Raw genomic sequence first — 117,156 nt, 5'->3', positions numbered from 1 at the left:
TGGGATCAGAATCGGTGGGTGCCGCCTCCATCGCTGTTGCTGACTCTGACCCTGACGCTGACTCTGATTCTGATGCTGACTCTGACTCTGACTCTGACTCTGACCCTGATGCTGACTCTGATGCTGATGCTGACGCTGACGCTGACTCTGACCCTGACCCTGACGCTGACGCTGACTCTGACCCTGACCCTGACTCTGACGCTGACGCTGACGCTGACGCTGACGCTGACTCTGACTCTGACTCTGACTCTGACTCTGACCCTGATGCTGACTCTGATGCTGACGCTGACTCTGACCCTGATGCTGACTCTGATGCTGACGCTGACTCTGACCCTGACTCTGACCCTGACCCTGACCCTGACTCTGACCCAGACGCTGACGCTGACTCTGACCCTGATGCTGACTCTGACGCTGACTCTGTTGTTGTTTATTCAGCGTATTAAAAGTTATTTCATATAGGCATGAATGTAAACCCCTGAGCAATCTAATAAACCATGTTGTTGTTTGTTGTTTGTTTGTTGTTTGTTGTTTGTTTGTTGTTGTGTAGTTCCGGCGGCAGTGACAGCGCTGCAGGTGGAGAGCAGGAACAGTACGGGCTCTCTGTGGGTCAGCTGGGAGCGGGCGGAGGGTGAAGTCAGTGGATACACGCTTGCCCTCTACAACCCTGACCAGTCCCAGCAGGCCGAGTGCGGCCTGGGTACGGAGGTCAGAGGTCACGCCTTCACCGGCCTGGTCCCTGGGCGCCTCTACACCGTCGTCATTCACACGCAGAGCGGAGAACTCACCAACAAGGCAACCATCAGGGGCAGGACAGGTCAGAGCATGTTGTCGGGGTGGAGGGGGTAGCTAACCACATTAAACAGGACTGTGGGGAGATTCACAGGATGAAATGGACACTTCAGAGAAACGGGATAAAGATAAACGCAGCGACCCTGTCCCATTCCTCACACTGCCCCCTGGCACCCCTCTCGTAAGTCTGCAGCTGATCACACTGTTCTGTTCTCCTCTGTGTTAGGACGGAAATGGCTCTGCAGGTCATGTGTCTAACGTTTAACTCGCTGTAGTAATTTTCACTTTCATCATCCTTGAACCGATTCTCTACCGCTGACCCGTCTGCATTTCAGCAGCAGCTGTTAAGTCCAGCAGAGTCAGCTGCAGTATTTGGTGTTTAAGCAGCAGTGTCGTGTGCAGGTGAAGAAACAGGTGACAACGTCCCGAAACGCTGAACTCCTAAAAGTGCACTTTCAGGAGGGGGTTAGGGCTTAGGATGAGGATTGGGCCTGGCCAGTGTTTAGGGCAGTATTGATGGGGGGTGTGAGAGTACTAGCTTCTGCATGTCCATTCAAATTCTTCACGTATGTTCAGTTTGTGTAGCGTCTTTATCAACCTAAATAAAAAAAGATCAAATAAAGAGAATCTGCAGAATCTCAGAAATGCTCTGACTGTTCTTCACCCACAGACCCAAAGCCACCCTTGGCCTTCTCTCACGGAGGAATCACTAACACGTCTGTGGAAATGGCATGGAGCGGTCCGGAGGGGACAGACTATGACGAATTTGACCTGCAGTGGACCCCCGACGACCAGCTGTCTGTGTTTAACCCGTACCACAGCCGCACGTCTGGCAGCAGGCTGCTGAAGGGCCTGTACCCCGGACGGCTGTACCGCTTCAGCCTGCGCACCGTCAGCAGCTTTGGCGGACACCTGGCTTACAGCCAGCCCATCTACCAAAGCATCCGCACCAGTCAGTGCATCTCACCTGTTCACCTTACAGTCCTGTACACTGCTTTTCACCGCACTACACCCTGCAGCATGTATCCCTCCACCATTTTAATGATCTGATTTTAAAAGCAGGTTCTAGAGCCGAACTCTTCTCAGAACTCTGGTAGAACCGTGTCTCAGGCATCAGGCAGCGTCTTCATCACCATTAGGTGAAGAACTTTCTGTGAGGAGCTTTTATTAGAGCTTCAGACGTCTGCTTCCCTTCACCTCCACTGTAGAACCCCAGCTCTGACTGGGGGAGCTTATCTAGAACCTCCACTGTAGAACTCCAGCTCTGACTGGGGGAGCTTATCTAGAACCTCCACTGTAGAACTCCAGCTCTGACTGGGGAGCTTATCTAGAACCTCCACTGTAGAACCCCAGCTCTAACTGGGGGAGCTTATCTAGAACCTCCACTGTAGAACTCCAGCTCTGACTGGGGGAGCTTATCTAGAACCTCCACTGTAGAACTCCAGCTCTGACTGGGGGAGCTTATCTAGAACCTCCACTATAGAACTCCAGCTCTGACTGGGGAGCTTATCTAGAACCTCCACTATAGAACTCCAGCTCTGACTGGGGAGCTTATCTAGAACCTCCACTGTAGAACAGCTCTGACTGGGTGAGCTTATCCAGAACCTCCACTGTAGAACAGCTCAGACTGGGGCAGCTTATCTAAACCGAGCGTTTTACACCAACCCCCCCCCAAAACCACCAACCCCCTCAAAACACCAATCCCCCCCCAAACCCCCCGAACTTGCCCAGAGAAAAACTCTGTGTAAGTTCATTGGATTACAGAGTTTTTACTTTCATTTCACTAAGCTTTTCAAACCGAATCATTTAGTAATTCGTTTATTATAGAATGAATTACTTTTACATTAAGTATCTATTCATTATTAACCCGATATTTGCGTAATGTCAGAAAATGATAAACAATAAAAGTGTTTATTGGTGTTTTTTCATTACATTTTTTATTATTTTAATTATTCTGCTGACAGAAGACACTTCCCCCACACTGACACACATCTTCCTGTACAAATCTGCATTAATACAGACCCAGTTTATCTTCTCTCTCAGAGCCTCAGAGGATCCAGAACCTGCACTGCCGTCCCCTCGGCTCCACCGCCATCTCATGTTCGTGGAGCCCCCCGGAGGCCGACTACGACTCCTACACCATCGAATGTTCACGGCAGGATGTCCCTGCACTGGTCTATTCCAGCGAACGGACACGTGACACCACTCTGTACCACATCACCGAGCTGGAGCCACACCGGCGCTACAGCATCTCCCTCAAAGTCATCTCCGACACCATGACCAGTGACGCGGCCGAGGACAGTGTGGTCACCATGATTGACCGTGAGTACGCTGACCTTTTGTGGTGAAATATAGAACAACATGTCCTCAAACTCCTACGTCCTCTTCTGCTCACAAACACTCACTGATTCCTCTGGACTGAATCTCTGCTCACACGCTCTCTCCACTCACTCCAGTCCAACTCTGGAATAATTCGGGGCATCATTCGCATTGTTTTAATGAGGTGGTGTCATCAGAGTTGTAAGAGTTGAGAGGTGTTGTGAGTGTTGGGAGGTGTTAAGAGTGCTGAGGTGTTGAGGGGTGTTGTGAGTGATGGGAGGTGTTGTGGATGTTGAGTGTTGTGAGTGTTGAGAGGTGTTGTGGATGTTGAGTGTTGAGAGGTGTTGTGATGTTGAGAGGTGTTGAGAGGTGTTGTGAATGTTGAAAGGTGTTGAGAGGTGTTGAGAGGTGTTGGGTGTTGAGTGATGTGAGTGTTGAGAGGTGTTGTGAGTGTTGGGTGGTGTTGAGTGTTGAGAAGTGTTGAGTGTTGAGTGATGTGAGTGTTGAGAGGTGTTGTGAGTGTTGGGGCGGTGTTGAGTGTTGAGAAGTGTTGAGTGATGTGAGTGTTGAGAGGTGTTGTGTGTGTTGGGCGGTGTTGAGTGTTGAGTGATGTAAATGTTGAGAGGTGTAGTTAGTGTTGAGAGGTGTTGTGAGTATTGGGCGGTGTTGAGTGTTGAGAAGTGTTGAGTGATGTGAGTGTTGAGAGGTGTTGAGTGTTGAGAAGTGTTGAGTGTTGAGTGATGTGAGTGTTGAGAGGTGTTGTGTGTGTTGGGCGGTGTTGAGTGTTGAGTGATGTAAATGTTGAGAGGTGTTGGGTGTTGAGTGTTGTGAGTGTTGGGCGGTGTTGTGATGGTGAACTGTACTGTGTTTGCAGGACCACCAGTGCCCCCCCCCTCCACCCGAGTCAGCGAGATGACGGCCCACGTCACCAAATCCATTTTCTTCCGCTTCAACTGCAGCTGGTTCAGCGATGCCAATGGGGCTGTGAAGTTCTTCACCATCATTGTGGCTGAGTCCGTGGGTCAGAACCATCACAGTCTTTACCTTTCAGAACCCAGTCTGTGTTTTTAGCTCAGTTCACGCTGTATTCTCATCAACCCCCTGCAGCTGCACTCGTATTAGCTGTGATTAGCAACCGCACTAGTCATTTAATCCTGTGTGAATCAGTGTGTATTAGCAGAAGCAGTCTGCCGGCTGAACCCCTCAGTCACACTCGTCCGCTTCATGCATGTCGTTTGTAGACAGTGAAGATGTTCAGCCAGAACAGCGCCACCCACTGCCCTCTTACTGGGACTACAGAACCAACAGCTCCATAAAGACGTATCAGACCAGATACTTTGACAGCAACTGTGGGGAGGGCCTCGAAAGCGCCACCCAGGGGTTCAACATTGAACTGGGAACAGGTATGGACATCCTCGGGGGCAGCTGTGACAGCCAACTCACTAAAGACATACCCAGAGACCAGCCAGCGTTCTGTGATGGTCCACTCAAATCCCGGACCGCCTACAGGTGAGCTTGAGTCGTCGCACAGCGGCACAGAATCACCAGAACCTGAACACACCCCTCACAAATGACCTCACTCTGCTCAGTTCAGTGAGTAATCAGTGGGTGTGTATTACAGGGGGCAGCAGTGAGGCTCTGTAGAGGATGGAGCTCATTTACTCTCATCAGTGTAGTTAGGTGTAGTTTAGTGTAGTTTTATGTAGTTAGGTGTAGTGTAGTGCCATTTTGTATAGTGTAATTTGGTGTAGTGTAGTTTAGTGTAGTTTATTGTAGGTTAGTGTTGTTAGCTGTAGTTCGGTGTAGTTTAGTGTAATTTGGTGTAGTTTTATATATATATATATATATATATATATATATATTCTCTCTCTCTCTCTCTCTCTCTCTCTCTCAGGCTGAGTGTCAGAGCGTTTACTCAGCTGTTTGATGAAGATCAGGGCAAGTCTTCCTCTCCTCTCTTCACTGATACCTACCTATCCCTGCCCTTCCTCACACTCACAGGTACTCTCTTCTTTCACACACACACACACACACACACACACACACACACACACAAACACACACACACACATTTGTCCTTTCTGTGTGTGTGTGTGTGTGGTACTCATTGTGTTGTGTTCCTGCAGAGCCTGTAGGTGGCATCATTGAGGGGGTGAGTGCTGGGCTGTTCCTCGTTGTGTCCGTGGTGGGGATCGCTGTGCTGCTGATCTGCAGACAGAAAGCTCATAAAGTGTGAGTTTAACTTTCTGGACCTGGATACACTCCAGCAGCCCAGCCAATCAGATCACACACAGGCTGAGGGGAGGCGGCTCTGCTGCTCTGCTCACTGCAGTTGATGAGAAGAGCTCTGAACATCTGGAGGACATTGCTTTCACTTGAGATCATCTGACCAGAGTGGACATTGATACTGTGTGTGTGTGTGTGTTGCAGTGTGCAGGAGCCGGTGGTGCGAATGAGTGTTAGGAGAGAAAGACCAAACCAAACCGGGCCGCACTCCGCCAGCAGGGGGTACAGAGTCTTATATTTTTGGGATTTTATCAGTCTGACCAACTTTACATGATTTCAGTACACAAACACACACACACACACACTGTACAAACTGTATACATCCACACTGTTCACACACATAAACACACACTGCACACATACACACACAGGCAGTTCTCATACTGTACACACGCACTCCACACACACACACACACACACACACACACACACACTGTACAAACTGTATACATCCACACTGTTCACACACATAAACACACACTGCACACATACACACACAGGCAGTTCTCATACTGTACACACGCACTCCACACACACACACACACACACACACACACACACTGTACAGTGTGCACACACACAAACACTGTACACACACATGCATTTCTACACTGATTTTTATTTTCATTCTTTACTTTTTCAGGAATCGGAGAATCTCCAGGTACACATACACTCATGTTAACTCTGGATGAGCTGGTTTTATGCACACACACACACACACACACACACACACACACTCTGCTGTTTCTCAGATCTGCTTTTATTTGCAGCCCCATTAAACTCCTGCAGTTTGAGGCTCATCTCATTAAACTACAGGCGGACTCAAACTACCTGCTCTCGCAGGAATACGAGGTACATTCATACACTCACATCTCACACACCCAAACACTAACAATCCACACACTCGCATCTCACACACCCAAACACTAACAATCCACACACTCGCATCTCACACACCCAAACACTAACAATCCACACACTCGCATCTCACACACCCAAACACTAACAATCCACACACTCACATCTCACACACCCAAACACTAACAATCCACACACTCACATCTCACACACCCAAACACTAACAATCCACACACTCGCATCTCACACACCCAAACACTAACAATCCACACACTCGCATCTCACACACCCAAACACTAACAATCCACACACTCTCATCTCACACACCCAAACACTAACAATCCACACACTCGCATCTCACACACCCAAACACTAACAATCCACACACTCGCATCTCACACACCCAAACACTAACAATCCACACACTCTCATCTCACACACCCAAACACTAACAATCCACACACTCGCATCTCACACACCCAAACACTAACAATCCACACACTCGCATCTCACACACCCAAACACTAACAATCCACACACTCGCATCTCACACACCCAAACACTAACAATCCACACACTCGCATCTCACACACCCAAACACTAACAATCCACACACTCGCATCTCACACACCCAAACACTAACAATCCACACACTCGCATCTCACACACCCAAACACTAACAATCCACACACTCGCATCTCACACACCCAAACACTAACAATCCACACACTCGCATCTCACACACCCAAACACTAACAATCCACACACTCGCATCTCACACACCCAAACACTAACAATCCACACACTCGCATCTCACACACCCAAACACTAACAATCCACACACTCACATCTCACACACCCAAACACTAACAATCCACACACTCACATCTCACACACCCAAACACTAACAATCCACACACTCACATCTCACACACCCAAACACTAACAATCCACACACTCACATCTCACACACCCAAACACTAACAATCCACACACTCGCATCTCACACACCCAAACACTAACAATCCACACACTCGCATCTCACACACCCAAACACTAACAATCCACACACTCACATCTCACACACCCAAACACTAACAATCCACACACTCACATCTCACACACCCAAACACTAACAATCCACACACTCACATCTCACACACTCACAACTTATTTCTCACATACTCACTCACTCACACCTGTGGCTGTTCTGGCAGGATCTGAAGGATGTTGGTCGGAACCAGCCGCTGGACACTGCGTTACTGCCGGAGAACCGTGGGAAAAATCGTTACAATAACATCCTGCCATGTAAGACCCTCAGTTCTCAACAGTCCTGGTTCAGTGAGGTTCCCCCTAATCACAGATCTGAGCTTCATATGAGCTTCTCTCTGATTTATTTCAGATGATTCCACACGAGTCAAACTGTCCTGCGTGGACGACGACCCCTGTTCAGATTACATCAACGCCAGCTACATTCCTGTAAGACCCCGATTCTCCATTACTGAGCTGCTCTGAGATATCACTACCAGTCTGCAGAGTGTAATACAGTGGAATACAGCGTTATATAGTGTAATACAGCGTTATATAGAGTAATACAGCGTTATATAGAGTAATACAGCGTTATATAGTGTAATACAGCGTTATATAGAGTAATACAGTTTAATATAGAGTAATACAGGGTTATATAGAGTAATACAGTTTAATATAGAGTAATACAGGGTTATATAGAGTAATACAGTTTAATATAGAGTAATACAGCGTTATATAGAGTAATACAGCGTTATATAGAGTAATACAGTTTAATATAGAGTAATACAGGGTTATATAGAGTAATACAGCGTTATATAGAGTAATACAGCGTTATATAGTGTAATACAGTGTTATATAGAGTAATACAGTTTAATATAGAGTAATACAGCGTTATATAGAGTAATACAGTTTAATATAGAGTAATACAGGGTTATATAGAGTAATACAGCGTTATATAGAGTAATACAGCGTTATATAGAGTAATACAGTTTAATATAGAGTAATACAGCGTTATATAGAGTAATACAGCATTATATAGAGTAATACAGTTTAATATAGAGTAATACAGCATTATATAGAGTAATACAGTTTAATATAGAGTAATACAGCATTATATAGAGTAATACAGTTTAATATAGAGTAATACAGCGTTATATAGAGTAATACAGTTTAATATAGAGTAATACAGCGTTATATAGAGTAATACAGTTTAATATAGAGTAATACAGGGTTATATAGTGTAATACAGTGTTATATAGAGTAATACAGTGTTATATAGAGTAATACAGTTTAATATAGAGTAATACAGCGTTATATAGAGTAATACAGGGTTATATAGAGTAATACAGTTTAATATAGAGTAATACAGGGTTATATAGAGTAATACAGTTTAATATAGAGTAATACAGGGTTATATAGAGTAATACAGTTTAATATAGTGTAATACAGCGTTATATAGAGTAATACAGCGTTATATAGTGTAATACAGTGTTATATAGAGTAATACAGCGTTATATAGAGTAATACAGTTTAATATAGAGTAATACAGCGTTATATAGAGTAATACAGGGTTATATAGAGTAATACAGTTTAATATAGAGTAATACAGTGTTATATAGAGTAATACAGGGTTATATAGAGTAATACAGTGTTATATAGAGTAATACAGAGTTATATAGAGTAATACAGTGTTATATAGAGTAATACAGGGTTATATAGAGTAATACAGTGTTATATAGAGTAATACAGGGTTATATAGAGTAATACAGCGTTATATAGAGTAATACAGCGTTATATAGTGTAATACAGTTTAATATAGAGTAATACAGCGTTATATAGAGTAATACAGTTTAATATAGAGTAATACAGGGTTATATAGTGTAATACAGTGTTATATAGAGTAATACAGCGTTATATAGAGTAATACAGTTTAATATAGAGTAATACAGTGTTATATAGAGTAATACAGGGTTATATAGAGTAATACAGTTTAATATAGTGTAATACAGTGGAATACAGCGTTATATAGTGTAATACAGCGTTATATAGAGTAATACAGCGTTATATAGTGTAATACAGTGTTATATAGAGTAATACAGCGTTATATAGAGTAATACAGTTTAATATAGAGTAATACAGGGTTATATAGAGTAATACAGTGTTATATAGAGTAATACAGGGTTATATAGAGTAATACAGTTTAATATAGAGTAATACAGTGTTATATAGAGTAATACAGGGTTATATAGAGTAATACAGTTTAATATAGAGTAATACAGTGTTATATAGAGTAATACAGGGTTATATAGAGTAATACAGTGTAATATAGAGTAATACAGTGTTATATAGAGTAATACAGGGTTATATAGAGTAATACAGTTTAATATAGAGTAATACAGTTTAATATAGAGTAATACAGCGTTATATAGAGTAATACAGTTTAATATAGAGTAATACAGCGTTATATAGAGTAATACAGCGTTATATAGAGTAATACAGTTTAATATAGAGTAATACAGCGTTATATAGAGTAATACAGCGTTATATAGAGTAATACAGTTTAATATAGAGTAATACAGTGTTATATAGAGTAATACAGGGTTATATAGAGTAATACAGTTTAATATAGAGTAATACAGTTTAATATAGAGTAATACAGTGTTATATAGAGTAATACAGTTTAATATAGAGTAATACAGTGTTATATAGAGTAATACAGGGTTATATAGAGTAATACAGTTTAATATAGAGTAATACAGTTTAATATAGAGTAATACAGCGTTATATAGTGTAATACAGTGTTATATAGAGTAATACAGCGTTATATAGAGTAATACAGTTTAATATAGAGTAATACAGCGTTATATAGAGTAATACAGGGTTATATAGAGTAATACAGTTTAATATAGAGTAATACAGGGTTATATAGAGTAATACAGTTTAATATAGTGTAATACAGCGTTATATAGAGTAATACAGCGTTATATAGTGTAATACAGTGTTATATAGAGTAATACAGCGTTATATAGAGTAATACAGTTTAATATAGAGTAATACAGCGTTATATAGAGTAATACAGGGTTATATAGAGTAATACAGTTTAATATAGAGTAATACAGTGTTATATAGAGTAATACAGGGTTATATAGAGTAATACAGTTTAATATAGAGTAATACAGGGTTATATAGAGTAATACAGTTTAATATAGAGTAATACAGTGTTATATAGAGTAATACAGGGTTATATAGAGTAATACAGTGTTATATAGAGTAATACAGGGTTATATAGAGTAATACAGTTTAATATAGAGTAATACAGTGTTATATAGAGTAATACAGGGTTATATAGAGTAATACAGTGTAATATAGAGTAATACAGTGTTATATAGAGTAATACAGGGTTATATAGAGTAATACAGTTTAATATAGAGTAATACAGTTTAATATAGAGTAATACAGCGTTATATAGAGTAATACAGTTTAATATAGAGTAATACAGCGTTATATAGAGTAATACAGCGTTATATAGAGTAATACAGTTTAATATAGAGTAATACAGTGTTATATAGAGTAATACAGGGTTATATAGAGTAATACAGTGTTATATAGAGTAATACAGGGTTATATAGAGTAATACAGTGTTATATAGAGTAATACAGGGTTATATAGAGTAATACAGGGTTATATAGAGTAATACAGTTTAATATAGAGTAATACAGGGTTATATAGAGTAATACAGTTTAATATAGAGTAATACAACGTTATATAGAGTAATACAGCGTTATATAGAGTAATACAGTTTAATATAGAGTAATACAGCGTTATATAGAGTAATACAGGGTTATATAGAGTAATACAGTTTAATATAGAGTAATACAGCGTTATATAGAGTAATACAGCGTTATATAGAGTAATACAGTTTAATATAGAGTAATACAGGGTTATATAGAGTAATACAGGGTTATATAGAGTAATACAGTTTAATATAGAGTAATACAGCGTTATATAGAGTAATACAGCGTTATATAGAGTAATACAGTTTAATATAGAGTAATACAGTGTTATATAGTGTAGTACAGCATTATATAGAGTAATATAGCGTTAAATAGTGTAATACAGCATTATATAGTGTAATACAGTTTAATACAGCGTTATACAGTGTAATACAGTGTTACATAGTGGAATACAGTGTAATACAGCGTTATATAGTGTAATACAGCGTTATATAGAGTAATACAGTGGAATACAGTATTATACAGTGTAATACAGCGTTATATAGTGTAATACAGCGTTTTATAGAGTAATACAGTGTTATGTAGTGTAATACAGCGTTATATAGAGTAATACAGTGTTATATAGAGTGATAGTGTAATACAGAGTAATACAGTGGAATACAGCATTATATAGAATAATACAGCGTTATATAGTGTAGTACAGCATTATATAGAGTAATACAGTGGAATACAGCATTATATAGTGTAATACAGTGTTATATAGTGTAATACAGTGTTATATAGAGTAATACAGTGTGATATAGAGTAATACAGTGTTATATAGAGTGATAGTGTAATACAGTGGAATACAGCATTATATAGAATAATACAGTGTTATATAGAGTAATACAGCATTATATAGAGTAATACAGTGGAATACAGCATTATATAGTGTAATACAGTGTTATATAGTGTAGTACAGCATTATATAGAGTAATACAGTGGAATACAGCATTATATAGAATAATACAGTGTTATATAGTGTAGTACAGCATTATATAGAGTAATACAGTGGAATACAGCATTATATAGAATAATACAGTGTTATATAGTGTAGTACAGCATTATATAGAGTAATACAGTGGAATACAGCATTATATAGTGTAATACAGTGTTATATAGTGTAATACAGCATTATATAGAGTAATACAGTGTGATATAGAGTAATACAGTGTTATATAGAGTGATGGTGTAATACAGTGGAATACAGCATTATATAGAGTAATACAGCATTATATAGTGTAGTACAGCATTATATAGAGTAATACAGTGGAATACAGCATTATATAGTGTAATACAGTGTTATATAGAGTAATACAGTGTGATATAGAGTAATACAGTGTAATACAGCATTATATAGTGTAATACAGCATTATATAGAGTAATACAGTGTAATACAGCATTATATAGAGTAATACAGTGTTATATAGTGTAATACAGTGTAATACAGCATTATATAGAGTAATACAGTGTTATATAGAGTAATACAGTGTAATACAGCGTTATATAGTGTAATACAGTGTTATATAGTGTAATACAGTGGAATACAGCATTATATAGTGTAATACAGTGTTATATAGAGTAATACAGTGTGATATAGAGTAATACAGTGTAATACAGTGTTATATAGTGTAATACAGCGTTATATAGTGTAATACAGTGTTATATAGTGTAATACAGTGGAATACAGCATTATATAGTGTAATACAGTGTTATATAGTGTAATACAGCATTATATAGAGTAATACAGTGTGATATAGAGTGATGGTGTAATACAGTGGAATACAGCATTATATAGAGTAATACAGCATTATATAGTGTAGTACAGCATTATATAGAGTAATACAGTGGAATACAGCATTATATAGTGTAATACAGTGTTATATAGAGTAATACAGTGTGATATAGAGTAATACAGTGTAATACAGCATTATATAGTGTAATACAGCATTATATAGAGTAATACAGTGTAATACAGCATTATATAGAGTAATACAGTGTTATATAGTGTAATACAGTGTAATACAGCATTATATAGAGTAATACAGTGTTATATAGAGTAATACAGTGTAATACAGCGTTATATAGTGTAATACAGTGTTATATAGTGTAATACAGTGGAATACAGCATTATATAGTGTAATACAGTGTTATATAGAGTAATACAGTGTGATATAGAGTAATACAGTGTAATACAGTGTTATATAGTGTAATACAGCATTATATAGAGTAATACAGTGTTATATAGATTAATACAGTGTAATACAGCATTATATAGAGTAATACAGTGTTATATAGAGTAATACAGTGTAATACAGCGTTATATAGTGTAATACAGCATTATATGGAGTAATACAGTTTAATACAGTGTAATACAGTGTTATATAGTATAATACAGTGAAATACAGCGTTATATTGTGTAATACAGTGTTATATAGTGTAATACAGTGAAAGACAGCGTTATATAGTGTAATACAGTGTTATACAGTGTTATATAGAGTAATACAGTGTAATACAGCGTTATATAGTGTAATAAAGTGGAATACAGTGTAATACAGCGTTATATAGTGTAATAAAGTGGAATACAGCGTTATATATTTGAATACAGTGTAATACAGCATTATATTGCTGATTACAGTGTAGTACAGTGTAATATGAGTGTTGGCGGTGTTGCTGATGTGTGTGTATTGCTGTGTTGGACTGTGTTTCAGGGGAATAACTTCAGGCGGGAGTACATTGCCACCCAGGGGCCACTTCCTGGCACTAAGGACGAATTCTGGAAGATGGTTTGGGAGCAGAATGTACACAATGTTGTCATGGTGACACAGTGTGTGGAGAAAGGGAGGGTAAGAGGATTTTTTTTTTTTTTTTTTTTTTGCTGAATTCTGGTCACCATTTACCCTAAACACACTGAGTGTGTGTGTCTGTGGTCCTGCAGGTGAAATGTGATCACTACTGGCCGTTTGATCAGGACCCACTGTACTATGGAGACCTTATAGTCCAAATGCTGTCCGAGTCTGTTCTTCCAGAGTGGACCATCCGGGAATTCAAAATCTGCAGCGTGTGTATAATAATAATAATAAAAAAATAATATTAATATTAATATAATATTAATATAAATCAGCTCTGTTCTGATTGGATGTCCGGCATTTTGCCTCATTTAAAAAAGCATATATGTATGAGTGTATGTGTGTGTGTGTGTGTGTGTGTGTTTGTGTGTGTGTGTGTGTGTGTGTGTGTGTGTGCGCAGGAAGACCAGCTAAACTATTCCAGAATAGTGCGACAGTTTCACTACACGGTGTGGCCAGACCACGGCGTTCCGGAGACCACCCAGTCTCTGATCCAGTTTGTTCGGACTGTGCGCGATTACATTAACAGGACCCCTGGATCTGGACCCACTGTGGTCCACTGCAGGTGAGAGTGTGGAGCATGATTGTGGTTATTCAAATATACAGATATTCCAACTTTATATATATTAATTAATTAGAGCTTCAAACGGTTTAATCTGGATCATTTGATTTATTTGAAATTGATGTTTATTAACTTTTACTGAAGCGCCCAGATTCTGATTACGGTCTGAACACAGTCAGGAGAATGTGTTAATACATGTGTGACACAGCAATTCTCTTCTGTCCACTGTTAAGGATTTTACATGTAGGTCTGTTGTCCTGTCTGGTCAGTGTGACACATTAGCCACTGGTCATGTTTTTGTGTCTTATTGTTTTGGTTCATTTGTGAACAGTTTTACAGTTTCACTACATTGAAGTTAGTTGTGTCAGTTAGAATAATGTGTGTGTGTGTGTGTGTGTGTGTGTGTGTGTGTGTGTGTGTGTGTGTGTGTGATGAGAAACAGACTGTTGGGACGAGAACTGGAGTGAAAGGTGTTATCATGGGAGGGTGAAGAGCTGACTGTGGTTTCCTGAAAATGACCCTAATGTTGTATCATTGTGTGTGTGTGTGTGTGTGTGTTTGTGTGTGTGTGTGTATGTGTGTGTGTCTGTGTGTGTGTGTGTGCGCCCGTGTGTGCTGTTCTGCAGTGCCGGAGTGGGCCGAACTGGAACCTTTATTGGGTTGGACCGGGTCCTGCAGCAGCTGGACACTAGAGACATGGTGGACGTTTACGGAGCTGTGTTCGACCTGCGGCTCCATCGCTCTCACATGGTTCAGACAGAGGTGAGAGCTGACCCCTGACACATGACCCTGGATCCTGACATAGGACCAGGAATCTGTTGCTAAGGTGTTGCTAATTGTTTACCATGTTATCCAAGGTGGTTGTTTTGATGGTTGCTAGCTTGCTGCTTTGGCATTGCTAGGTGATTGCTAAAGGTTTCCCTGGTGGTTGCTATAGTATTGCTAAGTGGTTGCTATGGTGTTGCTAGATTGGCACTATGGTATTGCTATGTTATTGCTAATTGTGTGCTATAGTATCCCACTTGGATGTCATGTTGTTCCTAAGAGGTTACTAGGTGGGTGTTATGGTGTTGCTAAGTGGCTGCTGTGGTGTTGATAGGTTGTTGCTAAGTGGTTACTTGTTGCTATTTGGTTGCTAAGTGGTTGCTATGTGTTTCCAGGTGGTTGCTTAGAAGCTGCTAAGTGGTTGCTAGGTAGTTGCTATGGTATCCATGTTGGTTGCTGTGGTGTTCCTAAGTGATTGCTATGTTATCCCAGGTGCTTGCTATGGAGTTGCTAGGTGGTTGTTAAGTGGTTGCTAGGGGGTTGCTATGGTGTTGCTAGGTTGCTGAGTGGATGCTAGATAGGTTCTACAGTGTGGCAAGGTGATTGTTTTAAGTATTTCAGGCAGTTTTTATGATGTTGCTTAGTGGTGCTGGGATGTTGCTAGGAGCAATCACTAAAAACTAAAAACACAGCAGTTGCTATATTTTTAGGTGGTTGCTATGGTGTCTCAGGTGGTGGCTCAGGTGTTGCAAACTGGTTGCATGTTAGTTTTACAAGTGTGTTTGTGTCATCATTAAAACTCCCTGTACCTGAGGAAGGATCCGGTCACTGGAACTAGTCTGATGATGCTCAGAGTTATTTACAGTGAGCTCTGCTGTGATGTAAGGGGGCGTCTGATCAGTGGGAGCTTTACAGATCAATAAAAACCAGAGATGGCCAGCAATTTGTGAAGGTGCTGTGGGGGTCTCCAGTAATCAGTCATAAAACAGGGTGGTCAAATATTTTGAAAGTACTTGCTTTAGAATGGCTTTAGAATCTCTTTTATTACTGATCTGAAATCTGCTGTGCTGTTAAAAACAACAGATGAAAATAAAATAAGGCTATTTTTCTCTCTCTGTGTGTGTGTGTGTGTGTGTGTGGGTGTGTGTGTGTGGGTGTGTGTGGGTGTGTATTACAGAGCCAGTACACCTACCTGCACCAGTGTGTTCGAGACGTGCTCCGTGCGCGTAAGCTGCGTAACGAGCAGGAGAACCCTCTGTATCCCGTCTACGAGAATGTGGCGCCAGATTACCACCGTGGTCAGCACACGCCCCGCTATGGCCAATCATGAGCAGTGATGCATCAGGTGGGCGGGATTACACTCACACTAGTCAAAATACTCTGGTACAGGGCTAACCCTGGGGCTCAGGGGTAGCTGGAGCTTTATACAGTATTTATACAGAATTTAGCAAGTAAAAATATAAAGTAATAAATAACATTTATTTATAGCACATTTAAACCAAATAAAAAGTGCTTTACACTACAACACCAAAATAAAACATTTACATCCATTTATCAGAATGTATTCGATTCATACAGTATTTACCTATAAATCATAACAAGTCAACAATTAAGACCATAATTACAGCATCTCCCGCTGCATTTAGCTGTTTCCCTGATCAGTCTAATCGTCTCATTAACAAGCCTGTCCTGAGCTAAAGTGAGTGCAGTGCAGGGCAGCTGTCTGCTTACATCTGCATCCTCCATATGAACACATACTGCTAAAGGTTGAGGTCTGTAGTCCGGCTCCACGCTTCTCATGTAGACACTTGTTGTTTTTGTTTTTCTTTGTGGTTGTCAAAAATAAGAAACAATAGACTGTAAATGACGACCAGCCAATAAGAAATATAGAGCAAAAACACAGGTTCATCACGACTGAGCGCGGAAGAGGATGAGCTCAGAAGTGGCTCCTTAATGAGCTGATTACATCGATCAGGGAAACACCTGAATATGGAAAGAGAGAAGTTTTAATTGTTGCCTTATTTGTTGAATTGTTACTTCAAAAGTTACCAAATATTAACAGAAGACTCTTACACGGTTTAATGGTCATTTTATGTTTTACATTCTATTAATTCTACAAATAAATGAATGTCACATAAGTTAATATTTAAAACTGTTGTTAATTAATAAATTAATATGTAACATACTTTACTTAACCATTCAGTAACGCTTAAGATTGTTGTTCCGTTAATTAATTATTTATTCAGACATTAATTAAACATTTAGTAATGCTTAAAAAAGTCTTAAATAATGTCAATTCATAATTAGCTGAGACATTACTTACCTTATTTCATATTCACTAAATACATCCACTTCATTGTGGATGTATTTAGTGAATATGATTTCATATTCACTAAATACATCCACTGATAGCCCATTCACCTATGAACATGAATGTGTGTGTGTGTGTGTGTGTGTGTGTGTTCCACATTCCATTACAGATGCTGTGTATGTTAAGGACTGTATGGTGTGTTTCAGAGGAGGATTTGCTACATATCAGTATAGTAACTTTATTTTTATAAAGTATTTATGTGTTATGAATTCTGCCTGTGTGTCGTGTAGATATTAGTATAAAGGCAGTATAATGTGTCACACTGGAATCCTGTGGTCTGTTTGAGCTCCTGTATCTGACCATGTGACTGTGTTATTGTGTTATTGTCTGTCAGACACAGATCAGACCATATAAACCATATTAACCATTTATGTTCATAAACCACATCAAACCTCACGCCTTCATTTTTGTACAATAACTATATATATATATTTCAGTTATTATAAACAGTGTAGTCCAGAAGTATTTGGACAGCGACACATTTCTTGTTTTGTGTTTGTCCTGCAGCTCGTTGGGTTTGTGAAGTGAATGATGAAATTATGATTAAAAGGTTAAAGTTCATAGCCTGTTCTTTTCTGTGTTTGGTGAGCTGTGCAGAAACCGCCGCACATGCTCACTTATTTCAAAAAAGCGATCAAACAAATGAACATGTTTGGATGGTCATATTTCTGTATGGTCTTTACTCTGACCTCTATTAGTAAATATTAGTAAACATTTTGATATGATGTTAATTTTTAATAAATGATAGATGCTAATGAATAATTATGTGAAACACTTGAAACTGTGGAGGTTTTCCTTTCAGAGATGGGACTCTACACTCTCCTCAAATGCTGGATAAACCTGTGATGATCATCAGTGAGATACAGATGCAGAGATGCTGCAGATCATATGTTGTCACTGTCCAGTTATTTACGCACTGCTCTGTTGATCAGGGTGATTCTGGAGAAGCTCTGCTGGGTTACATATTAAAATGTCTCTGTAAATGTTTCTACAGTAGATGTATTTTGTTCCAGTTTTATTAGATATCAGGATGTTTTGCTGGTCATCCCTGACCGTAACCCTGACCATAGTAATAAGTACCTTTATTATAGTTAAACAGATCCAGGAATCAAACAACCAGCGCTCTAACCAGCAAGACCGAGCTGTCAGTCTCCCTCCTCAGAGACCGTCCTGTGTTTTGGTGTTAGGTGTGGGACTGCTGGACTCTCTGTGGTTCTTTTTCTGGGTTTCTTCTAAGTGAAAAAGTGACTGCGGTGGGCCACTAGGTGTCACCGGCTGCCTGTCCAGTGGAACTGAGGGGCTGGAGCTGTTTGCTTTCCCATCCTCAGCTTCACTCACAGCTGGAGTTTATTAAAGCCTACAGTCAGAGTCTGTGAGAAACAGCCTCACTGAAGCTCTGGAGATTTACTGCCTCTCTCTCTCTCTCTCTCTCTCACTCTCTCTCACTCTCTCTCTCTCTCACACACACACACACACACACACACACTCACACACACACTCACACACACACACACACACACACACACTCACACACACACTCACACACACACACACACACACACACAGGGTAAGTTGCACTTTCGTTTGCAGAGGGACTCACATCTACAGTCCTTCAGCCTTGTTCACCTGGTCATGAAGGAGGTTTCACTGCACCGTCTCCTGGTAGTGCTAGGAGGGTTGAGGAGGGTTCTTCAGTTTGACTGTTTGTTTGTTTATAGGTTAGATGTGTTCGCCATAAACACAAACATAAACTCTGCACAGAGAGTTCTAGCTGCACACTTACATGATAACAAACAAACAAACATTTCTCTTGTAAACATAAACATTCACCATCATAAACGGCAAAATGGAGGAAAATGTAATGAGAATGTTTGGAAACTTGTTTCAGTGGATTTTTAATGAGGAGTAAATAGAACTGTATTCTTCGTTAGGGGCAGGATCTCCAGGGAACCCAGAGTTTAGCCTGTCAGATAAGAAAAGAGCTGAGAGACATTCCTATTGGACAGTCCTTGTTCGGGTTATCCGACTAACTCAGGTGTGGCTCAGCTGGAACCACACTGATCTTCTCTGGAACTCTCCTGGCGGAGTAGACTGAGGAACATCATCCAGGCCGAACACTGGAGTGTTAGACTAAGGCGAGTTTAAGACAGTATTACTGACAGAGTGCAGACATGCTGACAGAGGAAGTGATGATGCTGTTGGTCAGTGCGTGTGTCCTCTGCACTCCAGACTGAGCTGTGTTCACCAAGGCCATGAGAACTCTCAGCTGCAAGCCATCACCCTCCGACCCTTTCTCCCACAAGGAGACTAGTGATCACTGTCAAATAAATCTCAAAGTTACAACATGCATCAGTTACACCCCAAACAGTTACACCATAAATCAGTTACACCCCAACTCAGTAACACCCCAAATCAGTAACACCATAAATCAGTTACACCCCAAATCAGTAACACCATAAATCAGTTACACCCCAAATCAGTAGGACCATAAATCAGTTACACCCCAAATCAGTAACACCCCAAATCAGTAGCACCATAAATCAGTTACACCCCAAATCAGTTACACCATAATCAATTACACCACAAATCAGTAACACCATAAATCAATTACACCCAAACAGTTACACCATAAATTAATTACACCCCAAATCAGTAACACCATAAATCAGTTACACCCCAAATCAATTACACCATAAATCAGTAACACCATAAATAAATTACACCCCAAATCAGTTACACCCTAAATCAGTAACACCATAAATCAGTAACACCATAAATCAGTTACACCATAAATCAGTAACACCATAAATCAGTTACACCCCAAATCAGTCACCCCATAATCAATTACACCCCAAACCAGTAACACCATAAATCAGTTACACCCCAAATCAGTAACACCATAAATCAGTTACACCCCAAATCAGTAACACCATAAATCAGTAACACCTCAAATCAGTTACACCATAAATCAATTACACCCCAAATCAGTAACACCATAAATCAGTTAAACCCCAAATCAGTAAATCCATAAATCAGTTACACCCCAAATCAGTAACACCATAAATCACCATAAATCAGTCACCCCATAATCAATTACACCCCAAATCAGTAACACCATAAATCAGTTAAACCCCAAACCAGTAACACCATAAATCAGTTACACCCTAAATCAGTAACACCATAAATCAGTAACACCATAAATCAGTTACACCCCAAATCAGTCACCCCATAATCAATTACACCCCAAACCAGTAACACCATAAATCAGTTACACCCCAAATCAGTAACACCAAAAATCAGTTACCATAAATCAATTACACCCCAAATCAGTAACACCATAAATCAGTTAAACCCCAAATCAGTAACACCATAAATCAGTTACACCCCAAATCAGTAACACCATAAATCACCATAAATCAGTTACACCATAAATCAGTTACACCCCAAATCAGTAACACCATAAATCAATTACACCCCAAATCAGTTACACCATAAATCAGTTACACCCCAAACAGTTACACCATAAACCAGTAACACCATAAATCAATTACACCCCAAATCAGTAACACCATAAATCAGTAACACCATAAATCAAATACACCCCAAATCTGTAACACCATAAATCAAATACACCCCAAATCAGTAACACCATAAATCAGTTACACCATAAATAAATTACACCCCAAATCAGTAACACCATAAATCAGTTACACCATAAATCAGTTACACCCCAAATCAGTAACACCATAAATCAATTACACCCCAAATCAGTAACACCATAAATCAGTAACACCATAAATCAATTACACCCCAAATCAGTAACACCATAAATCAGTTACACCCCAAATCAGTAACACCATAAATCAGTTACACCCCAAATCAGTAACACCATAAAACACCCCAAATCAGTAACACCATAAATCAGTAACACCATAAATCAAATACACCCCAAATCAGTAACACCATAAATCAGTTACACCCCAAATCAGTAACACCATAAATCAGTTACACCCCAAATCAGTAACACCATAAATCAGTTATGCATTAAATCACAGTTACGCCATAAATGAGTGGAAGGATATTTGGGAATGATCAGAGCAGAAATGTCAGGAACGCTTGTTGCTGCTCTGGACTGTGGTTCAGACGCCCGGTTTCGAGTCGTCTTCTGAAGATGTTTCAGATGATCTGTCTGAGTGGAGATGAGCTGAACTTCAGTCAGTCGTGTTTAGAAGTGCAGGAACAGCAGTTGCTTATTTCCTGTGTTTGTTTGATCTCTCTCTGAAGGCTGTTCTGGTCTGAACTCGCCGTCGTCCCTCTGAAAGGCTGTTTGTTTGGGCTTTAATGGCGGGTTTTACTGTAATAAACAAACAGCCGGACAGATGGAGATGAATGGAGCCACGGTTCAGAGTTTTTGCGTAGACTTTCAGCTGCTGATCCTCGTCCACAAACACGGATCACAGATGTTTGTGATTCACTTAAACTAATAAGGGTTTTAAATTTAGACTCCATTCTTCCCAGGAAACAAGGAGAGGCGAAGACTGAACAGTGGGGTCAGAGGTCAGCGCTGAAGCTCAGTCTGCTGCTGGAGAATTCTTTCTGTTCATCGGCTCAACACTGCTGCGACTCCAGCTCTGAGTCCTGGGCTTTTACAGCAGTTCCAGCTCCACTGTTTCCCAGTGTGTTTCATTTAGAGGTTTATATAACCAGAGTCTGACAATTCAGCTAAAAAGCTTTTTCTGGGCTTTTATGAGTTTGAGCCGCCCTGCCGTCCGGAAACCAGAGTGGACCGGTCAGAGACGTTTAAACAGAGCTGAGATTGTTTATACTGGACACAGTCGCTCGTGTCGGTGCGCTCTCTCAGGACCAGGCCAACGTTTTCACTCCTGAATCCCCTTCATTCAGTCACTAAACACTAATCTCACACTCCCCCAACACGCCCTCCACCAAACACACACCAGACAGACTCCACACTCAGCCTGTTGTTCACCTCTAATTACGGAGCTGATAAGACTCCAACAGGTTAGAAATCCAATAGAAGCCGTTTATAATCAGATTAAAAATTCAGCATTATCAATGAATAATGAGATTAATAATTCAGAATTGATCATTAATAACCAGATAAATAACTAATGCTCTAAATAGGCTTGTACTGTCTGTGAACAGCTAAAGCGTCTCAGTGAGTTTCAGAGCACCGGAACATCTGCCTAAGATAAACCACCTCAACATCTCCAGCGTTCCTCCAAAACACCCATCTTCCTCCAGGAGAGCGCTGGAACTCGTCACACTCACACACACTAATACACACTCACACACACTAAAGCACACTAACACAACAATACACACTAACACAACAATACACACTCACACACACTAATACACACTCACACACACTAAAGCACACTAACACAACAATACACACTCACACACACTAATACACACTCACACACACTAAAGCACACTAACACAACAATACACACTCACACACAATAATGCACACTCACACACACTAAAGCACACTAACACAACAATACACACTAACACAACAATACACACTCACACACACTAATACACACTCACACACACTAAAGCACACTAACACAACAATACACACTCACACACACTAATACACACTCACACACACTAAAGCACACTAACACAACAATACACACTAACACAACAATACACACTCACACACACTAATACACACTCACACACACTAAAGCACACTAACACAACAATACACACTCACACACACTAATACACACTCACACACACTAAAGCACACTAACACAACAATACACACTCACACACAATAATGCACACTCACACACACTAAAGCACACTAACACAACAATACACACTAACACAACAATACACACTCACACACACTAATACACACTCACACACACTAAAGCACACTAACACAACAATACACACTCACACACACTAATACACACTCACACACACTAAAGCACACTAACACAACAATACACACACACACTAAAGCACACTAACACAACAATACACACTCACACACACTAATACACACTAACACAACAATACACACTCACACACACTAATACACACTCACACACACTAAAGCACACTAACACAACAATACACACTCACACACACTAATGCACACTCACACACACTAAAGCACACTAACACAACAATACACACTCACACCCACTAAAGCACACTAACACAACAATACACACTCACACACACTAATGCACACTCACACACACTAAAGCACACTAACACAACAATACACACTCACACACACTAATGCTCACTCACACACACTAAAGCACACTAACACAACAATACACACTCACACACACTAATGCACACTCACACACACTAAAGCACACTAACACAACAATACACACTCACACACACTAATGCTCACTCACACACACTAAAGCACACTAACACAACAATACACACTCACACACACTAATGCTCACTCACACACACTAAAGCACACTAACACAACAATACACACTCACACACACTAATGCACACTCACACACACTAAAGCACACTAACACAACAATACACACTCACACCCACTAATGCACACTCACACACACTAAAGCACACTAACACAACAATACACACTCACACACACTAATGCACACTCACACACACTAAAGCACACTAACACAACAATACACACTCACACACACTAATGCTCACTCACACACACTAAAGCACACTAACACAACAATACACACTCACACACACTAATGCACACTCACACACACTAAAGCACACTAACACAACAATACACACTCACACACACTAATGCTCACTCACACACACTAAAGCACACTAACACAACAATACACACTCACACACACTAATGCTCACTCACACACACTAATACACATTCACACACACTAAAGCACACTAACACAACAATACACACTCACACACACTAATGCTCACTCACACACACTAAAACACACTAACACAACAATACACACTCACACACACTAATGCTCACTCACACACACTAAAGCACACTAACACAACAATACACACTCACACACACTAATGCTCACTCACACACACTAATACACACTCACACACACTAAAGCACACTAACACAACAATACACACTCACACACACTAATGCACACTCACACACACTAAAGCACACTAACACAACAATACACACTCACACACATTAATGCTCACTCACACACACTAAAACACACTAACACAACAATACACACTCACACACACTAATGCACACTCACACACACTAAAGCACACTAACACAACAATACACACTCACACACACTAATGCTCACTCACACACACTAAAGCACACTAACACAACAATACACACTCACACACACTAATGCTCACTCACACACACTAAAACACACTAACACAACAATACACACTCACACACACTAATGCTCACTCACACACACTAAAGCACAATAACACAACAATACACACTCACACACACTAACGCTCACTCACACACACTAATGCACACTCACACACACTAAAGCACACTAACACAACAATACACACTCACACACACTAATGCACACTCACACACTAAAGCACACTAACACAACAATACACACACACACACTAAAGCACACTAACACAACAATACACACTCACACACACTAAAGCACACTAACACAACAATACACACTCACACACACTAATGCACACTCACACACACTAAAGCACACTAACACAATACACACTCACACACACTAATGCACACTCACACACACTAAAGCATACTAACACAACAATACACACTCACACACACTAATGCTCACTCACACACACTAAAGCACACTAACACAATAATACACACTCACACACACTAATGCACACTCACACACACTAAAGCACACTAACACAACAATACACACTCACACACACTAATGCACACTCACACACTAAAGCACACTAACACAACAATACACACACACACTAAAGCACACTAACACAACAATACACACTCACACACACTAATACACACTAACACAACAATACACACTCACACACACTAATGCACACTCACACACACTAAAGCACACTAACACAACAATACACACTCACACACACTAATGCACACTCACACACACTAAAGCACACTAACACAACAATACACACTCACACACACTAAAGCACACTCACACAACAATACACACTCACACACTAATACACACTAACACAACAATACACACTCACACACACTAATGCACACTCACACACACTAAAGCACACTAACACAACAATACACACTCACACACACTAATGCTCACTCACACACACTAAAGCACACTAACACAATAATACACACTCACACACACTCACACACAAACACAACAATACACACTCACACACACTAATGCACACTCACACACTAAAGCACACTAACACAACAATACACACTCACACACACTAATACACACTAAAGCACACTCACACACACTAAAGCACACTAATGCACACTAACACAATAATACACATACACTAATGCACACTAACACAATACACACTCACACACACTAATACACACTCACACACACTACTGCACACTAACACAATAATACACACTCACACACACTAAAGCACACTAACACAACAATACACACTCACACACACTAATACACACTACTGCACACTAACACAGTAATACACACTCACACACACTAATACACACTAAAACACACTAACACAATAATACACACTCACACACACTAATACACACTAAAGCACACTAACACAATAATACACACTCACACACACACTAATGCACACTAACACAACAATACACACTTACACACGCTAATACACACTAATGCACACTAACACAATAATACACACTCACACACACTAATACACACTAAAGCACACTCACACACACTAATACACACTAATGCACACTAACACAATACACACTCACACACACTAATACACACTAAAGCACACTCACACACACTAATACACACTAATGCACACTAACACAATACACACTCACACTAATACACACTCACACACACTACTGCACACTAACACAATAATACACACTCACACACACACACTAATACACACTACTGCACACTAACACAATAATACACACTCACACACACTAATACACACTACTGCACACTAACACAATAATACAGACGCACACGCACTAATACACACTAAAGCACACTAACACAATAATACACACTCACACCAATACACACTACTGCACACTAACACAATAATACACACTCACACACACTAATACATACTAAAGCACACTAACACAATAATACACACACACACTAATACACACTACTGCACACTAACAATAATACACACTCACACACCCTAATACACACTAAAGCACACTAACACAATAATACACACTAATGCAAACTAACACAATAATACACACTCACACACACTAAAGCACACTACACAATAATACACACTCACACCAATACACACTACTGCACACTAACACAATAATACACACTAAATACTCACACACACTAATACACACTAAAGCACACTAACACAATAATACACACTCACACCAATACACACTACTGCACACTAACACAATAATACACACTAAATACTCACACACACTAATACACACTAAAGCACACTAACACAATAATACACACTAAAGCACACTAACACAATAATACACACTCACACACACTAATACACACTAATGCAAACTAACACAATAATACACACTCACACACACTAATACACACTACTGCACACTAACACAATAATATACACTCACACACACACACTAATACACACTAAAGCACACTAACACAATAATACACACTCACACACACTAATACACACTAATGCAAACTAACACAATAATACACACTCACAAACACTAATACACCATAATGCACACTAATACAATAACACACTCACACACACTAATACACACTCACACTTATACACATACTAACATGCACTAATACACTCAAACTAATACACACCAATACACACTCACACATTCATAAACACAATCTAATACACACACACAATACACATTTGTGTGTGTGTGTGTGTGTGTGTATTAGTTTTGTAATGATGACTGTGAACTGGACTAAATGTCAAACACACAGAGATCTGATTAAGCCTAATCTAATCTCACAGAAACTTTAAAGCAGACCCATGTAAAACCACTGCAGGTCAGCAGCGGTCAGTCAGGGTCAGTATAAATCTTATTACACTTTATTTGATGCCATTTTTATTTGACGTCATTGTAGTCTCATGGTGTTCTTGTGACTGAAGGTCAAGGTGTCTGATCAACACTACACATATATGGATTTCCGTCTGAAAGTTAATATCTCACTCTGTATCACTCTCACGCTGTATCACTCACTCCGCATCACCCTCACTCTGAATTACTCTCACTCCGCATCACCCGCACTCTGAATTACCCTTTATACCCACCCCTTTATACCCATTTGTGTTTGAAGACAGCGAACGACTCCGCTGTTCGGACACCCAAGGGAAGTTTGTTCCACCACTTCAGTGCAGGTCAGAAAAAAGTCTCAACTAGGGTTAGTCCTAGGGTTATTTTAAGGGATGGCGGGTCAAGCCGAGCTTCATACCCTTCTCTTCATACCCTCCTTATCATACCCATATCATCATACCTTCCTTATCATACCTTCCACTTCATACCCTCCTTATCATACCCATATCATCATACCCTCCTCTTCATACCCTCCTCTTCATACCCTCCTTATCATACCCATATCATCATACCTTCCTTATCATACCTTCCACTTCATACCCTCCTTATCATACCCATATCATCATACCCTCCTCTTCATACCCTCCTCTTCATACCCTCCTTATCATACCCATATCATCATACCCTCCTTATCATACCTTCCACTTCATACCCTCCTTATCATACCCATATCATCATATCCTCTACGTCATACCCTCCTTATCATACCCATATCATCATATCCTCTACTTCATACCCTCCTTATCATACCCATATCATCATACCTTCCTTATCATACCTTCCACTTCATACCCTCCTTATCATACCCATATCATCATACCTTCCTTATCATACCCTCCTCTTCATACCCTCCTTATCATACCTTCCACTTCATACCCTCCTTATCATACCCATATCATCATACCTTCCTTATCATACCCTCCTCTTCATACCCTCCTTATCATACCTTCCACTTCATACCCTCCTTATCATACCCATATCATCATACCTTCCTTATCATACCCTCCTCTTCATACCCTCCTTATCATACCCATATCATCATACCCTCCTTATCATACCTTCCACTTCATACCCTCCTTATCATACCCATATCATCATATCCTCTACGTCATACCCTCCTTATCATACCCATATCATCATATCCTCTACGTCATACCCTCCTTATCATACCCATATCATCATATCCTCTACTTCATACCCTCCTTATCATACCCATATCATCATACCTTCCTTATCATACCTTCCACTTCATACCCTCCTTATCATACCCATATCATCATACCTTCCTTATCATACCTTCCACTTCATACCCTCCTTATCATACCCATATCATCATACCCTCCTTATCATACCTTCCACTTCATACCCTCCTTATCATACCCATATCATCATACCCTTTTCATACCCTCCTTATCATACCCATATCATCATACCTTCCACTTCATACCCTCCTTATCATACCCATATCATCATACCTTCCACTTCATACCCTCCTTATCATACCCATATCATCATACCTTCCACTTCATACCCTCCTTATCATACCCATATCATCATACCCTTTTCATACCCTCCTTATCATACCCATATCATCATACCTTCCACTTCATACCATCCTTATCATACCCATATCATCGTAAAGTGTTGAGGTGGTGAGATGTTGAGGTGTTGAGGTACTTGAGTGACTCCGCCATGGATACTGCAGTGTTGTTGATGTGGAGGGGGGAAGAGGGGTGGATTGCGTCGGAAGTCCACCACCATCTCTACAGTCTTTTCTGTGTTTAGCAGCAGGTGGTTGTTGCTGCACCAGTACACCAGCTGCTCAATTTCCTTTCTGTAAGCAGGCTATGAGGCCCACCAGAGTGGAGTCATCTGCAAATTTCAGGATCTTTACAGCGGGATCTTTGGAGACAGTGGTAAGAGGTGGTGAGATGGTGAGATGGTGAGGTGTTGAGGTGGTGAGGTGGTGAGATGGTGAGGTGTTGAGGTGTTGAGATGGTGAGGTGGTGAGAGGGTGAGATGGTGAGGTGTTGAGGTGGTGAGATGGTGAGGTGGTGATGTGTTGAGGTGGTGAGATGGTGAGGTGGTGAGATGGTGAGGTGTTGAGGTGTTGAGGTGGTGAGATGGTGAGGTGGTGATGTGTTGAGGTGTTGAGATGGTGAGGTGTTGAGGTGGTGAGATGGTGAGGTGTTGAGGTGGTGAGGTGGTGAGGTGGTGAGATGGTGAGGTGTTGAGATGGTGAGGTGGTGAGATGTTGAGGTGGTGCGGTGGTGAGATGGTGAGGTGGTGAGATGGTGAGGTGGTGAGATGTTGAGGTGTTCAGATGGTGAGGTGTTGAGGTGGTGAGATGGTGAGGTGTTGAGGTGGTGAGGTGGTGAGGTGTTGAGATGGTGAGGTGTTGAGGTGGTGAGATGGTGATGTGTTGAGGTGTTGAGATGGTGAGGTGTTGAGGTGTTGAGGTGGTGAGATGGTGAGGTGGTGAGATAGTGAGGTGGTGATGTGTTGAGGTGTTGAGGTGGTGAGGTGTTAAAGTGGTGAGATGGTGAGGTGTTGAGATGGTGAGGTGGTAAGATGGTGAGGTGTTGAGGTGTTGAGGTGGTGAGATGGTGAGGTGTTGAGGTGGTGCTGTGGTGAGATGGTGAGGTGTTGAGATGGTGAGGTGTTGAGGTGGTGAGATGGTGAGGTGGTGCGGTGGTGAGATGGTGAGGTGTTGAGATGGTGAGGTGTTGAGGTGGTGAGATGGTGAGGTGTTGAGATGGTGAGGTGTTGAGGTGGTGAGGTGGTGAGATGGTGAGGTGTTGAGATGGTGAGGTGGTGAGATGGTGAGGTGTTGAGATGGTGAGGTGTTGAGGTGGTGAGGTGTTGAGGTGTTGAGGTGGTGAGGTGTTGAAGTGGTGAGATGGTGAGATGGTGAGATGGTGAGGTGTTGAGATGGTGAGGTGTTGAGGTGTTGAGGTGTTGAGGTGGTGAAGTGGTGAGATGGTGAGGTGGTGAGGTGTTGAGGTGGTGAGGTGTTGAAGTGTTGAGGTGGTGAGATGGTGAGATGGTGAGGTGTTGAGGTGTTGAGATGGTGAGATGGTGAGGTGTTGAGGTGGTGAGATGGTGAGGTGTTGAGGTGGTGAGGTGTTGAGGTGTTGAGATGGTGAAGTGGTGAGATGGTGAGATGGTGAGGTGTTGAGGTGTTGAGATGGTGAAGTGGTGAGGTGTTGAGGTGGTGAGGTGTTGAGGTGGTGAGATGGTGAGGTGTTGAGGTGTTGAGGTGGTGAGATGGTGAGGTGTTGAGGTGTTGAGATGGTGAAGTGGTGAGATGGTGAGGTGTTGAGGTGGTGAGGTGTTGAGATGGTGAAGTGGTGAGATGGTGAGGTGGTGAGGTGTTGAGATGGTGAAGTGGTGAGATGGTGAGATGGTGAGGTGTTGAGGTGTTGAGATGGTGAGATGGTGAGGTGTTGAGGTGTTGAGATGGTGAAGTGGTGAGATGGTGAGGTGTTGAGGTGGTGAGGTGTTGAGGTGGTGAAGTGGTGAGATGGTGAGGTGTTGAGGTGTTGAGGTGGTGAGATGGTGAGGTGTTGAGATGGTGAAGTGGTGAGATGGTGAGATGGTGAGGTGTTGAGGTGGTGAGGTGTTGAGGTGGTGAAGTGGTGAGATGGTGAGGTGTTGAGGTGTTGAGGTGGTGAGATGGTGAGGTGTTGAGGTGTTGAGATGGTGAAGTGGTGAGATGGTGAGATGGTGAGGTGTTGAGGTGGTGAGGTGTTGAGGTGTTGAGATGGTGAAGTGGTGAGATGGTGAGATGGTGAGGTGTTGAGGTGTTGAGGTGGTGAGGTGTTGAGATGGTGAAGTGGTGAGATGGTGAGATGGTGAGGTGTTGAGGTGGTGAGGTGTTGAGGTGGTGAGGTGTTGAGGTGTTGAGATGGTGAAGTGGTGAGATGGTGAGATGGTGAGGTGTTGAGGTGGTGAGGTGTTGAGGTGGTGAAGTGGTGAGATGGTGAGGTGTTGAGGTGTTGAGGTGGTGAGATGGTGAGGTGTTGAGGTGTTGAGATGGTGAAGTGGTGAGATGGTGAGATGGTGAGGTGTTGAGGTGGTGAGGTGTTGAGGTGTTGAGATGGTGAAGTGGTGAGATGGTGAGATGGTGAGGTGTTGAGGTGTTGAGGTGGTGAGGTGTTGAGATGGTGAAGTGGTGAGATGGTGAGATGGTGAGGTGTTGAGGTGGTGAGGTGTTGAGGTGTTGAGATGGTGAAGTGGTGAGATGGTGAGGTGTTGAGGTGTTGAGGTGGTGAGGTGTTGAGATGGTGAAGTGGTGAGATGGTGAGATGGTGAGGTGTTGAGGTGGTGAGGTGTTGAGGTGGTGAGGTGTTGAGGTGTTGAGATGGTGAAGTGGTGAGATGGTGAGATGGTGAGGTGTTGAGGTGTTGAGGTGGTGAGGTGTTGAGATGGTGAAGTGGTGAGATGGTGAGATGGTGAGGTGTTGAGGTGGTGAGGTGTTGAGATGGTGAGGTGTTGAGGTGGTGAGGTGTTGAGGTGGTGAGATGGTGAGGTGTTGAGGTGGTGAGGTGTTGAGATGGTGAGGTGTTGAGGTGGTGAAGTGGTGAGGTGTTGAGATGGTGAAGTGGTGAGATGGTGAGATGGTGAGGTGTTGAGGTGGTGAGGTGTTGAGATGGTGAGGTGTTGAGGTGGTGAGATGGTGAGGTGTTGAGGTGTTGAGATGGTGAAGTGGTGAGATGGTGAGGTGTTGAGGTGTTGAGGTGGTGAGGTGTTGAGATGGTGAAGTGGTGAGATGGTGAGATGGTGAGGTGTTGAGGTGGTGAGGTGTTGAGATGGTGAGGTGTTGAGGTGTTGAGATGGTGAAGTGGTGAGATGGTGAGGTGTTGAGGTGTTGAGGTGGTGAGGTGTTGAGATGGTGAGGTGTTGAGGTGTTGAGATGGTGAAGTGGTGAGATGGTGAGGTGTTGAGGTGTTGAGGTGGTGAGGTGTTGAGATGGTGAAGTGGTGAGATGGTGAGATGGTGAGGTGTTGAGGTGGTGAGGTGTTGAGATGGTGAGGTGTTGAGGTGGTGAGGTGGTGAGGTGTTGAGGTGTTGAGATGGTGAAGTGGTGAGATGGTGAGATGGTGAGGTGTTGAGGTGGTGAGGTGTTGAGGTGGTGAGGTGGTGAGGTGTTGAGGTAATCTGCACACTGTGCGCGCTGTAGCTGCACGTGGTGAAGCTCCACCCCCTGACTCCCCACAGGACGCACGTGGAGGAGGGCAGCAATAACATAAAGGCGCGCGGAGAGGAGAGGAAGCAGCGGGAGGCATGAAGCGGAGGGATCACCTGTAGCACGAGAGACCCGGATCACAGGTAAGACCGCGCGTGCTTGGGTGTGTGTGTGCGCGCGCGGAGCCTGGAGCCGAACTTCAGGCTGATTGGGGGAGTTAGCACTATGCTAATTGGTGTACATTGGTGTTTCATCTGCCTCGTATCTCCAGAGGAAATCTAGATTTGGGGAACTGGACGAGCCGCGCTCTCCGGTGGGTTCCCCTCGGTTCCTCTCAGGGGTTCTTCTCCACGTCGGTTCTGGTTCCTGTATTTCAGGACTGGAGAACGTTCTGAAGTTCTAGAGTGAAACTGGGGTGCTGAAAGGCAGTGGAGGCAGTGTTGGTCCTGGTGGTCCTGCAGGGGAAGCCCAGCTAAGACCGCTTTAATGCCGACCCGCTGCCCCGCCGCACCTGCCCCTGTCAGTCCGCCCCGCCGGCAGCGCGAGCGAGAAGGTCGGGGATCAGATCAGGAACCCTGAGGCTCCCGCTTCATTCAGCTGCTCAGTCACCATGGAAACATCCCAGAACCTCTGTCCGGAGAACACACACACAGATCAGAGCGTGTGTGAAGCTGATGTGTGTGTGTGTGTGTGTGTGTGTGTGTGTGTGTGTGTGTGTTGTTAAGCTGTGAGAGGCTGAGAGTGTGTATCAAGTTTTACAGATGAACAAACAGAGCCCAGAACCAAACCTCCGGACTGCTGCAGTAGCGCTGAGGCTTGTTGGAGTCTGGAGTGTGTGTGTGTGTGTGTGTGTATTAGTGTGTGTGTATTTGTGTATGCATGTGTGTGCGCGAATGTGTATGCATGTGTGTGTGTATGTATTAGTGTGTTTGTGTGTGTATGTATTAGTGTGTGTGTGTATGTATTAGTGTGTGTGTGTGTGTGTGTGTATATTAGTGTGTGTGTGTGTGTATTAGTGTGAGTGTATTTGTGTGTGTTAGTGTGTGTGAATGTGTATGCATGTGTGTGTATGTGTGCGTGTGTTTTAGTGTGTGTGTGGGTGTGTATTAGTGTGTGTATATTTGTGTGTTAGTGTGTGTGAATGTGTATGCATGTTTGTGTGTGTGTGTTTTAGTGTGTGTGTGTATTAGTGTGTGTGTATTTGTGTGTGTTAGTGTGTGCGAATGTGTATGCATGTTTGTGTGTGTGTGTGTTAGTGTGTGTGTGTTAGTGTGTGTGAATGTGTATGTGTGTGTTAGTGTGTGTGTATTAGTGTGTGTGAATGTGTATGTGTGTTAGTGTGTGTGGCACTAAGAGGGTGTGTTAGTGAAGAGAACAGAGCTGGGGTGTTTGGGAGTGTGTGGCAGGGCTGATGGGGATGTTTGTGTGGGTGGTGTGAGGTAGGAGGAGGTGAAGGGAGTTGAGGTGATGAGGTGGGGTATGTGATGTGGGGGAATTTGGTGTAAGTGTGCGATGGGTCTGCTGGTCAGGTGGGGGTGGGGGGGTTGGCTAGTTAAGGGGTGGAGAGTGAGGGAGGGGTTGGGGGGGTTCACTCAGAGCCCCTCTGTAGTTCAGTTCTGGAAGGTCAGAATAAAAATAGCCGCAGTGAGGCATAGACTCGGACAGCTCGGTCAACAGCACTGAGAGCGATTCGGTCCAGAACTGCAGTGTTCTCACTCAGGTTCTACACTAGAAGAACTCAGTTTAACATTAAATACTTAATACACATTTAGGTCTGTCTGGTGGTGAGTGAGGAGGTGAGGTCAGTGTGGAGGAGGTGAGGTCAGTGTGGAGGTGAAGTGAGTGAAGAGGTGAGGTCAGTGTGGAGGTGAGTGAGGAGGTGAGGTCAGTGTGGAGGAGGTGAGGTCAGTGTGGAGGAGGTGAGGTCAGTGTGGAGGTGAAGTGAGTGAAGAGGTGAGGTCAGTGTGGAGGTGAGTGTGGAGGTGAAGTGAGTGAAGAGGTGAGGTCAGTGTGGAGGTGAGTGTGGAAGTGAAGTGAGTGAGGAGGTGAGGTCAGTGTGGAGGAGGTGAGGTCAGTGTGGAGGTGAAGTGAGTGAGGAGGTGAGGTCAGTGTGGAGGTGAGTGTGGAAGTGAAGTGAGCGAGGAGGTGAGGTCAGTGTGAAGGAGGTGAGGTCAGTGTGGAGGTGAAGTGAGTGAAGAGGTGAGGTCAGTGTGGAGGTGAGTGTGGAAGTGAAGTGAGTGAGGAGGTGAGGTCAGTGTGGAGGAGGTGAGGTCAGTGCGGAGGAGGTGAGAGAGAGAGTGACCTCCGAACAGTGGACAGAGTCTCTGAGTTTCAGTCAGTCCTCCCCACCCCCGTCTCTCAGTGTGTGTTGGCGGTAGGTGTGATGGGTGGAACAGGGCGGAGGTGGAGTGAGGAGGTGTGCAGGACGCTACGCCCTTATTGAAACAGACCGAGCTCCGGTTTCTGGGAACTGGGGATGACGGAATTCCTGAGCAGTGTGAAAGGGTTGTGTGTTTTTGTGGTTTGTAGGAGTCTTCACGCTGCCATGATGAAGGCGGAGCGATACAGTGCTATCCCCAGCAAAGAGAAGGAGGTGGACATCATCAACATCAAAGGCATTGAGGAGATCGGAGACATCCAGCAGAACTCCATAGTAAGTCCCAGGATCGGACCTAAGCCACTGCTGACTGAGAGGGTAGATAACGTAGATGTTGTGGAAGGTGTAGGAGGTGTAGCAGGTGTAGGAGGTGTAGAACTACTTTTTGAATAAGTCTAAGGCTAATGCACACACACTAAAGAGTGTGTACCACTGTACACCCCCAACACACACACACACACACACACAGGGATGTGTTGTTTTAAAGCGTCTGGAGTTGAATCGTTCTCGTTCCGTTTTATAGAAACTAAATCAGCCTTTTTACTTCAGGATGAACGAGCAGCTCATTAAAGATCCGATCAGTATCGTCTGAGACTCAGCGTTAAGACTCCATCAGGACGTCCCTGTTGAGCCAAATCAGAACGCACAGATGCTGGACGTGGAACTTACAGGGGTGGAATACTGGTTCTATGGGTTCCTTAAAGAGTGTGGTGTGGTTTGGTGTAGCGCTGAGGAAACGGAGGCTGTTCTCTGGCGGTTCTCCGGGCGGGTGGCTTTGACCACATCCTTATGTTCCCTGGGAGAAATGAACTTTGCTCTGTTTTCCTGCTCGGGGCAGACTGACACACAGTTCCCACTGGGAGAAGCCTGATGTGTACAAGGCTGCTGCTGTTTTTGCTCGTTTGTGTATTTTTTACCCTTTAGCTAAAAATAAATGCCCCCCGGATGTCGCCCGTCACACAGTTATGTAATGCCATCACATTCCGGGTGAGGTCCGTTTTGGAGTTTGGAGTGTGTTGATGAGGAGTGTGGAGTTTTGTCGCTCCAGACCACCAGAGGGCAGCACTGTCTGTCTCTAAATGATCCACACCGACTTACACCTGACTGCTCCTGTTCCCAGCTGTTTCTGGATCAGTGATTTTGGACCAGGTGGAGGAGTGTAGTGATCCTGCTCTTATTCTGAGGGGATTTATGAGGGCATGGAGGGTAGAAATGAGGGCCGCCTAGCAGTCTAGTGACCCTCTTAACCTCACACTGTTCTTTGGTTGGTCTCTACACAAGGATGTTCTGAGAGTGTCCGCTGTTCTGCTCGTCACCAATTACAGGCAACATAACACTGGTCCAGTCTGCCCTCAGCCAATAGGAGGAGAGTGAGGGTCCTGTTTGGGCCGTTCTCATCCTCAGACTGCAGTGAAAGAGCACAGTGTTACTGTAGTGTCTGTTTTATGGGTGCAGATGTGAGACTGAAGTACAGACGGCTGGCGTTACGTCGTCACTGGTGCTTTCTTCTTTTTATTAATGTTATAAACGTTATTATTGTTATTCTACTACATTTTTGATGGTTATTTTGCAACCACACAGCACCCATCTAGCAAGCATATAGCAACCACCTTGGACACCAGAGTAGCATTTTAGCAGCAGCATAGCAACCACCTAGTAACTGAATAGTAACCACCTGGGACACAAAAGCAACTGCTCAGGGACTATATAGCAAACCAAAGGAAAACCTAGGAACTGTCATGGAAACGGCATAGCAAACACCAAGGATTCCATAGTAACTGGCTTAGCAACTGTATAGCAACCACTTGGTGGAGCATATTAATTGCATAAAAGTAGCACAGTGATCACTTGGGATACAGTAGTAACTGCTTAGCTAAAGCATAGCAACCACTGGGATGTTTACGTGGTTTTGAATGTTTTTTGAGTACAAAATATCAAAAGTGACACAAAACTCAACTTTATCACATCAGATATTGTTTCTATAAAAATACAAGTCCACCCTTCTGGGCTGTGGGAACACGGAGCTATTTTGTTGAATGAGAAACAGAATCATATTCATTCAGTAAAATTGTGTGTTTCATGATCTGGAGGTGGCTGTTCTGTGGCAGCAGCAGTTTAAAAAAGGATGTGGTGGAGCTTCTTCTCGCGTCTCAGAGGAAGATTGTGCTAGCCCTAATCTTCCCTGCACTGGTAGCATTGTGTGATGGGGGAGTTGTATATAGTGGGGCGTCTGGGAATCTGTGATCTGGGGAGAAAATTGGGGAAAAAGAATAAAGTAATTAAAATAAAGAAGAAAAATAATAAACTCAAAGAAGCCAAAGAACGTAAATGAAGTCAGATGTAAGAAACTAGCAAACTGCAAATCAACCAACAATTTGGAAATTTGGAAATCTTGAATATTTAATGGTCTTGTCCAGCTGGGGCCGCTCTGCTGGGGCCGCTCTGCTGGGGCCGCTCTGGCAGATCTAACCAAGGGCCTGGTGGTCCCTGTTAGTTTTGAGTCTCTGGATCATGTGGGTTTAAACTCAGGCTCTGATTGTGGTTCTGTTTGGGTTCTTTTTGAGGCTCTGGTGGCCCAGTGGATTCTGACAGAGGTCTTCTGAGACTGTTCTGCTAAAACAGTTCCTTTCCCAGCATGCCAGTGGTGATCAGAATTCCTCAGCAGAACGACAAATGTGAAGACAGAACCTGTCATCAAGGAGATCGCCTCTCCATCCACACTGATTGAGCTCAATCCTCTGGGGGTCAGTGGAGTGAGTGACCTGGACATCCCTCATAGTCTGCACCATTTTTAAATGCCCTTTTATTAAAGTGGGTATAAACTTTAGCATTTAGCCAAATATCTCATCCAAAATGTCCCTGTCCAATGTGCTAGACTAGAGTCCATAGATACAGCTCAGCTTCGATACTGAGCTAGATACAAACACTGCACTACACCCGATGCACCTGGGTCCTCCCTAGAGAGAAAGGGTTGAACTTCCTGGATGTCGTGGAGGAGAAACCTGCAGGACGGAGTCAGGCTCACATCATGCGCCAGGAACGATCTACACCGAGGCTTCATGGTTCTGCAGCTGGAGTGACTAGGGAGTTCTCCAAGGAGCTATGATAGCTAGACCACAGCAAGGACCTGTAGTCTCATCAGGCTCTCCAGTCTCATCAGTTCCACCCGTACCATCAGTCCCAGTCCTCAGGTGATGGGCTGCCATCCATGATGAGTCTGTGAGACATGCTGAGATACGAGTAGAAACCGGGGCAGAGCAGTGGTAGAAGAATCCATGAGAGAACTTTATTGTGCCAAGAGAATGAGAACAGAAGAGGTCCGAGCGCTGGGCCTTATGGGACACCAGAGAAGAGTTGTTTACTGGAAATGTTCTGAAAGAAGCAGAACTGCCTAATTCAGTGTATGAAACAGCGCCATCACTGAGAAAGACCAGATCACTGCGTTTATCCGTCAAACTAAACAGTTGAAATGTGTTTCTTCTGCAGTTTGAGTTTTATACTTGGTTCGGCCCTCAGAGACCCACTGTCACAAAATTCCGACAGCTGTTTGAAATGTTCGTACATATTTGGTCAGATGCAGAATCAGCAAATTTAAAGCAGTTTTCAGGTACATTAGCAGTTCAAAGTGCTTCACATATACTTCAGCTTTAAAACATTTGAAAATGTGATCTAGTATTTAAAAGATATAAGAAACAGAAACAAAAATAGAAGAAGGTTAAGATGCATTAAAACAACATTCAATAAACAACATTTCTTAGTTCGGAGGATTTTTAACATGGTCTGGGAGATTGGTGGCATAATAACTAAATGTTGCTTCTCTAACCCTTACCCTAAACCTAGCTGACCAATCCCTAGTGTCTGGAGAGGCCTACAGACAGATTACTACAGTTAGCCTGTATGGAAGTAAGTGAGTAATTACAGGATGAGGAGATCAGTCAGTAGTAATGTTTCACAGCTCTGAGCTGGATTAGCTGTTTGTCTTCAGAAAGTGACGGTGCACGGCTGGCGGGGTATAGAGGGAGCGAGAGAGAGAGCGAGAGAGTGGGGGTATCGGTGTGTTAATCTGACTCTGTGTATTTTCATGGTGACAGATGATCCTAACAACCTGTTCTGCTGCTCTTCACATAGAGACAGCCGCTGCTTTCCCGCTCTGTCCGGCTCTGCTGTTTCGCTTCAGGGCGTCCTGTCTTGCCCATGGCTCTCCAGCTGTCTGTTCTGAGGTGTTAGCACTGAGGAACCGTCTGAGGAACCATCTGAGAAGCATTATTGTTCCTGTGCTCAGTGTTACTGTACCGCTTCTCTCACATATACCTCAGAATAATTTACGCTCCAGCAGGAGCATGGAACAGGAGGTGCATGGAACCTGTGGTGAGGAGCTGGAGGGAGAGAGAGGATCCTCCGCACTGAGGCTTTATGGTTTGGCTAATATTAGTTCCTGGCGTCTCTCGTCCTTCTCAAGTAACAGACAACTTCAACTTCAACTTGCTTCACCCCCTACAGACAGAGAGAGAGAGAGAGAGAGAGAGAGAGAGAGAGGTTAATAGCTGGAGTTGGAGTGTGTCTGTGGGACAGAGAGGACGATGGCAGCTGAAGAGAACATTAGCAGTGAGGCTTCATCGCCGCAGCGAGCCGGCGTTCACTTTCTAAAGGATGTGATTTTTCATGGAAAATTCCAAGTGAGTTTCTGCTTCTTTATCTTCTTCATGGAGGAACGTTAGAAGCTCTGCTTAAACTCGGACTTTCATTATCTACTGAGCATGCTCTCTCTCTCAAATACCGGCTGTTTATTCGTCACTCAGCTCAGAGATACTCAAACCATTCAGCTCTAAATAATACCACTCAGTATTTACCAAATACTTCAATGTATCACAGTATCACAGTGTCACTGTATCACTATGTCACTGTATCACTATATCACAGTATCGCAGTATCACAGAATCACAGTATCGCAGTATCACAGTGTCACAGTATCGCAGTATCACAGAGTCACAGTGTCACTGTATCAGTACCACAGTGTCACTGTATCAGTACCACAGTGTCACTGTATCAGTATCACAGTATCACAGTATCAGTATCACAGTGTCACAGAATCAGTACCACAGTGTCACTGTATCAGTATCACAGAGTCACAGTATCACAGTATCAGTACCACAGTGTCACTGTATCAGTATCACAGAGTCAGAGTATCACAGTATCGGTATTACAGTGTCAGTGTATCAGTATCACAGAGTAACTGTATCAATATCACAGTGTCATTGTATCACAGAGTCACAGTATCAGTATCACAGAGTCACACTATCAGTACCACAGTGTCACTGTATCAGTATCACAGAGTCACACTATCAGTACCACAGTGTCACACTATCAGTACCACAGAGTCACAGTATCAGTATCACAGAGTCACAGTATCAGTATCACAGAGTCACACTATCAGTACCACAGTGTCACAGTATCAGTATCAGAGTCACAGTATCAGTATCACAGAGTAACTGTATCAGTATCACAGTGTCACTGTATCACAGTATCACAGTATCAGTATCACAGTATCACAGTATCAGTATCACAGTCACACTATCAGTACCACAGTATCACAGTATCAGTATCACAGAGTCACAGTATCAGTACCACAGTATCACTGTATCAGTATCACAGAGTCACAGTATCAGTACCACAGTGTCACAGTATCAGTATCACAGAGTAACTGTATCAATATCACACTGTCATTGTATCACAGTGTCACTGTATCAGTATCACAGAGTCACCCTATCAGTACCACAGTACCACAGTATCAGTATCACAGAGTCACACTATCAGTACCACAGTATCACTGTATCAGTGTCACAGAGTAACTGTATCAGTATCACAGTGTCATTGTATCACAGTATCACAGCATTAGTACCACAGAGTCACTGTATCAGTACCACAGAGTCACAGTATCAGTACCTCAGTATCACAGTATCAGTATCACAGTCACACTATCAGTATCACAGAGTCCCTGTATCAGTATCACAGAGTCACTGTATCAGTATCACAGTCACTGTATCACAGAGTCACAGTGTCGCAGTATCAGTATCACAGTGTCACAGTATCAGTATCACAGTCACTGTATCAGTATCACAGAGTCACAGTATCAGTATCACAGTCACACTATCAGTATCAGAGTATCAGAGTCACTGTATCAGTATCACAGAGTCACAGTATCAGTATCACAGTATCAGTATCACAGTCACACTATCAGTATCAGAGTATCAGAGTCACTGTATCAGTATCACAGAGTCACAGTATCAGTATCACAGTATCAGTAGCACAGTCACACTATCAGTATCAGAGTCACTGTATCAGTATCAGAGTCAGAGTATCAGTATCACAGTCACAGTATCACAGAGTCACTGTATCAGTATCACAGAGTCACTGTATCAGTATCACAGTGTCACTGTATCACAGAGTCACAGTGTCACAGTATTAGTATCACAGTGTCACAGTATCAGTACCACAGTGTCACTGTATCAGTATCACAGAGTCACAGTATCACAGTATCAGTACCACAGTGTCACAGTATCAGTACCACAGTGTCACTGTATCAGTATCACAGAGTAACTGTATCAATATCACAGTGTCACTGTATCAGTACCACAGTGTCAGTGTATCGCAGTATCACAGAGTCACAGTATCAGTATCACAGAGTCACAATATCAGTATCACAGAGTCACAGTATCAGTATCACAGAGTTACAGTATCACAGTATCAGTATCACAGAGTTACAGTATCACAGTATCAGTATCACAGAGTTACAGTATCACAGTATCAGTATCACAGAGTCACAATATCAGTATCACAGAGTCACAGGATCAGTATCACAGTATCACAGTATCAGTATCACAGAGTTACAGTATCACAGTATCAGTATCACAGAGTCACAATATCAGTATCACAGAGTCACAGGATCAGTATCACAGTATCACAGTATCAGTATCACAGTGTCACTGTATCAGTACCACAGTGTCAGTGTATCGCAGTATCACAGAGTCACAGTATCACAGTATCAGTATCACAGAGTCACAGTATCAGTATCACAGTGTCACTGTATCAGTACCACAGTGTCAGTGTATCGCAGTATCACAGAGTCACAGTATCACAGTATCAGTATCACAGAGTCACAATATCAGTATCACAGAGTCACAGTATCAGTATCACAGAGTCACACTATCAATATCCCAGTGTCACACTATCAGTGCCACAGTGTCACAGTATCAGTATCACAGAGTCACAGTATCAGTATTACAGAGTAACTGTATCAGTATCACAGTCGCACTATCAGTACCACAGTATCACAGTATCAGTATCAGAGTCACTGTATCAGTATCACAGAGTCACACTATCAGTACCACAGTATCAGTATCACAGAGTCACAGTATCAGTACCACAGTATCACAGTATCAGTATCAGAGTCACTGTATCAGTATCACAGAGTCACACTATCAGTACCACAGTATCACAGTATCAGTATCAGAGTCACTGTATCAGTATCACAGAGTCACACTATCAGTACCACAGTATCAGTATCACAGAGTCACAGTATCAGTACCACAGTATCAGTATCACAGTCACACTATCAGTATCACAGAGTCACCCTATAAGTACTACAGTATCAGTATCACAGAGTCACAGTATCAGTACCACAGTATCAGTATCACAGTCACACTATCAGTATCACAGAGTCACCCTATAAGTACCACAGTATCAAAGTATCACAGAGTCACACTATCAGTACCACAGTATCACTGTATCACAGAGTCACACTATCAGAATCACAGAGTCACACTATCAGTACCACAGTATCACTGTATCAGTATCACAGAGTCACTGTATCAGTGTCACAGAGTCACTGTATCAGTGTCACAGAGTAACTGTATCAGTATCACAGTATCACAGTATCAGTATCACAGTGTCACAGTATCAGTACCACAGTGTCACAGTATCAGTATCACAGTCACACTATCAGTACCACAGTGTCACAGTATCAGTATCACAGTGTCACAGTATCAGTACCACAGTATCACAGTATCAGTATCACAGTGTTACAGTGTCACTCTATCAGTATCACAGTATCAGTATCACAGAGTCACAGTATCGCAGTATCAGAGTCAGAGTATCAGTATCACAGTCACAGTATCAGATTCACAGTATCACAGAGTCACTGTATCAGTACCACAGTATCACAGTATCAGTATCACAGAGTCACGCTGTCAGTACCACAGTATCACTGTATCAGTATCACAGAGTCACAGTATCAGTACCACAGTATCACAGTATCAGTATCACAGTCACACTATCAGTACCACAGTACCACAGTATCAGTATCACAGAGTCACAGTATCAGTACCACAGTATCACAGTATCAGTATCATAGAGTCACAGTATCACAGAGTCACAGAATCAGTACCACAGTATCACATTATAAGTATCACAGTCACAGTATCAGTACCACAGTACCACAGTATCAGTATCACAGAGTCACACTATCAGTACCACAGTATCACTGTATCAGTGTCACAGAGTAACTGTATCAGTATCACAGTGTCATTGTATCACAGTATCACAGTATTAGTATCACAGAGTCACAGTATCAGTACCACAGTATCACAGTATCAGTATCACAGTCACACTATCAGTATCACAGAGTCCCTGTATCAGTATCACAGAGTCACTGTATCACAGAGTCACAGTGTCGCAGTATCAGTATCACAGTGTCACAGTATCAGTACCACAGTGTCACTGTATCAGTATCACAGAGTCACAGTATCAGTATCACAGTATCAGTATCAGAGTATCAGTGTCACTGTATCAGTATCACAGAGTCACAGTATCAGTATCACAGTATCAGTATCAGAGTATCAGAGTCACTGTATCAGTATCACAGTGTCACTGTATCAGTATCACAGTGTCACAGTATCAGTATCACCGTCACACTATCAGTATCAGAGTGTCAGAGTCACTGTATCAGTATCACAGAGTCACAGTATCAGTATCACAGTATCAGAGTATCACAGTCACACTATCAGTATCAGAGTATCAGAGTCACTGTATCAGTATCAGAGTCACTGTATCAGTATCACAGTGTCCCTGTATCACAGAGTCACAGTGTCGCAGTATCAGTATCACAATGTCACAGTATCAGTATCACAGTCACAGTATCACAGAGTCACAGTATCTCAGTATCACAGTATCAGTATCACAGTGTCACAGTATCACAGAGTCACAGTATCGCAGTATCAGAGTCAGAGTATCAGTATCACAGTCACAGTATCAGTATCACAGTATCACAGAGTCACTGTATCAGTATCACAGTCACTGTATCAGTATCACAGTGTCACTGTATCACAGAGTCACAGTGTCACAGTATCAGTACCACAGTGTCACTGTATCAGTATCACAGAGTCAGAGTATCACAGTATCGGTATTACAGTGTCAGTGTATCAGTATCACAGAGTAACTGTATCAATATCACAGTGTCATTGTATCACAGTATCACAGTGTCATTGTATCACAGTATCACAGTATCAGTATCACAGTGTCACTGTATCAGTACCACAGTGTCAGTGTATCGCAGTATCACAGTCACAGTATCACAGTATCAGTATCACAGAGTCACAGTATCAGTATCACAGAGTCACAGTATCAGTATCACAGAGTCACACTATCAATATCCCAGTGTCACACTATCAGTGCCACAGTGTCACAGTATCAGTATCACAGAGTCACAGTATCAGTATTACAGAGTAACTGTATCAGTATCACAGTGTCATTGTATCACAGTATTACACTATCAGTATCACAGAGTCACACTATCAGTACCACAGTATCACAGTATCAGTATCAGAGTCACTGTATCAGTATCACAGAGTCACACGATCAGTACCACAGTATCAGTATCACAGAGTCACACTATCAGTACCACAGTATCACAGTATCAGTATCAGAGTCACTGTATCAGTGTCACAGAGTCACACTATCAGTACCACAGTATCACAGTATCAGTATCAGAGTCACTGTATCAGTATCACAGAGTCACACTATCAGTACCACAGTATCAGTATCACAGAGCCACAGTATCAGTACCACAGTATCAGTATCACAGTCACACTATCAGTATCACAGAGTCACCCTATAAGTACCACAGTATCAGTATCACAGAGTCACAGTATCAGTACCACAGTATCAAAGTATCACAGAGTCACACTATCAGTGCCACAGTATCACTGTATCAGTATCACAGTCACTGTATCAGTGTCACAGAGTAACTGTATCAGTATCACAGTATCACAGTATCAGTATCACAGTGTCACAGTATCAGTACCACAGTATCACTTTATCAGTGTCACAGAGTCATTGTATCACAGTGTCACAGTATTAGTATCACAGTGTCACAGTATCAGTATCACAGTATCACTATATCACAGTGTCACTGCAGCAGCCCATATTTCAGTTAGTGCTAATAAATGTAGGATTTATTAGCACTAAATGAAATATGAGCAGCTGCAGTGACACTGTGATATAGTGATACAGTAAATGCCAGAACAGAATAAAAAATCTCTCTCTCTCTCTCTTTCTCTCTCTCTCTCTCTCTCTCTATTGCTCTCAGTCTGCTCTCATAATAACTGCTCTCACAATAACTGCTCTCACAATACCAGCTCTCAGTCTGCTCTCAGTCTGCTCTCATAATAACTGCTCTCACAATACCAGCTCTCAGTCTGCTCTCATAATAACTGCTCTCATAATAACTGCTCTCACAATACCAGCTCTCAGTCTGCTCTTATAATAACTGCTCTCACAATACCAGCTCTCGGTCTGTTCTCAGTCTGCTCTCATAATAACTGCTCTCACAATGTCTGCTCTCAGTCTGCTCTCATAATAACTGCTCTCATAATAACTGCTCTCACAATGTCTGCTCTCACAATGTCTGCTCTCATAATAACTGCTCTCACAATGTCTGCTCTCAGTCTGCTCTCATAATAACTGCTCTCACAATACCAGCTCTCAGTCTGCTCTCATAATAACTGCTCTCACAATACCAGCTCTCAGTCTGCTCTTATAATAACTGCTCTCACAATACCAGCTCTCGGTCTGCTCTCAGTCTGCTCTTATAATAACTGCTCTCACAATACCAGCTCTCAGTCTGCTCTTATAATAACTGCTCTCACAATACCAGCTCTCGGTCTGCTCTCAGTCTGCTCTCATAATAACTGCTCTCACAATACCAGCTCTCAGTCTGCTCTCATAATAACTACTCTCACAATCTCTGCTCTCAATCTGCTCTCATAATAACTGCTCTCACAATACCAGCTCTCAGTCTGCTCTCATAATAACTGCTCTCACAATACCAGCTCTCAGTCTGCTCTCATAATAACTGCTCTCACAATACCGGCTCTCAGTCTGCTCTCATAATAACTGCTCTCACAATCTCTGCTCTCAATCTGCTCTCATAATAACTGCTCTCACAATACCAGCTCTCAGTCTGCTCTCATAATAACTGCTCTCACAATACCAGCACTCAGTCTGCTCTCATAATAACCGCTCTCACAATACCGGCTCTCAGTCTGCTCTCATAATAACTGCTCTCACAATACCAGCTCTCAGTCTGCTCTTATAATAACTGCTCTCACAATCTCTGCTCTCAATCTGCTCTCATAATAACTGCTCTCACAATACCAGCTCTCAGTCTGCTCTTATAATAACTGCTCTCACAATACCAGCTCTCACAATGTCTGCTCTCATAATAACTGCTCTCACAATACCAGCTCTCAGTCTGCTCTCAGTCTGCTCTCATAATAACTGCTCTCACAATACCAGCTCTCACAATGTCTGCTCTCATAATAACTGCTCTCACAACACCAGCTCTCGGTCTGCTCTCAGTCTGCTCTCATAATAACTGCTCTCACAATGTCTGCTCTCAGTCTGCTCTCATAATAACTGCTCTCACAATACCAGCTCTCGGTCTGCTCTCATAATAACTGCTCTCACAATGTCTGCTCTCAGTCTGCTCTCATAATAACTGCTCTCACAATACCAGCTCTCGGTCTGTTCTCAGTCTGCTCTCATAATAACTGCTCTCACAATGTCTGCTCTCAGTCTGCTCTCATAATAACTGCTCTCACAATACCAGCTCTCAGTCTGCTCTCATAATAACTGCTCTCACAATACCAGCTCTCAGTCTGCTCTTATAATAACTGCTCTCACAATACCAGCTCTCGGTCTGCTCTCAGTCTGCTCTTATAATAACTGCTCTCACAATACCAGCTCTCAGTCTGCTCTTATAATAACTGCTCTCACAATACCAGCTCTCGGTCTGCTCTCAGTCTGCTCTCATAATAACTGCTCTCACAATACCAGCACTCAGTCTGCTCTCATAATAACCGCTCTCACAATACCGGCTCTCAGTCTGCTCTCATAATAACTGCTCTCACAATACCAGCTCTCAGTCTGCTCTTATAATAACTGCTCTCACAATCTCTGCTCTCAATCTGCTCTCATAATAACTGCTCTCACAATACCAGCTCTCAGTCTGCTCTTATAATAACTGCTCTCACAATACCAGCTCTCACAATGTCTGCTCTCATAATAACTGCTCTCACAATACCAGCTCTCAGTCTGCTCTCAGTCTGCTCTCATAATAACTGCTCTCACAATACCAGCTCTCACAATGTCTGCTCTCATAATAACTGCTCTCACAACACCAGCTCTCGGTCTGCTCTCAGTCTGCTCTCATAATAACTGCTCTCACAATGTCTGCTCTCAGTCTGCTCTCATAATAACTGCTCTCACAATACCAGCTCTCGGTCTGCTCTCATAATAACTGCTCTCACAATGTCTGCTCTCAGTCTGCTCTCATAATAACTGCTCTCACAATACCAGCTCTCGGTCTGCTCTCATAATAACTGCTCTCACAATGTCTGCTCTCAGTCTGCTCTCATAATAACTGCTCTCACAATACCAGCTCTCGGTCTGCTCTCATAATAACTGCTCTCACAATACCAGCTCTCGGTCTGCTCTCATAATAACTGCTCTCACAATGTCTGCTCTCAGTCTCAACATTTCAGAATTCCTGAACCCGGTGTTATGTGAGTAGTTTGCATGTTGAGGCTTGTTCTCCGTGTTTGATAGGAGAACCTGAAATGTGTGTATTTCACTTTTTTACCCATAATTCTATGCATCTAATGTTGACCCACAAATGTGTAATGTGTGTGACGAGTGTGTGAGTCTGTCTTTATTGCTCTATGTCCTGACTGATAGAGTTCAGAGTAAATGCAAATGACATTCTCGCGTTTGTGAGCAGTTTTGCATTTCAGTCCTGATAAAAGTCCCATTTTTCACAGCCGCCAGAACCGCAGTTCCAGCCATTAGACTTTTAAAACCATCAGGAATTTCATTAAGATTGCATTTTACATCTGCACTCCTGGACAGTACTCACACTGCACTGTAATGACTGTATGCACTTCTTTCTTCAGTATTGTCATCTGTCTTCATTCCTTATTCTGAACTGCACCGCCTTTCATCTCTGGTGGATTTAAATTGCAGATTATTTACATTTATTGTAATTATGGTTCTGTATCACTGTGCTGTATTGTGCAGTTGCTACTGGCTGCTAAATTATCTTTGGAATGAATAAAGTATCTTTTTATCTAATCAAGTCAAGTTTCCCGCTGTGTGGAGTGAGAGTGAAGTGCGAGAGAGCAGCTCTAGAAGCTCCATTTTCAGATTTTTTAATGAAACCATATTTGCATCCAGCAAAGTTTGGATGAAAAAAAAAACATGAAATAAATCTCATTAACACTGATTCGACCTGTCGGACAACATGTGGGCACTTGCTGAACTGGGGGGAGCTGTGACGGGGAGAACTGAGTGCGAATATGTACAAAGAATACTGGTAACACACACACACATAGGGAATATTGGGAATGCATACAAAGAATACTGGAAATAAACAACTTTGCTCACTGATGTAAACAACTCCGCTCACCCTGCTGACCCACAGCAGTGGTCAGTTATTGGTCAGTTCTTGGTCAGTGGAGCAGTAAGTTTTTGCTGTTTTAATCTTAGTTCAGAATTTACACTAAACTTAAAACTTCAAAACTGAAGCCCTAAATAAAGCACCAGAATGTGACTGCTGTGCTTTTTTAAGGCGGAACAAAACTTTGATGAGAAGCCAGCCTCAGCCCTGTCCCTCCTCAGAGCGTGTGGAAGTGGTCAGTAGTCTATGATAGACCTGAAGATGTGCTTTCTGACACTGGATGACTCACTGTTACCTAGAACATGACTAAATTGACCCTTTTTGGCTGTGGCGTAGTTTTAAAGTGATCAGGAATGCGAGTGTCGTGTTGCTTGGTTACAGGTGCTGGCAGTCCAGCGTGGTTTATGATAAACGTCCAAGTTTGAATAACAGCGATGAGATCCGGACGGTTTCTGTCCGCTGGTTTGAATTCAGGTTCCGCTGCTCAGGTGTATTCAAATGACTCTAGGAAGAGAGGTTTTTAAGAACAGTTTGCTCACTCTGCTCTGCAGTAACCACATCCCACCTGCGCGCACACACACACACACACTTATACCCACACACGTGTCTAGCCCCCCGGTGTGTCTAATGCTGGTCCCTCCCCACTCTCCCCAGCTGCTGAACTCTCTGACTCCGGAGGAGACGGCTCAATGCCGGCACGGCCTGTACTTCCAGGACGGAGAGCGGAGGGTGGATTATGTTCTGACCTACCAGGTGAAGAAGCCCAGCGGCTCCCGCGCCCGCAGGCACTCCTCACGCTTCACCGACAATGCCCTGACCCGCAGCCTGCGCCGCACCCGCACACAGGAGCGCCCCACCAGGCAAGACCCGGAGCCAGGTCCGCAGGGGGTCAGCACAGACCACCATGAGGACGACAAGCGCTTCCGCCGCGAGGAGTTTGAGGGGAACCTGAGGGAGATGGGGTTGGAGCTGGAGAAGGATGAGGACGTAAGTGTTTCTGTCCCCCCCTGCCTCCCCCCATGCATGTGTGTGTGTGTTGGTGGAGGAAGGGGGGTGGTGGTGGTGGTGGTGTTGGTGGGGGGGGGTTAACTGTGCATTCCTGAGCCTTTGTTAGCCTCATTAGCGGATTGTGCCGTTTTTGTTTTTCGGCTGACCTCAGCTGGTTTGGCCTGAGCCTCAGTGGTCAAAACACACACAAAAGGTACATTGTGGTTGGGCGGTGCAGCAGCTATGGGGCATTAGCTGAAAAAAACTCCACCTGGGTCTACACACAACCTCTGACCTCCCCTTTCTCAGGTTTGACCCCTTAGGTTGTGTCTCAGGTTGCGTCTGATTTAGGGTGGGATATATGTGTGTGTTTCTGAGCGTGAGGTGGAGGTGCTCACCACTGAAAGAGCTCTAAGTGTAAACAACAGGCGACATCACCTACAGAGCCCATTAAAGGCCATTAAAGGCCAATAAAGCCCATTTCAGACTTCTGCTTCCATCAACATCCCCATGTTTCATAAACCCACCAATCATCTCAACCAGCAGGAAAAACTCTTTATTTACAAACTTTTCTTTTTAACTTATATTTTTTCTTCTGTCCAGCGTTTTTAGCACATTAATAAAAAAAACACAAACGCTGCTTTACTTTCTTCAAAACTCACACCAGACTGTCCTGAAGTGGACTCCTCAACATCAGGCAGAATAACAGTGTATCCAGCCTCTCACAAAGATCTGATCTCACCGGTCTCATCACACCTCCACCCCACACACACTCTGCACCTGCACTTACTCCAGACCTGTGACCTCTGCTCAGTCACACTGCACCCACCAAAGACTTCTCCCCACCCACACCACACCTACCTCCCGACCTGATCCAGTGTCTGTATGTAAACATCTCAGATTCTGTATTAAACCTGTACATTTAAACCATGTGTGTGTTTATAGTGTGTGTATGTAGTTTGTGGATAGAGTATGTGTATGTATATGTGTATGTATGGTGTGTATATAGAGGATAAATAGTCTGTGTGTATTGTGTGTGTGTGTGTATTCTGTGTGTATTGTGTGTATATAGTGTTTGTATAGTGTGTGTGTACGGTGTGTGTAGTGTGTGTGTGTGTGTGTGCATGGTGTGTGTGCATGGTGTGTGTGTATAAGGTGTGTAATGCGTGTGTGTGTGTATGGTGTGTATGTGATATGTGTTTATGTGTGTAATGTGTGTGTATGTGGTGTGTGTAATGTGTTTGTATGTGGTGTGTGTATAGTGTGTGTAATGTGTGTGTATAGTGTGTATGTGTAAAGTGTGTGTGTGTGATGTGTGCGTATGGTCAAATGGGTTCTGTTCAGGTTCTGATCTCTGGTCTCAGCTATATAAAAGCTAGTGCTGAAGTTATATGCAAAGTGTGTGTGTGTGTGTGTGTGTGTGTGTGCTGAGGGTGCAGGATGGCAGCTGTCAGCCCAACTGTAAATATCACCTTGCACCCGGGTGGTGGGGGTGGGGGTTGGGGGGGTGTGGGGGACACTGCAGCACAAGCTTGAATGCAAAGAAACTCTATGACATGCCCCCAAACAGAGCGATATACTTATTGACTGTACACACACACACACACACACACACACACACACACATTCACATACATGCACATTTACACACACATACATACTTCAACATCTGTAATTTCATATCTTACGTTATTTCTTTTTTGTCTCTGTCTTTTAACAATTACTAATCATGTAACGCTGCTTTGTGAAGACAACAGTAGTAAAAAGCTACACAAATACTACACAAAGACCAAATATCTGTAACATCTGGCCCAGTGATGGAAAACGAGGTTGGTTCTGCAGTGTCAGGTTATGTCAGTTCTGGAATTCTGCCTGTGTTTCCGTCAGTGTGGATCAGGATCCTAATAATTAAAGCGTATATAAGCAGTGCACTAAACTCCCCTGAAACCCACCGTCTCTGGGATAGAAGACTCAGGCGGCTCCAGGTGTGTCTCGTTTGGAATTTCCTTTCGGAGCTCTGAAATAAAGCCACTGTAAACCAAGTCAGCGCTGTAATCCGGACCACTCTGCTGAGAGACAGTGTAAAAGTCCCTCTCAGGATCAGGATGACCCACGCAGGACCGTCTCTGCACTCTGTACCCCCCCCCCCCCCGGCCTGTGGATCTGTTGAATCTTCGCGCACACAGAGGGATTTACTCCCACTGCAGCTTTCAAACACTTTCAGTCTCCAGAGCTTCTGACGTTTCTTCACGTCAAACATCTCAAATTAAGCTGCAGATTCCAAAACATGTCCAGGTTAGCAGAAACACCTGTGCAAGTGTTAAACCATACGGGTGGCCACACACACACACACATTTACACACACTCAAAGCCTGGATGTTCAGTAGTGAGGAATCCTGAGTTTCTCCTCATGTTCAATATTTTACACGTTTTATAGAACAATAGTACAAACACCTCCCCTCAGAACCAGCTTCACTCCAGATCTCCATCCAGGAAATATCTGAAACACACACACACACACACACACACACACAAAATACTGGGAACACACACACACACAAGCCTGAGAACACACACACACACACACACACACACACAGAATCCTGGGAATAATACTTGTCTCTGTGCTGTGTTCCAGACGAAGACTCCTGGTGTGGGCTTTGTGAAGATCCATGCTCCCTGGAACGTTCTATGCCGGGAGGCGGAGTTTATGAAGCTGAAGATGCCGACTAAAAAAGTGTGTGTGTTTTTTTTTTTTTATGGAGGTTCTGTTCCTCTGTTCCGCTCTAAACCGATTTCCGGACTGTGTTTAGGTGTACGAGGTGAAGCAGAGCAGCTCCGTAATGGAGAAGATCAACACCTTCATCAGCAAAGTGACAGATCCACTTCACCCCAACGTGGAGGAGAACAGAGTGGAGAACGTGAAGCACCTCTCCTACCCGTTCTCCAGAGAAAAGCAGCACCTGTTAGTGACACTTTTTTAAACAAGTATGACGTCTGTTTCACTCCACAGCTGATTTTAGTGCCTCTCAGCTGCGCATTCCCAACAGAGTGATAATTCAGATCACTCCCAGCAAAGTGATAATTCAGATCACTCCCAGCAGAGTGATAATTCAGATCACTCCCAGCTAGAGTGATAATTCAGATCACTCCCAGCTAGAGTGATAATTCAGATCATTCCCAGCAAAGTGCTGATACAGATCACTCCCAGCAGAATGCTGATACAGATCACTTCCAGCAGTGTGCTGATACAGAGCACTCCCAGCAGAGTGCTAATACAGATCACTCCCAGTAAAGTGCTAATACAGGTCACTCCCAGTAGAGTGCTAATAAAGACCACTCCCAGCAGAGTGATAATAAAGATCACTCCCAGCAGAGTAATAATTCAGATCACTGCCAGCAGAGTGCTGATACAGATCACTCCCAGCAGAGTGATAACTCAGATCACTCCCAGCAGAGTGCTGATTCAGATCACTGCCAGCAGAGTGCTGATACAGATCACTCCCAGTACATTCCCTCATTGAACAGTTGGTTAAATTCTCTTGAGAATCTTATTTGGAGAGACAATAAAGTTCCCATCATTCCCTGCATTTCTGATGAATATGTAATGAGCTGAATATGTAATGAGCTGAATATGTAATGAGCTGTGTGATGGTCTTGTGTGTTTGCTGACAGGTTTGATCTGTCGGACAGAGAGTCATTCTTCGACAGTAAGACGAGGGGTTCGATTGTGAGATTCTCAGTTTTTAAAAACATTTGTTATGTATTTATTTATTTATATGATGATGATGATGTCATCAATGTTTTTTTCATCTTCATCAATGCAGGTGTTTGAAGTTTTGAAGAGAACTAAGTGCACAAAGTCTCAGTTCAGTATGGGTGAGTCACTTATCCTGAATCAGCTCAGCAAAAAATAAATTATTTTAAAAATCTATTATTATTATTATTATTATTATTATTATTATGGGCCAGGGAACAGGGACCTATTCTTAGTTTCAGAAATGATCTCAACAATCCTGTTCTTCAGAGAGCTCTGTGGATCTGGCCATGGTGATCTTCACCCCTCACTTCAACCATCAATCAAGAGCAGACCAGACTAAACGTCTGAGGTTTAAATAAGACTCCAGACTCCTCCAGAATAATCCTCTCCAACCATGTTCTGATCATCTGCAGCTGATCTTCTGCTGCTGAATGAGTGATGAATTGGGGGGTGAACTTTCTCCTCAGAGGAAAATGAACATTTCTATTATTTCTGTTTTATAAATGATGATTAAAGACGTTTCTTCAGGTGTGTGAGTTTAGTTAGATCACCTCCATCTCTCAGTGCTGATCACATGTTTTATGAGGTGAAGTCTCACACACTCTCCAGCAGTGTAATAAATACTGTATTTAATATATTAAATAAACATAAAAATGTGATTTGTTTGTGATTCACAGATGAAAAACTTAACCCGTCAGTATAATATTAATAATAATAATGAAGGTGATTATCTCATGGTGTTTCTGCAGGAATAACCAGTCTGCTTGGAAGTGGGGTTTACCTGGCTGCGTACCCACTGCACGACGTAAGAGTTTATCTCACACTCCTCATCACACTCCATCTCACATCATTCACATTTCTGACTGATCAGTGTGTGTGTGCATATGTGTGTGTGCGTATGTGTGTGTGTGTGTGTGTGTGTGTCTCTCTCTCTCTCTCTCTCTCTCTTTCTCTACAGGGTGATATAGATGGAGAGAATGCAGAACCAAATGACAGGAAGGTGAGTGATGATGTGATTTGATCTCTGTATCTACCAGAACACAAACACACACACACAGATATAAATCCATGCCTTGCAGTGTGTGACAGCTAGAACACACTCCTCAGCGCTGCTCCCTCTGAGCTCTGATTGCTGTCAGATTTCTGCTGGAGGTTCTGAACTCTGAAGTCCGCTCCGGTGCTCGTTGGTGTAGATAAGCTTCCGTGTTTGTTAGCTAATTAGCCTCATAGCTCAAAGCTCCACCATAAATATGGAGAAACTACAACTACACTGACACAGTGAGCTGAGTTTGTCTTTAGTCTTTAAGTTATTTGAATGTCCTCCTCAGTGTAAACCCGAGCATATGGTGATGATGATGGTGGTGATGATGGTGGTGGTGATGGTGGTGATGGTGATGATGATGATGATTGTGATGATGATGGTTATGGTGGTGATGGTGATGGTGATGATGATGATGATTGTGATGATGATGGTTATGGTGGTGATGATGATGGTGATGATGATGGTTATGGTGATGATGATGATGATGATGATGAGAGTTGCTGATGTCGCACTGTTTCAGTGGTTTAATATGAGGAGACGCTGATGCTGCTGCTTTGTTCGTTTCAGCTGCTGTACGAGGAGTGGGCAAGTTACAGCGTTTTTTATAAATATCAGCCCGTCGGCCTGATCAGGTGAGGACCTCTCATCTCACGCGCACACAACACACACAGACACACACACACACTACAGGCTAAAAGCATGGAGGTCAGGTATTCACCCATCTGCACACGTTTAGGAGCGAGCACGCCTCCACCTGCTCTGAGATAATACACTCCTTCATTCTGCATATTAAAAGCAGTGTTTCCTCCTCCTGGCCTGTAGAGTGTGTTTGTATCTCTTATGCTGCTTTGTCTCGGTTTCCCCTTCCTTGTTTATCTTCACCCTTATGTCTTTGACCATTAGCTCATGTTTTGGGGTTTTTTTTTTGCTCCGCCCTGATCTCGTTCTTTGGCACGCCCCTTACCTGTGTATCATTTGTTACCCACCTGTGTCTGGTGTCTCTAGTCTTGCCTTCTTCCTAGTAGCACTGTGTTTCAGTCTCTCATTGACCAGTGTTGTGTTTACCATGTTTAGTTTTAATAGTCCTGGAGTGATCTTTACTCAGACCAACATCTGGACATTGGCAACATCTGGAACAGAGACTAGCGCCTCAATAATGGATGCAGGATGTATAAAAGGCGTAGATCCAGAAGGACTGTAGACAGTGCGTCTCTCCAGCCTTTCCTGAGTAACATTTTTTGAAAACCCAGCTACCACAGTGGAGGAGATTTTTGCTGTATCGTTCAGCAGCTAGCAGCTGGTGGTACCACAATGAAGATGTAGCTCATTGCTGTCCCTCTTGCCCCCCAGTGTGCTCACTCTCTTTCCTCTGTGCCCCTATTACCTATAAACCCTGCCTGGGACTAAGGACTAAGGACTGCAGCCCAGCGCTTCAAGATTTGGACTCTAATCTCTGTCCTCATGATAATCCAGCATTCCTCATGGCTGAACTAGCAGCTATAGATTCTTATGAGCACAAACGATCTGCCTTCATGAGACATAATTCTTTCCTACCTGTTGCTGACAAGCCAGCTGCTGTAGAGACTCTGCCAGTGGCTGCAATGCCTGGACCACCTGGACCCACTGCTTTAAACTGTAAAATGAGCTGCTTCAGCTCCCAGGTCTTAGCCAGAGTAGGAAAAGAGCCCTTGTAAGACAATGTTTGATCCCGCAGTATCACCCAGTGTTGCAGTAATCATGTGTGAGTCAATCCTGTAATCATCTGCACTATCCACAGATCTAGAGACCACCTGCAAGCTAAAAATTGCCCCCCAAAATGTATTGATTGTCATGTTAGCGTCCTACTGGCTTTTTTCTGTCAGTCTCCATTTCAGCCCATATCTCATTTCCTGTTCAGTCCTGTGTCCAGTCACTGTGTTCAGTCCCTTGCTCTGTCTCCTGTCCACCCCACTTGGTGAGTTTTGTTTTATGCCTCAGCAGCTGTGCACTGGACAGGCCTTCCCTACTTTGCTCTTTTGCTGCAGCAGCGACTCAGTTTGTCTGTTCTCTCTCCCTCGCGTCTTCAGACATGTGCTTGTGTAGGTGTGTATCTGACCTCTGCTCATTCCTCTGTAGGAAGTATTTTGGAGAGAAGATCGGGCTGTACTTCGCGTGGCTGGGTGTTTACACTCAGATGCTGATTCCTGCCTCTATTGTGGGAGTGATTGTGTTCCTGTACGGCTGCGTTACTGTGGACGATGATATCCCCAGGTCAGCCTTATACACCCGCCGGGTCGGAGGATGGGTTACCACCCTATAATAAATCACACACTGAAATAGAACTTTATATATAACTCTATACTGCACCTCCTCTCTCATTACTGCACCCCCTCTCTCTTTACTGCACCTCCTCTCTCATTACTGCACCCCCTCTCTCATTACTGCACCTCCTCTCTCTATACTACACCTCCTCTTTCTCTTTACTGCACCTCTTCTCTCTTTACTGCACCTCTTCTCTCTATACTACATCTCCTCTTTCTCTTTACTGCACCTCCTCTCTCTTTACTGCACCTCCTCTCTCTATACTACACCTCCTCTTTCTCTTTACTGCACCTCCTCTCTCTATACTGCACCTCCTCTCTCTATACTGCACCTCTTCTCTCTATACTACATCTCCTCTTTCTCTTTACTGCACCTCCTCTCTCTTTCCTACACCTCCTCTCTCTTTACTGCACCTCCTTTCTCTATACTACACCTCCTCTCTCTATACTGCATCTCCTCTCTCTTTACTGCACCTCCTCTCTCATTACTGCACCTCCTCTCTCATTACTGCACCTCCTCTCTCTTTACTGCACCTCCTTTCTCTATACTACACCTCCTCTCTCTATACTGCATCTCCTCTCTCTTTACTGCACCTCCTCTCTCATTACTGCACCTCCTCTCTCATTACTGCACCTCCTCTCTCTATACTGCATCTCCTCTCTCTTTACTGCACCTCCTCTCTCATTACTGCACCTCCTCTCTCTATACTACACCTCCTCTTTCTCTTTACTACACCTCTTCTCTCTTTTCTGCACCTCTTCTCTCTATACTACATCTCCTCTTTCTCTTTACTGCACCTCCTCTCTATTTACTGCACCTCCTCTCTCTATACTACACCTCCTCTTTCTCTTTACTGCACCTCCTCTCTCTATACTGCACCTCTTCTCTTTATACTACATCTCCTCTTTCTCTTTACTGCACCTCCTCTTTCTCTTTACTGGACCTCTTCTCTCTTTACTGCACCTCTTCTCTCTATACTGCACCTCCTCTCTCTATACTACATCTCCTCTTTCTCTTTACTGCACCTCCTCTCTCTATACTGCACCTCCTCTCTCTTTACTGCACCTCCTCTTTCTCTTTACTGCACCTCCTCTCTCTATACTACATCTCCTCTTTCTCTTTACTGCACCTCCTCTCTCTTTACTGCACCTCCTCTTTCTCTTTACTGCACCTCTTCTCTCTTTACTGCACCTCTTCTCTCTATACTGCACCTCCTCTCTCTTTACTGCACCTCCTCTCTCTTTACTGCATCTTCTCTCTCTTTACTGCACCTCCTCTCTCTATACTGCACCTCCTCTCTCTATACTACATCTCCTCTTTCTTTTTACTGCACCTCTTCTCTCTTTATTGCACCTCTTCTCTCTATACTACATCTCCTCTTTCTCTTTACTGCACCTCCTCTCTCTATACTACACCTCCTCTCTCTATACTGCACCTCCTCTCTCTATACTACACCTCCTCTTTCTCTTTACTGCACCTCTTCTCTCTTTACTGCACCTCTTCTCTCTATACTACATCTCCTCTTTCTCTTTACTGCACCTCCTCTCTCTATACTACACCTCCTCTCTCTTTACTGCACCTCTTCTCTCTCATTACTGCACCTTCTCTCTCTCATTACTGCACCTCCTCTCTCTATACTGCACCTCCTCTCTCTTTACTGCATCTCCTCTCTCTTTACTGCACCTCCTCTTTCTCTTTACTGCACCTCCTCTCTCTTTACTGCACCTCCTCTTTCTCTTTACTGCACCTCTTCTCTCTTTACTGCACCTCCTCTCTCTATACTGCACCTCCTCTCTCTTTACTGCACCTCCTCTCTCTTTACTGCACCTCCTCTCTCTATACTGCACCTCCTCTCTCTTTACTGCACCTCCTCTCTCTTTACTGCATCTCCTCTCTCTTTGCTGCACCTCCTCTTTCTCTTTACTGCACCTCCTCTCTCTTTACTGCACCTCCTCTTTCTCTTTACTGCACCTCTTCTCTCTTTACTGCACCTCCTCTCTCTATACTGCACCTCCTCTCTCTTTACTGCACCTCCTCTCTCTTTACTGCACCTCCTCTCTCTTTACTGCACCTCTTCTATCTCATTACTGCACCTCCTCTCTCTCTTTACTGCATCTTCTCTCTCATTACTGCATCTTCTCTCTCTTTACTGCACCTTCTCTCTCTTTACTGCACCTCCTCTCTCTCATTACTGCACCTTCTCTCTCATTACTGCATCTTCTCTCTCTTTATTGCACCTCCTCTCTCTCTTTACTGCATCTTCTCTCTCATTACTGCATCTTCTCTCTCTTTACTGCACCTCCTCTCTCTCTTTACTGCACCTCCTTTCTCTCTTTACTGCACCTTCTCTCTCTCATTACTGCACCTTCTCTCCCATTACTGCACCTCCTCTCTCTCTTTACTGCACCTCCTCTCTCTCATTACTGCACCTTCTCTCTCATTACTGCACCTCCTCTCTCTCATTACTGCACCTCCTCTCTCTCATTACTGCATCTTCTCTCTCTTTACTGCACCTCCTCTCTCTCATTACTGCATCTTCTCTCTCTTTATTGCATCTTCTCTCTCTTTATTGCATCTTCTCTCTCTTTACTGCACCTCTTCTCTCTATACTACATCTCCTCTTTCTCTTTACTGTACCTCCTCTCTCTATACTACACCTCCTCTCTCTTTACTGCACCTCTTCTCTCTCATTACTGCACCTTCTCTCTCTCATTACTGCACCTCCTCTCTCTATACTGCACCTCCTCTCTCTTTACTGCACCTCCTCTCTCTTTACTGCACCTCCTCTTTCTCTTTACTGCACCTCCTCTCTCTTTACTGCACCTCCTCTTTCTCTTTACTGCACCTCTTCTCTCTTTACTGCACCTCCTCTCTCTATACTGCACCTCCTCTCTCTTTACTGCACCTCCTCTCTCTCTTTACTGCATCTTCTCTCTCTTTACTGCACCTCCTTTCTCTCTTTACTGCACCTCCTCTCTCATTACTGCATCTTCTCTCTCTTTACTGCACCTCCTCTCTCTCTTTACTGCACCTCTTCTCTCTCATTACTGCACCTTCTCTCTCTCATTACTGCACCTTCTCTCTCTTTACTGCACCTCCTCTCTCTCTTTACTGCACCTCCTCTCTCTCTTTACTGCACCTCCTCTCTCTCTTTACTGCATCTTCTCTCTCTTTACTGCATCTTCTCTCTCTTTACTGCACCTCCTCTCTCTCATTACTGCACCTTCTCTCTCATTACTGCATCTTCTCTCTCTTTATTGCACCTCCTCTCTCTCTTTACTGCACCTCCTCTCTCTCTTTACTGCATCTTCTCTCTCATTACTGCATCTTCTCTCTCTTTACTGCACCTCCTCTCTCTCATTACTGCACCTCCTCTCTCTCATTACTGCATCTTCTCTCTCTTTACTGCACCTCCTCTCTCTCATTACTGCACCTCCTCTCTCTCATTACTGCATCTTCTCTCTCTTTACTGCACCTCTTCTCTCTCATTACTGCATCTTCTCTCTCTTTACTGCACCTCTTCTCTCTTTACTGCACCTCTTCTCTCTCATTACTGCACCTTCTCTCTCTTTATTGCACCTCCTCTCTCTTTACTGCACCTCCTCTCTCTCTTTACTGCATCTTCTCTCTCTTTACTGCACGTCCTTTCTCTCTTTACTGCACCTCCTCTCTCTCATTACTGCACCTCCTCTCTCTCATTACTGCGTCTTCTCTCTCTTTACTGCACCTCCTCTCTCTCTTTACTGCACCTTCTCTCTCATTACTGCACCTCTTCTCTCTCTTTACTGCACCTTCTCTCTCTTTACTGCACCTCCTCTCTCTCTTTACTGCACCTCCTCTCTCTCTTTACTGCATCTTCTCTCTCTTTACTGCACCTCCTCTCTCTCATTATTGCATCTTCTCTCTCTTTACTGCACCTCCTCTCATTACTGCACCTCCTCTCTCTCATTACTGCATCTTCTCTCTCATTACTGCACCTCCTCTCTCTCATTACTGCATCTTCTCTCTCATTACTGCACCTCCTCTCTCTCATTACTGCACCTCCTCTCTCTCATTACTGCATCTTCTCTCTCATTACTGCACCTCCTCTCTCTCATTACTGCATCTTCTCTCTCTTTACTGCACCTCCTCTCTCTCATTACTGCACCTCCTCTCTCTCATTACTGCACCTCCTCTCTCTCATTACTGCATCTTCTCTCTCATTACTGCACCTCCTCTCTCTCATTACTGCACCTCCTCTCTCTCATTACTGCATCTTCTCTCTCTTTAATGCACCTCCTCTCTCTCATTACTGCACCTCCTCTCTCTCATTACTGCATCTTCTCTCTCTTTACTGCACCTCCTCTCTCTCATTACTGCACCTCCTCTCTCTCATTACTGCATCTTCTCTCTCTTTACTGCACATCCTCTGTCTCTTTACTGCACCTCTTCTCTCTCATTACTGCACCTCCTCTCTCTCATTACTGCACCTTCTCTCTCTTTACTGCACCTCCTCTCTCTCATTACTGCATCTTCTCTCTCTTTACTGCACCTCCTCTCTCTCACTACTGCATCTTCTCTCTCTTTACTGCACCTCCTCTCTCTCTTTACTGCACCTCCTCTCTCTCATTACTGCACCTTCTCTCTCTTTACTGCACCTCCTCTCTCTCATTACTGCATCTTCTCTCTCTTTACTGCATCTTCTCTCTCTTTACTGCACCTCCTCTCTCGCATTACTGCACCTCTTCTCTCTTTTTACTGCACCTCTTCTCTCTCTTTACTGCACCTCCTCTCTCATTACTGCACCTCTTCTCTCTCATTACTGCACCTTCTCTCATTACTGCACCTTCTCTCTCTTTACTGCACCTTCTCTCTCTTTACTGCACCTCCTCTCTCTCTTTACTGCACCTCCTCTCTGTCATTACTGCATCTTCTCTCTCTTTACTGCACCTCCTCTCTCTCATTACTGCACCTCTTCTCTCTCTTTACTGCACCTCTTCTCTCTCATTACTGCACCTCCTCTCTCTCTTTACTGCACCTCCTCTCTCTCTTTACTGCACCTCCTCTCTCTCATTACTGCACCTCTTCTCTCTCATTACTGCATCTTCTCTCTCTTTACTGCACCTCTTCTCTCTCTTTACTGCACCTCCTCTCTCTCTTTACTGCACCTCCTCTCTCTTTACTGCACCTCTTCTCTCTCATTACTGCACCTCTTCTCTCTCTTTACTGCACCTTCTCTCTCTTTACTGCATTCTCTCTCTTTACTGCACCTTCTCTCTCTTTACTGCACCTCCTCTCTCTCTTTACTGCACCTCCTCTCTCTCATTACTGCACCTCTTCTCTCTCTTTACTGCACCTTCTCTCTCTTTACTGCACCTCTTCTCTCTCTCTTTACTGCACCTCCTCTCTCTCATTACTGCACCTCTTCTCTCTCTTTACTGCACCTTCTCTCTCTTTACTGCACCTCTTCTCTCTCTTTACTGCACCTCCTCTCTCTTTACTGCACCTCTTCTCTCTCATTACTGCACCTCTTCTCTCTCATTACTGCACCTTCTCTCTCTTTACTGCACCTCTTCTCTCTCTTTACTGCACCTCCTCTCTCATTACTGCACCTCTTCTCTCTCATTACTGCACCTTCTCTCTCTTTACTGCACCTTCTCTCTCTTTACTGCACCTCCTCTCTCTCTTTACTACACCTCTTCTCTCTCATTACTGCATCTTCTCTCTCTTTACTGCACCTCCTCTCTCTCTTTACTGCACCTCTTCTCTCTCTTTACTGCACACATTCTCTCTCTTTACTGCACCTTCTCTCTCTTTACTGCACCTCCTCTCTCTTTACTGCACCTCTTCTCTCTCTTTACTGCACCTCTTCTCTCTCTTTACTGCACCTCCTCTCTCATTACTGCACCTCTTCTCTCTCATTACTGCACCTTCTCTCTCTTTACTGCACCTCCTCTCTCTCTTTACTGCACCTCCTCTCTCTTTACTGCGCCTCTTCTCTCTCATTACTGCACCTCTTCTCTCTCATTACTGCACCTCCTCTCTCTCTTTACTGCACCTCCTCTCTCTCTTTACTGCACCTCTTCTCTCTCATTACTGCACCTCCTCTCTCTCTTTACTGCACCTCTTCTCTCTCATTACTGCACCTCTTCTCTCTCATTACTGCACCTCCTCTCTCTCTTTACTGCACCTCCTCTCTCTCTTTACTGCACCTCTTCTCTCTCTTTACTGCACACATTCTCTCTCTTTACTGCACCTCTTCTCTCTCATTACTGCACCTCTTCTCTCTCATTACTGCATCTTCTCTCTCTTTACTGCACCTTCTCTCTCTCTTTACTGCACCTCCTCTCTCTCGTTACTGCACGTCCTCTCTCTCTTTACTGCACACCTTCTCTCTTTTTACTGCACCTTCTCTCCCTTTACTGCACCTCCTCTCTCTCTTTACTGCACCTCCTCTCTCTCGTTACTGCACCTCCTCTCTCTCTTTACTGCACACCTTCTCTCTCTTTACTGCACCTCTTCTCTCTCTTTACTGCACCTCCTCTCTCTCTTTACTGCACCTCTTCTCTCTCTTTACTGCACCTTCTCTCTCATTACTTCACCTTCTTTCCCTTTACTGCACCTCCTCTCTCTCACTACTGCATCTTCTCTCTCTTTACTTCACCTCTTCTCTCTCATTACTGCACCTCCTCTCTCTCTTTACTGCACCTTCTCTCTCTTTACTACACCTCTTTTCTCTCATTACTGCACCTCTTCTCTCTCTTTACTGCACCTCCTCTCTCTCATTACTGCACCTTCTCTCTCTTTACTGCACCTCTTCTCTCTCTTTACTGCACCTCCTCTCTCTCATTACTGCACTTCCTCTCTCTTTACTGCACCTCCTCTCTCTTTACTGCACCTCCTCTCTCTCATTACTGCACCTCCTCTCTCTTTACTGCACCTTCTCTCTCTTTACTGCACCTCCTCTCTCTTTACTGCACACATTCTCTCTTTACTGCACCTTCTCTCTCTTTACTGCACCTCCTCTCTCTCTTTACTGCACCTCCTCTCTCTCATTACTGCACCTCTTCTCTCTTTACTGCACCTCCTCTCTCTTTACTGCACACATTCTCTCTCTTTACTGCACCTTCTCTCTCTTTACTGCACCTCTTCTCTCTCTTTACTGCACCTCTTCTCTCTCATTACTGCACCTTCTCTCCCTTTACTGCACCTCCTCTCTCTCTTTACTGCACCTCCTCTCTCTCGTTACTGCACCTCCTCTCTCTCTTTACTGCACCTTCTCTCTCTTTACTGCACCTCTTCTCTCTCTTTACTGCACCTCCTTTCTCTCATTACTGCACCTTCTCTCTTTACTGCACCTTCTCTCCCTTTACTGCACCTCCTCTCTCTCACTACTGCACCTTCTCTCTCTTTACTGCATCTTCTCTCTCATTACTGCACCTCCTCTCTCTCATTACTGCATCTTCTCTCTCATTACTGCACCTCCTCTCTCTCATTACTGCATCTTCTCTCTCTTTACTGCACCTCCTCTCTCTCATTACTGCACCTCCTCTCTCTCATTACTGCACCTCCTCTCTCTCATTACTGCGTCTTCTCTCTCATTACTGCACCTCCTCTCTCTCATTACTGCACCTCCTCTCTCTCTTTACTGCACCTTCTCTCTCTTTACTGCACCTCCTCTCTCTCTTTACTGCACCTCCTCTCTCTCATTACTGCACCTCTTCTCTCTTTACTGCACCTCCTCTCTCTTTACTGCACACATTCTCTCTCTTTACTGCACCTTCTCTCTCTTTACTGCACCTCTTCTCTCTCTTTACTGCACCTCTTCTCTCTCATTACTGCACCTTCTCTCCCTTTACTGCACCTCCTCTCTCTCTTTACTGCACCTCCTCTCTCTCGTTACTGCACCTCCTCTCTCTCTTTACTGCACCTTCTCTCTCTTTACTGCACCTCTTCTCTCTCTTTACTGCACCTCCTTTCTCTCATTACTGCACCTTCTCTCTTTACTGCACCTTCTCTCCCTTTACTGCACCTCCTCTCTCTCACTACTGCACCTTCTCTCTCTTTACTGCATCTTCTCTCTCATTACTGCACCTCCTCTCTCTCATTACTGCATCTTCTCTCTCATTACTGCACCTCCTCTCTCTCATTACTGCATCTTCTCTCTCTTTACTGCACCTCCTCTCTCTCATTACTGCACCTCCTCTCTCTCATTACTGCACCTCCTCTCTCTCATTACTGCGTCTTCTCTCTCATTACTGCACCTCCTCTCTCTCATTACTGCACCTCCTCTCTCTCATTACTGCATCTTCTCTCTCATTACTGCACCTCCTCTCTCTCATTACTGCATCTTCTCTCTCATTACTGCACCTCCTCTCTCTCATTACTGCACCTTCTCTCTCTTTACTGCACCTCCTCTCTCTCATTACTGCACCTCCTCTCTCTCATTACTGCACCTTCTCTCTCTCATTACTGCACCTCCTCTCTCTCATTACTGCATCTTCTCTCTCTTTAATGCACCTCCTCTCTCTCGTTACTGCATCTTCTCTCTCTTTACTGCACATCCTCTGTCTCTTTACTGCACCTCTTCTCTCTCATTACTGCACCTCCTCTCTCTCAGTACTGCACCTTCTCTCTCTTTACTGCACCTCCTCTCTCTCATTACTGCATCTTCTCTCTCTTTACTGCACCTCCTCTCTCTCACTACTGCATCTTCTCTCTCTTTACTGCACCTCCTCTCTCTCTTTACTGCATCTTCTCTCTCTTTACTGCACCTCCTCTCTCTCATTACTGCACCTCTTCTCTCTCTTTACTGCACCTCTTCTCTCTCATTACTGCACCTCCTCTCTCTCTTTACTGCACCTCCTCTCTCTTTACTGCACCTTCTCTCTCTTTACTGCACACATTCTCTCTCTTTACTGCACCTTCTCTCTCTTTACTGCACCTCCTCTCTCTCTTTACTGCACCTCCTCTCTCTCTTTACTGCACCTCTTCTCTCTCATTACTGCATCTTCTCTCTCTTTACTGCACCTCCTCTCTCTCATTACTGCACCTCCTCTCTCTCATTACTGCACCTCTTCTCTCTCTTTACTGCACCTCTTCTCTCTCTCTTTACTGCACCTCCTCTCTCTCATTACTGCACCTCTTCTCTCTCTTTACTGCACCTCCTCTCTCTTTACTGCACCTCTTCTCTCTCATTACTGCACCTCTTCTCTCTCATTACTGCACCTTCTCTCTCTTTACTGCACCTCTTCTCTCTCTTTACTGCACCTCCTCTCTCATTACTGCACCTCTTCTCTCTCATTACTGCACCTTCTCTCTCTTTACTGCACCTCCTCTCTCTCTTTACTGCACCTCCTCTCTCTTTACTGCGCCTCTTCTCTCTCATTACTGCACCTCTTCTCTCTCATTACTGCACCTCTTCTCTCTCATTACTGCACCTCCTCTCTCTCTTTACTGCACCTCTTCTCTCTCATTACTGCACCTCTTCTCTCTCATTACTGCACCTCCTCTCTCTCTTTACTGCACCTCCTCTCTCTCTTTACTGCACCTCTTCTCTCTCTTTACTGCACACATTCTCTCTCTTTACTGCACCTTCTCTCTCTTTATTGCACCTCTTCTCTCATTACTGCACACATTCTCTCTCTTTACTGCACCTTCTCTCCCTTTACTGCACCTCTTCTCTCTCATTACTGCACCTTCTCTCTCATTACTGCACCTCTTCTCTCTCATTACTGCACCTCTTCTCTCTCATTACTGCACCTCCTCTCTCTCTTTACTGCACCTCCTCTCTCTCTTTACTGCACCTTCTCTCTCATTACTGCATCTTCTCTCTCTTTACTGCACCTCCTCTCTCTCTTTACTGCACCTCTTCTCTCTCTTTACTGCACACATTCTCTCTCTTTACTGCACCTTCTCTCTCTTTATTGCACCTCTTCTCTCATTACTGCACACATTCTCTCTCTTTACTGCACCTTCTCTCTCTTTACTGCACCTCTTCTCTCTCATTACTGCACCTTCTCTCTCTCTTTACTGCACCTCCTCTCTCTCTTTACTGCACACCTTCTCTCTTTTTACTGCACCTTCTCTCCCTTTACTGCACCTCCTCTCTCTCTTTACTGCACCTCCTCTCTCTCGTTACTGCACCTCCTCTCTCTCTTTACTGCACCTTCTCTCTCTTTACTGCACCTTCTCTCTCTTTACTGCACCTTCTCTCTCTTTACTGCACCTCCTCTCTCTCATTACTGCACCTTCTCTCCCTTTACTGCACCTCTTCTCTCTCTTTACTGCACCTCCTCTCTCTCATTACTGCACCTTCTCTCTCTTTACTGCACCTTCTCTCCCTTTACTGCACCTCCTCTCTCTCACTACTGCATCTTCTCTCCCTTTACTTCACCTCTTCTCTCTCATTACTGCACCTCCTCTCTCTCACTACTGCATCTTCTCTCTCTTTACTGCACCTCTTCTCTCTCATTACTGCACCTTCTCTCTCTTTACTGCACCTTCTCTCCCTTTACTGCACCTCCTCTCTCTCACTACTGCATCTTCTCTCTCTTTACTTCACCTCTTCTCTCTCATTACTGCACCTTCTCTCTCTTTACTACACCTCTTCTCTCTCATTACTGCACCTCTTCTCTCTCTTTACTGCACCTCCTCTCTCTCATTACTGCACCTTCTCTCTCTTTACTGCACCTCTTCTCTCTCTTTACTGCACCTCCTCTCTCTTTACTGCACCTCCTCTCTCTTTACTGCACCTCCTCTCTCTCATTACTGCACCTCCTCTCTCTTTACTGCACCTTCTCTCTCTTTACTGCACCTCCTCTCTCTCATTACTGCACCTCTTCTCTCTTTACTGCACCTCCTCTCTCTTTACTGCACACATTCTCTCTCTTTACTGCACCTTCTCTCTCTTTACTGCACCTCTTCTCTCTTATTACTGCACCTTCTCTCCCTTTACTGCACCTCCTCTCTCTCTTTACTGCATCTCCTCTCTCTCGTTACTGCACCTCCTCTCTCTCTTTACTGCACCTTCTCTCTCTTTACTGCACCTCTTCTCTCTCTTTACTGCACCTCCTTTCTCTCATTACTGCACCTTCTCTCTTTACTGCACCTTCTCTCCCTTTACTGCACCTCCTCTCTCTCACTACTGCACCTTCTCTCCCTTTACTGCACCTCCTCTCTCTCACTACTGCACCTTCTCTCTCTTTACTGCACCTTCTCTCTCTTTACTGCACCTCTTCTCTTTATACTACATCTCCTCTCTCTCTTTACTGCACCTCTTCTCTCTCATTACTGCATCTTCTCTCTCTTTACTGCACCTCCTCTCTCTCATTACTGCACCTCCTCTCTCTCATTACTGCACCTCTTCTCTCTCTTTACTGCACCTCTTCTCTCTCTCTTTACTGCACCTCCTCTCTCTCATTACTGCACCTCTTCTCTCTCTTTACTGCACCTTCTCTCTCTTTACTACACCTCTTCTCTCTCATTACTGCACCTCTTCTCTCTCTTTACTGCACCTCCTCTCTCTCATTACTGCACCTTCTCTCTCTTTACTGCACCTCTTCTCTCTCTTTACTGCACCTCCTCTCTCTTTACTGCACCTCCTCTCTCTTTACTGCACCTCCTCTCTCTCATTACTGCACCTCCTCTCTCTTTACTGCACCTTCTCTCTCTTTACTGCACCTCCTCTCTCTCATTACTGCACCTCTTCTCTCTTTACTGCACCTCCTCTCTCTTTACTGCACACATTCTCTCTCTTTACTGCACCTTCTCTCTCTTTACTGCACCTCTTCTCTCTTATTACTGCACCTTCTCTCCCTTTACTGCACCTCCTCTCTCTCTTTACTGCATCTCCTCTCTCTCGTTACTGCACCTCCTCTCTCTCTTTACTGCACCTTCTCTCTCTTTACTGCACCTCTTCTCTCTCTTTACTGCACCTCCTTTCTCTCATTACTGCACCTTCTCTCTTTACTGCACCTTCTCTCCCTTTACTGCACCTCCTCTCTCTCACTACTGCACCTTCTCTCCCTTTACTGCACCTCCTCTCTCTCACTACTGCACCTTCTCTCTCTTTACTGCACCTTCTCTCTCTTTACTGCACCTCTTCTCTTTATACTACATCTCCTCTCTCTCTTTACTGCACCTCTTCTCTCTCATTACTGCATCTTCTCTCTCTTTACTGCACCTCCTCTCTCTCATTACTGCACCTCCTCTCTCTCATTACTGCACCTCTTCTCTCTCTTTACTGCACCTCTTCTCTCTCTCTTTACTGCACCTCCTCTCTCTCATTACTGCACCTCTTCTCTCTCTTTACTGCACCTCCTCTCTCTTTACTGCACCTCTTCTCTCTCATTACTGCACCTCTTCTCTCTCATTACTGCACCTTCTCTCTCTTTACTGCACCTCTTCTCTCTCTTTACTGCACCTCCTCTCTCATTACTGCACCTCTTCTCTCTCATTACTGCACCTTCTCTCTCTTTACTGCACCTCCTCTCTCTCTTTACTGCACCTCCTCTCTCTTTACTGCGCCTCTTCTCTCTCATTACTGCACCTCTTCTCTCTCATTACTGCACCTCTTCTCTCTCATTACTGCACCTCCTCTCTCTCTTTACTGCACCTCTTCTCTCTCATTACTGCACCTCTTCTCTCTCATTACTGCACCTCCTCTCTCTCTTTACTGCACCTCCTCTCTCTCTTTACTGCACCTCTTCTCTCTCTTTACTGCACACATTCTCTCTCTTTACTGCACCTTCTCTCTCTTTATTGCACCTCTTCTCTCATTACTGCACACATTCTCTCTCTTTACTGCACCTTCTCTCCCTTTACTGCACCTCTTCTCTCTCATTACTGCACCTTCTCTCTCATTACTGCACCTCTTCTCTCTCATTACTGCACACATTCTCTCTCTTTACTGCACCTTCTCTCTCTTTATTGCACCTCTTCTCTCATTACTGCACACATTCTCTCTCTTTACTGCACCTTCTCTCTCTTTACTGCACCTCTTCTCTCTCATTACTGCACCTTCTCTCTCTCTTTACTGCACCTCCTCTCTCTCTTTACTGCACACCTTCTCTCTTTTTACTGCACCTTCTCTCCCTTTACTGCACCTCCTCTCTCTCTTTACTGCACCTCCTCTCTCTCGTTACTGCACCTCCTCTCTCTCTTTACTGCACCTTCTCTCTCTTTACTGCACCTTCTCTCTCTTTACTGCACCTTCTCTCTCTTTACTGCACCTCTTCTCTCTCTTTACTGCACCTCCTCTCTCTCATTACTGCACCTTCTCTCCCTTTACTGCACCTCTTCTCTCTCTTTACTGCACCTCCTCTCTCTCATTACTGCACCTTCTCTCTCTTTACTGCACCTTCTCTCCCTTTACTGCACCTCCTCTCTCTCACTACTGCATCTTCTCTCCCTTTACTTCACCTCTTCTCTCTCATTACTGCACCTCCTCTCTCTCACTACTGCATCTTCTCTCTCTTTACTGCACCTCTTCTCTCTCATTACTGCACCTTCTCTCTCTTTACTGCACCTTCTCTCCCTTTACTGCACCTCCTCTCTCTCACTACTGCATCTTCTCTCTCTTTACTTCACCTCTTCTCTCTCATTACTGCACCTTCTCTCTCTTTACTACACCTCTTCTCTCTCATTACTGCACCTCTTCTCTCTCTTTACTGCACCTCCTCTCTCTCATTACTGCACCTTCTCTCTCTTTACTGCACCTCTTCTCTCTCTTTACTGCACCTCCTCTCTCTTTACTGCACCTCCTCTCTCTTTACTGCACCTCCTCTCTCTCATTACTGCACCTCCTCTCTCTTTACTGCACCTTCTCTCTCTTTACTGCACCTCCTCTCTCTCATTACTGCACCTCTTCTCTCTTTACTGCACCTCCTCTCTCTTTACTGCACACATTCTCTCTCTTTACTGCACCTTCTCTCTCTTTACTGCACCTCTTCTCTCTTATTACTGCACCTTCTCTCCCTTTACTGCACCTCCTCTCTCTCTTTACTGCATCTCCTCTCTCTCGTTACTGCACCTCCTCTCTCTCTTTACTGCACCTTCTCTCTCTTTACTGCACCTCTTCTCTCTCTTTACTGCACCTCCTTTCTCTCATTACTGCACCTTCTCTCTTTACTGCACCTTCTCTCCCTTTACTGCACCTCCTCTCTCTCACTACTGCACCTTCTCTCCCTTTACTGCACCTCCTCTCTCTCACTACTGCACCTTCTCTCTCTTTACTGCACCTTCTCTCTCTTTACTGCACCTCTTCTCTTTATACTACATCTCCTCTCTCTCTTTACTGCACCTCTTCTCTCTCTTTACTGCACTTCCTCTCTCTTTACTGCACCTCTTCTCTCTCATTACTGCACCTTCTCTCTCTTTACTGCACCTCCTCTCTCTCATTACTGCACCTCCTCTCTCTTTACTGCACCTTCTCTCTCATTACTGCACCTTCTCTCTCATTACTGCACCTTCTCTCTCTTTACTGCACCTTCTCTCTCTTTACTGCACCTCTTCTTTTTTTGCTGCACCTCCTCTTTCTTTCACCTTCCTCTTTGTATTTAACATAAGGAACCTATCCAGAACCCTCCTCATGGGTATTCCTCCAGATCTGTTACAGTGTCTTTTGTAAACAGTGTCTAAAGGTTAGCTGAAAGCAGCTCTTTCCTTACTGGGGGAATTGTGTCTGTTCTCAAATCACCTGCACTTCCTCCTCTCGTCAGTAATACAGACTAATAACCCATTAATAACAGCAGTAACAGTCTGAAGAGGGGAGAGAGAGGAAGTGTTTTTTGGCTGAAAGAGGGTCTCTGGATTCTTTCAGGATCAGACTATTATGTATTATGATAAACTTGTGTGGCTGCATGCGTGTGTGTGGGGGGGTATGTGTGTTATGTGTGAGGCGCTGCATGGTAGTGTTTTTCATTTGAATTTGAGTGTTTCATGACCCTCACACTGACTTTTACTGACCCCCACACTGACCTTTTCTAACCCCTGCAATGACCTTTACTGACCCCACCCTGTGTTTTACTGACCCCACAATGTCCCCCCACACTGTTTTTTACTGGCCCCACACTGTCCTTTACTGACCCAACTGTTTATGTACCCCATCACTGCCCTTTACTAACCTCCACAATGATCATTAATGACCCCACACTGACTTTTACTGATCTCCACACTGACCTTTACTAACCTCTGCAATGATCATTAATGACCCCACACGGACTTTTACTGACCCCACATTGTGCTTTACATACCCACATATTGTCCTTTACTGATCTACACAGTGACATTTACTAAACCAACACTGACCCTTATTTACCCCATGATGCCCTTTACTGAAACACTGTCCCACACTGTCCTTTACTGACTGTAGCCATTGTTCTGTTATTTGAACAGATTGTATTCAACAGTGATGTCCTGCAGCGTGTCCCGTTGCCATGCCAACCATTCTTTTAGAGATTTAGTAGTTCTACACGGACACAAACACCTGCCATGTTGAAAGGGGTTGTGTGGGAGTGTGTGTGAATGAGTGGTGCAATCCTGTGTGTGACTCTTCAGTCATGTTGTCCTGGGGTACGATGATGGAGGCTAGCATTGAACTAACTTCTGAAGTGACTGTTTCCCAAAGCTGTGGTTACTTGTTCAGAGTACAGCAGAACCATGTTGGTTTAAAGTGTTGTAGTCCGAACTACGATGTTTCCAGATGTTTTAAGTCTGACTTTCAGAGCGGGTCACTCGCAAATACAAACTTTGTAATATTATTCCAAAATATGAGAGTTGTCACTGTTCCATTATTATTATTATGTATTATTTAGGGTATTCATATGGTAATCATGTACCACCACCATCAATAATAATAATAATATGACTTGTTAAATGTAATTAATAGAATAATATTAATGATCAATATTAATAATTGTAGGCAATGCTTTTTTTAGAAAAGAAAATGCATTATTAGCTATTCCAATGAATTCATAGACATCATGTGTGGAAAAATGATATTGCTAATGCCAGGTCCGATATAAGAGCGTGTCTTAATGGCTTGGTGGGACTGAACCCAACACTTATGAGTCTGACAATATTACAAATATACATTTATTTAAAAATATGCACACAGAAATTTAGTTTATTTTTAGTATTAGCAAATACACACTAACACTGTCTGCACTCCAATTGTGTTGAACTGTCTGCATTGTGTTGTACTGAACTGTCTGCACTGTGTTGTGTTGTAGTGAACTGTCTGCACTGTGTTGTGTTGTAGTGAACTGTCTGCACTGTGTTGGTGTACTGTGTTGTACTGTCTGCACTGTGCTGTACTGAACTGTCTGCACTGTGTTGTACTGAACTGGTTGTACTGTCTGCACTGTGCTGTACTGTCTGCACTGTGTTGTGTTGTACTGAACTGGTTGTACTGTCTGCACTGTGCTGTACTGAACTGTCTGCACTGTGTTGATAGATAGATAGATAGATAGATAGATAGATAGATCACTTTATTTATCCCACAGGGAAAGTCAGTTTTTACAGCAGCAAAATCAAACAAGAGAGCAGCATGATAGAGGCATAAAAGCGTAAAAGTGTAAAAGTGATTGTAGTGCAGTAATAATTACATTAATATAATGTAATATACAGAATGAATTATGTGTAATGTAACAGTGCAGTAACAGTAACTACATTAATATAATGTAGTGATGTAAGGCATCCTGGGGTATCATTACAGTATAGAGTTTAAAGTGGCAGTGCAGATGACAGAGCTGTGTGGCAGTACATACTGATGAACAGAAAAAGTGTCCGATTGAGAAACAGCGGGACTGTTCTATTAGGACACTCAGTGCACAAGTAGAACAGTCCCGCTGTTTCTCAATCGGACACTTTTTCTGTTGTGCTGTCTGTGTTGTACTGTCTGCACTGTGCTGTACTGTCTGCACTGTGCTGTACTGTCTGCACTGTGCTGTACTGAACTGTCTGCACTGTGTTGTGTTGTACTGTCTGCACTGTGTTGTACTGAACTGTCTGCACTGTGCTGTACTGTCTGCACTGTGTTGTGCTGTACTGTCTGCACTGTGCTGTACTGTGTTGTACTGAACTGTCTGCACTGTGCTGTACTGAACTGTCTGCACTGTGCTGTACTGAACTGTCTGCACTGTGTTGTGCTGAACTGTCTGCACTGTGTTGTGCTGTACTGTCTGCACTGTGTTGTGCTGTACTGTCTGCACTGTGTTGTACTGTCTGCACTGTGCTGTACTGTGTTGTACTGAACTGTCTGCACTGTGCTGTACTGTCTGCACTGTGCTGTACTGTCTGCACTGTGTTGTGCTGTACTGTCTGCACTGTGTTGTACTGTCTGCACTGTGTTGTGCTGTACTGTCTGCACTGTGTTGTACTGTCTGCACTGTGCTGTACTGTCTGCACTGTGCTGTACTGTGTTGTACTGAACTGTCTGCACTGTGTTGTACTGTCTGCACTGTGCTGTACTGAACTGTCTGCACTGTGCTGTACTGAACTGTCTGCACTGTGTTGTACTGAACTGTCTGCACTGTGTTGTACTGAACTGGTTGTACTGTCTGCACTGTGCTGTACTGAACTGTCTGCACTGTGTTGTACTGAACTGGTTGTACTGTCTGCACTGTGTTGTACTGAACTGTCTGCACTGTGTTGTACTGAACTGGTTGTACTGTCTGCACTGTGCTGTGCTGTACTGTCTGCACTGTGCTGTACTGTACTGTCTGCACTGTGCTGTACTGAACTGTCTGCACTGTGCTGTACTGAACTGTCTGCACTGTGTTGTGCTGTACTGTCTGCACTGTGTTGTGCTGTACTGTCTGCACTGTGTTGTGCTGTACTGTCTGCACTGTGCTGTACTGAACTGTCTGCACTGTGCTTTACTGAACTGTCTGCACTGTGTTGTACTGAACTGGTTGTACTGTCTGCACTGTGCTGTACTGAACTGTCTGCACTGTGTTGTACTGTCTGCACTGTGCTGTACTGTACTGTCTGCACTGTGCTGTACTGTACTGTCTGCACTGTGTTGTACTGTCTGCACTGTGCTGTACTGTACTGTCTGCACTGTGCTGTACTGTACTGTCTGCACTGTGTTGTACTGTCTGCACTGTGCTGTACTGTACTGTCTGCACTGTGCTGTACTGAACTGGTTGTACTGTCTGCACTGTGCTGTACTGTACTGTCTGCACTGTGTTGTACTGAACTGGTTGTACTGTCTGCACTGTGTTGTGTTGTACTGTCTGCACTGTGTTGTGCTGTACTGTCTGCACTGTGTTGTACTGAACTGGTTGTACTGTCTGCACTGTGTTGTACTGAACTGGTTGTACTGTCTGCACTGTGTTGTGTTGTACTGTCTGCACTGTGTTGTGCTGTACTGTCTGCACTGTGTTGTACTCTCTGCACTGTGTTGTGCTGTACTCTCTGCACTGTGTTGTACTCTCTGCACTGTGTTGTGCTGTACTGTCTGCACTGTGTTGTACTCTCTGCACTGTGTTGTGCTGTACTCTCTGCACTGTGTTGTACTCTCTGCACTGTGTTGTGCTGTACTCTCTGCACTGTGTTGTACTGTCTGCACTGTGTTGTGCTGTACTGTCTGCACTGTGTTGTTGTGCTGTCTGCACTGTGTTGTTGTACTGAATTGTCTGCACTGTGTTGTGTTGTACTGTCTGCACTGTGTTGTGCTGTCTGCACTGTGTTGTTGTACTGAACTGTCTGCACTGTGTTGTGTTGTACTGAACTGTCTGCGTTGTGTTGAACTGTCTGCACTGTGTTGTACTGTCTGCGTTGTGTTGTACTGAACTGTCTGCGTTGTGTTGAACTGTCTGCACTGTGTTGAACTGAACTGTCTGCACTGTGTTGAACTGAACTGTCTGCACTGTGTTGAACTGAACTGTCTGCACTGTGTTGTGTTGTACTGAACTGTCTGCGTTGTGTTGAGTTGTCTGCACTGTGTTGAACTGAACTGTCTGCACTGTGTTGTGTTGTACTGAACTGTCTGCGTTGTGTTGAACTGTCTGCACTGTGTTGAACTGAACTGTCTGCACTGCGTTGTACTGTCTGCGTTGTGTTGTACTGAACTGTCTGCGTTGTGTTGAACTGTCTGCACTGTGTTGAACTGAACTGTCTGCACTGCGTTGTGTTGTGTTGTACTGAACTGTCTGCATTGTGTTGAACTGTCTGCACTGCGTTGTGTTGTACTGAACTGTCTGCACTGTGTTGTGTTGTACTGTCTGCGTTGTGTTGTACTGAACTGTCTGCACTGCGTTGTGTTGTACTGAACTGTCTGCACTGTGTTGTGTTGTACTGAACTGTCTGCACTGTGTTGTGTTGTACTGTATGCACTGTGTTGTACTGAACTGGTTGTACTGTCTGCACTGTGTTGTGTTGTACTGTCTGCACTGTGTTGTGCTGTACTGTCTGCACTGTGTTGTACTCTCTGCACTGTGTTGTACTGAACTGTCTGCACTGTGTTGTGTTGTGTTGTACTGTATGCACTGTGTTGTGTTGTACTGTATGCACTGTGTTGTGTTGTACTGTCTGCACTGTGTTGTGTTGTACTGTCTGCACTGTGTTGTGTTGTACTGAACTGTCTGCACTGTGTTGTGTTGTACTGTATGCACTGTGTTGTGTTGTACTGTCTGCGTTGTGTTGTGTTGTACTGAACTGTCTGCACTGTGTTGTGTTGTACTGTACTGTATGCACTGTGTTGTGTTGTACTGTATGCACTGTGTTGTGTTGCATCGTGGTCCTGGAGGAACGTTGTTTGGTTTCACTGTGAAAGTGTCATTAGTACACAAACACAGTAGATGCACTTGGACCCATATCTTGATTTAAAAATAATAAATATATTAATTGACCAGTTTCATATTTAAGAAATACATTTTAAAGTTGTTTTTAAAATACATTTAACAGATACAGTTTTGCCCATTTTTATACATTGCAAAATATATTTACTGAATATATTTTAATAGATTTTCTTCTGATAAATGCAGCCATATTCATAAAAACTGCAATCTGTCATGATCTACACGGTCTGACAAGAATGGGTGAACAGGGGATGGACCAAGTGAGGAGTTTGTTGTGGGACAATAAACCATAAAACAAACAGAAAAAGCAGCAAGAATTACGAGGGGCAAAGAGGAACAGAAACAACAACCGTGACAACCAAGAGGGGCAGAACAAAAGAACACACCTGGGGCTGGCGAGGCACTAGGGCTGTGCTAGCTGCCGGGGCTGAGCCTGAACCGCTATACGGAAACATAAACCACCAGGCCGAGCCTGGGAAAAACTCTCAACTGAGAGGAAAGAGGTGCGCTAGTCAGGCGTGCTGAACTTACACGACTCGTGGAAGTGGGGAGTCAGCCGCCAACCTAGACGACTGAACCGGTCCGACGGAGGGGAAGCTACCTGCCAAAACGAGCGGACGAGTTGCTCACTACCGGAGCTCCTGAACCTGAGCCCGTTAAAACCGTGAAGCCTGGCGAGATCGCCGCAGACCTGCAGTAGCCCCCAAACAGACCCTGGGAATAATACTGCCTAGCTAGCTGCCATAGCTTGCTATGCTCAACTAGCTACGGCCAGAAGAGTCCTCTAGACACAGACAGACTCACAGACTAGACTGGTGAACACTGAGTACCCAAGGTTAGCTGAGTATCCGGAGTGCATTGGTTGCACTAAGAGTAATTCTCGGCCCCCAGCAGCTGACACTAGCCCTCCTTAAATACACCAGCCCACAGGTGATACACATTCACCAAACGATGAACAGACACATGACAAACAACCTAAAACCAAGATGGCGACGATGGGCGTCAACACAAGAGTCCTTTTCAACATAAACGTCCAGAGCATAACATAACATAACATGACATGACTTTGAAGGGGGAGTTCTTGATCACCTGTGAGCCGCGGCCCGAGACCGCCCCCTGGGGCAGGCGCGGGCATGACACAATTAAGAGTTACATGTTTAAAACAAGACATTATGGCTGTAGTTCATACTACACAACTTCGTTCGGTGAAACTACAGTTTTAGGAAACACCTGTGCCGCTTAACAATGTATTTACCTCTATAGTTCCAACTATGCTTTTGGGAAACACACCCCTGGGTGTCCCTCATGAAGCTACCTCAATGCAGACGATCTACTGAAGAACTTAAGATTCTAAAGATGAGTCTGGATTGACCTTTTTTCCTCTCTCTCAGTATGGAGATTTGCGACAGTAGGAGGAATATAACGATGTGTCCCCTGTGTGACCGGGCATGCAGTTACTGGACTCTGAGCTCTGCGTGTGGTACAGCACGTGCCAGCCACCTGTTTGACAACCCGGCCACTGTCTTCTTCTCCATCTACATGGCCCTGTGGGGTAATAATACACACACACACACACTGTAACATTGAGAGAGATGACGTAGATGAGGTTAAATGAAATTGCAATGAAGTTTTGATTAGATTATATTAGATTTAACTTTATTGGGCATACAGGTAAGGAGTACAGGTACAAATCCAATGAAATGCAGTTAGCATCCAACCAGCAGTGCAAAACAGTAATATTACATAACAGTATTATTTACATAATGTGCAAAATAGAAATGACCATAACAATTAGGACTTATCGTGCATGCTGAGGTATTAAAAAATACACCGAATGTGGGAGTTATCATAGTCCACACTGAGCAAATGAACATCTAAAAATGGTAAAAGTACACCAAATATGAGTCAGGAAAGGAGACAGGGGAAACTGGGACAGGACTGGGACAGAAATATGTGGAAGACTGGACTAGGACAGAATCAGAGAACAGGGCCTGGACAGGGACAAACATGGGAAACTATGAAGAAATACAAAAATGAGGTACTGGACAGGATCGAAAGGCATCAGGTCAGGCCAGATAAGTTGACGGTCATTTACTCAGAGAAGGTAAAGAGAGAGAATGTTGAGCAGTATCAGAGTGTGTCTGACGACCCCGGCAGGTCTGACTATAACAGCCTAATTAAAAGGAGGTTTAGTAAGAACCCTGGCTGCAGCATTTTGAAGCAGCTGAAGTTTATTGAGGTTCCTGCTGGAACAACCTGACAGTAGTGCGTTACAGTAATCTAGTCTTGAGGTGATAAAAGCGTGTACCAGCTTTTCTGCGTCCTGTAGAGAGGAGGAGTCTCTTTGTTTGGAGATGTTCCTAAGCTACATAAAGGCTGTTCTACTAATAGCTATATGTAGGGAAGGACTGGACAGGGACAGAGAAGAGGGACTAGACAGGGACAGAGAAGAGGGACTAGACAGGGACAGAGATGAGGGACTGGACAGAGAAGAGAGATGAAGGACTGGACAAAGAAGAGAGATGAGGAACTGTTCTCATTTGAGCAGCATTAGTAAAATGATTTTATCACCTTTGTCTCTTCCAAACTATATTTCCCCATATTTCACATTCGGCTTGTAAGGGTATCTTCTTTTTAAGCTGTAGTTAATAGAAATACTCTCAGCTGAGGCACCAGGACGTAATAAAATGAGAAAGTCGAATAATTCAAGGAAAGCTCTGAACCCTCCCTGGCCAGGAGGAATCAGAGGAGAAGATGGACGGTTGGATGTGGGTTTTGAGAGTCAGCTCCACCGTCTCAACATTTGCATAATTTTATTCAGCTTCATCTGAATGCAGAGGCAAATTTAGCCCCGCTCATAATTTACCTTTGATATGGGATCATCTGTGGAATTAAAAAGTTAATAATTAATAATTTCTCCCTAATTTTAGCACCTTTGGTGTCATGTTATTTCCTCAAGCATAGCTGCAGAAGGGGTGTGTAATGGGAAATGCCATCTAATGTTTCCTCTCATTAATTAGACCTGCAATAACAATAAAAGCCTCAGAGAGCTAATATATTATATTATATTATATTATATTATATCAGATTAGATTAGATTAGATTAGATTACAAGGAAGTTGGACTCTTAATTGTAGTTAGGTATGAGCCAGTACATAAAAATAATTTTATAAATAAATAAATAAATAATCTGTTTATAAAAACACTCCAGATTAAAAGATTGTTGTCTGGGATGTTCACTTGAACAGGAATTTGGCGAATAGGAATCCAGCATCGATGAGGTGTGTGTGTGTGTGTGTGTGTGTGTGTGTGTGTGTGTCTGTGTCTGTGTCTGTGTGTGTTTTTCAGCGGCGTTCTTCATGGAACACTGGAAGCGAAGACAGATGCGTTTGAACTATGAATGGGATCTCACAGGCTTTGAGGAGGAGGAGGTGAGGAAGGAGTGTGAAATTACATATACACAATCTCTCTCTCTCTCTTTCTCTCTCTCTCACACACACACACACACACACTAATGTATATAAATACACAGTATATACAAACACTGTGCTTTATTTGACATGAACAGTAAATCTGATCTTTTAACATGAATAATAATAATAATAAGAATAATAATAATAATAATGTATCTCTCCTCTCTGGGTGGTGTGTGTAGGAAGCACAGAAGGTTTGAAACACTTTCACATTAAAATCTCTTTTCTGTCCAACCCCCCCCCTCACTCTCTCATTCACTCTCTCACTCTCTCACTCAATCTCTCACTCACTCACTCACTCACTCACTCACTCTCTCACTCACTTACACACTCTCACTCAAAGTATTTCAAAATAAAAGTCACTTTCTATAGCCTTTCTGTCCTCACACACATTCGGTCTAACACACATTCCCTCTCTCTCTGCTGCACACACCCGCTTCCCTAACACACACACACAACACCAGCGTCTGCCTGCACCTGAGTGTGTGCTGGATCTGAATGTGAACTAAAAGAACCACATTTGCTGTGCAGATATAGTTACTGTGTGTGTGTCTGTGTGTGTGTGTATGTCTGTGTGTGTTTTAGGACCATCCAAGAGCGGAGTATGAGTTTAGAGTGATGCAGAAATCTCTCAAAAAAGAACAAAAAGCACAGAAGAAGGTATGTGTGTTTGTGTGTTTGTGTGTGTGTGTTTGTGTGTGTGTAATCCAGAGGTTAGTCTTTAGTGTTTTGATGTTAATGTTTGGGAGTCAGTGTTTTGGAGTTATTATTTATTTCTTAACCAAAGTCTTAATGGAGTGACATCTGTAAATCGTTCACACACATCTTCCCTCACCTTCATGAGAAATGAACCCCCTGTCTGTCTGAATTAGTGCAGAGTGAGATGTAAGATCAGACTGCCCCTCTCTTTCAGCCGGAGAAAGAGAAGCTGACGTGTAGAGACAGATGTCCGGCTTATATGACTAATGTTGTTATGATGCTGTTAATGGTAAGTATCTCTCTCTCTCTCTCTCTCTCTCTCACATACACACACACACACATACAGTAGCACTTTACAGTAGGGATGGTCAATGATATACAACATCAAATCAGCGATCAGACAGGTGATCAGACAGGTGATCAGACAGGTGATCAGACAGGCGATCAGACAGGCAAAAGCTGTTTTATTTCTGTGAGCAGGCAGCATGTACCGCCAGCCACCAGCAGGGGGCCCAGACAGCAAAGTAGGAAAGCTGGTGGGGTTGGAGCAAAGAACTCCAAGCCCCAGAATTCCCAGCGATAATCAACGCTGACCAGACCCACCTGTGTGGCACAGTATAAATACACCTAGCCAAACACACTTCCCTGGCGCAGCTTTGTAGAGGGGCGAACCGTAACAGTGGGTTTATGTTGTGAAGAGAAAAGAGAAAGAGTTTAAGTTGTGAACAGAAAAGAAAAAAAGCTTTTGTTGTTGTCTGTAGTTTGAGTAAACATCACTCCTGGTTTTCCTTTGTTTGTTTTCCCGCCTTCGTTGCTTAAGATCAGTGCTTATACTGCCACCCCTCACAGCCATGGTGGCACAGTGGAAATACACTGAGCTCCCATTACCAGGGTTGGGAGTTCAAGCCCAACAGTCACCAAGCACACACCACAAAAGGAGTTGTCTCATTTGATCATAATAAAACAAACTTTAACTGCACTTGAGTCCAAACCCCACACCACACCGTAACAATTTCTCTGTAAATCTGATCCAGATTCTTTCTATAAATGTTTACTTTTTGTGCCAGTAAAGTATTTATCTCCCTCAAAAGTCCAGTTTTGTGCTGAATCATATTATTTGTTAAAATCAGATCCTCAACATGAATTAATTTAGAGCTCCATGTTCAGGGGATCCCGTCCTAACAGCTGGTTAACAGTCAGCCTCTACCCGTAAATCTTTAATGCTACATGATTTATCATGCCTAAGGTTTACTATTCAGTAATCTTTAATGAAGTAAATATTATGTAAAATGTAGTAAAACTAAATGGAAAGCAGTTCTAACCAACTGAGTTGTTCCTAGGTTATACAAGAGAGGAAAAGCTGGGAACCTCTGGTGTTAATGAGGTCAGTGTTGACTGCTGTGTTTCAGATCGGTGTGACGTTTGCGATTGTGTTTGGGGTCATCCTGTACCGGATATCCACTAAAGCAGCACTGCACATGAGCTCCAACCCCACCACTCGCTCCAACGTTCGACTCACTGTCAAAACCACTGCCGCCATCATCAACCTGGTGGTCATCCTCATTCTAGATGAAGTGTACGGGGCTGTGGCCCGCTGGCTCACTGTTCTGGGTCAGTTCTGTCTATCTGTACAGAGAGTGTGTGTTTATCACTGCAGTGTGTGTTTATTGTTGTAATCTGTTTTTAACACTGTAGTGTTTGTTTAACACTGTAGTGTGTGTTTAACACTGTAGTGTGTGTTTATTGTTGCAATCTGTTTTTAACACTGTAGTGTTGGGTTTAACACTGTAGTGTTTGTTTAACACTGTAGTGTGTGTTTATTGTTGCAATCTGTTTTTAACACTGTAGTGTTGGGTTTAACACTGTAGTGTTTGTTTAACACTGTAGTGTGTGTTTATTGTTGCAATCTGTTTTTAACACTGTAGTGTTGGGTTTAACACTGTAGTGTTTGTTTAACACTGTAGTGTGTGTTTATTGTTGCAATCTGTTTTTAACACTGTAGTGTTGGGTTTAACACTGTAGTGTTTGTTTAACACTGTAGTGTGTGTTTATTGTTGTAATCTGTTTTTAACACTGTAATTTCTGCTTCGACCCCAGAGGTGCCAAAAACAGATAAGAGCTTTGAGGAGCGACTGATTTTCAAAACATTTATCCTGAAGTTTGTGAACGCGTTTACCCCCATTATTTACATCGCTTTCTTTAGAGGCAGGTGAGTATCCAGCATTTCATATCATATTTCATAATAGTATAATATCAGTATTATTACATAAATACATTTGAATTAAAAGCTATCTCTGTGTGTGTGTGTGTGTGTGTGTATTTGTGTGTGCTGTAGGTTGGTGGGACGTCCTGGCAGCTATCTGTACGTGTTTGAGTCGTATCGAATGGAGGAGGTGAACTCAGCTACACTCTGCTTCTTCTACTGTTTAAATACAAATACTAGAATTAACTAGAATGTTGCTACGCTATTCAGTGCGGTTGCTATTGACCTTCTTAGTGGTTTCCATATGATTAGTTGGGTGTTGGTGGTGTATTTGTATCATTATAACACAAAAGGGTGTTTTTACACCCCGTTTATTCCTTTGGGACAAAAACTTTAAAGAAAAATCTGTACATGGAAAAAACACCAATCTGGAGTTGATCAGTTCCGGGGAAGAAATCTGGCATAATGATAATAATAATAATAATAATAATAATAATAGTAATAATAATAATAGTAATAATAATATGAATCAGACATGAATACAGTTTGACTAGAGTGTGTATGTGTGTGTGTGTGTTTTTATAGTGTGCACACGGGGGCTGCCTGATGGAGCTGTGTATTCAGCTCAGCATCACCATGCTGGGAAAACAACTCATTCAGAACAACCTGTTCGAGATTGGCATACCGTAAATACACACATACACACACACACACACACACACAAATAACAATGTAACAATGTAATGTTAATGTAACAAAAATGTTGATGTAATGGTGTGTGTGTGCTGATGTAATGGTTGTTTGTGTGGGTGTAATGGTTGTATGTGTGTGTACTGATGTAATTGTGTGTGTGTGTGTGTGTTGGTGTAATGGTTGTTTGTGTGTGTTGATGTAATGATGTGTATGTGTGTGTTGGTGTAATGGTTGTTTGTGTGTGTGTTGGTGTAATGGTTGTTTGTGTGTGTGTGTGTGTGTGTTGATGTAATGGTGTAATGGTTGTTTGTGTGCGTTGATGTAATGGTGTGTGTGTTGGTGTAATGGTTGTTTGTGTGTGTGCTGATGTAATTGGTGTGTGTGTTGGTGTAATGGTTGTTTGTGTGTGTGCTGATTTAATGGTTGTTTGTGTATGTGTTGGTGTAATGGTGTGTGTGTGTGTGTGTGTTGGTAAAATGGTTGTTTGTGTGTGTTGGTGTAATGGTTGTTTGTGTGTGTGTTGATGTAATGGTTGTTTGTGTGTGTGCTGGTGTAATGGTTGATTGTGTGTGTGTTGATTTAATGGTTGTTTGTGTGTGTGCTGGTGTAATGGTTGATTGTGTGTGTGTTGATTTAATGGTTGTTTGTGTGTGTGTTGATGTAATGGTTGATTCTGTGTGTGTAATGGTGTGTGTGTGTTGGTGTAATGGCTGTTTGTGTGTGTGTTGGTGTAATGGTGTGTGTGTTGGTGTAATGGTTGTTTGTGTGTGTGTTGGTGTAATGGTTGTTTGTGTGTGTGTGTTGATGTAATGGTGTGTGTGTTGGTGTAGTGGTTGTTTATGTGTGTGTGTTGGTGTAATTATTGTTTGTGTGTAATGGTTGTTTGTGTGTGTGTTGATGTAATGGTTGTTTGTGTGTGATTGTGTTGATGTAATGGTTGTGTGTGTGTGTGTTGATGTAATGGTGTGTGTGTGTTTGTTGGTGTAATTGTTGTTTATGTGTAATGGTTGTTTGTGTTGATGTAATGGTGTGTGTTGGTGTAATGATTGTGTGTGTGTTGATGTAATGGTGTGTGTTGGTGTATTGGTTGTTTGTATGTGTGTTGATGTAATGGTTGTTTGTGTGTAATGGTTGTTTGTGTGAGTGTTGATGTAATGGTGTGTGTGTGTGTGTTGGTGTAATGGTTGTTTGTGTGTAATGGTTGTTTGTGTGTGTTGATGTAATGGTTGTTTTTGTGTAATGGTTGTTTGTGTGTGTGTTGATGTAATGGTTGTTTGTGTGTGTGTTGATGTAATGGTGTGTGTGTGTGTTGATGTAATGGTGTGTGTGTGTGTTGATGTAATGATGTGTGTGTGTTGGTGTAATGGTTGTTTGTGTGTGTGTTGGTGTAATGGTTGTTTGTGTGTGTTTATGTAATGGTGTGTGTGTTGGTGTAGTGGTTGTTTGTGTGTGTGCTGGTGTAATGGTTGTTTGTGTGTGTGTTGATGTAATGGTTGTTTGTGTGTGTGTGTTGATGTGATGGTGTGTGTGTGTGTGTGTAATGGTTGTTTGTGTGTGTGTTGATGTTGTTTGTGTGTGTGTTGATGTAATGGTTGTTTGTGTGTAATGGTTCTTTGTGTGTGTGTTGATGTAATGGTGTGTGTTGTGTAATGGTTCTTTGTGTGTGTGTTGATGTAATGTGTGTGTGTGTGTTGATGTAATGGTTGTTTGTGTGTATGTTGATGTAATGGTGTGTGTTGGTGTAATGGTTGTTTGTGTGTAATGGTTGTTTGTGTGTGTGTTGATGTAATGGTGTGTGTTGTTGTAATGGTTGTTTGTGTGTAATGGTTGTTTGTGTGAGTGTTGATGTAATGGTGTGTGTGTGTGTGTTGATGTAATGGTTGTTTGTGTGTAATGTTGTTTGTGTGTGTGTTGATGTAATGGTGTGTGTGTGTGTTGATGTAATGGTTGTTTGTGTGTAATGTTGTTTGTGTGTGTTGATGTAATGGTGTGTGTGTGTGTTGGTGTAATGGTGTGTGTTAATGTAATGGTTGTTTGTGTGGAATGGTTGTTTGTGTGAGTGTTGATGTAATGGTGTGTGTGTGTGTGTGTTGATGTAATGGTTGTTTGTGTGTGTGTTGATGTAATGGGGTGTGTGTGTGTGTTGTGCAGTAAACTGAAGAAGCTGATTCGCTACATTAAGTCGAAGCGAAGTGCGTTTCAGGAGGAAGAGCGCGAGAAGAAGCTGCAGCGCTACGAGACCGACTACTTCCTGGAACCGTTCGCTGGCCTCACCCCTGAGTACATGGAGATGAGTGAGTGTGTGTTCATCACCCACCCAGTGTGTGTTCATCACCCACCCAATGTGTATAAACCATTAATTCAGTTATACCTGAAGGACTAAAGGGGTGTGTGTGTGTGTGTGTGTGTGTGTGTGTGTGTGTGTGTGTGTGTAAAAACACTAAAAAAGACTGATTTTGCTGAAATCACTGAATCGCTGGGTTTTCCAGAACACTGGGTTGGTTTGTTAGCGTGTGGAAGGAGCTCTGGGGTACCGGGAGAGCAGGTAAAGAACCACTGTGCTTGGACTGAGACGGGCGTGTAAACAGGAAGTCCCGGAGCTGGAACTATGGAAAGTTCTGAGCTGGAGGTCAGTCCGAGCACAGTCTGTTCCTGTTGGCCAGATCTTTTGAATCAGACATCCACTCAGAAACAACATCCCTGCAGCCGCTCAGAGCTTCATTAGCTGTAACCTCTGCTAAGAGAAAACCCATGACGGTGGCGCTTTAAGGAGAGGCGCTCGAGTTCGTCAGAGAGGAGCATGCCGATTATGGAACAGGACTCAGCTCAGACTTCCAGTTTTACAGACGATAAAGATGAGATTAGTGTGGGTTTATACTGTTTTATTTGTGCAGTGGTGTAAAGAGATAGAGCTGGATTGTTCTGGTGGTGTTGAAGTTGTGGTTCTGAACCCCGGTGTCAGTCTGCTGTGACATCAGATTAACACCATCAGCTTCTGAAATATTTAACAAAGCTGGAAACTTACGCCCCTTCCATCTCTACCCAAACACACCCAGCACCTCTCTCCTGCCTGGCTCTGAGGAGGGTGTGGAGGGGTTTACTGGTTTCGGTTGAATTAGTTGTCTCTGCAGTTCTTAATGTTTGCAATAGAGATGCGCAAGGATGAACAGAACCTTTACCAGTGTCAAGGTCATTCACACGGCACGTCTCTAATGCAAACAGATGGTTCTGTATTGAACCAAAAGTGGCTCTTTTATGGCATCACTCAAAGAACCATTTGAAGCCCCTTTATTTCTAAAGGTGTGTGTTCACTATCAGCCTGACTTTACTCCTGATCTCAGATGCCTGCAGAAGCTGAGATCATACCTGGAGTGAAGTTCTCCTTCAGGTCCTCTTCTCTCAGTTGACTTTCATTTGTGAAGTTGACGACCAAGGAAAGTGTTTATGTTGATGGTGAACTCTGCTGGCTCACTGCTGCAATTATAGCCTCGGTTTCTCTGGACTTTTATACTGCTTTCATTTCAGAAGACAGATAAATGAGCAGGTGTCCCGATACTTTTGTTCACATAGTGTAGTTATTTTCAGTCAGTTTACAGTGGTCTGCCACAGTCAGCAGTTCCGTCTGTTTCTGTGATTTGATCAGGCTAAACATGGTCCGAACATGGAAGTACAGATGTGCAGTGTGCTCCCCTTCCTCACAGCTGGACTGCAGGCCTGGTTTTAGATGCTTGATTAAAGAACCGGCGTTTCTCTGTGACAGAGTTCAGTTTCTCTGACTGCCCCTCTTTTTCAGCACCTGTCATTTTAGAGTCGACCTGCGAGCTAACCCAACCCTAACCCTAACAGCGCTAACAGTGAGGCCCACATTTCTCTCTCTCTCTCTGACTGAACTCTGCTGCCTCTCCGGGTTTGAGAGTCAGTGGAAATCACTGTCCAGACCCTCTCCAGTTTCACTTAGCTGGACCTGAAACATCAGCCGGACTCCACCCCCCAAACACGTCAGTCTGTCCATAAACTGTGTGTGTTAAAGGTCATACTGTGTGAGTCTGTAAAAGCTGTAAACATGTTTAGCAGTGGATCAGGTAGCCATGGCACATGGGGCGGGACTTAAAATATATTGTGGGAATGGGGGCGGGCCTTTGAGTATGTGGCGGAATGGGGGTTTACCTTGGGAACTGTAACTGTAACTCACAACGCTACACCAACATGATTATAATAATAATATTAATAAATGATATTATATATCTTGAACAGCCATTGGTCTGAAGTGTGTGTAATGTGTGTGTGTAACTGCAGTTATCCAGTTTGGCTTTGTGACGCTGTTTGTGGCCTCGTTCCCGCTGGCGCCCCTGTTCGCCCTCCTTAACAACATTATCGAGATCCGACTGGATGCCAAGAAGTTTGTAGCCGAGCTTAGGAGGCCGGACGCAGCTCGGGCCAAAGACATTGGTGTGTGTTCAGTGTGTGTGTATCTTCTCTCATCTCTGACCATTTCTTTATCCAGATCACGTTCTGAAATTATCCACCTTTATTTAATGCCAGTTCTGTAGAACTTTAGTCTTCTCCTGGTAGTGTGCCACCTAGTGGTAGATCCCAAGCAGCTCCTGTACAGACGATCATCTCTGACGGCACCTGCACTTTTTGTTGTGCTTGTTTTTCTTAAATCTGACAGTTCTGACCATCTTCAACCTCCTTTTCCATTTTCAGGAATCTGGTACAACATCCTGCGAGGTGTTGCGAAAATAGCAGTTATAGTGAATGTAAGTATACTTTGAGTTTCTTTCATAAAATCTAGTGTTTTCATTACAAACCCTTGTTAATATTAAATAATTAAATGGGCAAACATTTTCAAACCTGCTGTTGTAGAACCTTGGTGCTAACACTGGAAACTACAGATGTTATATAATGTAGAGTTTAGATAGTAGTTTATCACTTCACTTGTCCATTATAGATTCCTCATAGACACTCACCTGACATTTGTTAGGGCTAGGGCTAGGGTTAGGTTTAGGTGTAGGGTTAAATTTAATAGACAGCCTTTTACATTCAGTTTCAGTTCAGCTGGGTTAAAGTTTTTAACGCTTTAGAGACAGAGGTAAACAGGCTCTTTTTATAGATTTTTTAACCTTAAGAAAGTGATTGTTTTTTTACAAGATACACACAGAGATGATAAATCTGTTTCTGATTGGGGTTCATGGTGGAAAGGACAGGGTTTTTAAAGTCATGGGACGAATGGTATCGCAGGAGTTGCAGTTCTGATTTCTTACCCCTAATGAAGTAGTTAATGAAGTAGTAGCATGACGCTAATGAAGTAGTAGCATGTCGCTTACTCATGTTTAGAAGATATAGTTCATGATCATGTTTTTAATTGTATTAATGTGTTTTCCCCAAATAGCGTCTCGGAGAGAGGGGAGCTGTTTACTGTGTGTAAACTGGGGGAGTTGCTGCAGTCTCTCTCGCCAGAGGATATTGTTGTTTTAGGAGGTGACCTGCTGGATGCATGGAGAGAAAAGCATCCCTCGGATCAACAGTACTCTTGGGTGAAAGTGGATGGTAGAGGAATTTTTTCAGCACAATTGGACAGATTTGGACAGACAATTGGACAGTTCTGTTCAGGAGAAATTATTTTGTGAGAGTTTTGGACTGTTTGGGCTGAGTGGGCTAGGAAAAAGGATTATCATCCATCTCTTATGCAATGGTGGGAAGAAGGGAAGGATCATATCAGAGTCTTCTGTCAGGATTTTACATCGTATTCTACATCCCGAATAAAAAATGTTGTGAATATTTTAGAAAAGGACATCATGTGAATATACAACTTAATGATGGCTTACGGGCGGAGCTCACTGTGAAGTTGCAGGAGTTGGGGATATTTTAAATGAGAAGGCTAAGGGAGCACTGGTCAGGTATAGGTTCTTGTCTGTACAGGCTATGGATGCTCCTACAACTTACTTTATTAATCTTAAAAAGTCCGGAAACTGGCTAACCCTGGCTAACTGGCTAACCCTAACCCTATACAGCAAGTACTTCAGATTAGCAGTGTTCAGAGACCCTGTTTGAGGACTTACCTTGACTGGATGCTGAAGGCAAACTGGAAGTAGACGCTGAATAGACTTTTGAGGAGGTTTCTGAAGCTGTGCACCAGCTTAAAAAGCTGTCTGGTTTGCAGGTGGGGATGCTCTGATTAAAGTGTCTGCATATGTTGATGTAACAGTTGTCATATGTCATGGACTAGATGTTTCATCATTGACAAATTCACTACAAGTTTATGAAATGGCTACCTCTGCTAAACTAAATTGGAGTAAAACAGAGACACTTTGCGGTGGTTCAGGTTGTAGGGACAACTCCTTACCACCTTTTCCAGGTGGCATTAAGTAGAACTTATATGGTTTGAAGTTTTTAGGGGTCTGGTTGGGCACTGATGGGAGGGTATAATGGAGAAAGTCTGTGCCATTTTGGCCAAATGGTCTTGGTTAATACCCCAGTTGTCATATAAGCGTAGAGTTTAGGGCGCCAACAACCTTGTTGCATCTGCTTTGTGGCATCGTTCACTGTGCTTGAACCACCTAGAGCACTGATATCCAGCGGGCACTGGCGAGCTTTTTCTGGAGTGGACAGCACTGTACAGCCAGTACATTTTATCTACGAACAGGCACTTGGCACAGATTGATCTGTTAGTCAGTGATTGCTGCTCTTTTTGTCAGGTCTCAGAGACTTTGTTTCATGTTTTCTTTCAGTGTGCACGTCTGGGCCCCCTTTTTTGGGTTTTCTGGGTGACTGGGGGATCAGATTTGTAGGTGGTTTTGACATTGGTTCTTTTATTTATGGCCCCAAATATTTTGTTCCTGTAAGGGGTGGCTCTAGGGCAAGGCCACCTCCTGCCACCAGGGGGGGGCCCCGAGTCACCCCAGCCAGTAATTGAGCCCAATTCCCTACACCTGGGCAGTAGGCTATATAGGCACACTGATCCAGTTGCCCCACTGCTGGATCTTTTGGCTCTGGTGGTGTGTGTGTCTGTGTGCCTGTGTAGATCTCGAGTGGAAGGCTGAGTGTGTGTCTCTCCTGAGTCTGTCTCCCTGTGTCTGTTTGTGTTTGTGTGTGTGTGTGTGTGTGTGTGTGTGTGTGTGTGTGGCACAAAGTGTATGCGATGGACTGTCGGGTTTAAGAAGTTCTACAAGATACCGTGGGGCCAAACCGTTTAGTGTCTTATCCGTCAGAAGGAGCATTTTATAATCAGTGTGGAATTTAACTGGTAACCTGTGCAGGGACAAGGGAATGGGACTAGTATGGTCAGATGTTTGAGCCCTAGTGAATTCTCTAGCGGCTGCAGTCTGAACTAGTTGGTCAAAAACAACTCCTATGTGTTTTATAGTTCTGCTGGGTCTGACTGAGAACCTGTCTAAATACAGCAATATTTGCATTTTTGGATTTATCCATATTTGGATCAATAAGTCTGGATTCAGCAAAAGAAAGTTGTCACCCAGTTCTCTATGTCATTAAGACAATCTGTTATTTTGACATTTGTTATTTAAGACAAATGTCCTCATTTGATTTGGCAGTATGTGAATGCATTGTGCAGGTAGAACTGCCTCCGAGTTGCTGGAGGGCGGTTCTGTCCCTTCTCCCAAAAAAGGGAGATCTGTGTGACATTAGAAACTGGCGTCCAGTAGCTCTTCTGTGCTGTGATTACAAAATCTAATCGAAAGTTCTGGCCTGATCTGAACCATCTCGTCTTTTGTCCATTGTGCAAATTGGCCAATCGGACTGTATACCAGGGTGCTCGATTATAGATAACTGATCTGATTGATCTTTCCAACCTTACTGATGTAAACTTTGGCCTGATTTCCTTGGATCAGGAGAAGGTGTTTGAGTGTACCATGACTACCTTTTCGAGACCTTGACTAATTTCGGATTTGGGGAGCAGTTGGTCAGTTATGTTGAGCTGCTGTATTCTAATGTTTATTGTCTGGTTAAGTTGGGAAGGGAATTGAGTCGGCCTGTCTCAGTTCGGCAAGGCATTAGACAGGGGTGCCCCTTGTCAGGTTAGCTCTACAGTGAAAGGGGTCGCAGTTTCAGGATGGGGTGGCATTTCGGCCTTCTCTGTATCAGCTGATGTTACTGTGATTGTAAAGGATGAGAGGGATATCCAGCAACTGCAGGATGATCTTTGTTATGAAACGGCATCGTCAGGCAAGGTAAACTGGAGGAATCTTTGTGGTGTGGACATGGCGGTACACCCCCTGACCTACCTGGGGGCCTAGTGTGGGGTACACATGGGTTGAAGGTGCGGGGAGGTAGCCTCGCTGAAGGGTGTTTTACAGCAGACTGTTAGAAAGCTGGAGGAGTGGAAGTGGCTGCTCCCTCAAGTGTCATATCAAAGTAGGCTGTTGAACATTAACAACTTATTGTTGCATCCACCCTGTGGCACCGATTGATGGTCTTAAATGCTCCATCTTAAATGGTGGGCTTTTTTTTGGACTGAACTGTCCTTAGTCTAAGCTACACGCTCTTGTATCCTGTATCTGTATCATTTCAGTAACACAGCACCTCTAGACTTACTTTTTTACATTACTTTTTTACAACATTTTTACACATGTAGTTCAGGGTGAACACAGCAGAACGACAGTAGTTTGTAAAAGTTTTTGGATTTTACTCACAACTCCATACAAGGCCATACTTGGTCAGTAAGAGCATCTGCAGGTCCGGTTTACTTACTGCAGTGGAAGTGGAAGGGTCCTATAAAAACCCAGGAACCATCTAACTCAATTAAAAGAGCTGAAACTGTACTATAGTGAAAGTATGGTACTGTATCCCAATCTAACTCAATTAAAAGAGCTGAAACTGTACTATAGTGAAAGTATGGTACTGTACCCCAATCTAACTCTATTAAAGAGCTGAAACTGTACTATAGTGAAAGTATGGTACTGTATCCCAATCTAACTCAATTAAAAGAGCTGAAACTGTACTATAGTGAAAGTATGGTACTGTATCCCAGTCTAACTCAATTAAAGAGCTGAAACTGTACTATAGTGAAAGTATGGTACTGTATCCCAATCTAACTCAATTAAAGAGCTGAAACTGTACTATAGTGAAAGTATGGTACTGTATCCCAATCTAACTCAATTAATGAGCTGAAACTGTACTATAGTGAAAGTATGGTACTGTCTCTCAATCTAACTCAATTAAAGAGCTGAAACTGTACTATAGTGAAAGTATGGTACTGTATCCCAATCTAACTCAATTAAAGAGCTGAAACTGTACTATAGTGAAAGTATGGTACTGTATCCCAATCTAACTCAATTAAAGAGCTGAAACTGTACTATAGTGAAAGTATGGTACTGTACCCTAATCTAACTCAATTAAAGAGCTGAAACTGTACTATAGTGAAAGTATGGTACTGTATCCTAATCTAACTCAATTAAAGAGCTGAAACTGTACTATAATTAAACATTTGTATTAATTGCTAATACTGTAATCTGATCATCCCAATTACAAACAGTGTAACTACACACACACACACACACACACACACAGCTGAAGTGTTCAGATGTGTTGTGAGTCATTCCAAAGGCTTCAGTCTGCAGTACTGAAGTATTTGGAGATAAGAGCACTAGCGGGTTAACAGATGTAATAAATGTGTTATTACAGTAATAGATGGAAGGTATTTAAAGTGTTATAAGCAGACCTGCTGAATGTTATCGTGATTATCTGTGATTGACAGGCCTTCGTCATCTCCTTCACCTCGGACTTCGTCCCTCGGCTGGTGTATCAGTACATGTACAGTTCTGACGGTTCTATGCACGGCTTTGTGAACCACACACTGTCCTACTTTAATGTCAGCCACTTCCAGAACGGAACAGCCCCTGTGGAGCCGGACCACCTGGGCTTCCATGTGGATGTGTGCAGGTGAACTGGCTCTTTCTGTACTGATTATACGGTCAGTGGGTTCTGCGCTCTAAGTAAGATGTTGGATTTTGTGGTTCTGCAGATATAAAGACTACAGAGAACCCCCGTGGTCTCCAACACCATACGAAGTGTCCAAAGAGTTCTGGGCGGTTCTGGCTGCCAGACTGGCCTTCGTCATTGTCTTTCAGGTGACACACACACACACACACACACACACACAAACAAATGTGCACACAATCTCAACCCCCACACACACATAGTCTCACCCTATCTTACCCTATCTCTCTCTCTCTGTGCAGAATGTAGTGATGCTGATGAGTGATGTTGTGGACTGGCTCATCCCTGACATCCCAAAAGACATTAGCCTCCAGATCCACAAAGAGAAGATCCTGATGGTGGATCTGTTCATGAAAGAGGAACAGGGGAAGCTGCAGGTTCTGGATAATATAGTGACCAGTGGAGAGAAGGAGAACAACTCTGCCCACAGTCCACAGCTCCGCCCACGAGCCGTCTCACACACACAGAGCAACAGCTATTAGTATCTGGCCAGTGTGTGTGTGTGTGTTTTTTTTTTTTCTTTGTTATGACATTCCACAAACTCACAGGCGTCCCCTGCAGGACTGAAACTTCTGTCTTTAGAAATGCTGATCTGATGACTGAGAACCAGACTGAGGACGAGATTAAGGCCAGACTAAGAGCAGGGTTCAGGACTGGACTGAGGATCAGATTGAGGGCCATACTGGGAGCAGGACTTGGACCAGGACCAGACTGAGGACTGCACTCAGAACTGGACTGAGAGCTGGACTGAGAACCAGATTGAGAACCTAAGCGAGACTAAGAGAGCGGGTTCTCTGCTCTGCTCAGGTGTAAGCTGGTTGTTCTGTAGCAGATCAGGCTGTTTGACTTGTTTTCAGAATGAAAGATTTGCTGGTGTCTCTGAAAAAAGGTCTAACAGAAGGTGGAAGGCAGGAGGACCTACAGGAGAACATAGTCTCATTAGGTGTGTTCTCAAACTGATTTACAGATTTTCTGTCCATTTTCTGGCAAATTCATTCACCTGTATTCAGGCACTGTGGCCGTAACGTTAACAAGAAGTAATCAGTCACTCTTTCTGTTCCGCCAGTTGATCATCAGAGGGTTCTAATTAATCTGTCACGGTTCGTCTTTCAGGTATTAGTTCAGGACACATACTCTGTAGATGATGTAGGAGATGGAACTCCTGGTTTTTGTTTTCGTTTCGTTATAAGATGTTCCTGAAGAGTCATGTTGCTGTGGGTTATAAGTAGAACCATCTGAAAGGAACCCTCGTTATCACCTGTAGTCAGGAATCTTTCCACACAACATTTTCTAACTCAGATGAAGCTAAAATGACAGGAAATGTTGAGAGAACAGTCAGGTCTAAGTCCAGACTTCAGACCTTCAGTTGCTGGTTAGCTGGTTAGCGTTCTTGCAGTGAGACAGGTGGGACATTCTAGACTCAAAAGTCATTCCACACAATCCAGACTGAGCACTGGGGTTTGCATTAAGGTTCTAGTTACAAAATATTAACACTGTCACCACTAAACATTGGGTTCTAAGGATAAAATGTTAAGGTTAAGGTTAAGGTAACTCCTCACTGTTACAGAGCTGGGCCAAACGGAATCTGCATTTGCACAGCCGATATTTAAAGTGTTCTAAGTGCTGCAGCAGGTTCTTGTTTTCAGTTTTGTATTTTTGTTATTTTTATATGCAGTTCAGTTCTATTAATCCTGTACTTAATTACAGCTTTCTGTTAGAAGTGACTCAGTGACTGGGATTGAACTTTACACACACACACACACACACACACACACACACACACACACACACACAAAACACACTGCAGTGATGTCAAAAAATATTAGCCTTTCTCCTCTTCTAGGACACTGAGTCATTGAGTTATTATTGTTTATTTAGTTATTTTTTAAGCAGGTTTGTGTTTACAGTCAGCTCTGCTGGATCTTCCTGTTTGCTTTCTTGACTTTGGAGCTCTGTTTCACACCAGGGTTCTATAATGTACTCAGACTCTTATGCAATTCTATCTAGGATCGTTTGAATTCACCATGAATAAAATGTAAAACTGAGTTGTGGATTGTTAAGAAATGGTTTCACATTAAGTTCCAGTCAATGATTCAGCCAAAATACTGTGAACAGGCTCAGTTTCGTGGACAAGAAACAAAGTTTTGACTTTTCTGTGCATAAACAGCAGTGGTGAACGGAAGCAGACGTCTGAAGCTCTAAAAGCTCTGTTCTACCAGAGTTCTGAGAAGAGTTCGGCTCTAGAACCTGCTTTTAAAATCAGATCATTAAAATGGTGGAGGGATACATGCTGCAGGGTGTAGTGCAGCAACAGGACGTAGTCCCTAAAGAAAACTGGATTAGTTGAGATTGTCCACTATTTTACCATCATCATCATCATCATCATCATCATTCCATATAAAACACAGACACCTGATTCCATTCGCCTCCCCTGTAATGAGACCAGAGTGGGTGAGTTTCTCACCACCGTTTCACCCCCCCCCCCTCTCTCTGAATGAGGTCTACTCAGTTATGAGAAGAAGTTTGGAAATTTGGTCTAGCATTCGACTAGGCTGCAGTGCCTGTGGTCATTTACTATTAAAACATCCAGATGTACCTTCAGACGGACACCTCAGATGTTCTTTCTGCGATTAGAGGTGTTGGAGGTTTATTATTTATTACATAATTGATGGGTGTACCTGATTGGGGACCAGAATAATTCAATATTGAATGAAATCCAAGAGTTTTTGAGGCCTGGTCAGTGTTCTCCTCTTCCAGCGGAGAGACAGGACGCAGACTTTTACACAGGAAGCACTTTCCAGAGTAAATTTAGAAAGTGTTCCGTCTCTCTTCACTCCGTTTCCTTATGTTGATATTTCTGACCAGACTGACGGACGACATACTAAACAAATGTCACTTATCTTAAAATTTAGTGGGAAGATCAAAGGGGCTTCAGGGTTTTAAGCTGGAGGAGGAGAACCTGTATTTAGTCTGTTTCTGCCATTTCCTGGAGAAGAGGAGTGGGTTAATATCCCAACCCCTAAACACAGCACTGACCTCCAGCTGCTCACAGTCCTTCACCTGCTCACTTCCCCCTGTTTTACCATTTTGGGCTGATCTTCCAACTTCTCTATGTGTTCATTCTGTTCGGTTAGGGCTAGGTTTAATTGTCTGCTGTTCTGGTTTAGTCTGGTCTTGTGCACACTTGGGAGGGGTGGCAATCGACTTCCACCTGCTGTAAGAAGATAGACATAGGCACAAACACACATACACACACACAAAGAATGAAGAACCTAAAACTGATCTGTGAAATTTGCTGAAATTCTTTATTCTATTAAAGTTCTGAAAAAGTTGAGTAAAACTGTCTGTTGTTTTTCTACAAAGCAAACTATGACTTGAATTGTTCTATACTCTTAATTCTTCTCACACAGTAACACTTTTAATGCATAAAATAAACAGTTTTCCTAAGTTAATCTGATAACAGATAATTACAGAATAATTCAAATGTTCCATGAATTCATATTAAAATGATGAAAATATCATTAATCTTGCACAAGCTGTGAGTCTCCATCATTATCAGCAATGAAAACCTGCTTGGGTCATTGCTGCATGTGCAGCGTAGGGACTTTTTTTAGTGCTTAGGCAAAAATGTATGTCATAGGCAAATCCATAACCCAAACAAAGCAAAGTCTCAGAACCAAGAAACCTAAACAAGCACGTCAGTTATAGGTAACATCACAGTGGCTCCACAAACAGCACTCCAAACAGAGGCGCTTATGAGGAGTCGTAAGCAGTCCCCTAATGAATAGCTCCTGTGTGCTTGGAGCTGATTGCTATCGGGCTGTTGGTCCTGTAGTAGGCTTAAAGAGAGCAGTGAGGCGAGCAGAGCGAGGAGTGTGCCAGTAGACTGAGTAGGAAACCCTCTAGACCTGAGGCTTGATTTAGGGTTAGGGTTTTAATATTAATGAGTCTCTTGAGTACCTCATTACAAGTGGGATGGTTTGATTTTCAGAGCATTGAGATTGTTTGTGTAGGTGTTCGTGTTTTTCCCAATCCTTGTATACCGAACGCAGGAACGATCTGGGGTATCCCTGAGTGTGCACTGCTCTAAAGAGGGTTTGAGTGGCTTTTTGAAAGTCCTCTTTAACTGTGCAAATTCTTTCAAAACGGATTAGTTGGGATTTAATAATGCCTCGAAAGGTGTGCTTGGGGTGGAAGCTGTGTTTATGTAAAAGGGCATGTGTGTCAGTTTCTTTAAAGAATACTTTGACATCCAGTGTTTTGGTTTTGGGAAAGTTTGGGCCTTTAAGTTGTTGTGTCTGTCATGATCCGTATGGTCTGACAATGAGGGAGAACACTTGCAGGAGATGGACCAAAGCGAGAGCGTTTATTAAACACAATAAAACAGCAAATGTTACAGGGGAAAAAGATAAAACCGAATACACACAGTGGCAACCGAAAGTGGGCAAAACAAAGGAGCACACCTGAGGCTGGCGAGAAACAAGGGCTAGGCTAGCTTGCCGGGGCTGAGCTAGAACTATGATGCTAACAAAAAGCGTCCCCGTGTCTGGGGAAACTCTAGATAAACAAAGGGCTGCGCTCGTCAGGTGCTCTGAACTTACGTAACTTGAGTGCATGAAGGATCAGCCGGCAAACCCAAAAGACTGAACCGATCCAGTGTCGGGGCTCGCTACCATGAGTCTCCGGCGTACGTTTAGCTTTCTACCTAGGGTTAGGGTTAGGTTTTTGTTATGTACAATGACTTCCCCCATTACAATCCATCAGACTGCATGGGTTAGGGTTAGGGGTTAGGGTTAGGGTTAGGGTTAGGTTAGGGTTAGGGTTAGGGTTAGGGTTAGGGTTAGGTTAGGGTTAGGGTTAGGGTTAGGTTTTTGTTATGTACAATGACTTCCCCCATTACAATCCATCAGACTGCATGGTTGAGTAGGAAGATCAAGGGTAGTGCACGGGCCAGCGCTTGTTAAGCATTGCTATCGGGCTTTTGGTCCTGTAGTAGGCCTAAAGAGAGCAGAGTGAGGCGAGCAGAGTGAGGAGTGTGCCACTAGACTGAGCAGGACACCCTCTAGATCTACTTGGCCTTGTTTGTTCACCTGTTCTCTCTCCCCAATGCTACAGTAAAGCAGGGAGTGAACAGGTGTGAAGTTAAGGGTTAGGGTTAGAGTTAGGTTTAGGGTTGGGGGCTGGGGCTAGGGTTAAGGTTAAGGTTAGGGTTAGGGTTAGGGTTGGGTTAGGGTTAGGTTTAGGGTTAGGGCTTAGGTTATGATTAGGGTTGGGGGCTGGGGCTGGGGTTAGGGTTAAGGTTAGGGTTAGGTTAAGATTAGGGTTAGGAGCAGGCAGCAGAGTGAGGAGTGTGCCACTAGACTGAGCAGGACACCCTCTAGACCTACTTGGCCTTGTTTGCTCACCTGTTCCCTCTCCCCAATGCTACAGTAAAGCAGGGAGTGAACAGGTGTGAGGTTGAGGTGTATTGAAAATCCTATGATTAGAGTGATGTGAGCAGAATGAGGAATAGGTGTGAGGTTGAGGTGTAGTAGATTTGATATGATTTGTAAATCTGTGATTATTGAGTCAGCTGTTGAGAGGAGGGCAGAGTGAAGAACACACTGCTAGACTAAATAGGGTTAGGTTTAGGGTTAGGGTTAGGGTTTTAGGGTTAGGGTTAGGGTTTTTTAGGGTTAGAGTTAGGTTAAGATTAGGGTTAGGGGCTGGGTTTAGGGTTAGGGTTAGAGGCTTGGGTTAGGGTTAGGACTAGATTAGGATTAGGATTAAGGTTAGGGTTAGGGTTAGGTTTAGGGTTAGGGCTTAGGTTATGATTAGGGTTGGGGGCTGGGGTTAGGGTTAAGGTAAAGGTTAGGGTTAGGTTAAGATTAGGGTTAAAAGCAGGCAGCAGAGTGGGGGGTTAGGGTTAGGGTTAGGGCTTAGGTTATGATTAGGGTTGGGGGCTGGGGCTAGGGTTAAGGTTAAGGTTAGGGTTAGGTTAAGATTAGGGTTGGGGGCTGGGGTTAGGGTTAAGGTAAAGGTTAGGGTTAGGTTAAGATTAGGGTTAGGCGCAGGCAGCAGAGTGAGGAGTGTGCCACTAGACTGAGCAGGACACCCTCTAGACCTACTTGGCCTTGTTTGCTCACCTATTCCCTCTCCCTAATGCTACAGTTAAGCAGGGAGTGAACAGGTGTGGACTTATTTTAAATTAGACGGTGTATAATCCCCAAATTTCTCTTGAATAGAGTGAGGAGATTTAATTGTTGATTTAGTGATGTTTGTAAGTTTTTAATAATTTTAGGACACATCATCAGTAGTGTACCTCAGAGTCATCAGGTGTTTCGGCCTTAAACACTATACACCCTCATCTGAGGCGGCCAGCCTGAGGTTGATCATTCCTAGGCTTGTGTCCCATGTCCAATTAGGTTTTAATATTATGGCATCTGATAGATGCTCAGGGCGCGTAGCCTATTTTAGGTTTTAGATCTAAAGGGTATTTTAGATGAAGCTGAGGTGAGGTCACGTATAACTAACTTGTTAGGTAAGGTCTATTGTTAAATGTACTGTTGCATTGTTGGTGCTAATCACCGATAGAAGACTGGGCACCCATTTAAGGTCTGTTTGCCCCAGACCACCTTCCCTGCGTGCTGTCCAAGTGGACTCAGAGAGGCTGGATACTTACCCCCTGCCCAAATGACCCTTTGTTAGCACCGCAAGGTTCCCCAGGTCATCCAGACAGGGCCTGTGAGTGAGTCTCATCTTGGGGCCTACCCTGGCACCTTCTCCAAGAGAGAAAGTGAGGGCTGAGTCTCCAGAAGCCCCAGGGGCCAGGGCCAGCCGCGAACGGATCACTGCCTCCCTGACCCCCAGTTCATCCAGATCCTGTGCCCAAGCCGCCTGTTCGTTAACACCGCAAGGTATCCCAGGCAGCTTAGTGCTGGTGGGGGCCTACTCCGACAGAAGCCAGAGATCGGAAACCAGAGGCCAGGGGACCAAGGCCAGCCGCAAACAAATCACTGCCTCCCAGGACCCTGGGTCCAGAATCCGTGCCCCAACCACCCGTTGCCAGGTGGCTAATACCAAGACTTGGGAAGGTAGGTACCGTGCAATACGTCACCCCCCAGACAGTCTTGGGTGGAGATCCAAGCCGGCAGATAGCCTTCCTACCATTCTAGCCGGGTATTCCCCAAGACGCTAGAATACTTTCGGAAAGATACCAAGCTTCTACCGCTTTGGACCCCCTGGGGTTGTACACTAATGGCAGACAACATCCTCACCTCTTTGAGCGATGCCGCCAAGCTTCTACCGTCAGTGCTCCCCCCGTCTGGATTTCCCTGTGCTGGAGTGGCCAGGGCTATTTTGGTAACCTAAATCTGGATCAGGGTGGGTATTTATGTTTGTGGCTTGGATTATAGAGGGGTTTCAGCTCTTTCCAACGCAGAAAACCCCATGTTTCTACCTGCTGTAGTTTTTGAGTTATTAACTTTTAAAGTTGGTTGGAGTGAGTTTCCTCTCCATCTCCTGCTGGGAATTCTGGCTGAAATTAGCATATTCGATATTAGGGTCTCCTCTCTCCTCCCTTTGGGTCCTCCCTGTCTGTTCATACCCTAGGGGTGGACTTTACGCCCAAATTTGGGGCCTGCTTTTCAAGGCTGGGGATCTGATCCTATTGGATGAGTTTTCCCGGGTCACAGAAGGGGGGTTGTGTCTGTGCATGTCCGTGTCTGTGTGAACAGGAGGAGGTGTGTGTGTGTGTGTGTGTGTGTGTGTGTGTGTGTGTGTGTGTGTGTGGGAGAGGGAGAGAGAAGGGGGGTGTTTGTGCCTGTCTGTGTGTGTGTCTATAGCTCAATTAAGGCTAGGATTAGGGTCTGGATTCAGGTTAGGGCTAAGTTAAAGACTGGGGTTAGGGGTTAGGGTTTAGGTTTAGGTTTAGGTTAGGGTTAGGGTTAGGACTAGATTAAGATTATGATTAAGGTTGGGATTAGGACTAGGTTAAGATTAGAGTTAGGAACAGGCAGCAGAGTGAGGAGTGTGCCACCAGACTGAGCAGGACACCCTCTAGACCTACTTGGCCTTGTTTGCTCACCTGTTCCCTCTCCCTAATGCTACAGTAAAGCAGGGAGTGAACAGGTGTGAGGTTGAGGGTTAGATTAGGGTTAGGTCTTAGATTATGATTAGGGTTGGGCGCTGGGGTTAGGGTTAGGGTTAGGGTTGGGTTAGGGTCAGGGTAGGGTTAAGGTTAGGGGTAGGGTTAAGGTTAGGGTTAGGGTTTAGGTTTAGGGTTAGGACTAGATTAAGATTATGATTAAGGTTGGGATTAGGACTAGGTTAAGATTAGGGTTAGGAACAGGCAGCAGAGTGAGGAGTGTGCCACTAGACTGAGCAGGACACCCTCTAGACCTACTTGGCCTTGTTTGCTCACCTATTTTTTTAGGGTTAGGGCTAAAGTATGATTAAGGTTAGGATTAGGACTAGGTTAAGATTAGGGTTAGGAACAGGCAGCAGAGTGAGGAGTGTGCCACTAGACTGAGCAGGACACCCTCTAGACCTACTTGGCCTTGTTTGCTCACCTGTTCCCTCTCCCTAATGCTACAGTTAAGCAGGGAGTGAACAGGTGTGAGGTTGAGGGTTAGGTTAGGGTTAGGGCTTAGATTATGATTAGGGTTGGGGGCTGGGGTTAGGGTTAGGGTTGGGTTAGGGTTTAGGGTTAGGACTAGATTATGATTAGGGTTAGGGTTTAGGGTTAGGGGTTAGGTTAGGGTTAGGGTTAGGGTTAGGGTTAGGGTTTAGGGTTAGGGCTTAGGTTATGATTAGGTTTTTGTTATGTACAATGACTTCCCCCATTACAATCCATCAGACTGCATGGTTGAGTAGGAAGATCAAGGGTAGTGCACGGGCCAGCGCTTGTTAAGCATTGCTATCGGGCTTTTGGTCCTGTAGTAGGCCTAAAGAGAGCAGAGTGAGGCGAGCAGAGTGAGGAGTGTGCCACTAGACTGAGCAGGACACCCTCTAGATCTACTTGGCCTTGTTTGTTCACCTGTTCTCTCTCCCCAATGCTACAGTAAAGCAGGGAGTGAACAGGTGTGAAGTTAAGGGTTAGGGTTAGAGTTAGGTTTAGGGTTGGGGGCTGGGGCTAGGGTTAAGGTTAGGGTTAGGGTTAGGGTTAGGTTTAGGGTTAGGGCTTAGGTTATGATTAGGGTTGGGGGCTAGGGTTAGGGTTAAGGTAAAGGTTAGGGTTAGGTTAAGATTAGGGTTAGGGTTGGGGGCTGGGGCTAGGGTTAAGGTTAAGGTTAGGGTTAGGGTTAGGGTTAAGGTTGGGTTAGGGTTAGGGCTTAGGTTATGATTAGGGTTGGGGGCTGGGGCTAGGGTTAAGGTTAAGGTTAGGGTTAGGTTAAGATTAGGGTTAGGGGCTGGGTTTTTAGGGTTAGGGTTAGAGGCTTGGGTTAGGGTTAGGACTAGATTAAGATTAGGATTAAGGTTAGGGTTAGGTTTAGGGTTAGGGCTTAGGTTATGATTAGGGTTGGGGGCTGGGGCTAGGGTTAAGGTAAAGGTTAGGGTTAGGTTAAAATTAGGGTTAGGCGCAGGCAGCAGAGTGAGGAGTGTGCCACTAGATTGAGCAGGACACCCTCTAGACCTACTTGGCCTTGTTTGCTCACCTGTTCCCTCTCCCCAATGCTACAGTTAAGCAGGGAGTGAACAGGTGTGAGGTTGAGGTGTATTGGAAATCCTATGATTAGAGTGATGTGAGCAGAATGAGGAATGCACTTGTTTTAGGCTTTGTTTTGCTTCTTCTATTAGTGTTAAAAGGGGACTTAATAGGTGTGAAATTGTTGGGGTTAGGGGCTTGGGTCAGGGTAATGATCTATTGGTTTATTTGGTTTTATTGGAGTATTACTGGTGCTAATACTGGACTAAAATGTCACATGAGAAGACCACTGAGACTCAAAAAGCATGCTTGGTCCGAAGGCTCTGGCAGGGGTTAGGTTTTTGTTATGTACAATGACTTCCCCCATTACAATCCATCAGACTGCATGGTTGAGTAGGAAGATCAAGGGTAGTGCACGGGCCAGCGCTTGTTAAGCATTGCTATCGGGCTTTTGGTCCTGTAGTAGGCCTAAAGAGAGCAGAGTGAGGCGAGCAGAGTGAGGAGTGTGCCACTAGACTGAGCAGGACACCCTCTAGATCTACTTGGCCTTGTTTGTTCACCTGTTCTCTCTCCCCAATGCTACAGTAAAGCAGGGAGTGAACAGGTGTGAAGTTAAGGGTTAGGGTTAGAGTTAGGTTTAGGGTTGGGGGCTGGGGCTAGGGTTAAGGTTAGGGTTAGGGTTAGGGTTAGGTTTAGGGTTAGGGCTTAGGTTATGATTAGGGTTGGGGGCTAGGGTTAGGGTTAAGGTAAAGGTTAGGGTTAGGTTAAGATTAGGGTTAGGGTTGGGGGCTGGGGCTAGGGTTAAGGTTAAGGTTAGGGTTAGGGTTAGGGTAAAGGTTGGGTTAGGGTTAGGTTTAGGGTTAGGGCTTAGGTTATGATTAGGGTTGGGGGCTGGGGCTAGGGTTAAGGTAAAGGTTAGGGTTAGGTTAAGATTAGGGTTAGGAGCAGGCAGCAGAGTGAGGAGTGTGCCACTAGACTGAGCAGGACACCCTCTAGACCTACTTGGCCTTGTTTGCTCACCTGTTCCCTCTCCCCAATGCTACAGTAAAGCAGGGAGTGAACAGGTGTGAGGTTGAGGTGTATTGAAAATCCTATGATTAGAGTGATGTGAGCAGAATGAGGAATAGGTGTGAGGTTGAGGTGTAGTAGATTTGATATGATTTGTAAATCTGTGATTATTGAGTCAGCTGTTGAGAGGAGGGCAGAGTGAAGAACACACTGCTAGACTAAATAGGGTTAGGTTTAGGGTTAGGGTTAGGGTTTTAGGGTTAGGGTTAGGTTAAGATTAGGGTTAGGGGCTGGGTTTAGGGTTAGGGTTAGAGGCTTGGGTTAGGGTTAGGACTAGATTAAGATTAGGATTAAGGTTAGGGTTAGGGTTAGGTTTAGGGTTAGGGCTTAGGTTATGATTAGGGTTGGGGGCTGGGGTTAGGGTTAAGGTAAAGGTTAGGCTTAGGTTAAGATTAGGGTTAAAAGCAGGCACCAGAGTGAGGGGTTAGGGTTAGGGCTTAGGTTATGATTAGGGTTGGGGGCTGGGGCTAGGGTTAAGGTTAAGGTTAGGGTTAGGTTAAGATTAGGGTTAGGGGCTGGGTTTTTAGGGTTAGGGTTAGAGGCTTGGGTTAGGGTTAGGACTAGATTAAGATTAGGATTAAGGTTAGGGTTAGGTTTAGGGTTAGGGCTTAGGTTATGATTAGGGTTGGGGGCTGGGGCTAGGGTTAAGGTAAAGGTTAGGGTTAGGTTAAAATTAGGGTTAGGCGCAGGCAGCAGAGTGAGGAGTGTGCCACTAGATTGAGCAGGACACCCTCTAGACCTACTTGGCCTTGTTTGCTCACCTGTTCCCTCTCCCCAATGCTACAGTTAAGCAGGGAGTGAACAGGTGTGAGGTTGAGGTGTATTGGAAATCCTATGATTAGAGTGATGTGAGCAGAATGAGGAATGCACTTGTTTTAGGCTTTGTTTTGCTTCTTCTATTAGTGTTAAAAGGGGACTCAATAGGTGTGAAATTGTTGGGGTTAGGGGCTTGGGTCAGGGTAATGATCTATTGGTTTATTTGGTTTTATTGGAGTATTACTGGTGCTAATACTGGACTAAAATGTCACATGAGAAGACCACTGAGACTCAAAAAGCATGCTTGGTCCGAAGGCTCTGGCAGGGGTTAGGTTTTTGTTATGTACAATGACTTCCCCCATTACAATCCATCAGACTGCATGGTTGAGTAGGAAGATCAAGGGTAGTGCACGGGCCAGCGCTTGTTAAGCATTGCTATCGGGCTTTTGGTCCTGTAGTAGGCCTAAAGAGAGCAGAGTGAGGCGAGCAGAGTGAGGAGTGTGCCACTAGACTGAGCAGGACACCCTCTAGATCTACTTGGCCTTGTTTGTTCACCTGTTCTCTCTCCCCAATGCTACAGTAAAGCAGGGAGTGAACAGGTGTGAAGTTAAGGGTTAGGGTTAGAGTTAGGTTTAGGGTTGGGGGCTGGGGCTAGGGTTAAGGTTAGGGTTAGGGTTAGGTTTAGGGTTAGGGCTTAGGTTATGATTAGGGTTGGGGGCTAGGGTTAGGGTTAAGGTAAAGGTTAGGGTTAGGTTAAGATTAGGGTTAGGGTTGGGGGCTGGGGCTAGGGTTAAGGTTAAGGTTAGGGTTAGGGTTAGGGTAAAGGTTGGGTTAGGGTTAGGTTTAGGGTTAGGGCTTAGGTTATGATTAGGGTTGGGGGCTGGGGCTAGGGTTAAGGTAAAGGTTAGGGTTAGGTTAAGATTAGGGTTAGGAGCAGGCAGCAGAGTGAGGAGTGTGCCACTAGACTGAGCAGGACACCCTCTAGACCTACTTGGCCTTGTTTGCTCACCTGTTCCCTCTCCCCAATGCTACAGTAAAGCAGGGAGTGAACAGGTGTGAGGTTGAGGTGTATTGAAAATCCTATGATTAGAGTGATGTGAGCAGAATGAGGAATAGGTGTGAGGTTGAGGTGTAGTAGATTTGATATGATTTGTAAATCTGTGATTATTGAGTCAGCTGTTGAGAGGAGGGCAGAGTGAAGAACACACTGCTAGACTAAATAGGGTTAGGTTTAGGGTTAGGGTTAGGGTTTTAGGGTTAGGGTTAGGTTAAGATTAGGGTTAGGGGCTGGGTTTAGGGTTAGGGTTAGAGGCTTGGGTTAGGGTTAGGACTAGATTAAGATTAGGATTAAGGTTAGGGTTAGGGTTAGGTTTAGGGTTAGGGCTTAGGTTATGATTAGGGTTGGGGGCTGGGGTTAGGGTTAAGGTAAAGGTTAGGCTTAGGTTAAGATTAGGGTTAAAAGCAGGCACCAGAGTGAGGGGTTAGGGTTAGGGCTTAGGTTATGATTAGGGTTGGGGGCTGGGGCTAGGGTTAAGGTTAAGGTTAGGGTTAGGTTAAGATTAGGGTTAGGGGCTGGGTTTTTAGGGTTAGGGTTAGAGGCTTGGGTTAGGGTTAGGACTAGATTAAGATTAGGATTAAGGTTAGGGTTAGGTTTAGGGTTAGGGCTTAGGTTATGATTAGGGTTGGGGGCTGGGGCTAGGGTTAAGGTAAAGGTTAGGGTTAGGTTAAAATTAGGGTTAGGCGCAGGCAGCAGAGTGAGGAGTGTGCCACTAGATTGAGCAGGACACCCTCTAGACCTACTTGGCCTTGTTTGCTCACCTGTTCCCTCTCCCCAATGCTACAGTTAAGCAGGGAGTGAACAGGTGTGAGGTTGAGGTGTATTGGAAATCCTATGATTAGAGTGATGTGAGCAGAATGAGGAATGCACTTGTTTTAGGCTTTGTTTTGCTTCTTCTATTAGTGTTAAAAGGGGACTTAATAGGTGTGAAATTGTTGGGGTTAGGGGCTTGGGTCAGGGTAATGATCTATTGGTTTATTTGGTTTTATTGGAGTATTACTGGTGCTAATACTGGACTAAAATGTCACATGAGAAGACCACTGAGACTCAAAAAGCATGCTTGGTCCGAAGGCTCTGGCAGGGGTTAGGTTTTTGTTATGTACAATGACTTCCCCCATTACAATCCATCAGACTGCATGGTTGAGTAGGAAGATCAAGGGTAGTGCACGGGCCAGCGCTTGTTAAGCATTGCTATCGGGCTTTTGGTCCTGTAGTAGGCCTAAAGAGAGCAGAGTGAGGCGAGCAGAGTGAGGAGTGTGCCACTAGACTGAGCAGGACACCCTCTAGATCTACTTGGCCTTGTTTGTTCACCTGTTCTCTCTCCCCAATGCTACAGTAAAGCAGGGAGTGAACAGGTGTGAAGTTAAGGGTTAGGGTTAGAGTTAGGTTTAGGGTTGGGGGCTGGGGCTAGGGTTAAGGTTAGGGTTAGGGTTAGGGTTAGGTTTAGGGTTAGGGCTTAGGTTATGATTAGGGTTGGGGGCTAGGGTTAGGGTTAAGGTAAAGGTTAGGGTTAGGTTAAGATTAGGGTTAGGGTTGGGGGCTGGGGCTAGGGTTAAGGTTAAGGTTAGGGTTAGGGTTAGGGTAAAGGTTGGCTTAGGGTTAGGTTTAGGGTTAGGGCTTAGGTTATGATTAGGGTTGGGGGCTGGGGCTAGGGTTAAGGTAAAGGTTAGGGTTAGGTTAAGATTAGGGTTAGGAGCAGGCAGCAGAGTGAGGAGTGTGCCACTAGACTGAGCAGGACACCCTCTAGACCTACTTGGCCTTGTTTGCTCACCTGTTCCCTCTCCCCAATGCTACAGTAAAGCAGGGAGTGAACAGGTGTGAGGTTGAGGTGTATTGAAAATCCTATGATTAGAGTGATGTGAGCAGAATGAGGAATAGGTGTGAGGTTGAGGTGTAGTAGATTTGATATGATTTGTAAATCTGTGATTATTGAGTCAGCTGTTGAGAGGAGGGCAGAGTGAAGAACACACTGCTAGACTAAATAGGGTTAGGTTTAGGGTTAGGGTTAGGGTTTTAGGGTTAGGGTTAGGTTAAGATTAGGGTTAGGGGCTGGGTTTAGGGTTAGGGTTAGAGGCTTGGGTTAGGGTTAGGACTAGATTAAGATTAGGATTAAGGTTAGGGTTAGGGTTAGGTTTAGGGTTAGGGCTTAGGTTATGATTAGGGTTGGGGGCTGGGGTTAGGGTTAAGGTAAAGGTTAGGCTTAGGTTAAGATTAGGGTTAAAAGCAGGCACCAGAGTGAGGGGTTAGGGTTAGGGCTTAGGTTATGATTAGGGTTGGGGGCTGGGGCTGGGGTTAGGGTTAAGGTTAGGGTTAGGTTAAGATTAGGGTTAGGTGCAGGCAGCAGAGTGAGGAGTGTGCCACTAGACTGAGCAGGACACCCTCTAGACCTACTTGGCCTTGTTTGCTCACCTGTTCCCTCTCCCCAATGCTACAGTAAAGCAGGGAGTGAACAGGTGTGAGGTTGAGGTGTATTGAAAATCCTATGATTAGAGTGATGTGAGCAGAATGAGGAATAGGTGTGAGGTTGAGGTGTAGTAGATTTGATATGATTTGTAAATCTGTGATTATTGAGTCAGCTGTTGAGAGGAGGGCAGAGTGAAGAACACACTGCTAGACTAAATAGGGTTAGGTTTAGGGTTAGGGTTAGGGTTTTAGGGTTAGGGTTAGGTTAAGATTAGGGTTAGGGGCTGGGTTTAGGGTTAGGGTTAGAGGCTTGGGTTAGGGTTAGGACTAGATTAAGATTAGGATTAAGGTTAGGGTTAGGGTTAGGTTTAGGGTTAGGGCTTAGGTTATGATTAGGGTTGGGGGCTGGGGTTAGGGTTAAGGTAAAGGTTAGGCTTAGGTTAAGATTAGGGTTAAAAGCAGGCACCAGAGTGAGGGGTTAGGGTTAGGGCTTAGGTTATGATTAGGGTTGGGGGCTGGGGCTAGGGTTAAGGTTAAGGTTAGGGTTAGGTTAAGATTAGGGTTAGGGGCTGGGTTTTTAGGGTTAGGGTTAGAGGCTTGGGTTAGGGTTAGGACTAGATTAAGATTAGGATTAAGGTTAGGGTTAGGTTTAGGGTTAGGGCTTAGGTTATGATTAGGGTTGGGGGCTGGGGCTAGGGTTAAGGTAAAGGTTAGGGTTAGGTTAAGATTAGGGTTAGGAGCAGGCAGCAGAGTGAGTAGGGTTAGGGTTAGGGTTAGGGTTAGGGTTAGGGTTAGGGTTAGGGTTAGGGTTAGGTTTTTGTTATGTACAATGACTTCCCCCATTACAATCCATCAGACTGCATGGTTGAGTAGGAAGATCAAGGGTAGTGCACGGGCCAGCGCTTGTTAAGCATTGCTATCGGGCTTTTGGTCCTGTAGTAGGCCTAAAGAGAGCAGAGTGAGGCGAGCAGAGTGAGGAGTGTGCCACTAGACTGAGCAGGACACCCTCTAGATCTACTTGGCCTTGTTTGTTCACCTGTTCTCTCTCCCCAATGCTACAGTAAAGCAGGGAGTGAACAGGTGTGAAGTTAAGGGTTAGGGTTAGAGTTAGGTTTAGGGTTGGGGGCTGGGGCTAGGGTTAAGGTTAAGGTTAGGGTTAGGGTTAGGTTTAGGGTTAGGGCTTAGGTTATGATTAGGGTTGGGGGCTGGGGTTAGGGTTAAGGTAAAGGTTAGGGTTAGGTTAAGATTAGGGTTAGGGTTGGGGGCTGGGGCTAGGGTTAAGGTTAAGGTTAAGGTTAGGGTTAGGGTTAAGGTTGGGTTAGGGTTAGGTTTAGGGTTAGGGCTTAGGTTATGATTAGGGTTGGGGGCTGGGGTTAGGGTTAAGGTAAAGGTTAGGGTTAGGTTAAGATTAGGGTTAGGGGCTGGGGCTAGGGTTAAGGTAAAGGTTAGGGTTAGGTTAAGATTAGGGTTAGGAGCAGGCAGCAGAGTGAGGAGTGTGCCACTAGACTGAGCAGGACACCCTCTAGACCTACTTGGCCTTGTTTGCTCACCTGTTCCCTCTCCCCAATGCTACAGTAAAGCAGGGAGTGAACAGGTGTGAGGTTGAGGTGTATTGAAAATCCTATGATTAGAGTGATGTGAGCAGAATGAGGAATAGGTGTGAGGTTGAGGTGTAGTAGATTTGATATGATTTGTAAATCTGTGATTATTGAGTCAGCTGTTGAGAGGAGGGCAGAGTGAAGAACACACTGCTAGACTAAACAGGGTTAGGTTTAGGGTTAGGGTTAGGGTTTTAGGGTTAGGGTTAGGTTAAGATTAGGGTTAGGGGCTGGGTTTAGGGTTAGGGTTAGAGGCTTGGGTTAGGGTTAGGACTAGATTAAGATTAGGATTAAGGTTAGGGTTAGGGTTAGGTTTAGGGTTAGGGCTTAGGTTATGATTAGGGTTGGGGGCTGGGGTTAGGGTTAAGGTAAAGGTTAGGCTTAGGTTAAGATTAGGGTTAAAAGCAGGCACCAGAGTGAGGGGTTAGGGTTAGGGCTTAGGTTATGATTAGGGTTGGGGGCTGGGGCTAGGGTTAAGGTTAAGGTTAGGGTTAGGTTAAGATTAGGGTTAGGGGCTGGGTTTTTAGGGTTAGGGTTAGAGGCTTGGGTTAGGGTTAGGACTAGATTAAGATTAGGATTAAGGTTAGGGTTAGGTTTAGGGTTAGGGCTTAGGTTATGATTAGGGTTGGGGGCTGGGGCTAGGGTTAAGGTAAAGGTTAGGGTTAGGTTAAGATTAGGGTTAGGAGCAGGCAGCAGAGTGAGTAGGGTTAGGGTTAGGGTTAGGGTTAGGGTTAGGGTTAGGTTTTTGTTATGTACAATGACTTCCCCCATTACAATCCATCAGACTGCATGGTTGAGTAGGAAGATCAAGGGTAGTGCACGGGCCAGCGCTTGTTAAGCATTGCTATCGGGCTTTTGGTCCTGTAGTAGGCCTAAAGAGAGCAGAGTGAGGCGAGCAGAGTGAGGAGTGTGCCACTAGACTGAGCAGGACACCCTCTAGATCTACTTGGCCTTGTTTGTTCACCTGTTCTCTCTCCCCAATGCTACAGTAAAGCAGGGAGTGAACAGGTGTGAAGTTAAGGGTTAGGGTTAGAGTTAGGTTTAGGGTTGGGGGCTGGGGCTAGGGTTAAGGTTAAGGTTAGGGTTAGGGTTAGGTTTAGGGTTAGGGCTTAGGTTATGATTAGGGTTGGGGGCTGGGGTTAGGGTTAAGGTAAAGGTTAGGGTTAGGTTAAGATTAGGGTTAGGGTTGGGGGCTGGGGCTAGGGTTAAGGTTAAGGTTAAGGTTAGGGTTAGGGTTAAGGTTGGGTTAGGGTTAGGTTTAGGGTTAGGGCTTAGGTTATGATTAGGGTTGGGGGCTGGGGTTAGGGTTAAGGTAAAGGTTAGGGTTAGGTTAAGATTAGGGTTAGGGGCTGGGGCTAGGGTTAAGGTAAAGGTTAGGGTTAGGTTAAGATTAGGGTTAGGAGCAGGCAGCAGAGTGAGGAGTGTGCCACTAGACTGAGCAGGACACCCTCTAGACCTACTTGGCCTTGTTTGCTCACCTGTTCCCTCTCCCCAATGCTACAGTAAAGCAGGGAGTGAACAGGTGTGAGGTTGAGGTGTATTGAAAATCCTATGATTAGAGTGATGTGAGCAGAATGAGGAATAGGTGTGAGGTTGAGGTGTAGTAGATTTGATATGATTTGTAAATCTGTGATTATTGAGTCAGCTGTTGAGAGGAGGGCAGAGTGAAGAACACACTGCTAGACTAAACAGGGTTAGGTTTAGGGTTAGGGTTAGGGTTTTAGGGTTAGGGTTAGGTTAAGATTAGGGTTAGGGGCTGGGTTTAGGGTTAGGGTTAGAGGCTTGGGTTAGGGTTAGGACTAGATTAAGATTAGGATTAAGGTTAGGGTTAGGGTTAGGTTTAGGGTTAGGGCTTAGGTTATGATTAGGGTTGGGGGCTGGGGTTAGGGTTAAGGTAAAGGTTAGGCTTAGGTTAAGATTAGGGTTAAAAGCAGGCACCAGAGTGAGGGGTTAGGGTTAGGGCTTAGGTTATGATTAGGGTTGGGGGCTGGGGCTAGGGTTAAGGTTAAGGTTAGGGTTAGGTTAAGATTAGGGTTAGGGGCTGGGTTTTTAGGGTTAGGGTTAGAGGCTTGGGTTAGGGTTAGGACTAGATTAAGATTAGGATTAAGGTTAGGGTTAGGTTTAGGGTTAGGGCTTAGGTTATGATTAGGGTTGGGGGCTGGGGCTAGGGTTAAGGTAAAGGTTAGGGTTAGGTTAAGATTAGGGTTAGGAGCAGGCAGCAGAGTGAGTAGGGTTAGGGTTAGGGTTAGGGTTAGGGTTAGGGTTAGGTTTTTGTTATGTACAATGACTTCCCCCATTACAATCCATCAGACTGCATGGTTGAGTAGGAAGATCAAGGGTAGTGCACGGGCCAGCGCTTGTTAAGCATTGCTATCGGGCTTTTGGTCCTGTAGTAGGCCTAAAGAGAGCAGAGTGAGGCGAGCAGAGTGAGGAGTGTGCCACTAGACTGAGCAGGACACCCTCTAGATCTACTTGGCCTTGTTTGTTCACCTGTTCTCTCTCCCCAATGCTACAGTAAAGCAGGGAGTGAACAGGTGTGAAGTTAAGGGTTAGGGTTAGAGTTAGGTTTAGGGTTGGGGGCTGGGGCTAGGGTTAAGGTTAAGGTTAGGGTTAGGGTTAGGTTTAGGGTTAGGGCTTAGGTTATGATTAGGGTTGGGGGCTGGGGTTAGGGTTAAGGTAAAGGTTAGGGTTAGGTTAAGATTAGGGTTAGGGTTGGGGGCTGGGGCTAGGGTTAAGGTTAAGGTTAAGGTTAGGGTTAGGGTTAAGGTTGGGTTAGGGTTAGGTTTAGGGTTAGGGCTTAGGTTATGATTAGGGTTGGGGGCTGGGGTTAGGGTTAAGGTAAAGGTTAGGGTTAGGTTAAGATTAGGGTTAGGGGCTGGGGCTAGGGTTAAGGTAAAGGTTAGGGTTAGGTTAAGATTAGGGTTAGGAGCAGGCAGCAGAGTGAGGAGTGTGCCACTAGACTGAGCAGGACACCCTCTAGACCTACTTGGCCTTGTTTGCTCACCTGTTCCCTCTCCCCAATGCTACAGTAAAGCAGGGAGTGAACAGGTGTGAGGTTGAGGTGTATTGAAAATCCTATGATTAGAGTGATGTGAGCAGAATGAGGAATAGGTGTGAGGTTGAGGTGTAGTAGATTTGATATGATTTGTAAATCTGTGATTATTGAGTCAGCTGTTGAGAGGAGGGCAGAGTGAAGAACACACTGCTAGACTAAACAGGGTTAGGTTTAGGGTTAGGGTTAGGGTTTTAGGGTTAGGGTTAGGTTAAGATTAGGGTTAGGGGCTGGGTTTAGGGTTAGGGTTAGAGGCTTGGGTTAGGGTTAGGACTAGATTAAGATTAGGATTAAGGTTAGGGTTAGGTTTAGGGTTAGGGCTTAGGTTATGATTAGGGTTGGGGGCTGGGGTTAGGGTTAAGGTAAAGGTTAGGCTTAGGTTAAGATTAGGGTTAAAAGCAGGCACCAGAGTGAGGGGTTAGGGTTAGGGCTTAGGTTATGATTAGGGTTGGGGGCTGGGGCTAGGGTTAAGGTTAAGGTTAGGGTTAGGTTAAGATTAGGGTTAGGGGCTGGGGTTAGGGTTAAGGTAAAGGTTAGGGTTAGGTTAAGATTAGGGTTAGGAGCAGGCAGCAGAGTGAGGAGTGTGCCACTAGACTGAGCAGGACACCCTCTAGACCTACTTGGCCTTGTTTGCTCACCTGTTCCCTCTCCCCAATGCTACAGTAAAGCAGGGAGTGAACAGGTGTGAGGTTGAGGTGTATTGAAAATCCTATGATTAGAGTGATGTGAGCAGAATGAGGAATAGGTGTGAGGTTGAGGTGTAGTAGATTTGATATGATTTGTAAATCTGTGATTATTGAGTCAGCTGTTGAGAGGAGGGCAGAGTGAAGAACACACTGCTAGACTAAACAGGGTTAGGTTTAGGGTTAGGGTTAGGGTTTTAGGGTTAGGGTTAGGTTAAGATTAGGGTTAGGGGCTGGGTTTAGGGTTAGGGTTAGAGGCTTGGGTTAGGGTTAGGACTAGATTAAGATTAGGATTAAGGTTAGGGTTAGGTTTAGGGTTAGGGCTTAGGTTATGATTAGGGTTGGGGGCTGGGGTTAGGGTTAAGGTAAAGGTTAGGCTTAGGTTAAGATTAGGGTTAAAAGCAGGCACCAGAGTGAGGGGTTAGGGTTAGGGCTTAGGTTATGATTAGGGTTGGGGGCTGGGGCTAGGGTTAAGGTTAAGGTTAGGGTTAGGTTAAGATTAGGGTTAGGGGCTGGGGTTAGGGTTAAGGTAAAGGTTAGGGTTAGGTTAAGATTAGGGTTAGGAGCAGGCAGCAGAGTGAGGAGTGTGCCACTAGACTGAGCAGGACACCCTCTAGACCTACTTGGCCTTGTTTGCTCACCTGTTCCCTCTCCCCAATGCTACAGTTAAGCAGGGAGTGAACAGGTGTGAGGTTGAGGTGTATTGGAAATCCTATGATTAGAGTGATGTGAGCAGAATGAGGAATGCACTTGTTTTAGGCTTTGTTTTGCTTCTTCTATTAGTGTTAAAAGGGGACTCAATAGGTGTGAAATTGTTGGGGTTAGGGGCTTGGGTCAGGGTAATGATCTATTGGTTTATTTGGTTTTATTGGAGTATTACTGGTGCTAATACTGGACTAAAATGTCACATGAGAAGACCACTGAGACTCAAATAGCATGCTTGGTCCGAAGGCTCTGGCAGGGGTTAGGTTTTTGTTATGTACAATGACTTCCCCCATTACAATCCATCAGACTGCATGGTTGAGTAGGAAGATCAAGGGTAGTGCACGGGCCAGCGCTTGTTAAGCATTGCTATCGGGCTTTTGGTCCTGTAGTAGGCCTAAAGAGAGCAGAGTGAGGCGAGCAGAGTGAGGAGTGTGCCACTGAGCAGGACACCCTCTAGATCTACTTGGCCTTGTTTGTTCACCTGTTCCCTCTCCCCAATGCTACAGTAAAGCAGGGAGTGAACAGGTGTGAAGTTAAGGGTTAGGGTTAGAGTTAGGTTTAGGGTTGGGGGCTGGGGCTAGGGTTAAGGTTAAGGTTAGGGTTAGGGTTAGGGTTAGGTTTAGGGTTAGGGCTTAGGTTATGATTAGGGTTGGGGGCTGGGGTTAGGGTTAAGGTAAAGGTTAGGGTTAGGTTAAGATTAGGGTTAGGGTTGGGGGCTGGGGCTAGGGTTAAGGTTAAGGTTAGGGTTAGGTTTAGGGTTAGGGCTTAGGTTATGATTAGGGTTGGGGGCTGGGGTTAGGGTTAAGGTAAAGGTTAGGGTTAGGTTAAGATTAGGGTTAGGGGCTGGGGTTAGGGTTAAGGTAAAGGTTAGGGTTAGGTTAAGATTAGGGTTAGGAGCAGGCAGCAGAGTGAGGAGTGTGCCACTAGACTGAGCAGGACACCCTCTAGACCTACTTGGCCTTGTTTGCTCACCTGTTCCCTCTCCCCAATGCTACAGTAAAGCAGGGAGTGAACAGGTGTGAGGTTGAGGTGTATTGAAAATCCTATGATTAGAGTGATGTGAGCAGAATGAGGAATAGGTGTGAGGTTGAGGTGTAGTAGATTTGATATGATTTGTAAATCTGTGATTATTGAGTCAGCTGTTGAGAGGAGGGCAGAGTGAAGAACACACTGCTAGACTAAATAGGGTTAGGTTTAGGGTTAGGGTTTTAGGGTCAGGGTTAGGTTAAGATTAGGGTTAGGGGCTGGGTTTAGGGTTAGGGTTAGAGGCTTGGGTTAGGGTTAGGACTAGATTAAGATTAGGATTAAGGTTAGGGTTAGGGTTAGGTTTAGGGTTAGGGCTTAGGTTATGATTAGGGTTGGGGGCTGGGGTTAGGGTTAAGGTAAAGGTTAGGCTTAGGTTAAGATTAGGGTTAAAAGCAGGCAGCAGAGTGAGGGGTTAGGGTTAGGGTTAGGGCTTAGGTTATGATTAGGGTTGGGGGCTGGGGCTAGGGTTAAGGTTAAGGTTAGGGTTAGGTTAAGATTAGGGTTAGGGGCTGGGGTTAGGGTTAAGGTAAAGGTTAGGGTTAGGTTAAGATTAGGGTTAGGTGCAGGCAGCAGAGTGAGGAGTGTGCCACTAGACTGAGCAGGACACCCTCTAGACCTACTTGGCCTTGTTTGCTCACCTGTTCCCTCTCCCCAATGCTACAGTTAAGCAGGGAGTGAACAGGTGTGAGGTTGAGGTGTATTGAAAATCCTATGATTAGAGTGATGTGAGCAGAATGAGGAATGCACTTGTTTTAGGCTTTGTTTTGCTTCTTCTATTAGTGTTAAAAGGGGACTTAATAGGTGTGAAATTGTTGGGGTTAGGGTTAGGGT

At 43.9% G+C, this 117,156-nt stretch overlaps 2 protein-coding genes across 4 annotated transcripts in view; both read left to right on the top strand.

Moving 5' to 3' along the window:
* LOC140541508 (receptor-type tyrosine-protein phosphatase beta-like) overlaps positions 1-18,162 on the top strand; it is a 47,446-nt gene extending 29,284 nt beyond the window's left edge. Inside the window, exons 15-33 of the mRNA XM_072664174.1 lie at positions 10-436; positions 548-814; positions 1,460-1,741; positions 2,833-3,111; positions 3,983-4,129; positions 4,350-4,617; positions 5,003-5,109; positions 5,235-5,340; positions 5,539-5,616; positions 6,038-6,055; positions 6,165-6,246; positions 7,470-7,560; positions 7,655-7,731; positions 13,766-13,900; positions 13,993-14,115; positions 14,305-14,468; positions 15,092-15,227; positions 16,408-16,575; positions 17,711-18,162. Of these exons, the coding sequence (XP_072520275.1) occupies positions 10-436; positions 548-814; positions 1,460-1,741; positions 2,833-3,111; positions 3,983-4,129; positions 4,350-4,617; positions 5,003-5,109; positions 5,235-5,340; positions 5,539-5,616; positions 6,038-6,055; positions 6,165-6,246; positions 7,470-7,560; positions 7,655-7,731; positions 13,766-13,900; positions 13,993-14,115; positions 14,305-14,468; positions 15,092-15,227; positions 16,408-16,560 (2,940 nt within the window). The 3' untranslated portion in view covers positions 16,561-16,575; positions 17,711-18,162. The remainder of the gene's footprint in view (positions 1-9; positions 437-547; positions 815-1,459; positions 1,742-2,832; positions 3,112-3,982; positions 4,130-4,349; positions 4,618-5,002; positions 5,110-5,234; positions 5,341-5,538; positions 5,617-6,037; positions 6,056-6,164; positions 6,247-7,469; positions 7,561-7,654; positions 7,732-13,765; positions 13,901-13,992; positions 14,116-14,304; positions 14,469-15,091; positions 15,228-16,407; positions 16,576-17,710) is intronic.
* A 14,846-nt stretch (positions 18,163-33,008) lies between these two features.
* Positions 33,009-97,692, top strand: ano1b (anoctamin 1, calcium activated chloride channel b). 3 transcript variants are annotated; one of them, XM_072664077.1, is made up of 25 exons: positions 33,011-33,211; positions 35,598-35,721; positions 50,108-50,440; positions 53,079-53,177; positions 53,254-53,405; positions 54,116-54,170; positions 54,268-54,319; positions 54,950-55,005; positions 55,159-55,200; positions 55,810-55,874; positions 57,358-57,492; positions 78,719-78,879; positions 80,676-80,758; positions 81,386-81,460; positions 81,714-81,788; positions 82,909-83,110; positions 83,597-83,708; positions 83,835-83,892; positions 84,288-84,388; positions 86,547-86,689; positions 88,692-88,844; positions 89,103-89,155; positions 94,111-94,295; positions 94,378-94,483; positions 94,595-97,692. In XM_072664077.1, the coding sequence occupies exons 2-25, from the start codon at positions 35,614-35,616 to the stop codon at positions 94,832-94,834; spliced, it is 2,844 nt and encodes a 947-aa protein (XP_072520178.1). In that variant the 5' UTR covers positions 33,011-33,211; positions 35,598-35,613; the 3' UTR covers positions 94,835-97,692. The 3 variants fall into 3 exon arrangements, 2 of the variants coding, with proteins under 2 accessions (XP_072520179.1, XP_072520178.1); XR_011977927.1 differs by lacking the exons at positions 94,378-94,483; positions 94,595-97,692 and adding an exon at positions 89,788-89,945 and having other exon boundaries at positions 33,009-33,211; positions 94,111-94,194; XM_072664078.1 differs by lacking the exons at positions 94,378-94,483; positions 94,595-97,692 and having other exon boundaries at positions 33,009-33,211; positions 89,788-94,203.
* The last annotated feature ends 19,464 nt before the right edge of the window (positions 97,693-117,156 follow it).

Source organism: Salminus brasiliensis, chromosome 19 (assembly GCF_030463535.1).
Source record: "Salminus brasiliensis chromosome 19, fSalBra1.hap2, whole genome shotgun sequence".
NCBI lineage: Eukaryota > Metazoa > Chordata > Actinopteri > Characiformes > Bryconidae > Salminus > Salminus brasiliensis.
Note: the sequence above shows the minus strand (reverse complement) of the source record. Positions and strands in the feature narration are given on the sequence as shown.

Bases quoted from the DNA above. Each gene is read 5' to 3' on its own strand.
- ano1b (XM_072664077.1), top strand. From the start codon at position 35,614: ATGATGAAGGCGGAGCGATACAGTGCTATCCCCAGCAAAGAGAAGGAG. The intron at 50,441-53,078 runs GTAAGTGTTTCT...GCTGTGTTCCAG, and splicing joins AGCTGGAGAAGGATGAGGAC to ACGAAGACTCCTGGTGTGGG. The intron at 94,484-94,594 runs GTGACACACACA...CTCTCTGTGCAG, and splicing joins CCTTCGTCATTGTCTTTCAG to AATGTAGTGATGCTGATGAG.